Source organism: Salvelinus alpinus, chromosome 3 (genome assembly GCF_045679555.1).
Source record: "Salvelinus alpinus chromosome 3, SLU_Salpinus.1, whole genome shotgun sequence".
NCBI lineage: Eukaryota > Metazoa > Chordata > Actinopteri > Salmoniformes > Salmonidae > Salvelinus > Salvelinus alpinus.
Genome location: NC_092088.1, coordinates 49,467,003 through 49,611,181, shown reverse-complemented (window position 1 = coordinate 49,611,181; position 144,179 = coordinate 49,467,003). Strand labels below are relative to the sequence as shown.

General features: G+C 41.9%; 3 protein-coding genes across 4 annotated transcripts; 1 reads left to right on the top strand and 2 right to left on the bottom strand.

Moving 5' to 3' along the window:
• Nucleotides 1-29,698: 29,698 nt before the first annotated feature.
• Nucleotides 29,699-45,396, bottom strand: LOC139570879 (prokineticin receptor 2-like). Its single transcript, XM_071393177.1, has 2 exons — nt 44,711-45,396; nt 29,699-33,838 (listed from the first exon to the last, which is right to left on the bottom strand). Exons 1-2 carry the CDS (start codon nt 45,178-45,180, stop codon nt 33,127-33,129), a joined length of 1,182 nt encoding a protein of 393 aa, XP_071249278.1. The 5' UTR covers nt 45,181-45,396; the 3' UTR covers nt 29,699-33,126.
• A 9,772-nt stretch (nt 45,397-55,168) lies between these two features.
• LOC139570877 (filensin-like) lies at nt 55,169-68,225 on the top strand. 2 transcript variants are annotated; one of them, XM_071393175.1, is made up of 8 exons: nt 55,169-57,497; nt 58,107-58,167; nt 58,944-59,039; nt 60,677-60,769; nt 61,316-61,423; nt 62,881-63,101; nt 66,321-66,412; nt 66,718-68,225. In XM_071393175.1, the coding sequence occupies exons 1-8, from the start codon at nt 57,127-57,129 to the stop codon at nt 67,647-67,649; spliced, it is 1,974 nt and encodes a 657-aa protein (XP_071249276.1). In that variant the 5' UTR covers nt 55,169-57,126; the 3' UTR covers nt 67,650-68,225. The 2 variants fall into 2 exon arrangements, with proteins under 2 accessions (XP_071249276.1, XP_071249275.1); XM_071393174.1 differs by having other exon boundaries at nt 61,310-61,423.
• Nucleotides 68,226-69,299: 1,074 nt separating this feature from the next.
• On the bottom strand, nt 69,300-136,405 carry LOC139570878 (neuroendocrine convertase 2-like). Its single transcript, XM_071393176.1, has 12 exons — nt 135,922-136,405; nt 128,020-128,124; nt 116,084-116,197; nt 115,513-115,621; nt 113,055-113,092; nt 100,163-100,239; nt 99,250-99,338; nt 94,855-95,030; nt 87,104-87,319; nt 84,764-84,864; nt 76,997-77,224; nt 69,300-70,198 (listed from the first exon to the last, which is right to left on the bottom strand). The coding sequence occupies exons 1-12, from the start codon at nt 136,105-136,107 to the stop codon at nt 69,712-69,714; spliced, it is 1,926 nt and encodes a 641-aa protein (XP_071249277.1). The 5' UTR covers nt 136,108-136,405; the 3' UTR covers nt 69,300-69,711.
• Between the last annotated feature and the right edge of the window lie 7,774 nt (nt 136,406-144,179).

Sequence of the window (144,179 nt, the reverse complement as noted above, 5' to 3'; positions counted from 1 at the left end):
CATTAGTACCAACTAAACTCAGACAATACAACACATTCTAATACTTTAAAAAATCCTTAGTTGACACTAAAAGTTATATTCTATACCCATTTGAAAATAAAAAAGTTATTATTTGTTTGATATGATAACATATTTTCAAAGGTGACTCCATTTAAATGTCAGTGGAATGAACACTATTGGGGTCCCGACATCATGTTTGGGAACCACTAACCAAAATGATGAAAAGAGACCAGACATATCCGAATGACTCACAGGGGAGCCCATTGATATCCAACATGACATTACCTGGCAAGAATTGTATTATGTGGAGCCCTTACTCTTATATAAAAATACCCTGTCCCCAGAGAGCTGCTTCCTGTTTGAACCTTCCTGTCTGGAATCATTACTGGGTGTCTAGTTTCACAGCAACCCAGACATCAAATGAAACAGTGGAGCAAAGGATGGTATCCCACACATGCACACTTGAACCTTTCAACCTCAGACCACTTTAAAGTTAAAGTCAAAAATAGATGTGTAGAGGTGTGTGTGAAATCCTCAACAGAAAATAAGATGATATGAAACGATTGATCTTCAGCAGAATAGGGATTCAAGGCACTTTGACTACAACACATTATTCACATTATTACGAGAATCAATGTGAATTGAAGTTTAAATCTAGATGCGCAACTCCAGCTCTAGATCAGGGATGGACAACTCCAATTCTCGGGAGCCGGAGTGGTGTCACAGTTTTCCCGATCTCTAGCAAACACAGCTGAATTAAACTAATTGCATTCTGAAGATCACGAATAGTTGAATATTGGAGTGAGGTGTGTTAGCTGGGGCTGGGGCAAAAGGCCCCGGTGGATTGGAGTTGCCCATCCCTGCTCTAGATACTTATGTAATAATCATTATCTTGGCTTTTCTCTGCAGACACCAATGTCTACCACAATCAGAAACTGGATTCTCCCTCTCTTTTCTAACATAGTAACTTCACACTTCTCAGATGTGATCAATTTCTAATTTCACAACTCTCTGCTGGGTGTCAAACTGATTCCACGGAGGGCCGAGTGTCTGCGGGTTTTTGGATTTTCCTTTCAATTAAGACCTAGACAACGAGGTGAGGAGAGTTCCTTACAAATTTGTGGGTGCACATTTAGGTTTTTACCCTAGCACTACACAGCTGATTCAACTAATCAAAGCTTGATGATGAGTTGGCTAATTGAATCAGCTGTGTAGTACTAGAATGGAATAATGTCTGGAATGGTTTAAAACACATCCACTCCATTCCAGCCATTATTATGAGCCGTCCTCCCCTCAGCAGCCTCCAGTGCTGCACACACATTGATCCGTTAATGTAAGCTTCAGAGGTCAAGCTTATGTAATCGTATGCTTAAAGGGCTATTCCACCACTTTCCAACCTCATTTTCATTATCTCCAGCACAATTCTACTGTCTATATACTGTACGTGAAAACAATGCATTTCCACATTTTCAAACACTCTAAAATTTGAAGTGACATGGGGAGCCAGAAAATACCCTCCCTCTGGCTAGAAACTAGAGGGGGGGTATTTTTCTTTTAATCCTACACTTTGATGGCACAGGGTAGGATTACGACAGACCATAGAAACACACCATTTTCAGAAATGTAGACACTTGTATGATGCAGGAAGTAATGAATATGACGTTGACAATTGGAAGACTTTCCTTTTAACCCTTGTGTGGTGTTTACTAACACCCTTTCATTGTTTACTAAAAGAAAACACTCTGAACAGTCCCCAGACAATCAATCAGTATGGAAAAAATGGGCCTTAGAAATACTTTATGCAGAGAGAGAAGTTAGTGTGGAAGGAGCGTCTTCCACTCTGGAATAATTTTCCGATATGATTCAGGAAATCCAGACTTCTAAAACATATGTCTTAGAGAATTACAACACACAGTTGAAACCATCCCCCCCCTCCCACAAATTGGCTTATACTCACCTATCATCTTGGCGATCTCACTGCAGAGTTACAGGTCAGGGAGTCAGAGGGCTAATCCTTAGGGAGAAATCCTGACCATCCACCTCAGGTGAGATTTGTTGTTGAAGTAGAACAAAAACAAAGAAAGAAAACAACAACAGCAATACATACAGTGGGGAGAACAAGTATTTGAAACACTGCAGATTTTGCAGGTTTTCCTACTTACAAAGCATGTAGAGGTCTGTAATTTTTTGTCATAGGTACACTTCAACTGTGAGAGACGGAATCTAAAACAAAAATCCAGAAAATCACATTGTATGATTTTTAAGTAATTCATTTGCATTTTATTGCATGACATAAGTATTTGATCACCTACCAACCAGTAAGAATTCCGGCTCTCACAGACCTGTTAGTTTTTCTTTAAGAAGCCCTCCTGTTCTCCACTCATTACCTGTATTAACTGCACCTGTTTGAACTCGTTACCTGTATAAAAGACACCTGTCGACACACTCAATCAAACAGACTCCAACCTCTCCACAATGGCCAAGACCAGGGAGCTGTGTAAGGACATCAGGGATAAAATTGTAGACCTGCACAAGGCTGGGATGGGCTACAGGACAATAGGCAAGCAGCTTGGTGAGAAGGCAACAACTGTTGGCGCAATTATTAGAAAATGGAAGAAGTTCAAGATGACGGTCGTTCACCCTCGGTCTGGGGCTCCATGCAAGATCTCACCCCGTGGGGCATCAATGATCATGAGGAAGGTGAGGGATCAGCCCAGAACTACACGGCACGACCTGGTCAATGACCTGAAGAGAGCTGGGACCACAGTCTCAAAGAAAACCATTAGTAACACACTACGCCGTCATGGATTAAAATCCTGCAGAGCACGCAAGGTCCCCCTGCTCAAGCCAGCGCATGTCCAGGCCCGTCTGACGTTTGCCAATGACCATCTGGATGATCCAGAGGAGGAATGGGAGAAGGTCATGTGGTCTGATGAGACAAAAATAGAGCTTTTTGGTCTAAACTCCACTTGCCGTGTTTGAAGGAAGAAGAAGGATGAGTACAACCCCAAGAACATCATCCCAACCGTGAAGCATGGAGGTGGAAACATCATTCTTTGGGGATGCTTTTCTGCAAAGGGGACAGGACGACTGCACCGTATTGAGGGGAGGATGGATGGGGCCATGTATCGCGAGATCTTGGCCAACAACCTCCTTCCCCAGTAAGAGCATTGAAGATGGGTCATGGCTGGGTCTTCCAGCATGACAACGACCCGAAACATACAGCCAGGGCAACTAAGGAGTGGCTCCGTAAGAAGCATCTCAAGGTCCTGGAGTGGCCTAGCCAGTCTCCAGACTTGAACCCAATAGAAAATCTTTGGAGGGAGCTGAAAGTCCGTATTGCCCAGTGACAGCCCCGAAACCTGAAGGATCTGGAGAAGGTCTGTATGGAGGAGTGGGCCAAAATCCCTGCTGCAGTGTGTGCAAACCTGGTCAAGAACTACAGGAAACGTATGATCTCTGTAATTACAAACAAAGGTTTCTGTACCAAATATTAAGTTCTGCTTTTCTGATGTATCAAATACTTATGTCATGCAATAAAATGCAAATTAATTACTTAAAAATCATACAATGCGATTTTCTGGATTTTTGTTTTAGATTCCGTCTCTCACAGTTGAAGTGTACCTATGATAAAAATTACAGACCTCTACATGCTTTGTAAGTAGGAAAACCTGCAAAATCGGCAGTGTTTCAAATACTTGTTCTCCCCACTGTATATATCACTCGATGTGGGGGAAAAGTTAAATTCATTTGAAGTAACTATCATCCATTACCAAAACATATTCTTTCTTTTTTACAGACAGGTATGTGTAGGAAAACATTTGCATATTTACCAAAGGGCTCCAGGGGACCGGTAATTCCCCCTTTAGACACATGACTCACATCGTGATTCATGCATCCGAAATAAAACACAACACTGCCTGTTAAATCAAAAAAAAAGAAGAACAACTCATCGACTTATCTCTTGATAACTCAATGAGTTTTATCCCATAAGGTAATGGTAAAATAGACTAGAGACAGCTCTCTCTCTCTCTGTCCTTCTCATGGTCCGAATTACACATAGGACTATTGATCAATTATAAACTTCTTTATAATGATTTGTTTTTACATAGCCCATAAAAAAAACATCTCCTGTCTTCCTAGTAAGGGTGATCAGGACTCACCAGGAAGTCATAACAGATGTCAGAGGTCAGTCAGCCATTTTAAGTGAGTGTTTGTTTTCCTGTACCTCAGACATTATTTAAAGATATTTCAAACATTTTAAACATTTTGTGTATCAGGTTTACATTAGGTTGTTCAGTACATTTCTTAGAGAATTTGCATGTGTGCAACCAAAACTCTGACAAGAGAAACTTTAATTTGTGTACAGCATCCTTTCTAACCCGTGGAAAACTGACAAAAACAAAATTAAAAGACCCCACACTTCTAAATCAAACAGAGGATGAACCACTAACAAATATTAATTAACAGCTGAGTCGTGTGTGGGTGCTGGCATTTGTGTGACAAAAATCATAGGGTAAACACAAAAAAATGTCCAGGCCTTGCTTAATTTTGGAGGTCCTTTAACAGCTGGATCTGTGCACTTTTAACTGCTCTCCCAAGGCAACTGCCTCAGGACACTCTTTCAAGGGGAGAGATACAGAATCATTGACAAACATGAAGAAAAAAAACTTTGCCACTGACATTCCATCAGTACTGGAAGAAAGAAAATAAACATGTACTTAGTTTTCACTAACAAATATTTAAATCAGTCTTTAATCTTTTTGACTTGTTGCATTGACATGTAATTATGTACAAACTGTCCCAAATTTCCCCACTGTGTCTCTCACAGCCTGTGTGAGTTCAGTGTGTACTGGCGGCTTTCTATTGTTCAACAGGATGGTTTTCGCTAATCCAAACAACAGATGACTTAAACACAAGAGCAGTGGACCAGGCCTTGAAGAGTGAGCAGCCTCTAATTTAATATCAGTCCCAATGCTCAATCCCTCTGTCTTACTTCTTCAAATTACTAAAATATTGTGTTAAGGGATTGCTATCGGATTGCTATCATTCACTATGTTACTTTCACTAGTCTCCATAATCTGTTTCCTTCAACACTTTCCAGTAGAAAAAAAACATCTTCAATCAGTACTACTAATACACACGGACCACTCAAACAACGTTCTGCTTTTCCCCCTATTGCAAGAGTTAAAACAAACAAACATGATAACTTTCTCCAGATTGGAAGGCATTGTTTTCATTTTAGTATACCTTCAAAAAGTTACTCTACATTTTTATTACCAGTCTCTTTTGAATATACACTTTGTGCTTCAATTTCTTTTAATTTATTAAATGTCTATTATTAAAAAATTCATATGTAATGCTTTGGAGGGATCAATATGTATTAACTGGGTTGCACTGTCTATCAGTCCCCAGTAGATGTCGCGCTCCGTCCATAATAAGTCTGGCACCTGAGACAGCATAGACAAGGAAAAAGATGCAGTCTCCATTTCGCCTACTCACGAATTGGTTTAGAACGTCATCATATCAACAAAAACTCAATCGGGAGTACAATAAATTGTAGCCATTTAAGTTTAGTTAACAGAAAATCATGTCCAACATTCATTGGTTCTATTTAACAGGGTATGGAGTGTTTCAAAATGCATTACCAGGGTGGAGGAAATCTTCTAAGTGTTTATAGTTCTATTGGTTAGGGGTAAGTCAAGTCCTGTACGATACTTTAACTCCAGCCATACAAACTATCCATAAAGGGACCACTCTGAACATTCCTCAGAATACTTCGTCACCACTCATGTACGTCTAAGTGTGGGTGTGTTAGTTGTATATTATTATTTATCTTCTTACTTCATCAGATCATCATAATAACCCATCATACTAAATAGTATTATACTATATCTCTAGTAACCCATTATACATTTCTGTTACATCTCTAAATTCCTTCTATTCATACAGGGGTTTAGATATTTACACTACTTCTATTTAACAGCATATTTGAAAATAGTTCTCTCTTCTTTCATATCTCCATTCATAATAATGCTATACATCAAACTCCACTGATGACTCATATAATCTAAAGTCATGTTATCCTCAGAGACATGTTCTCCTCGTTACCAATGTGACATGTTATCCTCGACGTAAACGAGACATGCTATCCTCCTTACTAACGAGACATGTGATCCTCTGAGACATGTTATCCTCTGATATTTCTGAGGCATGTTATCCTCTACCTGTAGATCCAATGGCGGTGTTGGACAGACCTTAGATAACGTTACTTATGAGCTAACACAAAACTGGAAAACTCAGCTCAAAGAACTAGAAAACACAGCTCACACAGAACTGGTTGTGGCATTCATTCACCTCTTTCACATGTAAGCTAGTCCCACTGACAGCTCTCATTCACCCAGTACTTAATAGCTCAATTTCAAGCCTCTTATTATCCACATTTCAATCCAAATTCCAATCTAATTAGTAATAATTTCAATGAATTTATAATACAAATAATCCAAATACCTTGTGTTATTTTTTAGTGGCTGCAGACCACATATACATTTCTTCTAAATGCCTATAGACAGCTGTCAGCTGGGCTTTACATGGTACGGTTGCCCTCGCTCTAGTCTTCTCTCTATAAGACTATGGGTAGCTTTTTATGCGTTAATTACCTTGAGACCGGCAGTCTTTTGCATTACAGTAACCTGATGACAGAATTTCATGACTTCCATAGCCTTACCTATTAGTACTCTTTTGAAATATCAATGGAGCAGGTTGGTTCAATGTGGAATTTGACAGATAAGAGGGAGAGAGAGAAAGAGAGCGAGTGAGAGAGAAACGGAGCGATAGAGAGAGAACATATAATTAGAGAAGAAAGAAGGAGATGGAATATACAGTTATAAAGACTTCCAGGAAACTCCCCTGGTGCAGTGTCTGAAGTCCCAATGGGAATCTAACTCTCTCTCTCAATCTGGTTGGAAAGTCCCATCCAATGTGTTCCACATCCAGTTTCCACACTTTATTCTCATTCAGTGTCAAACCTGCACTTGTCAGAGCCTCTTATCTCTGTCTGTTCAAGTGCAACATAGCCTCAAGCTGTGTGTGTTTGTGTGTGTGAGATATTGAAACTCCTTTGAAGTTTATATCTACAGTTAAATGTTGAGTGACTTCTGACTTCACTTTATAGCCTAATAAGGTGATGGAAGGGATGTTTTTTCTTTCTTCACATTATAATGATGCAGCAACTCAGAGTCGAACTCTGAAAAGTCAAATCTTTCTCCCACAACTTTCTAGTCATAGATGTTATTTTCTTTCATTATGTGAGTTAGGCCTTTTGTTCCTTTGTTGCACACTGCTAACTGTTTATTTAATGATGCAATATCCTATATTGAGTAATCTCCTGAGACATACTCAAAGTCTTGCCAAAAAAGTTTGGGAACCCCTGCCCCATCCAATTAGTCTCCCATATGAGAATTTGAGTATGTCTCAGGAGATGGGACCATGTCTATGTTCCCTCAGCCCTATGTTGTCTCAGTTCCCACAGCCCTAAGTTCCCTCAGCCCCATGTTCCCTCAGCCCCATTTTCTCTCGTGCCTATGTTCCCTCAGCACCCTGTTCCCTCAGCCCCATGTTCCCTCATGCTTATGTTCCCTCAGCCTGCTGTTCCCTCAGCACATGTTCCCTCAGGCCATTTTCCATCAGCCCTATGTTCCCACAGCCCAATGTTCCCTCGGTACTAGCTTCTGAACCAGGGATCGGCAACCCAAATGAGATGAAGAGACATTTTTCAAATTCTCTCAATTTGTACTATTTTTGGAGCTGCACAGAATGTACATGTTTGTGGTGTTCATGTTTTTGATATTCACCCAATGTTCATGGGTCTAATGGACCCACAACATTATTGGGTTTTTTAAAACAATACAGCCATAACAATTTAAATAAAAATACTTAATACTTAGATGTTGACTTATATCAATTACAAGCAATACAGACAGCAGACATGTTTAATCTTTGCCATTTACCTCTAATACATCACATTTATCAATAAAAGCCCTATTCTTTGCATGGTGCCGCGGAATTCTACGGCACGTTATTTAAGTGTCAACCGCTGGTACCATTAATGCTAGTTAGTGCTAGTTTGACCACCAAAGGGCATCTTTGAGAAGCATTTGATGGCCTTCAATAGTGGCTGTACTAGAGAATTTAAAACCTTTTTTTAAGAACATAGTATATGTGACTGATAAAAAAAAACTTAATTAATTTGATTAATATTGTGGTATTTCTATTCCAATAAAAATGAAAAACTCTGGGTTTTCATTAGGATGGAATGGAAAATATTGCACTGTATAACGTGACGGTCGGGAGTAGGCTACAGTACTGGGCTATTAAGCTAAAGAATCCCCATGTCGTGCTGGCATACGGGGGACAGGGGTTAAATTCCCCAACAGGGAGGAAGGAGTAGGCTGTCATACTCTTTGTTCTTAAGTAGGCTGTCATACTCTAATAGCCCATACTCTAATAGCCCATAGCCCATAATGGGTTATTATAATACTGTACATGGTGTCCAAGTCAGGATAACCAAAACATATAGTTATTAAAGACTATCAGAAAGAATGTTGGTACTTGTTTATTTTTGATCAAAAGCCATGAATGAGTGAGTCACTCATATGACTGTGCCATCAACTTGATAAGATATAACGATATTTTGTAGGTTATTTCATTTTCAAAAAAAACGAAAGTGATTGTAATCTGAATAAAGGCCAAACATTTATTTCTGTTTTTAGAGGGAGAGAAATTCTGGGCCAATTGTGCGCCACCTATGGGACTCCCAATCACGGTCGGATGTGGTACATAATAATAATAATACTTTTTGTTGTATTATTTGTTTTGTCTTTTCTGGTGAATTAAACTGAAACTGCAACCAATCACTGCCGGTTGTGATACAGCCAACCTAACTAAGAAATATATTTCACGATAGAATTCTACACCTACCCTCCTTCTAGGCAAGTCTATTGTCAAGCAACCTGCTAATAGCCATAATGTCGCTGTACAACATGACTGTGTGTGTTTGAAAGTGAAAGTTTCCAGTAAGCAACAATTTGTTTACATTGATTAGACAACTTTGTTCCAATATTTCTGTAATTCAATGATATTTATTCCCATAGATATTTGTTATGGATCCATAACTAAATAAACATCGGCATTTTTAAAGAGTATTTTTATCATTATTTTATTAACGAAAGCATAAAGATGGCATTATTAGTTACATTGTTTTAGTTTGAACGTGCAGACTGGCACTAAGAACAATGGGAACGTTTCCATAGTCAGCGCCATTATTAGTGCAATGCCCCTTAAAGTGTTGTTCTGTGCTACTTAGTGTGGCGGAGTGGCGGTCCACCACCCCCCCCCCCTTCCTCCTCCTCCCTTCCCCATGCGCTATATCTGTCTTCTGTGCGCTGCTCTGTGGCCCATCTCATGCCACCTGCCTGCGAGCCTTGGACCTCGAGCGCATTCAATGGATACAGCTGGAGAACTGCAAGGCAATCCCATTGTGTGCCGCTCGGTAGCCATTACCAATATGACCAATGTAAACTCAGCCAAAAAAGAAACGTCCTCTCACTGTCAACTGCATTTATTTTCAGCAACTTAACGTGTGTAAATATTTGTATGAACATAACAAGATTCAACAACTGAGACATAAACTGAACGGGACATGTGACTAACAGAAATTGAATAATGTGTCCCTGAACTAAGGGGGGGGGTCAAAATCAAAAGAAACAGTCAGTATCTGGTGTGGCCACCAGCTGCATTAAGTACTGCAGTGCATCTCCTCCTCATGGTCTGCACCAGATTTGCCAGTTCTTGCTGTGAGATGTTACCCCACTCTTCCACCAAGGTACCTGTAAGTTCCCGGACATTTCCGGGGGGAATGGCCCTAGCACTCACCCTTTGATCCAACAGGTCCCAGACGTTCTCAATGGGATTGAGATCCGGGCACTTCGCTGGCCATGGCAGAACACTGAAATTCCTGTCTTGCAGGAAATCACGCACAGAATGAGCAGTATGGCTAGTGGCATTGTCATGCTGGAGGGTCAAGTCAGGATGAGACTGCAGGAAGGGTACCACATGAGGGAGGAGGATGTCTTCCCTTTAACGCACAGCGTTGAGATTGCCTGCAATGACAGCAAGCTCAGTCCGATGATGCTGTGACACACGCCCCAGACCATGACGGACCCTCCACCTCCAAATCGGTCCCGCTCCAGAGTATAGGCCTCGGTGTAACGCTCATTCCTTCGACGATAAATACGAATCCGACCATCACCCCTGGTGAGACAAAACTGCGACTCGTCAATAAAGAACACTTTTTGCCAGTCCTGTCTGATCCAGCGAAAGTGTGTTTGTGCCCATAGGTGATATTGTTGCCGGTGATGTCTGGTGGGGACCTGCCTTACAACAGACCTACAAGCCCTCAGTCCAGCCTCTCTCAGCCTATTGCGGACAGTCTGAGCACTGATGGAGGGATTGTCAGTTCCTGGTGTAACTCGAGCAGTTGTTGTTGCCATCCTGTACCTGTCCCGCAGGTGTGATGTTCGGATGTACTGCAGATGTTGTTACACGTGGTCTGCCACTACGAAGACGATCAGCTGTCCGTCATGTCTCCCTGTAGCGCTGTCTTAGGCGTCTCACAGTACGAACATTGCAATTTATTGCCCTGGCCATATCTGCTGGCTTCATGCCTCCTTGCAGCATACCTAAGGCACGTTCAGGCAGATGAGCAGGGACCCTGGACATCTTTCTTTTGGTGTTTTTCAGAGTCAGTAGAAAGGCCTCTTTAGTGTCCTAAGTTTTCATAAGGTAACCTGTTAAGACACTAACAGCTTACCTGTGACCTTAATTGCGTTAAGGTCACAGGTAAGCTGTTAGTGTCTTAACGACCGTTCCACAGGTGCATGTTCATACATTTTTTATGGTTCATTGAACAAGCATGGGAAACATTGTTTAAACCCTTTACAATGAAGATCTGTGAAGTTATTTGGATTTTTACGAATTATCTTTGAAAGCCAGGGTCATGAAAAGGGGACGTTTCATATTTTGATGAGTTTATATTGTCCTGTTAATAACATAGTTAATAATACAGTGCCATGCAAAAGTATTCATCCCCCTTGGCGTGTTTCCTATTTTCTCGCGTTACAACCTGTCATTTAAATAGATTTTTATTTGGATTTCATGTAATGGACATACACAAAATAGTCCAAATTGGTGAAGTGAAATGAAAAAAAGAACTTGTTTCAAAACAATTTTAAAAAAAAATTAAACGGAAAGTGGTGCGTGGATATGTATTCACCCCTTTGCTATGAAGCCCCTAAATAAGATCTGGTGCAACCAATTACCTTCAGAAGTCACATAATTAGTTAAATAAAGACCACCTGTGTGCAATCTAACTGTCACATGATCTGTGGGGCACCAACAAGTACAGATCATGGTTGGGCTATAAAAAAAAATAAAAAACTTGGAACATCTCATGGAGCACCATTAAATCCAGTATAAAAAAATGGAAAGAATATGGCACCACAACAAGAGAGAGGGCCGCCCACCAAAACTCCAGGCAAGGAGGGCATTAATCAGAGAGGCAACAAAGAGACCAAAGATAGCCCTGAAGGAGCTGCAAAGCTCCACAGCAGAGATTGGAGTATCTGTCCATAGGACAACTTTAAGCCGTACATTCCACAGACCTGGGCTTTACGGAAGAGTGGCCAGAAAAAAAAGCCATTGCTTCAAGACAAAAATAAGCAAAACACGTTTGGTGTTCACCAAAAGGCATGTGGAAGACTCCCCAAACATATGGAGAATGTAGCTTTTTGGACATCAAGGAAAACGCTATGTCTGCCGCAAACCCAACAACTCCCATCACCCCGAGAACACCATCCTCACAGTGAAGCATGGGAAACTGGTCAGAATTGAAGGAATGATGGATGGCGCTAAATAAAGGGAAATTCTTGAGGGAAACTTGTTTCAGTCTTCCAGAGATTTGAGACTGGGACAGAGGTTCACTTTCCAGCAGGACAACGCCCCTAAGCATACTGCTAAATCAACACTCAAGTGGTTTAAGGGGAAACATTTAAATGTCTTGGAATGGCCTAGTCAAAGCTCAGACCTCAATCCAATTGAGAATCTGTGGTATGACTTAAGGATTGCTGTACACCAGTGGAACCCATCCAACTTGAAGGAGCTGGAGCAGTTTTGCCTTGAAGAATTGGCAAAGATCACAGTGGCTAGATGTGTCAAGCTTATAGAGACATACCCCAAGAGACTTGCAGCTGTAATTGCTGGAAAAGATGGCTAGAGAAAGTATTGACTTTGGGGGGGTGAATAGTTATGTACGCTCAAGTTTTAAATTTTTTGTCTTATTTCTTGTTTGTTTCACAATTTAAAAAAATGTTGCATCTTCAAAGTGGTAGGCATGTTGTGTAAATCAAATGCTAAACCCCCCCCAAAAAATCTATTTTAATTACAGGTTGTAAGACAACACAATAGGAAAATTGCCAATATGGGTGAATACTTTCGCAAGACACTGTATTTTCTGCAATTACTACATGATGGTGTTTCTATGTTACAGAATGAGTCGTAGAGAGACGTTAAGCCTAGACACCATTGTTTTTCACATGCTGTGTTGTGAACTGCCATTCATATTTTCTCTTCTCAATAATTCACAATTGATTTACCTCGTCTGGAAAACCTCCAACTCTGGATTTCTCTGTTCCATAGACTGCTTACTGGTAATACGAAACACTCATTTGAGAAAAGCACTCTACAGACAAATACTAAATTATTTGATCAGAATATTATTATAATTTAAAATAACTTTTATTGTTGGTTTAAACAATGCTAATAGAGTTTTTCTTTGCTAGTTTTATGTTTTTTTTAATGCAATACATTGATAGGAAGGATGACAGCATGCTACACTACACGATAATAATCATCTTCTTCACTTAGGGCATCAGTCAGCCTATGTAGGGAAATAAGTCGGAAGTTTACATACACTTAGGTTGGAGTCATTAAAACTCGTTTTTCAACCACTCCACAAATCTCTTGTTAACAAACTATATTTTTGGCAAGTTAGTTAGGACATCTACCTTGTGCATGACACAAGTACATTTTCCAACAGTTGTTTAATGACAGATAATTTCACTTATAATTCACTGTATCACAATTCCAGTAGGTCAGAAGTTTACATACACTAAGTTGACTGTGCCTTTAAACAGCTTAGAAAATTCAAGAAAATTATGTCATGGCTTTAGAAGCTTCTGATAGGCTAATTGACATGATTTGAGTCAATTGGAGATGTACCTGTGGATGTATTTCAAGGCCTACCTTCAAACTCAGTGCCTCTCTGCTTGACATCATGGGAAAATCAAAAGAAATCATCCAAGACCTCAGAAAAAATATTATAGACCTCCACAAGTCTGGTTCATCCTTGGGAGCAATTTCCACATGCCTGAAGGTACCACGTTAATCTGTACAAACAATAGCATGCTAGTATTAACACCATGGGACCACGCAGCTGTCATACAGCTCAGGAAGGATACGCGTTCTGTCTCTTAGAGATGAACGTACTTTGGTGCAAAAAGTGCAAATCAGTCCCAGAACAACAGCAAAGGACCTTGTGAAGATGCTGGAGGAAACAGGTACAAAAGTATCTATATCCACAGTAAAACGAGTCCTATATCGACATAACCTGAAAGGCGGCTCAGCAAGGAAGAAGTCACTGCTCCAAAACCACCATAAAAAGCTAGACTACGGTTTGCAACTGCACATGGTGACAAAGATTGTACTTTTTGGAGAAATGTCCTCTGGTCTGATGAAACAAAAATAGAACTGTTTGGCCATAAGGACCATTGATATGTTTGGAGGTAAAAGGGGGAGGGGGAGGCAAGCCAAAGAACACAATCCCAACCGTGAGTCACGGCGGTGGCAGCATCATGTTGTGGGGGTGCTTTGTTGCAGGAGGGACTGGTGCACTTCACAAAATAGATGGCATCATGAATGGAAAATTATGTGGATATATTGAAGCAACATCTCAAGACATCAGTCAGGAAGATAAAGCTTGGTTACAAATGGGTCTTCCAAATGGACAATGACCCCAAGCATACTTCCAAAGTTGTGGCAAAATGGCTTGAGGACAACAAAGTCAAGGTATTGGAGTGGCCATCACAAAGCCCTGACCTCAATCCTGTAGAAAATGTGTGGGCAGAACTGAAAAAGTGTGTGCGAGCAAGGAGGCCTGCAAACCTGACTCAGCGACACCAGTTCTGTCAGGAGGAATGGGCCAAAATTCATCCAACTTATTGTGGGAAGCTTGTGGGAGGCTGACCGAAACGTTTGACCCAATTTAAACAATTTAAAGGCAATGCAACCAATTACTAATTGAGTGTATGTAAACTTCTGACCCACTGGGAATGTGATGAAAAAAATAAAAGCTGAAAAAAAATATTCTCTCTGCTATTATTCTGGCAGTTCTGCATGGGTGAACTCCACTGCTTTTGTTGGTTCAATGAGACCTTTCAGCCATCCATACTCAGTTGGATCCAAAACACTGAGAAATACATCTGCTTTCTTTTCATCTTTGATTTAATTTGCAGCCAGCCAATGCTCAAAGGGCTTTAAATAGGAATCCAAATCCTATTTTTTAGCATCAAACTCTGGTACTCGACCAATGGTTGCCATTTTCACAGTTAATCTGTTCAGTTTGCACATTCCTTGTATTCCTTCATTTTCAGAATTTTCATCTAATTCTTCACTTTCTCCATTTCAGAAGTTTTTGCAATTTCTTCATTCTTTACATGCATTTGTAATAATGTACACGCTGTGTTAGGTTTCTTCTTTTTCGTCTTTGTATTTAAATATTTTTTATTTATTTATTTCTCCACTGACATCGTCTATTTTCAATGGGTTCAATGACAGTTCTTACTTTAACCACCAGAGGGCAGTGTCACTATTCTGGACTCCAATAGGCTTGCTACTTGGCCACTCCCGAACACTGTGCCTGCTAGCAGTGCTTAGCATAAACAGTCTTCTACTGGCGGAAAACAACCTGATGGTTTACATCATTATAGTGAGCTTCATTACTCACGCAACATTCTTCCCTTCAAGCAATGTCTGTTTAAGAAGCTTAATGGCCTCCCAAGTGGTTCAGCGTTCTAAGGCACTGCATCTGAGTTCAAGAGGAGTCACTACAGTCCCTGGTTCGAATCCAGACTGTATCACATCTGGCTAGGATTGGGAGTCCCATAGGGTGCACAATAGGTCCAGCATTGTTTGGGTTTGGCCGGGGTAGGCCCGTCATTTTAAATAAGAATTTGTTCATAACTGACTTGCCTAGTTAAATAAAGGATAAATATGAATCACCTCGATGCCACTGTAATATTTGTGTTGTGGAGAAAATTTCCAGGCAGTAGTTGGAAATGCTGTTTAGTAAAAACATCTTGTGTCCTACAACTCCTGGGCCAAAAGTGCGCATGTGCACTTCCTATTAGGTGTCGTAACATAACACTGCCATAATACATTAGTGCTTAGTAACAGCATAGTAACTAATATAGACAGATATAGATCACCAATACTACAGAACTGAAGGGATTGAAAACCCAGAAACCCCATCATCACTCGCCTCAGATAATACTCCCCAACAGTTCATTAGAAATAAATTAATACATTGAAATCCTACCCACATTCAGATGCCATGCATTTCCCTGTTCAGTGCAGTTACGAGATCATTGTGGCTTTAATATAATTAGTCTTGTACCATCCTGACAGGTGTCTGCTGAGGAGGGGTGGCGACTCCAATCTTTCTCTCTGCCCTTCCTCTAACACAATTAATCTCTTCCTATTGACGCAATGTTCTAGTTTTCTATTATGGGTCGGCCAGACCGAGACACTAATTGAACAATGTGATTGACGTGGGCCGTCTTGTGCGACAAAACCTGGGTATTTGTGTTAGAAACATGAATACTGATGTGTGTACTAGAAATGGGGATAGGCACTTGATGAATGTGCAGATATGCTTATGTGTTCCTCCTCCCGCTGGGTGGCTAAAACGTTAGCTTCTGACAGCCTGTCACGAATGCTCGACAGGTGTCAGGAACAAGTTGAGGCGACCTGACAGCTAACCACGCAGAGGAACAGTAGGTTGCCCACTTGATTTCATGCATCTCGATGCTGAGCGGCAGATGTGAAGGGAAGACTCAGATGCATTTGGCTCCAAAGAAGAGAAACAAACACAGTACAGTATTAGCCAGTTTTAACCTCCTGTAGAGGTAATAATTATTATCTTCCACTAAATAAGCAATCAATGTCAACAGAAAGCAGTAACCATAGCTTACCAATAGCTTTTGACCTCACTTAGCATACATAACAGGATAATGTACTGTACAGTCAGAAAAGACAGATATGAACTTTGACCTTTGGCAAATCTACATCTTATATATACTGTACCAGATTTTTGCCAACTAGAGAGCCATTCAGAAGCTGTTACAAGACATATGTCAATGTATCACCTCCCTTCCTACTGAGATATCGTGTCCCGTAGGACCTATCAACTTAAGTGTTATTAACACTTAACTACAACTGATGTGCTGCAGTGACTGTCGGGTTCCCATATGTCTCAATGCCTTATTGGTCAATTAAAGTACAGTATGTGAACAAAGTTAGATAATTTGACAGAAGAATAACAATGTAATAAAATGAAAACAATCATAATGTTGTCTCAGGAACAACGTGTTTACTGTAGAGGGGTAACACTTTATTTGGATAGTCCATCTGTAGATGCTATACAGACTATAAGTAACATTTCAACTACCTACTACGCCTAGCCCTAACCCTAACCTTAACCCTCATCATAAACTTAACCGTTACCCTAACCCTATCCATAGCCCTAACCTTAACCCTTACCCTTATTCTAAACCTAACCCTACCTGTAACCGTAGCAAGCAGTTGCTTATCAACAGATAGTTTGATGAAAGTATGACCATTTGTAGAACATCTACAGACTATCCAATTAAAGTGTGACCAAAACAAGCATATATTTTGGAGCGGAATATTAGACAGCAACTGATTATAACTAGAAATGTGATTTTGAAAGCAATTTCGCTCTGAAAATAGTTATTTCAATTGAATCTATTTGCTGAAATTTTTTGGGGGGTTCATAGAGAGTCAAGTTGAATGAGTTAATCTTGAGAAAAGTTTTAACTTCTTATGGCTGGGGGGGCAGAATTGAGTAGCTTGGATGAATAAGGTGCCCAGAGTAAACTGCCTGCTACTCAGGCCCAGAAGCAAAGATATGCATATTATTAGTAGGTTTGGATAGAAAACACTCTGAAGTTTCTAAAACTGTTTGAATGATGTCTGTGAGTATAACATAACTCATATGGCAGGCAAAAACCTGAGAAAAAAATCCAACCAGGAAGTGGGAAATCTGAGGTTTGTAGGTTTTCAAGTCTTTATACAATATACAGTGTAAAAGTTGGTCCGGTTGCACTTCCTACGGCTTCCACTAGATGTCAACAGTCTTTAGAACCTTCAGGCTTCTACTGTGAAGGGGGAGCGAATAAGAGCTGTTTGAGTCAGGTGTCTGGCAGAATGCCATGAGCTAAGTCATGCGTGCGCCCGTGAGAGTGAGCTCTGTTCCTTTTCATTTCTAAAGACAAAGAAATTGTCCGGTTGGAATATTATTGAAGATTTATGTTAAAAACATCCTAAAGATTGATTCTATACATCGTTTGACATGTTTCTATGAACTGTAATATAACTTTTTAGACTTTTCGTCTGGACTAAGTCCCTGCGCCTCTTGAATTTGGATTTGTGAACAAAACGCGTGATCAAAAAGGAGGTATTTGGACATAAATTATGGACTTTATGGAACAAAACAAACATTTATTGTGGAACTGGGATTCCTGGGAGTGCATTCCGATGAAGATCATCAAAGGTAAGTGAATATTTATAATGCTATTTCTGACTTCTGTTGACTCCACAACATGGCGGGTATATGTATGGCTTGTTTTGGTGCCTGAGCGCTGTACTCAGATTATTACATGGTGTGCATTTTCCGTAAAGCTTTTTTGAAATCTGACACAGCGGTTGCATTAACTGTTCGATAAAGTTCATATTTATATCCAAAAATCTCAGTTTACATTGCCGCGCTATGTTCAGTAATGTTTTGCCTCCAAAACATCTGGTGATTTTGCAGAGAGCCACATCAATTTACAGAAATACTCATAATAAACATTGATAAAAGATACAAGCATTATTCATGGAACTTTAGATAAACCTCTCCTTAATGCAACCGCTGTGTCAGATTTCAAAAAAGCGTAGGGGCAAAACAAACAAATGTCCATCGATCGAATACACTCGTTCAAACAGGCGTCACTCACGTTTATCAATCTAATGATCTTATAACTCGCACACACATGCACACACACACACACCATGTATCCCCTGGGAATTTCAGACTACAGGCATACTAACGGCCATTGTGTGTTATGAGCACAAACAAAAAAACTGCTGCATATCCTAGGAGAACACCTTGCAAAAAAGTGGCAACTATTAACAACCTTATCCATGGTGCTTTACTAACAGTAGCATTCCCCCCTGATGGCAATTATCCTTCAAAAGACTAAAGGCTAGTAGGCTATGTGAGCACACCCAATAAATAAAATGTATTATCTTGGGATCCTGGAGACCAGGGGCTTTGTGTGTGTAAGTCCCAAGTCACGCTGCTCTACAAATTTGACACAACGCAGCTATTTTGCAGCACATTATAAATCTATAGCGGCCCACTAGATTGCGTACCCTAACCTGCAGGCTAATTGTACATTACAGTGGGCAAGTGAAAGTAAATTGTAGGCCTATTCAATGGCTGCAGGAGGAATGAACAATGAAGCATGGGTTTTTTCTCAAGTGCCTGTGGGAGGAGATGCAACTCAAGGACCACTTCTGCATGCGCAAACCAGCTAATCTGAGGTGCTGTGTGAATATATTAATGGACGGATTCTCCCTATCTTGAAATAGTCATTGTTCTAAATATAGGCCTATTAGCTATATAGGCTAAATTTTTTGTCACAAAATATATTTGGCCATGAAAACCTGCAGGCTACGAGTGTGTAGATGCACACAACCATTTGATTAATCAGGCAGCGGGCGACCTGTGCCCTCAACATGCCTGGTTTCACTTGTGCCTATTACTCTTGTAAACATATATTTCACCAACTTGTTGCTTCACATCGGTTTGAAGCGGAAGGTACAGTATGCCCATTTCCCCCACATAAACCACATTTCCGTACAGTTTTAATGCTGGTAAAATCAAGACAGCTGTGATATTCGAGTAGCCATACCGTATAAAAAAAATGACAACAGCTGTGATGGATACAGGGAGTTTAGGAACAATTTTAGAACACCTGCCATGCACAGACAGACAGACAGACAGACAGACTATTCTTTTGACATTTTTTGTCAGTCTAAATCGCCTTGCTTATTTGTGCCAAATAGGATAAGGGTAGCTTCTGTAAATGATTAGATACACAACCACTTATTGAAAGTGCCATATTGAAGCTATAGAAACTGGTGAAAATTGGCATTACAGACAACAATGTGTGTCTGTGCTATGGGTGTTAACTTCTCTGGGATATGTGGGACGCTAACGTCCCACTTGGCCAAAAGCCAGTAAAAATGCAGAGCGCCAAATTCAAATAAATTACTATAAAAATCTAACTTTCATGAAATCACACATGAAAGACACCAAATTAAAGCTACACTTGTTGTGAATCCAGCCAAGATGTCTGATTTCAAAAAGGATTTACGGCGAAAGCACACCAAACGATTATGTTAGGTCAGTACATAGCCACAGAAAAACACAGCCATTTTTCCAGCCAAAGAGAGGAGTAACAAAAAGCAGAAATAGAGATACAATTAATCACTAACCTTTGATGATCTTCATCAGATGACACTCATAGGACTTCATGTTACACAGTACATGTATGTTTTGTTCGGTAAAGTTCATATTTATATCCAAAAATCTGAGTTTAGGCGGGACGCTACTGTCTCACTTGGCCAAAAGCCAGAGAAAATGCAGAGCGCCATATTCAAATAAATTACTATAAAAATTGAACTTTCATGAAATCACACATGAAAGATACCAAATTAAAGCTACACTGGTTGTGAATCCAGCCAACATGTCAGAATTCAAATAGGCTTTTCGGCGAAAGCAAACGATGCTATTATCTGAGGATAGCACCATTGTAAACAGAGAATCATATTTCAACCCTGCAGGCGCGACACAAAACACAGAAATAAAAATATAATTCATGCCTTACCTTTGACGAGCTTCTGCTGTTGGCACTCCAATATGTCCCATAAACATCACAAATGGTCCTTTTGTTCGATTAATTCCGTTGATATATATTCAAAATGTCAATTTATTTGGCGCGTTTGATCCAGAAAAACACGGGTTCCAACTTGTGAAACGTGACTACAAAATATCTCAAAAGTTACTTGTAAACTTTGCCAAAACATTTCAAACTACTTTTGTAATACAACTTTAGATATTTTTTAACGTAAATAATCGATAAAATTGACGACGGGATGATCTGTGTTCAATACAGGATTAAAACAAACTGTAGCTTGCCTTCTGGTCATGCACCTCTAACAAACAGGACACAACAATTCAAAATGGCCGTACTTCTTCATTACACAAAGGAGAAACCAATTTCTAAAGACTGTTGACATCCAGTGGAAGCGGTAGGAACTGCAAGAAGGTCAATTAGAAATCTGTATTCCCAATGAAAATCCATTGAAAAGAGAGTGACCTCAAAAAAATAAAACATCTGAATGGTTTGTCCTCGGGGTTTCGCCTGCTAAATAAGTTCTGTTATACTCACAGACATGATTCAAACAGCTTTAGAAATGTCAGGGTGTTTTCTATCCAAATCTACTAACAATATGCATATCTTATCTTCTGGGGATTAGTAGCTGGCAGTTGAATTTGGGTGTGTTTTTCATCCAAACGTGAAAATGCTGCCCCCTATCCTAGAGAAGTTCATGTCTGGGCTCTTATGGAGAGAGAGGAGCAAAACCAGTGAGCTTCAGCTCTTGTGCAGCTAAATGAGAGTCCACCTAAAGGGAGACTGATGTCAGCAATAACTGATAGTGGCAAATAAACAGCTCCCAGTCTCACACCAAGGTCCTGTAGTTAATTAGCATACCGAACAAGCACCATTAGTTGCCAGCACGCTAAATAATCATGCATAGACTGACGAGGAGCATCACGGCAGCTAATTGAAAAACACAAGGGACAGGTACTGTGGATGGAGGGCTGAGGTCACTGTTTACTCAGCATCCAAATGAGGTAATATAAAAATGGATGTTAATTATAGTACCTGCAGAGATGGGTCGACGACCGCATTATGTATTCATCAGGTTATGGTGAATAAGTGGTTGTTGGTATTCATGAGGAAGCTGTACTGTGCAAGCTGACCTTCTAACCTGTTGCTGTGGGTTGATGCAGAGTAACGATGATCAGATGACAGTGCATAATCATCCCAGCATGATAGACATGAGTTTTACCAGTTAATCTTGTGCTCCAGTGCTAACCAATCAGGATATAGGAAGTCCTACAGTGTACTAATACATTTAAAAATACCCATTTAGCCCCCAGGGCCCAGTTTCCTGATAGTGATGAAACTTAGGCTTACGAGTGTTTTAAAGATAGATCTTTCCTGCAATGGCCAAAGATGTAACATATGTTTCCCAAAACACCATAAAGAAAGAACATTCGTTAAGTGCATCGTTGGAGCATGTGTTGATACTGATAGGATGGGAAAAAAGCAGCGCTGCTCTCTTATCAGCTTTCTCCATTCAAATCTTACCTTAATATTATAATTATTTCACAATAATTAACGGATCGGCTCCTAGAGAGATACACTATTACCACCTACGGCTGCAAATATTGAGACGGCTTATTATAATGCTTACCCAATGAAAATGCACTAAATCACCAATTTGGCACATCATTGCGCACATGTTAGGCTACACATAATGAAATATATTGAGACAAATTACAGACAGTAGACCACAAATAGCAAAATAGAACTTGATTGAAAATGAAATGTATTTCAATATGAAAGGTTTATATTTTAAAGCAGTCATCGTTGTTTCATTTGAAGAATCTTTTTATACTTTGCTTGTTTGTATCAATTGCAAAGACATTGTCAAAGTTGTATTTCTAGTCAACTTTGCTCTGACGGGTAAGCCATGTTTTTCAATATTTAGCAGGATCTTCTGTGTATAAAGTCACGCAGGAGGGCAAAAAAGCATCTAACGACGCAGTTAGGTGTTCTACCAGTGGTCTTTCAAGTGCAACGTTAAGTGCAACGTTAACCATGCTTTTGGGAAACAGCTCAGAGATTTAACGATGCTCTTACGAAGGTTTTAACGATTAACTTAGCCTTTAGATGCTTTTGGTAAACAAGGGCCCAGGATAGTTATGCTGGTCTTTTTTATATATACTTTTTACCAAGTCCATTTTTTTTTTCAATGAAAAAGAGCATGTCCTCCCCTGTCAAAGTTACAGAGCTACAGAATATGAAGTAATGAATTTTAATTATGCTGTACTTGATAAGAAATACATTATAGCTACAGGTCTGCTATCGGCAGCAGCAAATGACAAATGTAGTGTATTCAAGGTTTCAAATTGCTTCTAAAGTTTGTAATTTAGACTTTAAAAGTTTTCCCTAACAAAAAATGCATCAACTCCTACAATTTTTTTTTAACCCACATAATTATCCTGCTGTGAGAAGCAGGGTCAAATTAAGAGAGAGTATCAGTATGTAAGACTGGATATTGCGGTGAAGAAATGTGAATCAAATATTGCATTATTTAACATTAAGACACACATGGACACAGTATCTAAATATCCGTATGATTCATACAATTGGTATTTGGGTCATAAACAGCCCACTGTTCACTGTCAACTCTGTATTGAAACCCTCTGAATTGTAAACATTGCTCATGTCCTTAACGTGGAACTCACAGCATTTTAACTACTTTGCAAATATGAAACTAACAGACAGTACAAATTCCCAACTTCATAAGAAGTTTTAAAAATAGGTTATATTTGACTGAACATTCCATGATGTACACTAAGGCATTGTTGGCAGAACAGAAGGAGGCAGTTCAATGCATGATTAATATAATTCACAAATACATTTCTTGGTAGTCCAAAACATATTGCTATCAGCTTGTAAATCACAGCTGGCCTGGTACAATGTTTGCTGCTTCCATTCGGGATGCACTGTTTCAGTTTCAAGGACTCAATATTTTCGGCAAACACCCACACATGTAACTAAGGCTGGGAATGTCAATGCAATCAAACTAGCAATGGCAATGATCACAAGTCAGTCATAACGTGGCTAATAGGATAGTGTATCTATTTATGTAGCGAACTAAAAACACAGAGCCTAACGTTAGCTAGCTGCTAGGAGGAAGTCATGTGATGCCATTGGAGGAGTGGGTGAGTGACTGACTTTTTCACCTCATATAATTTTTCTGTGGCTACAGCTAGAGATGCTGATGTCACTTGGTTAGCTAGCAATAACTTGAATGACTGTTATCCAGTTATCATTTCTCTTGTGTTTGCAAATTCACTCTGGCTATCTACTCCCGATGTCAGAGCACTCTCGTCTGATTGTGCGAGAGTGCAGAATAACTAATGCATTTACGAATATGCAACACCCGCTGAATATGACCAATGTCAGTAAACGTAGGCAAACAAAAGACTAATTAGTCACGAACACTTAAGATATTATGTAAATAGCCGAACCAGCTCTGCTATGGTGTGTAAAATGGTCAGAGTGAGGTGTTCTCTCATTTGTGTCTGGAAGTAACGTTAGCTAGCTAGCAAGCTAGCCAACTTTAGCCGGTTAGCTTGGGTGCTTGGTTGGAACATGCATACATTGGCAGGCAAGCTCTGCAGAAGGACGGGTAGGCTACAATTCCCAATTGTTTATCAGTGCAATTTTGACGGCCAACTAGCTAAAAAAGTTTGACAGGGTTAATATTATTTTCCTTTGTTGTATGTATGTATGTATATGTGTATATATATTGATCTTCCTGTTGTTGATATGCATAAGTGAGGGAGAGAGAGCCTACCTTTTCATGGTTTGAATAATAGGACTGTAAAGTTCCCAAATGTAATAGGATTCCTGTGGTGTTTACATATTTGCAGAAATCCTTTCAGGTGTACTTTGTGGCTTTTGATGAATGCTTTATAATGATCTAAAGTCACGCTGTTGCAACTGCCTGTAAACACACAGTCCAGTTCAAAGTGAATGATTGTAGGCCCGTGTGGCAAAGGGCTTGTTTGTATAAAGGCCTACTGTAGCTCTTTTAATTTAACATTTTTAGTTTTTCATTTAACCTTTACTTAACTAGGCAAGTAAGTTAAGAACAACTTTTTATTTACAGTGACGGCCAACTCTGGCCAAACCCAGACGACCCTGGGCCAGCTGTGCGACGATCTATGGGACTCCCAATCACAGCCGGATGTGATACAGCCTGGATTCAAACCAGGTAATATAGTGACGCTTCTTGCACTGAAATGCAGTGCCTTAGACCTCTGCGCCTCTCGGGAGCCCAGCTCTGATTGGCTATAGTGCACCGGTCAGTGTAGACTCCGGGTTAGGACTAGACAGATATTTTTATTAGATTGTATTTACTGCCGTGTCTATAAACTGCTTTTTTACTCTCATGCTTTATTGACTGTACATGCACTCACAGACAAGAAAACAAAATATTCCCTATAACAAAAACACAACAACAAAATAACAACAGAGGTATTTTCCCATTTTCAAATGAGCAAATGTTTCTATCCTCCAAGTGGTATGCCCTTGTGTTTTCCAAAACTATTAAAACTGGTTGTGCTGTGAGTCACCTTCCACCTGTTCTTCAAAGGAAACAGCTAGGCTCTGTGGTCCATTGACTGTTATTTGATAGCAAGTAATGCGAGAGGTATTGTAAATTGGAATAATGAAATACTGTATATTCAATGCAGTACACCCATAGGTGTTCAAGTGACAGACTGTTGGTAAGGGATGACTTTCTTCGAGCTCACAGAAATTTCAACTAATTATCCACTAACCATAGCCCTAGCCTTAACCCTTATCCTAACCTTACGCGAACCTTTATTCTAATAGCAAGCATTTGCAACAACTTTGTTGATAGTATAACCATCTGTAGATTACCTGTATGGGACAATCCAAATAAAATGTAACCAAGATAACTTCTTCACAGATTTAGATCTAACCCTAGACAATACAGCAAAATGTACAGATTTACAGCAAGTTCAAATCATAGAACAGTGCAAATGGCACTCACTGTACATATACAGTTAAAGTCAGAAGTTTACATACACTTAGGTTGGAGTCATTAAAACTCGTTTTTCAACCACTCCACAAATCTCTTGTAAACAAACTATAGTTTTGGTAAGTCGGTTAGAACATCTACTTCATGCATGACACAAGTAATTGTTCCAACAATTGTTTACAAACAGATTATTTCACTTATAATTCACTGTATCACAATTCCAGTGGGTCAAAAGTTTACATACACTAAGTTGACTGTGCCTTTAAACAGCTTGGAAAATTCCAGAAAATTATGTGACGGCTTTAGAAGCTTCTGATAGGCTAATTGACATAATTTGAGTCAATTGGATGTGTACCTGTGGATGTATTTCAAGGCCTACCTTCAAACTCAGTGCCTCTCTACTTGACATCATGGGAAAATCAAAAGAAATCAGCCAAGACCTCAGAAAATATATTGTAGACCTCCACAAGTCTGGTTCATCCTTGGGAGCAATTTCCAAACGCCTGAATGTACCACGCCTGAATGTACCAGATGTATCATCTGTACAAACAATAGTACGCAAGTATAAACACCATGGGACCACACAGCCGTCATACCGCTCAGGAAGAAGACACGTTCTGTCTCCTAGAGATGAACGTACTTTGGTGCGAAAAGTGCAAATCAATCCCAGAACAACAGCAAAGGACCTTGTGAAGATGCTGGAGGAAACAGGTACAAAAGTATCTATATCCACAGTAAAACGAGTCCTATATCGACATAACCTGAAAGTCCGCTCAGCAAGGAAGAAGCCACTACTCCAAAACCACCCTAAAAAAGCCAGACTACAGTTTACAGTTGCACATGGGGACAAAGATCGTAGGTCTGATGAAACAAAAATAGAACTGTTTGGTCATAATGACCATCGTTCTGATTGAAGGAAAAAGGGGACGCTTGCAAGCCGAAGAACACCATTCCAACCGTGAAGCACGGGGGTGGCAGCATCATGTTGTGGGGATGCTTTGCTGCAGAAGGGCCTGGTGCACTTCACAAAACAGATGGCATCATGAGGGAAGAAAATTAAGTGGCTATATTGAAGCAACATTTCAAGACATTAGTCAGGAAGTTCAAGCTTGGTTGCAAATGGGTCTTCCAAATGGACAATGACCCCAAGCATACTTCCAAATTTGGTGCAAAATGGCTTAAGGACAACAAAGTCAAGTTATTGGAGTGGTCATCACAAGGCCCTGACCTCAATTCTTTAGAGAATTTGTGGGCAGTCCTGAAAAAGCGTGTGCGAGCAAGGAGGCCTTCAAACCTGACTCAGTTACACCAGCTCTGTCAGGAGGAATGGGCCAAAATTCACTCAACTTATTGTTGGAAGCTTGTGGAAGCCTACCCAAAACGTTTGACCCAAGTTAAACAATTTAAAGGCAATGCTACAAAATACTAATTGAGTGTATGTAAACTTCTGACCCTCTGGGAATGTGATAAATGAAATTAAAGCTGAAATAAATAATTATCTCTGCTATTATTCTGACATTTCACATTCTTAAAATAAAGTGGTGATCCTAAATGACCTAAAACAGGCAATTTTTTCAGGATTAAATGTCAGGAATTGTGAAAAACTGAGTTTAAATGTATTTGGCTAAGGTGTATGTAAACTTCCGACTTCAACTGTACATCATAAATGGGTGAAATATTAATAGAACAACCTTTATAGAAGCTGCTTTTGTACATTCAAATCGGACATACAATAGAAATCTATATATTTTTATATACATGTCATTTTTTGTGTGTAGAAGAAGAAACAATTACATCAATAATGTACACGTTCTTCTTTTTATCTCCCTGTAACGGCTCTCTTTCGGTGAGTGAGTAGACCAAGGCGCAGCGGGTGATGAATACATAATACTTTAATGTAAGACGAAGACAGACACGAAATACACTTGACTAAATATACAAAATAACAAAACGAACTAGACAGACCTAAACTACGAACTTACATGAAACGAAGAACACATGAACAGGAACGACCGAGACGAGACAGTACCGTGTGGTGCAACAAACACAGACACAGCGACAATCACCCACAAACAAACAGTGAGAACAACCTACCTTAATATGACTCTCAATTAGAGGAAAACGCAAAACACCTGCCTCTAATTAAGAGCCATACCAGGCAACCCAAAACCAACATAGAAACAGCAAACATAGACTGCCCACCCAAAACTCACGCCCTGACCATCACACACATACAAAACAACAGAAAACAGGTCAGGAACGTGACAGAACCCCCCCCTCAAGGTGCGAACGCCGGGCGCACCAGCACAAAGTCCAGGGGAGGGTCTGGGTGGGCATCTGACCACGGTGGTGGCTCAGGCTCCGGACGCTGTCCCCACACCACCATAGTCACTCCCCGCTTCTGTATCCCCCTCCCAATGACCACCCTCCAACTAAACCCACCTAGATGAAGGGGCAGCATCGGGATAAGGGGCAGCAGCTCCGGGATAAGGGGCAGCAGCTCCGGGCTGAGGGACTCTGGCGGGTCCGGGCTGAGGGACTCTGGCGGGTCCGGGCTGAGGGACTCTGGCGGGTCCGGGCTGAGGGACTCTGGCGGGTCCGGGCTGAGGGACTCTGGCGGGTCCGGGCTGAGGGACTCTGGCGGGTCCGGGCTGAGGGACTCCGGCGGGTCCGGGCTGAGGGACTCCGGCGGGTCCGGGCTGAGGGACTCCGGCGGGTCCGGGCTGAGGGACTCCGGCGGGTCCGGGCTGAGGGACTCCGGCGGGTCCGGGCTGGACGGACTCTGAAGGCTGGTCCGGGCTGAGCGGAAGGCTCTGGCTGATCCGGTCTGGCGGACGGCTCTGAAGGCTGGTCCGGTCTGGCGGAAGGCTCTGGCTGATCCGGTCTGGCGGAAGGCTCTGGCTGATCCGGTCTGGCGGAAGGCTCTGGCTGATCCGGTCTGGCGGAAGGCTCTGGCTGATCCGGTCTGGCGGAAGGCTCTGGCTGATCCGGTCTGGCGGAAGGCTCTGGCTGATCCGGTCTGGCGGAAGGCTCTGGCTGATCCGGTCTGGCGGACGGCTCTAGCGGCTCCTGTCTGGCGGACGGCTCTGTAGGCTCTTGGCAGACGGGCGGCTTTGCAGGCTCATGGCAGACGGGCAGCTTTGCAGGCTCATGACAGACGGGCAGCTTTGCAGGCTCATGACAGACGGGCAGTTCAGGCGCCGTTGGGCAGACGGGCAGTTCAGGCGCCGCCGGGCAGACGGGCAGTTCAGGCGCCGCCGGGCAGACGGGCAGTTCAGGCGCCGCCGGGCAGACGGGCAGTTCAGCTGCCGCTGGGCAGACGGGCAGTTCAGGCGCCGCTGGGCAGACGGGCAGTTCAGGCGCCGCTGGGCAGACGGGCAGTTCAGGCGCCGCTGGGCAGACGGGCAGTTCTGTAGGGAGGAGACGGAGAGACAGCCTGGTGCGCGGTACCGGAACTGGAGGCACTGGGCTGGAGACACGCACCATAGGGAGAGTGCGTGGAGGAGGAACAGGGCTCTGGAGATGCACTGGAAGCCTGGTGCGTGGTGTCGGCACTGGTGGTACTAGGCTGGGGCGGGAAGGTGGCGCCGGATATACCGGACCGTGAAGGAGGACACGTGCTCTTGAGCACCGAGCCTCCCCAACCTTACCAGGTTGAATGGTCCCCGTAGCCCTGCCAGTGCGGCGAGGTGGAATAGCCCGCACTGGGCTATGCAGGCGAACCGGGGACACCACCTGTAAGGCTGGTGCCATGTACGCCGGCCCGAGGAGACGTACTGGAGACCAGATACGTTGGGCCGGCTTCATGGCACTCGGCTCGATGCCCAACCTAGCCCTCCCAGTGCGGCAAGGTGGAATAGCCCGCACTGGGCTAAGCACGCGTACTGGGGACACCGTGCGCTTTACCGCATAACACGGTGTCTGACCAGTACGACGCCCTCTTACTCCACGGCAAGCCCGGGGAGTTGGCTCAGGTATCCAACCCGGCTTCGCCACACTCCCCTTTAGCCCCCCCCCCCCCAAGAAACTTTTGGGTGTTACTCACGGGCCTCCAGCCTTGCTTCCGTGCTGCCTCCTCATAACGTCGCCTCTCCGCTTTCGCTGCCTCCAGCTCCGCTTTGGGGCGGCGACACTCCACTGGCTCTGCCCAGGGTCCTTTACCGTCCAGGATCTCTTCCCATGTCCAATCCTCCTTCTCCCACTGCTGCTGTCGTGGCTGTCCGTTAACCCGCTGCTTGATCTGGGTTTGGTGGGTGATTCTGTAACGGCTCTCTTTCGGTGAGTGAGTAGACCAAGGCGCAGCGGGTGATGAATACATAATACTTTAATGTAAGACGAAGACAGACACGAAATACACTTGACTAAATATACAAAATAACAAAACGAACTAGACAGACCTAAACTACGAACTTACATGAAACGAAGAACACATGAACAGGAACGACCGAGACGATACAGTACCGTGTGGTGCAACAAACACAGACACAGCGACAATCACCCACAAACAAACAGTGAGAACAACCTACCTTAATATGACTCTCAATTAGAGGAAAACGCAAAACACCTGCCTCTAATTAAGAGCCATACCAGGCAACCCAAAACCAACATAGAAACAGCAAACATAGACTGCCCACCCAAAACTCACGCCCTGACCATCACACACATACAAAACAACAGAAAACAGGTCAGGAACGTGACACTCCCCATGACTTGCGGCATTTAAAGGGTCAATCTGAAAATTGACACATCCATTTTGGACTTTTAAATTCATAATTTATACCCTTTGATTCATGAATATAACTTATAAATGCTTAATGAGCTTATTTCAATGGTCGTACCCCATCAGAAACCCGAAATCTGGTTTTCCTACCTTGTTTGTAACAATTTAATTGTAAACAAACACTGTATAGCCTCAAAATATTGTTAAAAATAAAATGTTGATATCCTGGATGGTCAGTCGTTGCATCCATCTATGAATTTGATAATGCTTTCATTTCTCAAGCCCCATGACTCAGCTGTTTACCAAACCAGTGGCAAGGTTTGCTTTGTTATTGTTTCAATTGCAGATTGCCCCTTTTAAGTACACACATGTACAGTACAATTGTTTGTTGTTGCCTTGTACAGCGCCAGCACAGAAAATACATTACAGCATTCATTTTATGATTTTTTTCCGGTGTATAGTAAACTCTGGGCTCGATTCCGACCTAGGAAATTACGCCTTTCGTATGCACGCCTTTCCTACGCACTTCTCAGTAGTTGGTATTCAGACATTCGAGAGTGCCCATCCCAAGTTAAAAGTCTGTACAATTTAAATTCTGCTTAAGGGCACAGCATTTCATAAACTTTAATGTGGGAAAGTTGATATGTTGATATACTTTAGTTTGCTGTGTTGGAGACTATTTGACATGAGCCCGTTTTAGTTGCATAATGAGTCCGTATATACAGTGGGGCAAAAAAGTATTTAGTCAGTCACCAATTGTGCAAGTTCTCCCACTTAAAAAGATGAGAAATTCCAGAAAATCACATTGTAGGATTTTTTATGAATTTATTTGCAAATTATGGTGGAAAATAAGTATTTGGTCACCTACAAACAAGCAAGATTTCTGGCTCTCACAGACCTGTAACTTCTTCTTTAAGAGGCTCCTGTCCTCCACTCGTTATCTGTATTAATGGCACCTGTTTGAACTTGTTATCAGTATAAAAGACACCTGTCCACAATCTCAAACAGTCACACTCCAAACTCCACTATGGCCAAGACCAAAGAGCTGTCAAAGGACACCAGAAACAAAATTGTAGACCTGCACCAGGCTGGGAAGACTGAATCTGCAATAGGTAAGCAGCTTGGTTTGAAGAAATCAACTGTTGGAGCAATTATTAGGAAATGGAAGACATACAAGACCACTGATAATCTCCCTCGATCTGGGGCTCCACGCAAGATCTCACCCCGTGGGGTCAAATGATCACAAGACCGGTGAGCAAAAATCCCAGAACCACACGGGGGGACCTAGTGAATGACCTGCAGAGAGCTGGGACCAAAGTAACAAAGCCTACCATCAGTAACACACTACGCCGCCAGGGACTCAAATCCTGCAGTGTCAGACGTGTCCCCCTGCTTAAGCCAGTACATGTCCAGGCCTGTCTGAAGTTTGCTAGAGAGCATTTGGATGATCCAGAAGAAGATTGGGAGAATGTCATATGGTCAGACGAAACCAAATTAGAACTTTTTGGTAAAAACTCAACTCGTCGTGTTTGGAGGACAAAGAATGCTGAGTTGCATCCAAAGAACACCATACCTACTGTGAAGCATGGGGGTGGAAACATCATGCTTTGGGGCTGTTTTTCTGCAAAGGGACCAGGACGACTGATCCGTGTAAAGGAAAGAATGAATGGGGCCATGTATCGTGAGATTTTGAGTGAAAACCTCCTTCCATCAGCAAGGGCATTGAAGATGAAATGTGGCTGGGTCTTTCAGCATGACAATGATCCCAAACACACCGCCCGGGCAACGAAGGAGTGGCTTCGTAAGAAGCATTTCAAGGTCCTGGAGTGGCCTAGCCAGTCTCCAGATCTCAACCCCATAGAAAATCTTTGGAGGGAGTTGAATGTCCGTGTTGCCCAGCAACAGCCCCAAAACATCACTGCTCTAGAGGAGATCTGCATGGAGGAATGGGCCAAAATACCAGCAACAGTGTGTGAAAACCTTGTGAAGACTTACAGAAAACGTTTGACCTCTGTCATTGCCAACAAAGGGTATATAACAAAGTATTGAGATAAACTTTTGTTATTGACCAAATACTTATTTTCCACCATAATTTGCAAACAAAAAACATCCAGTCAGCAGCAGTCTTGTGGGCGAAAACAGCTTGTTGATAAGAGACGTCGAAGGAGAATTGCAAGAATCGTGCAAGCTAACAGGCGGGCCACAAACAGACAAATAACGGCACAGTACAACAATGGTGTGCAGAACAGCATCTTGGAACGCACAACTCGGCGATCCTTGTTACGGATGGGCTATTGCAGCAGACGACCACACCAGGTACCACTCCAATCAGCTAAAAACAAGAAGTGGCTCCAGTAGGCACGCGATCACCAACACTGGACAATTGAAGAGTGGAAAAACCTTGTATGGAACATGACAGCGAGTTCAGTTTACTTGAGTGGCCTACACAGTCCCCAGACCTCACTCCAATGGAGAATCTTTCGGGTGAGATGAAACGGGCTGTTCACAGCATGAATGTACTGCCGTCCAATCTGCAGCAACTGTGTGATGCCATCGCGTCTGCATGGACCAACATCCCTGTGGAACATTTCTGACACCGTGGAGAATGCCCGAAGAATTCAGGTCCGACCAGGTACCAGATGTGTGTACCGAATAAAGTCCCGGTGATTGTATGTCGGACTTGAAAAAATCTAAACAAATGAGTTGACGGAATACAGAATTTCTCACGTACTTGGTTGACAGAAAAAAAAGATGGTCAATTTCCCTTAATCCCTTATTGTACCAAGATATTAGGACATGTGGTGATATCATAAAACAATATTTACATTAGCTTCTTTGAAGTGCTGCTGTGCCAAAACACAGGAACACACCAACTCAAAGACATCTCCATGAAAGAGACATCATAATAACAACTGTGGAACTCCAAACCCTAACCCTAACCCTGCCTCAAGTTTCAGATGCAACACGAACATCCAAAAAGCATGTATGAATGTTTCAAAATGACATCTCCCCGTTCACCTCAAATGAATGCATTCGACTTCCTCGGTTACAGGCATGGAGAATGTCTGGATGTCGATCACGTCAACCGTCTTACGGGGCGCATAGGTGGATCTCCAGCACAGCAGCACATTCCTCTTCAGATACTTGACTGTGTTGTTCTTGACGCTGACAAAGCAGAAGGTATTGATCATGCTGTTGCTCATGGCGATGCACTCAATGATGTAGAAGGCCACCAGGGAGTTCCTCTGGCGGGAGATGAGTGTCGGGTGGAAGTCGCGTAGGATGGTGAAGCCATAATATGGTGCCCAGCACAGAATGTATGCCGTCAGGATCGCGATCAGGACCATGACTGTCTTACGCCGACCACGCATCCTCTTCCGGATCTGCTCCGTCTGGAAGCCCGGGACGTTCTTGAACCAGAGCTCACGGGAAATCTGTGTATAACATAGTGCCATGACAAAAACGGGCCCGAGGAACTCCAGGGCAAAGATAAACAGGAAGTAGGAGCGGTAGTAGGCCTGCTGGTCCACGGGCCAGATTTGGGCACAGAAGGTCTTGTGGGTGTTGTGAGAGGCGCTGGCACCACCGTGAGGGTACATGGTCTCAGAGGCAAAGAAGGCAGAAGGGATGGAGATGAGGATGGGTACAATCCACACACCAGTAATCAGACAGTAGGCTGTCTGGTACTTCATACGGGGCCTCAGAGGATGGACGATGGCCATGTACCTGAGGACAGAGGAGGGTGTGTTAATGTACATAAAAAGTAAACAAATGTATGTGGCCACTACTTGAATCAAGGGGAGAGACATAGTCAGTTTAGATTTGCATTAGGCTACATGCAAATGAAAAAGTATACTGTCGCTTCCTTTACAATTTAACGTAGGTGCATGAAACCAATCCTAATGGCGTCTACAAACAGTAGAGCTGCTCTTGGAGGATGATGACACTTCAACAAAAATATGAATGAAAAATTATTAACAGTTTTCCATGCTCTCCCAAGCGTATAGGGTAAATCAGCCAGGGTAAATCACCCAGGGTAAATAAGATAAATGCTCATTTGATGGTATAATCAAACCTTCCTATTTCCAGTATGATCCTCAACAATTCTCCACTCTATCGTCCAGGAAAAACTTAAGCCTGGGCATTGAGAATAAAAAAAAATAATAATATCGCAACCTTCTCATAGTCATAGCGGGGCTAACGCCTAGATTCAGTCAGATCAAGTGTTAACCAACGATAACCGACACCTGCATAGCTGATGTGGGTGTCTCCTTGTAATAGACATGAAAATAATAAAGTGGTATCGCTCCCTAATGTGCTAGCCCTGGCTGCACTGCCCATGGTGAACAGAGCTGGGCCACTCCTATCCGGTGCCTATTGGACCTCATAACTTTTAGGGGAAAACTAGATATATGTCATGTTTTTAGTATTCTATCAGAAGAATTACATGTTTGACTTTAAGAAAAACACATTGGTCAAGCTCAGGCTCTTAAATCCTAATAATTGTAGGTGGATTGTTCACACATGGACCATGAGATATTTCCACCCTGTTAGGGACATACACAAAACTATATGAAAGTGTTAACCTCTCTAGGGTACGTGGGACGGTAGCATCCCACCTCTTCAACAGCCAGTGAAGCTGCAGGGCGCCAAATTCAAAACAACAGAAATCCCATAATTAAAATTCCTCAAACATACATGTGTTTTACACCATTTTAAAGATACACTTGTTGTAAATCCAGCCACAGTGTCCGATTTCAAAAAGGCTTTATGACGAAAGCAAACCAAACGATTATGTTAGGTGAGTGCCTATTCACAGAATAACACAGCCATTTTTCCAGCCAAAGAGAGGATTCACAAAAAGCAGAAATAGAGATCAAATTTATCACTAACCTTTGATCTTCATCAGATGACACTCATAGGACTTCATGTTACACAATACATGTATGTTTTGCTCAATAAAGTTCATATTTATATCCAAAAATGTCAGGTTTTGGCCAGGACTGTTCTGGTTTTTTGTCACTAGATGTCCCCATTGCACCTTTTTTGTACCTTTTGTTTTTCCCTTGCTCTAATTATTGTTTGCACCTGTATGTCGTTCCCTTGTTAGTATTTAATCCCTGTGTGTTCCTCAGTTCCTTGCTCAGTGTTTGTATGTTAGCACCCAGCCCCAGCCCAAGCCTTGTTGTGAACATATATTTTTCTCTTGTTGGATTTTCCAGAGGTTCTCTGGTTTTGTTCTTTTGTATTTTGGATTAGTCTTTTGAGGTTTGTGTTTCCCTTGCTGTTTTTACCACTTTGTGGATTTTCTTTGTATTTTGGAAGATATCTATTTTTTATTAAACCACCATCTCTAGTACTGCTGTGTCTGCCTCATCTTCTGGGTTCTGCCGATTTAGTGACTGTTTCTCGCACCGGGTCCTGACAAAAAATCTGAGTTTACATTGGCGCGTTATGTTCAGCGTTGGCGCGTTATGCCTCCAAAACATCCGGTGATTTTGCAGAGAGCCACATCAATTTACATAAATACTCATAATAAACATTGCTGAGGGATACAATTGTTATGCATTGAATTATAGATAAACTTCTCCTTAATGCAACCGCTGTGTCAGATTTCAAAAAAACTTTTCGGAAAAAGCACACCATGTAATAATCTGAGTACGGCGCTCAGACACAAAAACAAGTGATACAGATACCCGCCATGTTGTGGAGTCAACAGAAGTCAGAAATAGCATTATAAATATTCACTTACCTTTGATGATCTTCATCAGAATGCACTCCCAGGAATCCCAGTTCCACAATAAATGTTTGTTTTATTCGATAAAGTCCATAATTTATGTCCAAATACCTCCTTTTTGTTCGCGCGTTTAGTTCACAAATCCAAACTCAGGAGGCGTGGGCAAGTCCAGGCGAAAGTTCAGACAAAAAGTAATATTACAGTTCGTAGAAACATGTCAAACGAAGTATAGAATCAATCTTTAGGATGTTTTTATCATAAATCTTCAATAATGTTTCAACCGGAGAATTCCTTTGTCTGTAGAAATGCAATGGAACGCAGCTAACTCTGATGGGAGCGAGCAAGACTGAGCTCGTGGCATTCTGCCAGACCCCTGACTCAATCAGCTCTTATTCCCTCATCCTTCACAGTAGAAGCATCAAACAAGGTTCTAAAGACTGTTGACATCTAGTGGAAGCCTTAGGAAGTGCAATATGACCCCATAGACACTGTATATTCGATAGGCAATGACTTGAAAAACTACAAACCTCAGATTTCCCACTTCCTGGTTGGATTTTTCTCAGGTTTTTGCCTGCCATATGAGTTCTGTTATACTCAGACATCATTCAAACAGTTTTCGAAACGTCAGAGTGTTTTCTATCCAAATCTACTAATTATATGGATATTCTAGCTTTTAGGACTGAGTAGCAGGCAGTTTACTCTGGGCACCTTTTTATCCAAGCTACTCAGTCCTGCCCCCCAGTCCCAAAGAAGTTAATCAAATTTTAAATAAGGCCGTAACGTAACAATACACTGTATATACAGTGCCTTCAGAAAGTATTCATAACCCTTGACTTATTCAAGCTTTTGTTGTGTTACAGCCTGAATTCAAAAATAATAATGTGTCCTCACTATCTACACACAAAACCCCATAAAGACAAAGTGAAAACATGTTTTTAGATTTTTTTGTCAATTACAAATGTATTCACACCCCTGAGTCAATACATGTTAAAATCACATTTGGCAGCGATTAAAGCTGTGCGTTTTTCTAGGTAAGTCTATAAAAGCTTGGCACACCTGGATTGTACAATATTTGCACATTATTCTTTAAAAAATTATTCAAGCTTTGTCAATGTTGTATGGTAAGCATCTCCAATGTATAAATAGAAAAATTATCCATAGTGTAACCATCATAAAACAATTCCATGCCACAAATAATACATTTCAAAGTTGTATTTACTAGACTAAGTAATTGGGGGGGGGGGGGGGCCTTTCAACTAAGATTACATATGGAATTGTTTTAAGATGGTCATATTGGATTTGGAATTTGATCAAATATTTAATTTGGCCTTTACTACCCATAGAAACGCATTGAATAACACATGCATAAATTATTTTAAAAAGACATTAAAAAAAAAGAATCATTAGGTTTAAGGTTTTCAAGTGTCTGTCTTATCTAGGAGATATAAGAAAGCTCAGGAAATATTTAACCCCCTACTTTTGTTGGCACAAAACTATCTCCATACTTCCTTTCATTTGTATGGGTTACCTTCAGATGAGTCCTGTGACACAAAACGGAGAACATCATGAGAGTCTCCCTTTTTCACAGTGGTAGCCCAAACCATAGCCCAAACCTTTCGAACGCTACAGATGTTTTTGTGAGAAGACCAATTTTTGGGATGTTTCATGGTCTGCAAAACAAATATTTCTAGCTGACAGAGTTTGATGGGGATTTTTTCATTACGCTACTTAGATTGATTCACGGGTGCGTCAATAGACTTATTAACAACACAATATTAATAGGGTACAATGGGGTACAACAGAACACATTTACAGGACCTTCGAGAATGGTATTATCTTATTTATTGAAAGAGAAAATGTGAGAGGAGTACGTCAACATAGCCTTTCGCAACCGTGAACACTAGAATTCCCCAACCAGGAATAGACATGAACTAGGCAATCGATTAGCATCTGATGTGGACAGTGCTGGGACAATATTGACCATGGGTTTGTAAATTTAACCTGCCATCTTACAACACTCAATGACTTTCTCCACTTTACACACACAAAGCGCCACTTTCAGAGGAAATTAATATTTCAATTGGGTATTTTATTTGTACATTGATGTTGCTTGCCAGGTAGGATACCGTTAGGATAGGATGGAGATGAAAAAAAGCGTGTTGTCCAAGACTCTCTCTCGCTCCCTCTCAGTTCTCAGTCCAGGAAAGTAAAGTCTATGTGAGCTCTTCCATGCAGTGAATTCTTCCTCTGCTCCCAGCCGGGATGGATTGCGAACTCAGTCCGTCTCAAATGCAAACAGTGCATTCCTGCAGGACCACCTCTGGGATGATTGCTTCGGTATGAGTAGGATAGGTTTTTCTCAATCGGTGTTTGGTTTCCAAGGAGAGTTAGGTCATTTGTTCCTCATGCTGTGGCCACATCTCAAAGAAACTTGATGTCACGTCTGTTTACAAGTTATGTCGTTTTTATGGATACTCACAGAGGGTGGGCCGAGTAGGCTGGACAGGGCTTCTGAGAATTCAGCGCAGTCATGTCCATTAGGATAAATGTGAGATTTCCTCATAAGTGTTCACAGAATGTTTCTTCTAATCAGAAACCAATTCAACAGTCCTTGGGATGAAATAAGTAGCCTGTAGGTTCTAAATATTCCTCTTACTTCTGTAACAATCAGATATCCTACTTTGTGTGGCTTTTGAAATACTTTCTGAAAATTGTCCTCTGCTCAAATTTTGGATAATTAAAAAAATATTTATATTTAAGTAATATTATTAAGTATAATATATTATACTTGGTACATTTGATCAACGCGTGCAATGCCAAACATTGACTGGATTGGTGTAAAGCTCGCCGCAGTGGAAACGTGTTTTCTGGAGTGATGAATGATGCTTCACCATCTGACAGTCCGACGTACGAATCTGGGTTTGGTGAATGTCAGGAGAACGCTACCTGCCCGAATGCATAGTGCCCACTGTAAAGTTTGGTGGAGGCGGAATAATGGTCTGGGGCTGTTTTTCATGTTCTGGGCTAGGCCCCTTGGAAAATCTTAACGTTACAGCAATTCTGTGCTTCCAACTTTGTGGCAACAGTTTGAGGAAGGCCCTTTCCTGTTTCAGCATGATAGTGCACACTGCGAGGTCCATACAGAAATGGTTTGTAGAGATTGGTGTGGAAGAACGTGACTGGCCTGCCCAGAACCCTGACCTCAACCCCATTGAACACCTTTGGGATGAATTGGTATGCCGACTGTGAGCCAGGCCTAACTGCCCAACATCAGTGCCCGACCTCACTAATGCTCTTGTGGCTGAATGGAAGCAAGTCCCCACAGCAATGTTTCAACATCTAGTGGAGAGCCTTCCCAGACGAGTGGAGGCTGTTATGGCAGCAAAGGGGGGACCAACTCTATATTAATGCCCTTGATTTTGGAATGAGATGTTTGACAAGCAGGTGTCCACATACTTTAGTAAAACATGAGCTTTATCTTGAAAATTCTCAGTAATCTACAGCAGCAGTTTTTTATTCTATTTGGGTCTAAAGGGTTAACAATTCACATATTAAGTTGCATGGACTCATAGCTGTGGGAAGTATGGGTGCTGAGGGTGCTGCAGTCAAAGCCATGGGCCTTGAATCAGTAACATAGCTGTAGAATTCTGAATTGTTTCATCAAATGGACAATGCGTTATCAACTGAAGTTAAAGAGATTTTGCTGTACTTTCGTACACTTTATTTAAAGTGCATTTAAAGTTTGGTTAGATTTAGTCCTGTTCAAATGTGTCTACAAATTAATAGTTGACATGTTGGATTCTCAAGCAAACCTCAAAGTTTAAGAATATGACTAAATCCAATCAAATAAAACTTGAAATGCACTTTAAATAAAGTTTGAATTTATGTAGTCCTATTCTTTAACTTTGATTCTTGGTTGAGATGGAAATGTGAATCCAACATATCAATGACTAATTTGTAGAAAAACTGGAATTAAAGCCAGACAGTGGCACAAAAGATAAATCTCCTTCAAGTGTGATATTTGGTTGTGTTGACAACCAAACACAATTCAGTATCACTTTTGCAATAGAGTAAATATTGGGGCGGCAGTTAGCCTAGTGGTTAGAGCATTGGGCCAGTAACCGAAAGGTTGCTAGATCGAATCCCTGAGCTGACAAGGTAAATCTGTCCTTCTCCCCCTGCACTGTTACTAGGCTGTCATTTTAAATAAGAATGTGTTCTTAAAACCTCTTGCCGCTCAGATCCCTTTAGCGGGATCATTTTCGTCTACATCCGGTGAATTGCAGAGCGCCGAATTCAAATTAAATTACTAAAAATATGAAATCACAAGTGCAATACACCAAAACACAGCTTAACTTGTTGTTAACTTATTGTCACTACAGGGGGTGCTGTTTCAACTTCGACATTTTGCGTCTCCAAATTAAACTGCCTCGTACTCAATTCTTGCTCGTACAATATGCATATTATTATTATTATTGGATAGAAAACAATCTCTAGTTTCTAAAACCGTTTGAATTATGTCTGTGGGTGAACCAGAACTCTTTCTACAGCGAAAATCATGACAGAACATGCGAAGGTCTGAAAACTAGGCTCTGATCTCGGATCAGTTTAAAACTCTGTGTGTGCCCTATGGATCGAAATGAACTGCACCCGCCTTCCCCTGGATGTCAGTAACCAATGAGAAGTGGAATGGTGTTTCTACGTATTTCTCAGAGCTTATAAAAGGGCAAGGAACGAGGTGCGCTCTCTTTTCGACTTCCGCCATTACGCAACGCAAGACCCCAGGATAGCATTTTGAAACGCTCAGTTATCGGCCTTAGATATGTCCGTCTGTAATTTAATTCGGTATAGGTGTTAGAAACATCATAACGAAGTTATTTGAAACCGATTTATATCAGTTTATGCGAGTATATTGCTATTTTCGGAATTTTTGTAGTATTGCGTTTGAGGATTTGGACATGTGTGTGCCAGGTAGCTAATGTTAGCTGCTAGTTCCGAAGTTGAAGTGGACGTTTTACAACAAAGCAACGATTCTTTTGGACAAAAGGACACATTGCCCAAGATTCTGATGGAAGCTCGTCCAAAAGTAAGAACTATTTATGATTTTATTCCGTATTTATGTGGAAAAATGTAAACGCATTTTTCGGCCAATATTGCGGCACTAGTCTGGCTGTAACGCACACTGTATGTCTAGTAACGTTAATTTTAAAAATCTAAATCAGCGGTTGCATTAATAACCAATGCATCTTTCATTAGCTGTCCAACCCGTATTTTTTTAGTCAATCTAATCGATAAATAATCGTAAACTTAACTTCCAAGATGGCGCCGGCCAGAATGCATGCCATGTTTTGACTGATTACATAGCATAACCACGATTTGTGATGCTAAATATGCACATTTTCGAACAAACTCTATATGCATTGTGTAATATGATGTTACAGGACTGTCATCTGAAGAATTCTGAGAAGGTTAGTGAAAAAATTAATATATTTTGGGGGTGATAACGTTATCGCGCTTTTTGCCTCGAATCAATGCTGGGGTGATGTTAGCTCATGTGGAATGCTAATATAACGATATATTGTGTTTTCGCTGTAAAACACTTAGAAAATCTGAAATATTGTCTGGATTCACAAGATGTTGGGCTTTCATTTGCTGTACGCTGTGTATTTTTCAGAAATGTTTTAAGATGAGTAATTAGGTAATACACGTTGCTCTCTGTAGTTATTCTAGTCCCTTTGGGTGAGTTTTGTGATAGTGGCTGCAATGGTAAACTGTGATTTATACCTGAAAAATGCACATTTTTCTAAAAAAACATATGCTATACCATAAATATGTTATCAGACTGTCATCTTATGAAGTTGTTTCTTGGTTAGTGGCTATATATATCTTTATTTAGTCGAATTAGTGATAGCTACTGATGGAGTAAAAAACTGGTGGAGTAAAAAAAGTGGTGTCTTTTGCTAACGTGGTTAGCTAATAGATTTACATATTGTGTCTTCCCTGTAAAACATTTTAAAAATCAGAAATGATGGCTGGATTCACAAGATGTTGGGCTTTCATTTGCTGTATGCTGTGTATTTTTCAGAAATGTTTTAGGATGAGTATTTTGGTAATTGACGTCGGTCTCTGTAATTATTCCGGCTGCTTCCAACGCTATTTCAGATTGCAGCTGCAATGTAGAACTGTGATTTATACCTGAAATATGCAAATTTTTCTAAAAGAAAATATGCTATACCATAAATATGTTATCAGACTGTCATCTTATGAAGTTGTTTCTTGGTTAGTGGCTATATATATCTTTATTTAGTCGAAATTGTGATAGCTGCCCATGCAGGAAAAAAATGGTGGAGAAAAAAAAGTTGTGTCTTTTGCTATCATGGTTAGCTAATAGATTTACATATTGTGTCTTCCCTGTAAAACATTAAAAAAATCGGAAATGATGGCTGGATTCACAAGATCTGTATCTTTCATTTGGTGTCTTGGACTTGTGATTTCATGAACATTTCATTATATGATATCCCTGTGGCTTTAGGCTAGGCTATGCTAGTCAGCTTTTTTGATGGGGGGGATCCCGGATCCGGGGTTGTGACTCGTTAGAGGTTAATCCAGCCGGCGTGTCAGATTTCAAAAAGGCTTTATGGTGAAAGCAAACCATGCGATTATGTGAGGACAGCTCTCAGCAGACAAAACATTACAAACAGCTAGCAGCAAAGTAGATTGGTCACGAAAGTCAGAAAAGCAATCAAATTAATCACTTACCTTTGATAATCTTCGTATGTTTGCACTCACGAGACTCCCAGTTACACAATAAATGTTCGCTTTGTTCGATAAAGATTCTCTTTATATCCAAAAACCTCCATTTGGTTGGCACGTTTTGTTCAGTAATCCACAGTCTCGTGCGGTCACGAAGGGCAGACGAAAATTCCAAATAGTATCCGTAAAGTTCGTAGAAACATGTCAAAAGTTTTTTATAATCAATCCTCAGGTTGTTTTTACAATAAATAATCGATAATATTTCAACCGGACGGTAGCCTTTTCAATAGAAGAGAGAAAGAAAAGGTCTCGCTCCCGGCGTGAGCGCATGCACAAATCTGAGGACATCTGGCTATCCACTGACGCGATGTGATCATTCGCGCTAATTTTTCAGAATAAAAGCCTGAAACTATGTCTAAAGACTGTTCACACCTTGTGGAAGCCATAGGGAAAGGAATCTGGTTGATATCCCTTTAAATGGAGGATAGGCTTGCAATGGAAAAGAGTAGTTTCAGAAAAACAGCACTTCCTGGATGGTTTTTCCTCAGGTTTTCGCCTGCCATATCAGTTCTGTTATACTCACAGACAATGTTTTGACAGTTTTGGAAACTTTAGAGTGTTTTCTATCCTAATCTGCCAATTATATGCATATTCTAGCTTCTGGGCCTGAGAAATAGGCAGTTTACTTTGGGCACGTTTTTCATTCAAACATCAAAATACTGCCCCCTAGCCTAATTAACTGACTTGCCTAGTTACATTTTTAAAAAGCCTTTTAACTTGTTGACAAGTTAAACAAATTATATGTTGGATTCCCATCTCCAACTAAACCAAAAATAGGATGAAGCCAGTGGCTCAGATGAAACTATCCAAGCATTAGACTTCCTTTAAATGTTGATATTTGGTTGCTTTGACAACCAGACACAATTCAATATTACTTTTGTAATACAGGAAATTAATTAAAGTTAAGGCTATTTACAAACTAATGTAACAATATTTATTCAACCTTAAAATGAGTCACACATCCATGGCCACATTTTGAAGTTAGCCTACTGTAACTATAACCATAGATAGCATGCAAAGATCGCAGTTCTGTGAAGATCTTCACAATTGGTATACTAATCTGTGCAGAATCTCAAACAGCATTGATCACTTGCACTATGTATCTCAGATTAAGCACAGTGTTACATGAAGTTGTTGTATAAATACAAAATATCTGACATTGTATTCCCATGTGAACTTTGTTGTGTTTTAAAATGGTTGAAAGCACAATGATAACACATTTAGATGACAACTAAACCAAAAATCTGATTTATTTGGGGGTGATATCCCATTGGGAATTCAACAAACAAACCTAGGTGAATAAAGGTTGAACCCTCATTGATCACAGTCTTTACCAAATATTACCAACATTTCCACGTTGAATTTACGTGGTGTGCCACTTAGGGTTATCTGCTGTTTTCGTTCTTTATAGACTTGAACACCTCAACCAGCAGAACCACTACTGTAGCCAGCACATGTAAAAGACAATGAATACATACACAAGCCATTGGCATGAAGAAAGTTAACTACTCATATCCAGAACTGTGATGAACTTCTTCTCTAATTATTGATACAGTTTTGATTTAAAAAATGTTTTTCAAGCATGTAAAAGATGAGAGACAGGTCTTTTTCGATGAGTGAATGAAGAAACAGCTGTTGAATCCCGCCTTAGAGTAGTCGATTCTCTTCTATACAGCAGGCTGATCTTTTATTAAAGATGTTCCCCAATAGTATACTTTGTTCCTCTTTTTTTTGTTTGCTTTGAAATGATTTGACAGGTGGAAGCAATATATAAGAAACTCAACCAAACAAACCTATTTCTTTTTCAGGTCAGTGCGACAAAGGAAGGAAGACACGTACAGGGGACAATTTAGAGATATTGACACTGACTTTGATGATAGACCCTGCTGAGTTCCTTATTGATTACTATAAGGCTGACTTATGTACCAAGGGGTCAAGATGGCCTCAACAAAATAAAACTGGTCAAGGCAATTACTGGACATACACACACACACACACAAACACGCCTGTCATTGAAAGACACCAATAAAAGGGGATGAGGCACCCACCTGTCTGCAGCAATTGCCAGCAGTGCGTTAGTGGACACGTAGAGAGACACAGTCCTGATGTAGTTGACTGAGGCACACAGCACCAGGCCATGGTCCCAGGACAGCTGCTTCACCACATAGTAATCCACCAGGAACGGGCAACACACCACTGACACTATGAAGTCTGATATTGCAAGGTTAGCTATGAGTAGGTTAGTGATGTTACGCAGCTTCTTGTACCGTGCCAAAGTAGCTATAAACAGGAAGTTGCCAACACCGCAGACGAGCATAATGCAAATGAGCACCACGGTGATGACGATGGTGGCGACGAAGAAGGCTGTGCCCTGCGTGGTGTCGGGCATCTCGTTGTCGGGAACACCATAGTCCATGTCGTAGTTATCCGTCAATGGGTCAAGCTCGCTTCCTCCCAGCATGTGGTCACGGGTCTCAGTATATACATCCGCTAAGTGGCTGATGTTGGGATCTCCCATTGTGAATTCCCAAGAAGTTTTGGGTTTCTTGTCTTTATTTGTGTCCACTTTATAAGTTATGTCAGTGTCTTCCAGGAATCATTTCATACGGTGTTTGGGTCATGGTGTAAGTGTCTTGCAGGAACCATGCAGGATCGATGATGGAGGGTCTTTTGGAGTGAAGAGAAGATCCCACTTGTCACTCAGACAGTAAAGAGAACATCTTCACCTGGAACACAGATGTTCTTAATGTAGCATGACTCACACAGAGACCAGAGAATGTTTCTGAAGATTCATTAAATAGACATTTCAGAAACGAACATGCTGGCTGGATCAAATAAGCATGAAAAAAAGTAATCTTGTGTGTGCTATTGTTGACGTTGCAGAGCTAGTAAAATAATAAGAATTACCAATGACATTTATTTTCTGCTCATAGTTTTATTATTGGTCAATGACACAGATTCATGCCCCCAGACTTCTCTCTATCCAAGAGATACCCTGGGTTAATGACTTAACGTTATGTGCATTAAAAATAGTGATTTGTGGCCAGAGGAAAGAATAACCATGACAAAGATGAAAGAGAATTAGCCAATTTATTCTCAGGGTTAGAATAATATTGTGGAATATGAGCTGGTTGTAGTAACCTGGACACCATCCAACGCACAATAGAGTGTTATGAAACACTCGGAAAAAAAGTGGGGGTACAAGTTACAGGTAGAAGGTGACAGATAGAGAGAGAAGGAAGGAATTATATGTGTGTGTGTGTGTATGTGTGTGTGTGTGTGTGTGTGTGTGTGTGTGTGTGTGTGTGTGTGTGTGTGTGTGAGCACAATCAATCAATTAATACAATTTATAGAATCAATTGTGCACACACATAGGCTAATCAGTAATGTAATTCAAACTGAGATAACTAATTGTGAGGTGGAATGTTCCATCAAATCAAATTTGATTTGTCACCTGCCGAATACAACGGGTGTAGACTTTACCGTTAAATGCATGCTAAAGATCCCTTCCCAAAGATGCAGAGGTAAAACAAACAAATATATAAAGAGTAACACAAAATAAAATTCATAAGAATGGAGCTATATACAGGCAGGACTAGTAACAGATCAGTGTGCAGGGGTACGAGGTCATTGAGGTAGATACAGTGCCTTCGGAAAGTGTTCACACCCTCTGAAATGTTCAACATTTTGTTGTGTTACGAAGTGGGAATAAAATTGATCTACACAAATGTCAACGATCTACACAAAATTCTCTGTAATGTCAAATTGGGAGATAAATCGAACATTTGTATATATTTAAATAAAACACGAATACATCTTGATTAGATACTGTAAATATTCAACATCCTGAGTCGATACATGTTAGAATTACCTTTTAAAGTGATTACAGCAGTGAGTATTTTTGCGTAAGTCTCTAAGAGCTTTCCACACCTGGATTGTGCAACATTTGCCCATTATTCTTTTTAAAGTTCTTCAAGCTCTGTCAAATTGGTTTATGATCATTGCTAGACGACCATTTTCAGGTCTTGTCATAGATTTTCAAGCAGATTTAAATCAAAACTGTAACTCGACCACTCAGGAACATTCACTGTCTTCTTGGTAAGCAACTCGAGTGTAGATTTGGCCTTGTGTTTTATGTTACTGTCCTGCTGAAAGATCAATTCATCTCCCAGTATCTGGTGGAAAGCAAATTGAACCAGGTTTTCCTCTAAGGTTTTGCTTGTGCAGATAGTCCGGGTAACCATTTACTTAACTATTTAGCAGACTGATGGCTTTTTAGCAGTCCATGAACAGACTGTTAGGTTATGTCAAATATTCAAGTGCAGAAAACATACAATACTACCAGACAAATGAAACAACTTATTTGTGCACTTTGAGGACAATACAGTGCTACCGACACGGTCCGCTACCAAAGACTGTGGGCTCTCCTTCTCCGTGGCCGACTTGAGTAAAACATTTAAACGTGTTATGTTAACCCTCGCAAGGCTGCCGGCCCAGATGGCATCCCTAGCCGCGTCCTCAGAGCATGCACAGACCAGCTGTCTGGTGTGTTTACAGACATATTCAATCAATCCCTATCCCAGTCTGCTGTCCCCACATGCTTCAAGATGGCAACCATTTTTCCTGTCCCCAAGAAAGCTAAGGTAACTGAACTAAATTACTATTGCCCCATATGTAACGGATGTGAAATGGCTAGCTAGTTAGCGGGTACGTGCTAGTAGCATTTCAATCAGTTACGTCACTTGCTCTGAGACTTAAGTAGGGTTGCCCCTTGCTCTGCAAGGGCCGCGGCTTTTGTGGAGTGATGGGTAACGACGCTTCGTGGGTGACCGTTGTCGATGTGTGCAGAGGGTCCCTGGTTCGCGCCCGTGGCGGGGCGAGGGGACGGTTTAAAGTTATACTGTTACATTGATGCTGTTGACCCGGATCACTGGTTGCTGCGGAAAAGGAGGAGGTTGAAAGGGGGGTGAGTGTAACGGATGTGAAATGGTTAGCTAGTTAGCGGGTACGTGCTAGTAGCATTTCAATCAGTTACGTCACTTGCTCTGAGACTTAAGTAGGGTTGCCCCTTGCTCTGCAAGGGCCGCGGCTTTTGTGGAGCGATGGGTAACGACGCTTCGTGGGTGACCGTTGTCGATGTGTGCAGAGGGTCCCTGGTTCGCGCCCGTGGCGGGGCGAGGGGACGGTTTAAAGTTATACTGTTACACATAGCACATACTTCTTTCATCATGAAGTGCTTTGAGAGACTAGTCAAGGATCATATCACCTCCACCCTACCTGTTACCCTAGACCCACTCCAATTTGCTTACCACCCCAATAGGTCCAGAGACAATGCAATCAACATCATCCTGCACACTGCCCTATCCCATCTGGACAAGAGGAATACCTATGTAAGAATGCTGTTCATTGACTACAGCTCAGCATTCAACACCATAGTACCCGCCAAACTCATCATTAAGCTTGAGACGTTGGGTCTCGACCCCGCCCTTTTCAACTGGGTCCTATACTTCCTGACGGGCCACCCCCAGGAGGTGAAGGTAGGAAACAACATCTCCACTCCGCTGATCCTCAACAATGGGGCCCCACAAGGGTGCATGCTCAGCCCCCTCCTGTACTCCCTGTTTACCCACGACTGCGTGGCCATGTACGCCTCCAACTCAATCATCAAGTTTGCAGACGACACTACAGTGGTAGGCTTGATTACCAACAACGACGAGACAGCCTACAGGGAGGAAGTGAGGGCCCTCGGAGTGTGGTGTCAGGAAAATAAAAGAGATGATTGTGGACTTCAGGAAACAGCAAAGGGAGCACCCACCTATCCACATCAGAAGGGACAGCAGTGGAGAAGGTGGAAAGTTTTAAGTTCCTCGGTGTACATATCACCGACAAAACTGAAATGGTCCACACACACAGACAGTGTGGTGAAGAAGGAGCAACAGCACCTTTTTCAACCTCAAGAGGCTGAAAAAATGTGGCTTGTCACCGAAAACCCTCACAAACGTTTACAGGTCCACAATTGAGAGCATCCTGTCGGGTTGTATCACCGCCTGGTACGGCAACTGTAACACCCACAACCGCATAGCTCTCCAGAGGGTGGTGCGGTCTGCACAACACATCACTGGGGGGAAACTACCTGCCCTTCAGGACTCCTACAGCACCCAATGTCACAGGAAGGCAAAAAATATCATCAAGGACAATAACCACCCGAGCCACTACCTGTTCACCACGCTTCCATCCAGAATGCGAGGTCAGTGCAGATGCATCAGAGCTGGAACAGGGAGATTGAAAAAAACCTTCTATCTCAAGGCCATCAGATTGTTAAACAGCTACCACTAGCACAGAGAGGCGGCTGCCTACCTACAGACTTGATATCATTGGCCACTTTAATAAATGGAACACTAGTCACTTTAATAAAGCCACTTATTACTCATCTCATTTGTATATACTGTATCCTTCACTATCTATTCTTTACTATCTATTGCATCTTAGCTGCTCTGTCACTTCTCCTCCATATATTTTATAATTATATATTCTCATTCCATTCCTTTACTAGAGTGTGTGAATTTGTTAGATATTAGGTTTTGTTGTGGAATTGTTAGATATTACCTCTTAGATATTGCTGCACTGTTGGATCTAGAAGTATAAGCGTTTCGCTACACTCGCAATAACATCTGCTAACCATGTGTACGTGACCAATAACATTTAATTTGATTTGATCTCATTCTCACCCTAATGAAAAAAAGTATTAATTACAAACAATGCACTGTCCAATAAAGCATCACACAGATTCTTTTAGATGAAACATCTAACTACAAAATGTTTATAGGCATATTTTATATTTAATGAGCTGAAGTTAAACCACTATGTGGGGAGAGTTGTTCTAACGGATAGGCTACAAACATCTGATTACGCATGCATACAGACGGTACTTTCCTATATGTGTTCTCAAAATGTGAAATCAATTTAATTTAGAATGAAACCTCTTCAAATTAAATGAGCAAAAGGACATGGTGTAGAGAAATCCAAATAAAGCTGTCACTATGGGTAAGATATTCAATAAGCACTGTACATTTACGGTTGTGGAAAGTAATATATATATATATGTATTTGTAATTGTTGTTACTTTTTTATGTATGTGTATATATATATTACTTTCCAGAACTGCAAATGTACAATGCTTATTGAATAACTTACCCATAGTGGCAGCTTTATTTGGTTTTCTCCACCCCATGTCCTTTTGCTTTTATAATTTGAAGAGGTTTCATTCTAAATTGAATTGATTGCACACAAATAATGTTTTACCACCACTTTGATACATAAGACTCTGAAAATATATGCAGAATACTCACTTACTTTCAACTGATCCCATGAATTGCACGGTCTTCTTGCATTATCAATCTCATCTTGATCAGCTCATTGATTTAACATGTACTTTCTCAGGCATGTATTTTCCCTAGGCTAATGTTAGAAAATAACAGGTCCTATCTTCTCCATAGTGCTCCGTCGCTCCTTTCCTCCTCGCTGTTGGTTCTCTCCTCTCCACCAACATGCCCTAGAGAAGCAAAAAAGACATGTCTTGATCCTCTCCCTGCTTATTCATTTTTATAAAGGAGGAGAGGCTCCCGTTCTAGCTGAGAAAGTGTCCTGTTTCAAGTCTTGAATTCGGGGTGAGTGTACTTTATGTGTGATGTTGTTCACTCAGTCACTAGTTGGATGTGGGAAGTTCCAGCTAGCCTACTTTGACATCACTGGCTTTGCTAATTGAATTATGTTGCAACTGTAATAACGTTGTAGCCTACAGTACCTAATTGAGAGCTTTGCTAGTTTCTTGGCAGAGGTCACAGTTCGCTCACTCACGAGGCCACAATGTTTAACACAATTTCTAAAATACAAATTCAAGACTATTCAGTCATGTGAAATCCATAGATTAGGGCCTAATGAATTTATTTAAATTGACTGATTTCCTTATATGAACTGTAATTCAGTAAAATTGTTGAAATTGTTGCATGTTGCGTTTACATTTCTTTTCAGTATAAATTGTTTTCAATTAGAAATACATGTACTGGTTTGAGTGTGTGTAAATAAACTTGAAAATATACAGATGAAACCTGTAAATCATAACACATTGGTTTATAAAATGAATATGTATCTTTGAAGTCCATTTCCATTGTCCTCTTTGGTGAAAATGTTTAACATTTTCAGCTCATTTGTGAATGTATCTTGTTTGGAAAGCATGGTAGTGACAGTATTATTTTTCCTTTGAACCAGTGATAAGTGAAAAAACCAACCCAACAACCAGATTTTTGGTTGAGATAGAAATGATCAAATCTCTTTGTATCCCTAATCTCAATCTGCAATACTGGAAAGGTGTCCTCACAGGGAATAGAATAGTGTCAGTTTAAGAGATATAGAAACCCCCTTATTTCTCAGACCAATTTGTGTATCCCGGCAATAGACATTATGAACAAACCAGACAGGCAAGTTTGGGTCATCTGGTATCCACCAGACCAAGGAACAATCTTCTAAAATAATCAGTTATATACAGAGCCATCACTGAATGGAACTCCTTACCAACTGATATTTCCCAAGTGAACAGTAAATTCACATTCAAGAAAACACTTCTTAGATGTTAAGTCCCCAGTATGGTGCAAAATTGTAACAAGACCCCTTTTTCTTGGATACAGACAAACAAAATCATGTTGTGCTTAAAGCTGGAGTTGTAACTATTCTACAGTCGTGGCGAAAAGTTTTGAGAATGACACAAATATTAATTTTTACAAAGTCTGCTGCCTCAGTTTGTATGATGGCAATTTGCATATACTCCAGAATGTTATGAAGAGTGATCAGATGAATTGCAATTAATTGCAAAGTCCCTCTTTGCCATGCAAATGAACTGAATCCCCCAAAAACATTTCCACTGTATTTCAGCCCTGCCACAAAAGGACCAGCTGACATCATGTCAGTGATTCTTTTGTTAACACAGATGTGAGTGTTGACGAAGACAAGGCTGGAGATCACTCTGTCATGCTGATTGAGTTCGAATAACAGACTGGAATCTTCAAAATGAGGGTGGTGCTTGGAATCATTGTTCTTCCTCTGTCAACCATGGTTTCCTGCAAGGAAACACATGCCATCTTCTATGCTTTGCACAAAAAGGGCTTCACAGGCAAGGATATTGCTGCCAGTAAGATTGCACCTAAATCAACTATTTATCGGATCATCAAGAACTTCAAGGAGAGCGGTTCAATTGTTGTGAAGAAGGCTTCAGGGTGCCCAAGAAAGTCCAGTAAGCACCAGGACCGTCTCCTAAAGTTGATTCAGCTGCAGGGTCGGTGCACCACCAGTACAGAGCTTGCTCTGGAATGGCAGCAGGCAGGTGTGAGTGCATCTGCACGCACAGTGAGGCGAAGACTTTTGGAGGATGGCCTGGTGTCAAGAAGGGCAGCAAAGAAGCCACTTCTCTCCAGAAAAAACATCAGCGACAGACTAATATTCTGCAAAAGGTATAGGGATTGGACTGCTGAGGACCGGGGTAAAGTAATTATCTCTGATGAATCCCATTTCCGATTGTTTGGGGCATCCGGAAAAAATCTTGTCCGGAGAAGACAAGGTGAGCGCTACCATCAGCCCTGTGTCATGCCAACAGTAAAGCATCCTGAGACCATTCATGTGTGGGGTTGCTTCTCAGCCAAGGGAGTGGGCTCACTCACAATTTTGCCTAAGAACACAGCCATGAATAAAGAATGGTACCAACACATCCTCCGAGAGCAACTTCTCCCAAGCATCCAGGAACAGTTTGGTGATGAACAATGCATTTGAATGGTGTCTCTGCGCCTCTCAGTGGACATTCAGGATAAAAGTCTCTGTCATCAGTTATATGAAATAATGGCAATATTGTACTGTCACAAAGTATGATGATATTCATTTTACAGTTATAGGAAAGGTGAAATATTATAGTTAGTCATTTATAATTAGATTTTTACTATATTTAGACCTATTGCCCCACTTTTGTTGAATAGGAAAAATAATAATACATGATTATTCATATTTTCACAATATTTGTACTATGTACTATTTTTGCAAGAAAGGTGAGTGCCAGATCTTTCTAAAACAGTACCAGTTATTATTTATGACCATCTCCTGAAAAATTATTACGTTTGGGTAAGTCTATTTAGGCAGAAATTTTGCCCAATCATTCAGTCTTATATCTTCTTTTGAGACTGTTTAGTGTATGAGCTCTTCTGTCCCAATTCCCATATTGAATAGGTACTACTTCTCTAAAAAGTTACAATCCCAACTGAGCCCAGAGGAGCGCAGAGACGACAAGCATAAGGGTGTGGGGTAATCCTGCACAGACTTCATCCTGCGCTGCCACTTTAAGAGTTGTCATGAAGGAAGAAATTGAACTGAAGTTGGGGCATGATACAGAAGTGGGAGCGGGAAGACGCATTTGAGGGTTCGACTTCAAACTAGGAAGCAAAATACAATCCATTGTTCTATATTGTAGTAGGCAGTTTTAGCACAGCTGTGCTGGACTGCGGTCGACATGGATGATAGTTCTGAAGGTATGGGTGGGGTTGATGAAAGTCATGTACCTGGATGGTCTGTGGTGAAATGTTAAAGGAAAAAGAATGGCACTGCTATAAGCGCTGCTGACAGCAGTGGCACTTCTAGTGTTGAGAACATGAAGAGGGTGAAGGTAGTGAAAAACAAAAGTAACGATGTGTCGGAGTGGAAAGTTGTAATCGTGTTTGATGTGACCACGGGGTCTGATCTACACCCTATTCGATTAACCAATGCTGTTAAGAAAGTGATAGGTGAAGTCACATTAGCCCGGTTCATTGGTAATTGTAGACTGTTAATATTCTGTGCTGACCATGTTCAGCAAGGGAATATTCTGAAAATGAAAACTCTCAATGGGAAGAAAATTACAACTCATTTCCCTGGAGCTTCGACTAAGCTGGGGGGGGGGGGGGCATTTCATAGATTATATAGTAAAAGAAAATGTAGAGGGGGCATAGTGGTTGAAGTCAAAAGGCTGTGCAGTAAGAAAGAGGGGCAGAGAAGTGGGAAAAACTGTCAATACTATTACAGTTTGAGAAGGTTTTACCTACAGATCGGCATCCTGGCTTTCCATTTTAAATGCCGAAGATTGGGACATGCAGTGGCTCTGTGCAAAGGAAAGAAAATATGTGCTATTGTGGAGGGAAACATAATTATAGTGAATGTCAATGTCAAAGTTAACTGTTGTAATTGTGGGGGGAACACAGTGCAGCATTTGGTGGATGCCACGTGCAGAAAGAGGCTAGAGAGACCCAAAGATATAAAATCACCCATAATGTCTCTCAAGGCAGATTGGTGGAACTAATAGGCATAATGACGGAGATAATAGGGTTACTCCTGGAATAAGTGGACCTACTGTAGGAAATATTGCTTATGTTGGTCCAGACATGGATATGAGACTTGTTCAGAAATCTTGATCTCACAGATATGTTGTTTCAAAGAACACCTTAATACTTAATCAGATTGACTTCTTAGCCTTCATTGGAAAGGTTATCAACATGACTGCGTTTGTGGAAAGAACAACTGCCAAGTTGAAGATCATTGTGGAAGCAGCAAAATAGTTTTTAGGAGTAACAGATGTTACTGTCGTCATGATTGTTGACATGTTGACTCCTAATAATAATGATGGAACATCACAATATGATAATAATTGATAATTAGAGTCATGGTTTTTGTTATCCTTCAGTGGAATGCCAGAAGCCTTATTGCTAACGGTCAGGAGTTTATGTGATACAGTATGTGATGTGATACAGTATGTGTTCAAGAAACATGGCTTAGAACACATTTTGATGTTATTATTCCTGTTTATTGCTGAATCATATCTGATAGATCAACTGGACAGGGTGGTGGGTATGCTACGTTCATAAGGGAAGGTCTTTGTCGGAGAAAACTTGTAAATACTATTCATTTATTGAGTTAATGTTGAATAATAGAAGAGAACATTTAGCATTTGTAAGTGTGTTTCACAGTAGGTTAGAGAAATATTGAATGCGTTAAAGAATGTGTCTGTTAGAATAGAGCATCCTGTGTAAGTGTGAAGTTTCCTGTTTTGTCTATTCTCAGAAGAGCAGGCGAGACTGAGTTCCGAGAAAGAGAAGTAAGCTAGGCGCTGCGATACCACTGATGTTTCCTGTTTTGTGCTAGAGTTGATTAACTGCAGGCGTGAATAATAATTATAGATGCACCCTGCTAGACAAAGGAGCTATTAAAGTAGAACATGGTGACAGAGTTAGAGAAGGGGAGGGGCATTTATAAAATGTGTTGTATATGCCGATAAGAATGCGGTGATTGACAGAGTCGAAAGCCTTGGCCAGGTCGATGAAGACGGCTGCACAGTACTGTCTTTTATCGATGGCGGTTATATCGTTTAGGACCTTGAGTGTGGCTGAGGTGCACCCATGACCAGCTCGGAAACCAGATTGCATGGTGGAGAAGGTACGGTGGGATTCGAAATGGTCGGTGATCTGTTTGTTAACTTCTCTGGGATATGTGGGACGCTAACGGCCCACTTGGCCAAAAGCCAGTAAAAATGCAGAGCGCCAAATTCAAATATATTACTATAAAAATCAAACTTTCATAAAATCACACATGAAAGATACCAAATTAAAGCTACACTGGTTGTGAATCCAGCCAACATGTCAGAATTCAAATAGGCTTTTCGGCGAAAGCAAACGATGCTATTATCTGAGTTAGCACTATTGTAAACAAAGAAATTCTACAAAGTAGTCACCCTTTGCCTTGATTACAGCGTTGCACCACACTCCTGGCATTCTCTCATCCAGCTTTATGAGTGTACCGTGTACGCTGGGAGTCGGGAAGCAAGTACTGGGAGTGACTTTAACAATAACTAACACAAGGAACAAAACAAGAAACATGAGTAGCATACAGACATGAAACACTGAAACAAAAACAATAACACCTAGGGAAAGAACCAAAGGGAGTGACATATATAGGGAAGGTAATCAGGCAGGTGATGGAGTCCAGGTGAGTCTGAGGCGCTGGTGCGCGTAACGATGGTGACAGCTGTGCGTAATAATGAGCAGCCTGGTGACCTCGAGCGCCAGAGAGGGAGTATACATGACAATGAGGTAGTCACCTGGAATGCATATTTCCTTCTTAATGCGTTTGAGCCAATCAGTTGTGTTGTGACAAGGTAGACGTGGTATACGGAAGATAGCCCTATTTGGTAAAAGACCAAGTCCATATTAAATAAGCAAAAAGAAACACCAGTCCATCATTACTTTAAGATATGAAGGTCAGTCAAATTTCAAGAACTTTGACAATTTCTTCAAGTGCAGTCGCAAAAACCATCAAGCGCAATGATGAAACTGGCTCTCATGAGGGCCGCGACAGGAAAGGAAGACCCAGAGTTACCTCTGCTGCAGAGGAAGAAGTCCATTAGAGTTAACTACACCTCAGATTGCAGCCCAAATAAATGCTTCACAGAGTTTAAGTAACAGACACATCTCAACATCAACTGTTCAGAGGAGACTGCGTGAATCAGGCCTTCATGGTCAAATTACTGCAAAGAAACCACTACTAAAGGACACCAATAACAAGAAGAGATTTGCTTGGGCCAAGAAACACAATTAATCCAAATATATTTTGATTTGTTTAACACTTTTTTGGTTACTACATGATTCCATGTGTGTTATTTCAAAGTTTTGATGTCTTTACTATAATTTTAAAATGTAGAAAATAGTCAAAATAAAGAAAAACCCTTCAATGAGTAGGTGTGTCTAAAGTTTTGACTGGTACTGTATATTTACACAAGTTTTACACTTTTTTGTTGTTGACCAATTGTGACCTAATGGGCCAGCCATCACTGAAACTATATCCTGTTTCAACCAACCCTGGTCTTCCCTAATGTAGGCTATAATAAGGAGAACACAATATGCTCTAGAGTTTACTAGCCTACTTTTGGCACATTAGTAACTGTATATGGCCTGTAACAAACTGCACAGCATGCAATTTCCACTTTGTCATGTGGTAAACCAAGGCCATGTTCGAACATTCCCTCAAACAAAGATCTAGAAAAACGGTTGATTGGAAACAAAGGGTCTTCTTGTAATGGTACATTTGACACAGCAGTATTCTCCCTCGCCTGCCTTTAGTTTGTTTTTGTTTTTTTGCTTGGTCATCATTGGCAGAGCGTTTGTAATGTCAGCCACAAAGGCTAACAAACTCTGGAAGGTCCCACGCGTGAGGCTTGCGTGGGAACAGGCCAGCGTGAGATTTTTGGGGGTCTATTTCGCAGCCGCCCAGTGCCAGGCAGCCTTTAGTCTAAAATGAGACAGCCGAGGGTGAGCACCCGAGTTTTCACACACTAAAGGTGCCGCAGGGAAGAACGCACTCCGGGGATAACACCAACCGATGCAGCGGGATAGCGACGACCACCACCATGTACAAGACCAGTTACCTGCGCGAGGTGCGCAAGGAGAAGTATGAGCGTTCTGATGTCTTCGAGGAGCCCTACGGCCCTGATGCATCCGCGGGCACCTCAGCCATCCAGGGCTGGGAGAGCCTGCAGGAGCTCAACAGCCGCTTCGCCCGCTATATTAATCGGGCACGCGTGCTGGAGCAGCGCAATTCTGTGTTCCGCAAGCAGCTAGAGACGCTGCAGCGGATGGAAGAGGCCAGTGGGCTTGAGGAGGCCTTTACTGAACAGATTGGCCTGAACCGGCAGCGCATCTGCGAGCTCTCCGCCAACCGTGCCAAACTTGAGCGCGAGCTGAAGGACGCATGCCGCATGCTGGACGAGTTCACCAACAAGTAAGTGATGTGCTTGCTTTTGAAAGTGTAAGTGCGTGTGTTTGTGTGTGCGTCAGTAGGGCTATGTGCTTTTTTTAACTGATGTGTGGGTCAGAGAGAAGGAAAGTGTGTAGGGGCCACCCTCTGTGCATACACAGTGCAGTGGTGAGCCCTTATGTAGACCAGGTGCAGTGTAAACTGTTTTTGTGCTGTTGAAGGCATCCAGATAACCTGATCTTATCTCTGTGATAAATTGTCCAACTGCTAAAAGTCTGTCTTCAATAAAGGTGTCTATTGCCTTGAAAATCAGCCATGGTAAATGTCATGGATTTCTAAATTCTAACACCAAGACAGGATCTAGATGAATGCTGCACAGGTGGTTGTGTTCTGAAAAAGGGAAGCAACAGCCATTTCAAGTGCTCTCAATGAGAGCCAGGTTGATGTCTGTATTGATTAATAGTTCATCAATACAGACATTGGAAAGTCAGAAAAGCCCTGAAGATGAAAATCAATCCTCTTACGTGCTCAACACACAAACTTGTTAAAATCACAGATCAATAAAAGGTAGGCCACACATAATTGTGGAATTCCTGAATTTATGTTTTGTGATTTATGTTTTGTCCTCCATAGATACAGAAATGAGTGTGAGTTTCAAGAACAGCTGCGGGGTACATTGGAACAACTCAACAAGGTATGTGTGTGAGTCCCATGACAATTTCCCAGTTTTTTGTTTGTTTTTATTATTCAAAAAATGGACTGATTCTTTCTTTAGTTAAAATACACAAATAGGGGTGGTTTCCCAGACACAGATTAAGCCTAGTCCTGGACCCATAAATATTTTTGATGGTTATTCTTTATTGAGTTTGCTTTTTAGTCCAGGACTACAGTAAACCTAATCTGTTTCTGGGAAATCTCCCATAATATGCTAAACTGTCATGCTGCATTATTAGCGGCATAGTCATAAAAACAAGTTGTGAACCCAACTTGTGAGTAACGTTTTCTGCATACCCCTGTGCATGAAAGGGGCTTTGCAATGTGACACAAAAAAAGTATGTATTATATAATCTGTCTGGTTAATAATCTATAAGCTTTGTCCAGAGTGTCAGAATCATAATTCAATTGCGTAACTGCAACCCTGGTAGGACTTTGTGGTCTGAGAGACAAAGCTTATGAGATCAGGACAATACAGTGTGGTGATGGAACTGAATTAAAATTGCTTCTTTTGATCTTAGAGGCTTTGGACTTAATGGAGGAATGTACTAGTGAAGAAAAAGGCTTTGTGTGGTGTTCAGTTCAACAATACCAGCATTGTCATACTGTTTGAGGCTTTATGAGGATTGGAGTCGATATAGACTTATTGACTTCTCTTTCTTCTCCTTTTCTTCCATCTTCTCTTCCCTTCTCTTATTTTTTTCTCCTCTTCTCTCCTCGCCACTCCTCCTTTTCCCCTTTCTTCTCCTTTCCTAGGAGGCTGACCATAACCTGCTCAGGAACCTGGAGTTTCAGATCCAGACCCAGTTCCTTCAGGATGACATCAACACCACCAAAGACAGACACAGAAAGGTAAGAGGTGTACAGCATACAGTGCATTCGAAAAGTATTCAGACCGCTTGACTTTTTCCAGATTTTCATGTTACAGCCTTATTCTAAAAAAAATAAAAATGTTCATCCCTAATCAATCTGCACGTAATACCCCATAATGACAAAGCAAAAACAGGTTTTTTGAAATGTTTGGAAATATATAAAAAATAAGAAAATGCAAAATCACATTTACATAAGTATTCAGACCCTTTACTCAGTACTTTGTTGAAGCACCTTTGGCAGCGATTACAGGCTTGAGTCTTCTTGGGTATGACGCTACAAGCTTAACACACCTGTATTTGGGGAGTTTCTCCCATTCTTCTCTGCAGATCCTCTTAAGCGCTATCAGGTTGGATGGGGAGCGTCGCTGCACAGCTATTTTCAGGTCTCTCCAGTGATGTTCGATCGGGTTCAAGTCTGGGCTCTGGCTGGGCCACTCAAGGACATTCAGAGACTTGTCCCGAAGCCACACCTGGGTGGTCTTGGCTGTCTGCTAAGGATTGTTGTCCTGTTGAAAGGGGAACCTTCAGTCCAGATGTGACGCTTGGCATTCAGGCCAAAGAGTTTTTTCGTGGTTTCATCAGACCAGAGAATATTGTTTCTCATGGTCTGAGAATCTTTAGGTGCCTTTTGGCAAACTACAAGCGGGCTGTCATTTGCTTTATACGGAGGAGTGGCTTCCGTCTGGCCACTCTACCATAAAGGCCTGATTGGTGGAGTGCTGCAGAGATGGTTGTCCTTCTGGAAGGTTCTCCCATCCCCACAGAAGAACTCTGGAACTCTGTCAGAGTGAACATCGGGTTCTTGGTCATCTCTCTGATCAAGGCCCTTCTCCCCCGATTGCTCAGTTTGGCCGGGTGGCCAGCTCTAGGAAGAGTCTTGGTGGTTCCAAACTTCTTCCATTTAAGAATGATAATGGAGGCCACTGTGTTCTTGGGGACCTTCAATGCTGCAGAATTGTTTTGGTACCCTTCCCCAGATATGTGCCTCGACACAATCCTGTCTTGGAGTTCTACGGACAATTCCTCGTTCTCATGGCTTGGTTTTGGCTCTGACATGCACTGTGAACTGTAGGACCTTATATAGACAGGTGTGTGCCTTTCCAAATCATGCCCAATCAATTGAATTGACCACAGCTGGACTCCAATCAAGTTGCAGGAACATCTCAAAGACGATCAATGGAAACAGGATGCAATTTAATCCATTTAGAATAATGCTGTAACGTAATAAAATGTAGAAAAAAGTCAAGGGGTGTGAATACCTTCCGAATTCACTGTACAAATCACCTGCAATCTATTACAAACTCATTCTACCTTTATACTGTACATTTATACATTTACATCAGATTTATTGCAAAGGATACAGATACAGTGTGCATAGCATGCCGTATTACAATGTACATATGTATGATCTAAATTTGACCAATTCTGTCACTGGTAAAATAATAGGGTGGGTGATTAGAGTACATAGACATTGTGTACTGTACTCTAATACTGCAACCTTGTTAAATACACCCACCCTGTATGACATTTCTCTTTATTTTCCTCAGAGTTGTGTGCGCTGTGTATGTGGAGTCCAGGGTCTAATCATTTCTTGGGAAATGTCTCCTCCCCCCGTAGAACCTGTCAGAGATCCAGACCTACGTGAATATCCTCCACCAGATCAACCAGACGATACACCTGGTGCCAAATATGGCCGTGGGCACCTCTGAGGTAAGGTCTCCCCCTGTCACATGCGTTTGTCTGTTTCCAGGGGAACCAGCTGAGTCAGACCACAGGTGTCAGACCAGATAACAATAGGGCCTTGAAATCAGCTACGTGTGCAGAACTTTGTGGATAACCGTGTGTACGTGACTGGAAAATGTGCTGTGATGCTTTCAAATGTGTTCCAATGTGTTGAGGTGTACTGACCTTTCTGTGAAGTGTGACTGCCTTTTATAATAAGCTTCTGTGTGTTATGACAGGTAATCCCAGCTCTGTGTGTCATGTTGTCTCTCAGCAGAAAGTATGCTGATGCAGTCAGTTAGTCTGTAAGCTGTTTGCTTGTCTGTGTTTGAAGTTTCAAGTAAAGCACTTGATGTTTTGAATGCCTATCTAGTTGTAATATAACTCGCCTGTCTTGTCTCTGTGTGATCTCTATGTGTTATAACTGGCCTGTAGTCTCTCTGTGTGGTCTCTGTGTTATAACTGGCCTGTCTTGCATCTGTGTGATCAGTGTGTATTATAACTGGTTTGTCCTCCCTCTGTGTGAAGGAGCAGGAGAAGCAGCTGGCCCAGAGGAGAGTTCCAGCCCTGCAGAGTCAGCTGGAGGAGTACAAGAGCAACCTCTGCCAGCTCCAAGCACAGAAGCAGCATTTGCAGTACGAGGTAGGTCCCTGTCTCCGTCACTATGACAATTTAGGAAGCATCTCAAGCTCAATTGTTTGAAATTGTCCCACTCCAAATCAACCCTTAAGCCCTAGCCCCTATGCATATTAGTGAGGAAGGGAGATGAGGTAGCCGCTTTACTTGAGGTAGAAAGTTGAGATGTACCCATGGAGTACACTACATACTGTAAATTGGTTGTAGTTGCAAAGGGGTGCCAGTAGGTGCCAGTCATCACCTGCAGATGAGTGAGTAAAGGTGATAAAAGCTACAGAGATGTAGGAAAATACAGGTGTATTTCTTAGAAAACTAATATTAGTAAAAAATAATACATCAAACATCAAAGTCCATGTTTATTTTCTCGAAAGTTGTGACTTTATTGAATAATATTTTAGATGAACATCCCCTCAAATGTCCCTACATATTTTTGCTACCTCAGCTTTACTCTCAAATTATGCTTTTCACTTTGTTCATTTTCTGTAGCTTGTACCTCATAGCTGTCTGCGTTCCCTAGAAAAAAGGTTTTCAAATGGTGTTCTATAACTGAAATACGTTATATTTTAAAATGTTTGAATATAATTGTTGCAAGAAATCTGAATATTTGACCAAAAACATTTTTCATATATTTCTCTAAGGACTCCATTCCATTTTCAATCCGAGACAGGTTGCCATGAAATATTCAATATGTGGGTTGAACACCTTTGCAGTACTACAGCTGTCACCATAACATCCTCAAAGAGTACAGTAGTCATTAGTTTCTCTTGACAAAAGTTCTGATTTATTCAGTCTTTGTATAGCCAGACAGCTGGCACATGAGGTAGTTCAGTCATATTCAGATGCAAGAATGACAAAGATTGCATAAATAAATGCCATTTAGCAGACACTTTTACGTATGGGTGGTCCCAGGAATCGAACACACTACCTTGGCAATACAAGTCTGCGCTATCCCAACTGAGCTACAAAGGACCACACAAATACATAATCTGAGTTAGGCAAGAAATGTAAGGGATTGTTCATCCAATTTACAAAATGACACATTGGTTTCCGATATACAAGGTGCTTTGGTTTAGTTTCCTTGGCAGTGGCTGGCACTGTTACCAAATACTGTTCAGCAAACGGATGATATTTAAGTGACGTTGGTGAGCTTCACAATCAATTGTAGACTTTCGGATGATCTGGACATTACTTGAACGGGATTTGTGCCACAAATGCTAAAACGTTAGCATTTGGAAACAGTGCCAGGGAAACTAAACCAATGCATGGAGTGCTGTCATACCTTGAACATAGATGCTTTACAGGGTAAGGAAACCAATATGTAATGTAGTAATTTGGGTGAGCTATCCCTTTAAGTTTGGTTGTCATTAGCTTAACCCTTAATGGAAATATGAAATGCATTCAGTTTTTTTTAAAGAAGCAGTTTACAGTATCTCTCCGTCCATCCGTCTGTCTGTCTGTGCCAGACGTCAGTGTTGGAGAGTTCCATCAAGAGCACCCAGGAGAGCTATGACGATGAGATCCAGTTGTACAACGAGCAGATTGAGTCTCTGAGGAAGGACATCGAGGAAGCCGAGAGATCCCTGGAGAAATACACAAATGAGTGCCGCCACCTGGCCATGTACCAGACCTCACTGGAGAATGAGCTGGAGAGGTACAAGAGGATCATTGAGAACGAGGACAACAGGTAATTTTCTAACCACAACACACAGTGACCAGTGTCCTGCTGCTATTGGATATAGGCAGCACTTCAAAGTATTGACTCTTGGAAAACCAGTAGTAGACTATACTGTATCAGTCACATGGCGGCAGTTTGGGATATTATATTTGTGTGTTGTTCCACCTCAGATTTGTTCGATAATGGTTGAATATCTCTTCAGTGTTATTTATGTTTTGTGTACTATTTAATTCCCTTTAATATTGCCTAATCTTTCTTTTGTTTACTGTATTAACATGTTTTCTTTTCAGTCTCTCAATGCAAAAATCGAAAAGTATACTGCACAAAAATATGTAGTGTGTTGGTTTCATGAGCTGAAATAAAAGATCCTAGAAATGTTCCATATGCACAAAAATCGTATTTCTCTCAAATTTTGCGCACAAATGTGTTTACATCCCAGTCAATTATAATTTCTCCTTTGCAAAACTAATCCATCCACCTGACAGGTGTGGCATATCAAGAAGCTGATTAAACAGCATGATAATTACACAGGTGCATCTTGTGCTGGTGACAATAAAAGGCCACTCTAAAATGTGCAGTTTTGTCACATAACACAATGCCACAGATGTGTCTTGAGGGAGCGTGCATTTGTCATGCTGACTACAGGAATGTCCACCAGAGCGGTTGCCAAATAATTTTATGTTCATTTCTCTACCAGTAGCCACCTCCAACTTCATTTTAGAGAATTTGGCAGTACGTCCAACAGGGCTCACAACCGCAGACCACATGTAACTACGCCAGCCCAGGACCTTCACATACGGTTTCTTCACCTGCGGGATCGTCTGAGACCAGCCACCCAGACAGCTGAAACAGTGATTTTACACAACCAAATAATTTCTGCACAAACTGTCAGAAACCTTCTCAGGGAAGCACATCTGCATTGTAGTCCTCACCAGGGTCTTGACCTGACTGCCGTTTGCTCACCTTCGATGGCCACTGGCACTCTGGAGAAGTGTGCTCTTCATGGACGAATCCCGGTTTCAACTGTACCAGGCAGATAACAGACAGCATGTATAGCGTCGTGTGGGCGAGCGGTTTGCTGATGTCAATGTTGTTAATGTTGGCGGTGGGGTTATGGTTTTGGCACTCATAAGTGAACACAATTGCATTTTATCAATGGCAATTTGAATGCACAGAGATACAATGATGAGATCCTGAGGCCCATTGTCGTGCCATTCATTCGCCGTCATCACCTCATGTTTCAGCATGGAAATGCATGGCGCCATGTTGCAAGGATCTGTACACAATTCCTGGAAGCTGAAAATGTCACATTTCTCCCATGGCCTGCATACTCACCAGACATGTCACCCATTGACTATGTTTGGGATGCTCTGGATCGATGTATACGACAGCATGTTCCATTTCCCACCAATATCTAGCAAGTTCGTACAGCGATTGAAGATGAGTTCGACAACATTCCACAGGCCACAATTAACAGCCTGATCAACTCTATGCGAAGGAGATGTGTCGCATTGCATGATCAACGCCCCTACCTTTTTTTAAGGTACTTGTGACCAACAGATGCATACACTACATATACAAAAGTATGTGGATTCAGCTATTTCAGCCACACCGTTGCTGACAGGTGTAGAAAATCGAGCACACCGCCATGCAATCTCCATAGACAAACATTGGCAGTAGAATGGCCTTACTGAAGAGCACAGACGTTCAACGTGGCACCGTCATAGGATGCCACCTTTCTAACAAGTCAGTTCATCAAATTTCTGCCCTGCTAGAGCTGCCCCAGTCAACTGTAAATGCTGTTATTGTGAAGTTGAAACGTCTAGGAGCAACAGTGGCTCAGCCGCGAAGAGGTAGGCCACACAAGCTCACAGAACGGGACTGCCGAGTGCTGAAGCGGGTAGCGCGTAAAAGTCGTCTGTCCTCGGTTGCAACACTCATTACTGAGTTTGAATCTGCCTCTGGAAGCAACGTCAGCAAAATAACTGTTCGTCAGGAGCCTCATGAAATGGGTTTGCATGGCCGAGCAGCCGCACACAAGCTTAAGATCCCTATGCGCAATGCCAAGCGTCGGCTGGAGTGGTGTAAAGCTCGCTGCCATTGGACTCTGAAGCAGTGGAAACGTATTCTCTGAAGTGCTTCACCATCTGGCACTCCGACTGACGAATCTGGGTATGGCGGATGCCAGGAGAACGCTACCTGCCCCAATGCATAGTGCAAACTGTAAAGTTTGGTGGAGGAGGAATAATAGTCGCGGGCTGTTTTTCATGATTTGAAGCAGGGCCCTTACTTCCATTGAAGGGAAATCTTAACACTACAGCATACAATGACATTATAGATTATTCTGTGCTTCCAACTTTGTAGCAACAGTTTGGGGAAGGCCCTTTCCTGTTTCAGCATGACAATGCCCCGTGCACAAAGCAAAGTTCATACAGAAATTGTTTGTTGAGATTGGTTTGGAAGAACTTGACTGGTCTGCACAGAGCCCTGACTTCAACCCCATCATACACCTTTGGGATACATTTTTTATTAAATGTTTTATTTAACTAGGCAAGTCAGTTAAGAACAAATTCTTATTTACAATGACAGCTGAGGAACAGTGGGTTAACTGCCTTGTTCAGTGGCAGAACAACAGAGTTTTACCTTGTCAGCACCGGGATTCGATCTAGCAACCGTCCGGCTACTGACCAAAGTATGTGGACACCTGCTCGTCGAACATCTCATTCTAAAGTCATGGGCATTAATATAGAGTTGCTCCCCCTATAACAAACCTCCACTCTTCTCTGAAGGCTTTCCACTAGATATTGTAACATTGCTGCGGGGAGTTGCTTCCATTCAGCCACAAGAGCATTAGTGAGGTCAGGTGTTTGGCACTGATGTTTGGCAATCGGACCTGTGTCTCAGTCAGCATTTCAATTTGGGCTCTCGAGCGGCGCAGCAGTCTAAGGCTGGAGGCGTCACTACAGACCCTGGTTCGATTGGGAGTCCCATAGGGCGGCGCACAATTGGCCGTGCGGGGTCCCATAGGGCGGCGCACAAAGCGACGTGCGGGTTAGGGTTTCGCTGGGGTAGGCCGTCATTGTAAATACGAATTTGTTCTTAACTGACTTGCCTAGTTAAATAAAAGGTTAAATAAAACATTTGTATAATGTTTATTACTAACACATAAAAATACACTATCACTTGCTGTGGTGGTAACTAACATTTCTTCATCATTCTCTTCCACAGGTTGAATTCAGCGATAATTGGGACTCCCATTACCTTGTTCACCACCAATTACCGCTACACCCACACACCCACTGTGTCGAGCAGGGGTAGAGGTGAGGACATGCCATGTCTCATTCCACAGCTGCTTCACACGGATAGTCTCCATACATACAGAGCAGACACACAACACCCCATCGTCATCATAGGCTATAACCACACTAGCTAGAACCCTAATGTATACAGCCACACAGTGATGTGTATCCTACCCACTCAGATACAAAGACCATAGAACAGAAAGCACAAGCACAATGGATCCTCCTGAGGTTTATTCATGGCAGATAAGGATGATCATGGTCCCGTAGGGGTACTATCCTCCTTGGATAATGTATTTAGAATGTGAATGTTTTGTTATCTCCAGACATCACCCAAGCCATCCAGGACATCACCAGTGTCAAGCCTCGCCAGAAGAACCTGGCCAAGAAGGTCCTGAAGAAGAAGGAGATCAGCCCCAAAGATGTGACGGACAGCGGCCAGGAGGAGAGAGTCGGTGGAGCTGAACACATGGAGGACGAGAAGCGAGGGGTGGCAGGGGAGGAAGGCGAGGTGAAGAGGGAGGAGCAGAGGTCCCTGTACACGCCCCAGGATGTGCCAGACGGGGCTCAGATCAGCAAAGCCTTCGACACGCTTTGTAACATCGTCAGAGACCGAATGAGGAAGTACAAGAAGCCAGAGCCAATTGCTGACTTTTACACCAAGGGGCGCTATGTGCTGGTGACAGGCGATGGAAGCTACCCCCACCCCCACTTCTACACCTCCAGTCCCTCCGCCGGACGCGTCTTCGTCACCATCCGCAACGGCATGGTCTCCCCTTATGACCCCTTCGGGCCTTACACCCCCTCCCCCAACCCCCCTCATCCTCAGCCCATGCCACCCCCTGGTCCCCGTACCCCCACCCCACCCTCTGACGGAGAGGGGGGAAAAGGAGACGATAAGGGCGGAAAAGGTGGTGGGAAGGGGAAATCTAGGGGCGGAGACCCCGAGCCTAGGCCTAAGAACCCTACTCCCCCCCCACAGCCCAACCCTGCCCCAGCTCCAGACCCTGACCCCAAAGGCCCCAGCAATCCCTCCGGACCCAAGGGGGGTAAAGACGACAGTCACCGCAGGGGCCCTCCTCCCATGCCCTTCCCCCGCGGCGCTAGCAGCATGCCGCCTGACTCCATGAGCTACGAGAAGGTGGAGATGGTGGAGTCAGTGGAAAAGTTCTCCAACGACCGCAAGACCAGGGGCTATGAGGAGACAGCCATGGTGGTGGAGACCATGATCGAGAAGACCAGCAAAAAGAAGAACTGAGTCTGAGATAAGGTCGACCTCGGCCAAAATATCTATACAGACTCCTCACAAGTTTCACCTCACCTTATGCCAGTAAGAACAAACACTGAGCCATTATGTGACACTGCAAAAGACACATTCTAAAGACACTGTTCCCACCCTATATGAAACCAACCTTAAAGAGACAGTTCTTCCTGATACTGCTCCTCTATTCGCTCACGCTTTCTGGCTTTGCGTTCAGCAAGTGTTAGCTGGTTCCATAATGCTGCTATTGTTGTTTTCTACCTACGCCATAACAATACACCTTTACTGTCTGAAAGCATGAAGTACGAACATCAAAACTACAAGCTCCCTTGTCATCTCAACCCCCAAAGTAGAGTAAACATGGCTTTGACGTGTGAAAAAACGTCTAACATTTTTATAAATTGATGACATGCTACTGCCCTCATGGATGTTTGCCACCCTTCCAAACCAAACCTGCCCCAAAACCCAAGAGCTCATTTGTTCAATTGGATGCCGTCGACTGCCCTCAACACAGACCTTCTGTGTATAAAATTGCTTTAATAGTAAAGAAGAATCAAGCTTTAAAGGCGCAAAGCTCTACTGTCTTTGTGTTTTGACGTTAGCACCGCTCTTATGACACACTCATAGCTTTGTTCCATTACAATCCATTGAAATGTGCCAAAAATATATTAAATTAATATTATTATTTTACTTTTTGTATGCAGATAAAGCACTATTGACTTACTTTATAATGATGGTAGAGGTGATGGATGCCTAGTTTTTAACTGATCACCCTGTTTGACTTGCATACTAGAGGTATATTCATTGTGTCAGAGTGAGGAAACTAGACTGAGCTAGTGCAGTGTTTAGTAAACACTGGGTGTCCCTCAGCACGGAGTGATAGGTGCAGTTACTGAAGGAGAGTCATCCATTTTTCATTGAGATGAACTGGAGGAGCAGACAGCGACCTCTGAACTCTGCATAATCCACTTTCCCTTAAGAGGGACAGACAAGAGAGAGAAAGAGAGAGCCAGAAAACGTGTGTGTGTGTGACAGAATTACAAAAGTAAGAGATACAGAGAGTGGGAGAAGAAGAAGCTGTTTTATACTATATTCCCGGTCCTGGTCTCACACCCAGTGTGTGATGTAAATGTCCCTGTGCTTTGTGCTCTTGAGTGAACAGATAAGTGCTTCCCATTACAGCATAGGCTTCAATTGTCTGGCATTGAGCATTGTAAGGCCAAATTACTTACCTTAGAACGTGAAATTGGAATACAGAGCCACATACCCAGGGTCTTCCAGCTGTATTTCTCTTCCTCATTCAAATGACAAACAAGACATTTCTTCTACCTGCCTGTGCATTGCAGAGTGGTGCAAATCACTGAAGTGCTTTAACAAACAGCTAAATAGATTTATTATAGTATACGACAAAGGTTATTCTGCAATACGCTTTGAGGACCACAGGCTGCAAAATAAATCACACGATCCTTGTCTTGTTTATATAGAAACAGTTGCTTGTCACAAGAATATGAACGGAAAGAAGTATCACTGCTCTGTTTGCAAGATATTAAACTTTAAGTAGAATGACACTGAAAATAATTTTATCACAAACTGTACAACAGTTGGTTCACCAGAGGTGGAGGAGTGGGGGAAAGCAAGAACACCATATAGTGGATGCATTATGTTTATATACATTTTTGTCATGTGTAAAAAAACATAGACCGAAAGCCAGATAGGATCTTTTTGTTTTCTCTATAGATCAGATTATTTTAAGGTTACACTTTTATCATCATCATCTTCGGATTACAAGAAACATTAGTTGGAAGTAGATGGCTAATATAAACACAAAAACAGAGAAAAGGGTGGGAGGGGAGGAAAGAAAATGAGAGAGGAGAGAAAGGGAGTCAGGAGAGAAAGTGAGAGAGAGGGCAAGATAAAGCGAGAAGGGGCAGAGAAAGTGAGAGAAGTGGAAAGTGCGAGAAAAAGAGAGGGGAAGTGAGAGAAAGATAGGAGAGAAGTAGAGAGCAAGACCGGCCCGGCATGCAGACCTGACCAGACGGTGTTTAGTTAGCTACGTCAGCTAGTTTTTACTCAGCAGGCTCTTCAGACTCCTCTCCACTGCCTCGTCCAGCTCTTCCTCCAGCTCCTCCTTTTTTGACATGGCTAGTTTGGACTGGTAGTCGCGCACTATCTGGTCTATGTAAGGGGCACTTTGTGTTCCATGGAGCATGAGGTTCCACTCCTTCAGGGCCCCTCTCTGTGGCTTGTCTCCCTGGAAGCCCACCTCCAGGACCCATGTCCCACGGGGGTCCTCTCCCCAGGTGTGTGTGGTCATAAAGGGCCACTTGTCAAAGCCCACCTTGGCGTCGTCGTCCCGGGGCCGGCAGCTCAGCAGGATGGACTTGGTGCCCATGGGGGAGGTCATGTTGATGTTGAGGTCGCCACGGCGACTACCATTGACTGTGACCACAGCCTGAACGTGCTCCAGGTAGCGGACAAAGTTGTCCTTCCCCTGGCAGGAGTCAGTGGAGATGGTCAGGATCAGCTTGTCACCCGATTGGATCATACTGAAGGGAGAGATGGGGGGGGGATTAGGAAGGTGAGGGCAAAAGAAGAGTCAAGTGAGACAAAGGAAAAAAGGTGATAAAGGGAGGATAATGAAAAGGGACAACAGGGGGAGAGAGATGGACAGAGGGATGGAGAAGACTTGAAAGGGAGACAGAAGATGAAAGGTGGGAAAGGAAGGGTCAGAGAACGACAGAAATACGGGGAGATGGAGAAAGGAAAACATGACAGAAAGATATAGAGAGGAAGATAGAGTTAACAAAAAAGGAAACGGGAATACAAAAATGTATTAAGGAAGAGAGAGATTCGAGAGAGGAAGATCAAATCAAATCAAATGTATTGATATAGCCCTTCGTACATCAGCTAATATCTCGAAGTGCTGTACAGAAACCCAGCCTAAAACCCCAAACAGCAAGCAATGCAGGTGTAGAAGAAGAAACAGAAGGACAGAGAGAGAGAGAAATAATAACATAATCAGTATTCTGGTCAGCTCCTTGAGACCACAGGTGTCCCTGTATCTAATTAAATCTGAGATTCAGCCTGCTGGTGCAGAGTATTTACCATAGCCCAGTCTGTCTAGACCTCCGCACTCACAGCTCCTTCTACCTGACCTACTTAGCATGGACCCAGCAGACCCTGACAGAGCACTAGTGCTGCCTCAAATCCTGCTCCCCCACAGAAACACAACAATGATAGAAACCATGCTTGGTTTGCCATTAAATTATTCTAGGAAACCGAAGCGTGTGCTTTTTGGTTAGGCTTAGACTAGAATATGTTACCTTCCTGCTACCCCTATCTTAGCGGGCATTCATTATTGGAGATTGAGATTCACTTGATAAATCAAAATAAAGCATTTCTTTATCATAAAATATGCAATTGTATTAACTTTTTCTAGCAAAATCAATATATTTTTCCGTTGTAAAAACCTTTTCCGACAGTGTGCCCTGATGAATATGATGATCAAGGTGTTAATTTCAAGCATGTATCTCCTTTGAAACAGTTTATTGATCTGTGGTGGCATAATTTATCACATTTTTATTTTATTTTCTCTGGAGTGATGAATCATGCTTTACTCGTCCGATGGACAAATCTGGGTTTGGCAGATGCCAGGAGCATTCTACCTGCCCTAAAGCATAGTGCCAACTTTAAAGTTTGGTGGAGAAGGGAAATCTTAACGCTACAGCATGCAATGACATTCTAGACAATTCTGTGCTTCCAACTTTGTGGCAACAGTTTGGGGAAGGTACTTTCCCATTTCAGTATGATAATTGCCCAGTGCACAAAGCGAGGTCCATACAAAAATGGTTTGGCGAGAACTGTGTGGAAGAACTTGCCTGGCCTGCACAGAGCCCTGACCTCAACCCCATCGAACACCTTTGGGATGAATTGGAAAGCTGACTGCGAGCCTGGCCTAATTGACCCTCATCAGTGCCCGACCTCACTAATGATCTTGTGGCTGAATGGAAGCAAGTCCCCGCAGCAATGTTCCAACATCTAGCGGAAAGCCTTCCCAGAAGAGTGGAGGCTGTTATAGCAGCATAGAGGGGACCAACTCCATATTAATGCCCATAATTTTGGAATGAGATGTTCGACGAGCAGGTGTCCATATACTTTTGGTCATATAGAGTTTTGAGCCCCCTAGGGCTTGTGCGGTGGAGGAGATCTTCATGGGCTATACTCAGCCTTGTCTCAGGGTAGTAAGTTGGTCTGTTGATATCCCTCTAGTGGTGTGGGGGCTGTGCTTTGGCAAAGTGGATGTGATTATATGCTGCCTGGTTGGCCCTGTCCACGGGTATCGTCAGATGGGGCCACAGTGTCCCCCGACCCCCCCCTGTCTCAGCCTCCAGTATCTATGCTGCAATAGTCTCTCTCTCTCTCTCTCTCTCTCTCTGTCTCTCTGTCTCTCTGTCTCTGTGCTGTGAAAAGCCAACTGACATCATTTACATCTGAGGTACACCCTCTACAACCACTGTGATTATTACTTGACCCTGCTGGTCATCTATGAACGTTTGGACATCTTGAAGAACAATCTGACCTTAATGGCCATGTCCTCTTATAATCTCCACCCGGCATAGTCAGAAGAGGACTGGCCACCCCTCAGATTCTGGTTCTTCTCTAGGATTCTTTGTAGGTTGATTTGATGTAGTGTATCAAATTCCCAATTTATGCAACAAAACCAACTTCATAAGAGGTTTTAAAAATAGGCTCTGTTTGACTCAAAATTCCACGATGGACAGTAAGGTATTGTTAGCAGAAGAGATACTTAATTCACCAATACATGTCTTGGTAGTCCAAAAAATATTGCTATCAGGTTGTGAATCACAGCTGGCCTGGTACATTTTTTTGCTGCCTCCACTCATTCGGGATGTTTTTGGGCAAAAACGCACGAATGTAACTAACTCTGGGAATGTCAATACAATCAAACTAGCAAGGGCAATGATCAGAAGTCAGTCATATGCTAGCGTATCTATTTATGTAGCTATTTATTTACTGTAGCAAGCTAAAAACATATAGCTTAACATTAGCTAGTTAGTTAGAGAGCTGCTGGAAGGATATCATGTCATTGGAGGAGTGGGTGAGCCACCAACTTTTTCCCCTCATATCGTTTTTCGGTGGCTACAGATAGAGATGCAGGTGTCATTTGGTTAGCTGGTGAGAAATTTGAATCACTTTGCTAGCTAGCTATGCTGAACTTGAACAACTTTTATCTAGTTCAGCATATCTCTTGCATTCGTAAATTCACTCTGGCTATCTACTCCAATTTCAGAGAACTTATGAATGCGCAACACCCGCTGAATATGACCGGTGCCAGTAAACTTTGGCAAAAAAGTAATTCAATGGTTGCCAGCAGCACAGTTAGTCACTAATGCTCTGGATAATTTAAACAAGCTAACCAGCTCTACTAGGTGTTCTCTCATTTGTGTCTGGAAGCAGCTAGCCAACTTTAGTCAGTCAGCTTGGTTGCTTAACTGCCATTGTGAGGAATGTGCAGATCAACCCTACTCCTCGGCCTGAGCGTCCTGTATCAATAGCGCAGTGTATGCTCTGAACCCTCGGAGACCGAAAAGCTCAGAATTTATGAACAGACAATCTGACAATGCTCTGAATTTACAAAGGACCCAGAGCGCACTCTGACACACTGGAGGCAATTTATGAACATACCCCTAGTTGTCAATCATTTTTATTTGGCATTTGCTAAATGAGCGCGCAGGCAGGCAAGTTCCCATTCAGTTGTCAAAACATGGGTTGGGACACGCATGCATTGGCAGGCAAGCTGCAGAAGGATGCGTACTAATGATCTAAAGTCGTACTGTTGCTACAGCCTGGAAACACACAGTCGAGTTCAAAGTGAATGATGTCAGGCCCATGTGGCAAATAACTTATTTGCATAAAGGCCTACTGTAGCTCTGATTGACTATCTGCGTAGACTCCGGTTCTGGACGAGACATACTTTTTTATTATGTTTTATGGGTCGAACTGCAGAGGAACAACACAGTCAGGCAATGGAGCAGACATACAGTTGAAGTCCCAAGTTTACATACGCTTAGGTTGGAGACATCAAAATGCGTTTTTCAACCAATACACACATTTCTTGATAACAAACTATAGTTTTGGCAAGTCCGTTAGGACATCTACTTTGTGCATGACACAAGTCATTTTTCCAACAATTGTTTACAGACAGATTATTTCACTTATAATTCACTGTATCACAATTCCAGTGGGTCAGAAGTTTACATACACTAAGTTGACTGTGCATTTAAACAGCTTGGAAAATTCCAGAAAATGATGTCATGGCTTTAGAAGCTTCTGATAGGCTACTTGGCATCATTTGAGTCAAATTGAGGTGTACCTGTGGATGTATTTCAAGGCCTACCTTCAAACTCAGTTTGAGTTTCGCTTGACATCATGGGAAAATCAAAAGAAATCAGCCAAGACCTCAGAAAGAAATTGTAGACATCCACAAGTCTGGTTCATTCTTGGGAGCAATTTCCAAACGCCTGAAGGTACCACGTTCATCTGTACAAACAATAGTACGCAAGTATAAACACCATGGGACCACGCAGCCATCATACCGCTCAGGAAGGATACGCGTTCTGTCTCCTAGAGATTAATGTATTTTGGTGCGAAAAGTGAAAATCAATCCCAGAACAACAGCAAAAGACCTTGTGAAGATGCTGGAGGAAACAGGTACAAAAGTATCTATGTCCACAGTAAAACGAGTCCTATATTGACATAACCTGAAAGGCTGCTCAGCAAGGAAGAAGCCACTGCTCCAAAACCACCATAAAAAAAGCCAGACTACGGTTTGCAACTGCACATGGGGACAAAGATCATACTTTTTGGAGAAATGTCCTCCAGTCTGATGAAACAAAAATAGAACTGTTTGGCCATAATGACCATCATTATGTTTTGAGGAAAAACGGGGAGGCTTGCAAGCCGAAGAACACCATTCCACCCATGAAGCACGGGGGTGGCAGCATCATGTTGTGGGGGTGCATTGCTGCAGGAGTGACTGGTGCTCTTCACAAAATAGATGGCATCATGAGGGAGGAAAATGATGTGGATATATTGAAGCAATATCTCAAGACATCAGTCAGGAAGTTCAAGCTTGGTCGCAAATGGGTCTTCCAAATGGACAATGACCCCAAGCATACTTCCAAAGTTGTGGCAAAATGGCTTAAGGACAACAAAGTCAAGGTATTGGAGTGGCCATAACAAAGCCCTGACCTCAATCCTATAGAAAATTTGTGGGCAGAACTGAAAAAGCGTGTGTGAGCAAGGAGGCCTACAAACCTGACTCAGTTACACCAGCTCTGTCAGGGGGAATGGGCCAAAATTCACCCAACTTATTGTGGGAAGCTTGTGGAAGGCTACTCGAAACGTTTGACCCAAGTTAAACAATTTAAAACCAATGCCACCAAATACTAATTGAGTGTATGTAAACTTCTGAGCCACTGGGAATGTGATGAAAGAAATAAAAGCAGAAAAAATAATTCTCTCTACTATTATTCTGATATTTCACATTCTTAAAATAAAGTTGTGATCCTGACGGACTTAAGACAGCAAATTTTTACCAGGATTAAATGTCAGGAATTGTCAAAAATTGAGTTTAAATGTATTTGGCGTAGGTTTATTTCATCTTCTGACTTCAACTGTAGCTAAATACAAACAAACCTACGGTCGTGGCCAAAAGTTTTGAGAATGACACAAATATTAATTTTCACAAAGTCTACTGCCTCATTTTGTATGATGGCAATTTGCATATACTCCAGAATGTTATGAAGAGTGATCAGATGAATTGCAATTAATTGCAAAGTCCCTCTTTGCCATGCCAATGAACTGAATCCCCCAAAAACATTTCCACTGCATTTCAGCCCTGCCACAAAAGGACCAGCTGACATCATGTCAGTAATTCTCTCGTTAACACAGGTGTGAGTGTTGACGAGAACAAGGCTGGAGATCACACTGTCATGCTGATTGAGTTCGAATAACAGACTGGAATCTTCAAAAGGAGGGTGGTGCTTGGAATCATTGTTCTTCCTCTGTCAACCATGGTTTCCTGCAAGGAAACACGTGCCGTCATCATTGCTTTGCACAAAAAGGGCTTCACATGCAAGGATATTGCTGCCAGTAAGATTGCACCTAAATCAACCATTTTTTGGATCATCAAGAACTTCAAGGAGAGCGGTTCAATTGTTGTGAAGAAGGCTTCAGGGCGCCCAAGAAAGTCCAGTAAGCACCAGGACCGTCTCCTAAAGTTGATTCAGCTGCGGGGTCGGGGCACCACCAGTACAGAGCTTGTTCAGGAATGGCAGCAGGCAGGTGTGAGTGCATCTGCACGCACAGTGAGGCGAAGACTTTGGAAGATGGCCTGGTGTCAAGAAGGGCAGCAAAGAAGCAACTTCTCTCCAGGGAAAACATCAGGGACAGACTGATATTCTGCAAAAGGTATAGGGATTGGACTGCTGAGGACTGGTGTAAAGTCATTTTCTCTGATGAATCCCCTTTCCGATTGTTTGGGGGATCCGGAAAAAAGCTTGTCCGGAGAAGACAAGGTGAGCGCTACCATCAGTCCTGTGTCATGCCAACAGTAAAGCATCCTGAGACCATTCATGTGTGGGGTTGCTTCTCAACCAAGGGAGTGGGCTCACTCACAATTTTGCCTAAGAACACAGCCATGAATAAAGAATGGTACCAACACATCCTCCGAGATTAACTTCTCCCAACCATCCAGGAACAGTTTGGTGACGAACAATGCCTTTTCCAGCATGATGGAGCACCTTGCCATAAGGCAAAAGTGATAACTAAGTGGCTCGGGGAACAAAACATCGATATTTTAGGTCCATGGCCAGGAAACTCCCCAGACCTTAATCCCATTGAGAACTTGTGGCAAATCCTCAAGAGGCGGGTGGACAAACAAAAACCCACAAATTCTGACAAACTCCAAGCATTGATTATGCAAGAATGGGCAGTCAGGATGTGGCCCAGAAGTTAATTGACAACATGCCAGGGCGGATTGTAGAGGTGTTGAAAAAGAAGGGTCAACACTGCAATTATTGACTCTGCATCAACTTCATGTAATTGTCAATAAAAGCCTTTTACACATATGAAATGCTTGTAATTATACTTCAGTATTCCATAGTAACATCTGACAAAAATATCTAAAGACACTGAGGCAGCAGACTTTGTGAAAATGTATATTTGTGTCATTCTCAAAACTTTTGGCCACGACTGTACATCTTAGTACTAATTCTATTTTCCGCCAGGTCGGTATGTCTGTACAGTGCCCGGTCACTTACTGGACATCCTGCAATGATCCAGCCACGCAGTGAAAACGCTCGGGGACAGTCTTCCACTCCTTGGCCATCTTGACCATGCCGCCAGCGTCCAGCACACCGTAACCAAACAGGTGGTTGAACTCCAGGCCCACACCGTTCCTCCGCCACTGGTGCACCTCGTCATGTAGCTGGTTTCTCTTGGAGGTCAGCACGGACAAGTGCTGTATGTCCCTCCATGTCAGGTTAGGACTGCAGAGGGGGTGAAGGGGTGAGGGGGAGAGACAAGACAGAGTTAGATTTGTATTTATTTGATTATTTGATTTAACCTTTATTTAACTAGGCAAGTCAGTTAAGAATAAATTCTTATTTACAATGATGATTCTTATTTACAAACCCTAACCCGGACGACACTGGGCCAATTGTGTGCCGTCCTATGGGACTTCCAATCATGGCCGGTTGTGATACAGCCTGGAATCGAACCAAGGTCTGTAGTGATACCTCTAGCACTGAAATGCAGTGCCTTAGACCACTGCACCACTCGGGAGCGCACTCGGGAGATGTGTGTATCAGGTGTACACAGGTGACAGATCAGGCATTTAAAGGCTGAGCGCAATCAAAAACGAGATTTTCCGGTGTTTCATATACAAATGAAGTCAGGAGTTTACATACACTTAGGTTGGAGTCATGATAACTCATTTTTCAACCACTCCACAAATTTCTTGTTAACAAACTATAGTTTTGGCAAGTCGGTTAGGTTCTGTCTCCTAGAGATGAATGAACTTTGGTGCAAAAAGTGCAAATCAATCCCAGAACAACAGCAAAGGACCTTGAGAAGATGTTGGAGTAAACAGGTACAAAATTATCTATATCCACAGTAAAACGGGTTCTATATCGACATAACCTGAAAGGCCACTCAGCAAAACCGCCTTTAAAAAGCCAGACTACAGTTTGCAAATGCACACGAGGACAAAGATCGTACTTTTTGGAGAAATGTCCTCTGGTCTGATGAAACAAAATAGAACTGTTTGGCCAAAATGACCATTGTTATGTTTGGAGGAAAAAGGGGGATGCTTGCAAGCTGAACCACACCATCCCAACCGTGAAGCACGGGGGTGGCAGTATCATGCTGTAGGGGTGCTTTGCTGCAGGAGGGACTGGTGCTCTTTACAAAATAAATGGCATCATGAGGGAGGAAAATGTTGTGGATATATTGAAGCAACATCTCAAGACATCAGTCAGGAAGTTCAAGCTTGGTCGCAAATGGGTCTTCCAAATGGACAATGACCACAAGCATACTTCCAAAGTTGTGGCAAAATGACTTAAGGACAAGAAAGTCAAGTAATTGGAGTGGCCATCACAAAGCCCTGACCTCAAGCCTATAAAAATTTGTGGGCAGAACTGAAAAAGCGTGTGTGAGCAAGGAGGCCTACAAACCTGACTCAGTTACACCAGCTCTGTCAGGAGGAATGGGCCAAAATTCACCCAACTTATTGTGGGAAGCTTGTGGAAGGCTCCCGAACATTTGACCAAAGTTAAATTTAAAGACAATGCTATCAAATACTAATTGAGTGTATGTAAACATCTGACCCACTGGGAATGTGATGAAAGAAATAAAAGCTAAAATAAATCATTCTCTCTACTATTATTCTGACATTTCACATTCTTAAAATAGAGTGGTGATCCTAACTGTCCTAAAACAGGGAATTTTTACTGGGATTAAATGTCAGGAATTGTGAAAAACTGAGTTTAAATGTATTTGGCTAAGGTGTATGTAAACTTCCGACTTCAACTGTATATTACCACACTATGAGATTGGAATAATACTGTGAAATTGTGAAAATGATGATCATGTAATTTTAGTGTAAGAGCTGTTTGAAAAGACTGCCTGAATTTTCACCATGTTTTGTGTGGGATGGAGTTTTAGCCTGCCTGGTGTCATCAGTTAGATATATAAATAAATACTTAGCTAGATATCCAATTGTGTCGTTATCTGTGATATGATTCCTAAAAATAATAAGCCTGCTGGCTGTTGATTGCAAGAATGAATGGTGCCTAAGCCTAACCCTTATGATGATAGCTATGTAGCTAGCCAATAGCTATGACTTTTGAAAGCTCGGGCTGGTATTCAGCATGGAAACTAAATCATCCTGGTCTAGTTTACAACTGTCAATGATGTATTATTGTTATGTACTATTTAGTTTACATGTACACACACTGTATGCAATTATTTCTCTCTCCTCTCTGACACTGGTGGACTCAGCTCTCAGACCTTCGTGAGGACTACACTGTAGATATGTCACCTGTGCACCAGGCAGTCAATATTTTTTTATTTAACAAGGCAAGTCAGTTAAGAACAAATTCTTATTTACAATGACAGCCTAGGAACAATGGATGAACTGCCTTGTTCAGGGGCAGAACGACAGATTTGTACCTTATCAGCTCAGGGATTCGATCTAGCAATCTTTCGGTTACTGTCCCAACACTCTAACCACTAGGCTACCTGCCGCCCCAATAGAAGCTGTCCCTACGCTGCCAAGGGCAGACAGGGCTGGAGAGACTGGACAACATGCTGCTGAGGCTGCAGACAGGGCTGAGGGACAATCACACCCTCACAGCCTAGATTAAAAAATAGAAAGGATAATATGACATGGTTTGTTTATGTTGCACCATAATGCAAGGGAAAGCAGTTATGCATCGTAGGGGACCGAAATTGTTTTAGGTTATGGTGCTCCAGTGAGTGTTACTCATTGTGGACATAGGCACTAGTAAAGGGAATCCTAGTCTTCACCCAATAGCTCAGATTGTCACTGGTCATTTCACCTCCCATGCACGCTTTTAATTTGTTCCCATTCTGACTCTTCTTATATTAGGCTATAGGCCTAGTGGAAGGTATAAGGCTATATGCCTTGTGTATTAGGCTATAGGCCTAGTATGTACAGAAGCGATTGAAGTTGTAAAAGTTAATTATTGTTATAATATGCCTTATTCTTATCATATTTTGTGATTCCAAAGTTTGATGTAACTTGCACATTGTTTTCAGGTTTGAGTCAATAAAGTTCTTGATTTATTCATATTTTATTATTTGTGTATGTTTTTCCTTATCATATTTAAAACTAAATGCCATTTGTAATATGTTTTGGTGCAGATATGTGTTTAATAATCTATTTTTATTTTTTTTATCCCCTTTTCTCCCCAATTTTCGTGGTATCCAATCGCTAGTAATTACTATCTTGTCTCATCGCTACAACTCCCGTACGGGCTCGGGAGAGACGAAGGTCGAAAGCCATGCGTCCTCCGAAACACAACCCAACCAAGCCGCACTGCTTCTTAACACAGCGCGCATCCAACCCGGAAGCCAGGGTTGTGTTTAATAATCAAACCAGATAAGAACGTGTTGGTAAAACTTTACAAGATTCCATTTGTAAAGGGTTTATAAAGGGTTTGTAATTACGTTATTGATGGTTATTTAATAATTTGTAAATGCATTATAAACCTTTAATAAATGGGTTATAACAAACTGGTCAAAATAGTGCGATAGCCAGTCAGTGCTTTCCAAATAGTGAGCCACTATTTATTTCCAGCTATTAACCATTTATACATGCACTTACAAATGTGTATACTATTGAACCTTTATGTATCATCATGCAACATTGTTTTAAATGGTTGCTCAGTTAAACAATAGTTATTTTCTCACCTTTGGGTGCGATGCATTGTTACTCTGTCCCAAGAACAGAAATAGTTCAAAAGTGGGGCAAGACACATCATGAAAACCAACCTCTTCTGTTCCTGGAACAGAGCACCCAAAAGTGAGAAAATACCTATTCTTCAACTGTGCAACTATTAAAAATAAGGTTGTATTATTATACATAAGGTTTAATCTTATAAGCATTTGTCAGGGCATTTATAAATGGATAATAACTGGAGGTAAATGTTGGATTACTATTTGGCAAACACTGACATTACTGCCCTATTTTGACCAATGCGATCACCATTTACGAATGGTTTATAATGCATTTACAACATATTAAATAATCATTAATAACTTAATTTTAACCCCTTTATAAACCCTTTACAAATGGAACTTTATTGTAAAGTGTTTACCAAATTTTATTGTAATGGAACATTCTTGTGAATTTGAACATACACATTTTTACAGGTGTTTTTTCTTGTCTGATTACAATTTGATTGATGTGGTGCTATTGTATGTCATTTCATTTGAAAGGGCTGTTCCTCAGTTTTCAAAATATGTCTCATTTCATACTTGGTTTGACACCCGCAAATTTTGCTCATTAATGGATGCGTTCATGGTCTTTCAGACAGTTTTGGGAAACCCTGCCAGTGAAGCAGCAATGCTAATATGGGGATTTACAGTTACAGTTAGCTGGTGTTCTAATACTTTGTGTTTTCATTCCCCTGTAATTACAGGGTTGAGGAAATTCAATGAAAGGCCTCCTGGGGACACTTTAACAATGCCCTGAGTTTTTACATTAAGAATTGACCGTTCTAGAGAGGATGGAAGACCGTTTTTTTTGTGTGACTGCAGGGACAGAATGAAGCACCATGTTGAGGATGAATGAAGCCTATTCCTGTTACCACAGTAAACTGAAACTCAACACAGGGAATTATAAGGTCACGATGGGTTGTGTGGAAAGACGGTTACTAAACTTTTAGAAAAAAGTGAAAGGATTACGTTTTCCTATGATATCATGTTGACTGGGGTGGTAGATAAAAACATATTCATTAATCTATTCAATTCACCTTGACATGCAAGCTATCAAAACCACCTATCTACAGCACAGTAGACTACATGAAAGTTGAAATTTGAGAATCCAGCAAATCATGTACTTAATCATGTACACCTCCTTGTAGATCACAAAGTAAGGGAAATTATACACAAATCCAATAAAAGACTGAATGGATTCTGGTGCATTTAATACATTCATAAAAGTAATGAATGAAATAAAGGTCTGATCTCTTGATACACTGATGATGAAGCCTCAGATGTGTGAACATAAAGGGTCTCTGCTTTGAGACATCTGGCAGCACGTCTCTTTCTTATCTCTACTGTGGAATGACAGCTTTGTTCTGTGCTGACTCACTGACTCCTGACACCACACAGTTCAAGTGTGTTTGGCCAGTAAAAAGGGTCTTTGCACTCAGTAACACACACCAGCTTTTTACCGACAGCCAGAGCTGCACAAGTATGTGGACAGCCCTTCAAATTTGTGGATTCAGCTTTTTCCGCCACAACCGTTGATGACAGGTGTATAAAATCGAGCACACAGCCATGCAATCTCCTAGACAAACATTGGCAGTAGAATGGCCCATACTGAAGGGCTCAGTGACTTTCAACAAGGCACCGTCATACGATGCCACCTTTCCAACAAGTCAGTTCATCACATTTCTGCCCTGCTAAAGCTGCCCTGGTCAACTGTAAGTGCTGTTATTGTGGAGCAACAACGGCTCAGCCGTAAAGTCGTAGGCCACACAAGCTCACAGAAAGAGACCGCCGAGTGCTGAAGCAATGTAGTGCGTAAAAATCGTCTGTCCTCGTTTGCAACACTCACTACCGAGTTCCGAACTGCCTCTGGAAGCAACCTCTGCACAAGAACCGTTCGTCTGGAGCTTCATGAAATGGGTTTCATGCCCGAGCTGCCGCACACAAGCCTAAGATCACCATGCGCAATGCCAAGCGTCATCTGCAGTGGTGTAAAGCTCGCCGCCATTGGACTCTGGAGCAGTGGAAACGTATTCTCTTAAGTAATGAATCACGCTTCGCCATCTGGCAGTCCGACAGACGAATCTGGATTTGGCTGATGCCAGGAGAACGCTACCTGCCCCAATGCATAGAGCAAACTAAAGTTTGGGGAAGGCCCTTTCCTGTTTCAGCATGACAATGCCCCCGTGCACAAAGCGAGGTTCATACAGAAATGGTTTGTCGAGATCGATGTGGAAGAACTCCGAAAACCCCATCGAACACCTTTGGGATGAATTGGAACATCGACTGCAAGCCAGGCCTAATCACCCAACATCACTGCCCGACCAAACTAATGCTCTTGTTGCTGAATGGAAGCAAGTCCCCACAGCAATGTTTCAACATCTAGTGAAATCCCTGCCAGAGGAGTGGAGGCTGTCATAGCAGCAAAGGGGTGACCAAAATGCTTAGTTTAGCGAAATGCTTATGTTACTTGCTCCAACCGTACAGTAATAAGTAACCAAAAAAAACATGCAAATCCCCCCAAAATTAAGGAATTAAGAAATACAGAAATGTTAGAACAAGCAATGTCAAATATATTATATTATATTGTTCAGATCAAATGTGCCAATTGCCTTCCATTTTTTACATTACATTTTAGTCATTTAGCAGACGCTCTTATCCAGAGCGACTTACAGTAGAGTGCATACATTTTTATTACATTTTTACATACTGAGACAAGGATATCCCTACCGGCCAAACCCTCCCTACCGGCCAAACCCTCCCTAACCCGGACGACGCTATGCCAATTGTGCGTCGCCCCACGGATCTCCCGGTTGCGGCCGGCTGCGACAGAGCCTGGGCGCGAACCCAGCCCAGCCTGGGCGTGAACCCAGAGACTCTGGTGGCGCAGCTAGCACTGCGCAGCTAGCACTGCGATGCAGTGCCCTAGATTTTACATTTTTGCGACCATAAGGACGAAATTAAAAGTTTTCACATTGGCTATGAATTCATGATGTTTGAAATTAAAGATGTTTAATTATCGCTATTGACATAGTGCTAATCTTTGCTAATCTTTGTTGAACATAATAAAACCCCAAAACAAAACTATGCATTATCATTATGGATTTTATCATCGTGGAAATGGGCTGAGGTATTCCTCTGGTTTACTTGTCAACAACGTGACTTACGTGTCCCGGCTGGAATTGCTGGGAGAACACTCCAGCATCTTACATCACCAGCTAGTGCTGAGTCGCTCTGTTTCATGTATATGTGCCTTTCGGTAATTAATAAAATATGAATGTGCGCTTTGAGCGTAGTCTTCAAGATAAATCTTTTTATTTTTCTGCCATGTAATGAGGTATAAAGAACACCAGCCAGGCCAAACATTATTTGTATCCCTGGCACGAACACAGAGTAAAAACTGGGCAAGACAACACTTTTTTTCATGGAGTAAGTCTGTGGGCCTAATGGCAGGTTTGGTAAATAAGTGATTCAATGAAGAGAGAAGATATGAAGTGGTCTGAAGAGGAGGAGAGCAATGGAGGGAGATAAGAAGAAGAAAGGCCCTGGGGGGGGGGGGAGAGAGAGAGAGAGAGAGAGAGAGAGAGAGAGAGAGAGAGAGAGAGAGAGAGAGAGAGAGAGAGAGAGAGAGAGAGAGAGAGAGAGAGAGAGAGAGAGAAACTTGAATTTGACTCTGGGAGAGAAAGACAGAGAAAGGAATAGGTAGTTTGTAATGAGACAGTCATGGTTTCAGTCACTGTGGAGCTGCATTTATTCAAAACATCTCATCCATTTTAATACAGTGAGAACAGCAGAAGCCATATTCTGTGTAGGAGTAAGTACTTCAGACACTGACCGGTAATGGCTGTATAAATATTTAAGCTGCAGCATTTGTCCATGGGCGTGTGGGGCAAATGATGAGGAGGGCAGATGAGGTGTGTGTGTGTGTGTGTGTGTGTGTGTGTGTGTGTGTGTGTGTGTGTGTGTGTGTGTGTGTGTGTGTGTGTGTGTGTGTGTGTGTGTGTGTGTGTGTGTGTGTGTGTGTGTGTGTGTGTGTGTGTGTGTGTGTGTGTGTGTGTGTGTGTACATACTTGGCCTCCAACGCCAAGGCAAACACTCCGGCTGCTTCAGGAGCTGCTGCTGATGTTCCAGAGTGGCGCAGGGTGCAGTTTCCATACAGGTCCGTGGTGGCCTACCATAACACAACGATGGAAGACGAAAACTGTAGTCATATCAGTGAGCTAACAACATTCAACAAGAGGAGAGGAGAGGAGGGGAGAGGAAGGTGGAAAAGTAAAGACTTCAAGAATGCAAATTATTCAGTAAACATTTGATTCAGATGTGTAGTTTAATTACAGATAATCAGAGGTCTTATCCAATTAGTCAGAGAGGAAGAAGCCCATGAGGGAATCCTTGGCTCTCTCAACCGTCATGGCTTTCTGGTGCAAGTCAAAACACAAACAGTGCTGTCAAATACGGTTCTCATATACACTATATATACAAAAGCATGGGGAGCATGGGGATTCGACGATTTCAGCCACACCCATTGATGACAGGTGTATAAACACCAAGCAAGCGGCACCATGAAGACCAAGGAGAACTCCAAACAGGTCAGGGACAAAGTTGTGGAGAAGTACAGATCAGGATTGGGTTATAAAAAATTATCAGAAACTTTGAACATCCCACTGAGCACCATTAAATCCATTATTAATTTTTTTTTAAGAATATTGCACCACAACAAGCCTGCCATGAGAGGGCCGCCCACCAAAACTCACGGACCAGGCAAGGAGGGAAGTAATCAGAGAGGCAACAAAGTGACCAAAGATAACCATGAAGGAGCTGCAAAGCTCCATTGGACCCCTTTAAGCCGTACATACCACAGAGCTGGGATTTACGGCAGAGTGGCCAGAAAAAAAGCCATTGCTTAAAGATTTTTTTTTGCTGTGGGGATGTTTTTCATTGGCAGGGACTGGGAAACTGGTCAGAATTGAAGGAATGATGGATGACGCTAAATACAGGAAGCCTCTTGAGGGAAAGTCTTCCAGAGATTTGAGACTGGGATGGAGGTTCACCTTCCAGCAGGACAATGACCCTAAGCATAATGCTAAAGCAACACGAGTGGTTTAAGGGGAAACATTTAAATGTCTTGGAATGGCCTAGTCAAAGACCAGACCTCAATCCAATTGAGAATCTGTGGTATGACTTAAAGATTGCTGTACACCAGCGGAACCCATCCAACTTGAAGGAGCTGGAGCAGTTTTGCCTTGAAGAATGGGCAAAAATCCCAGTGGCTAGATTTGACAAGCTTATAGAGACACCCCATGAGACTTGTAGCTGAAATTGCTGCAAAAGGTGTCTCTACAAAGTGTTGACTTTGGGGGAGTGAATAGTTATGCACGCTCAAGTTCTCAGTCTTTTCGTCTTATTTCTTGTTTGTTTCACAATAAATAATATTTTGCATCTTCAAAGTGGTAGGCATGTTGTGTAAATTAAATGATACAAACACCCCCCAAAAAAACATTTTAATTCCAGGTTGTAAGGCAACAAAATAGGAAAAATGCCAAGGGGTTGAATACTTTCTCAAGCTACTGTATTGCCAAAGCGTACTTTGGAGTTTAAGTGATACATTTACAATATTAACATCATTAAAATTGTAATAATCAAGACTGTTAATGGGACAATCAGTAACAACAATAATCAAGGGTCAAAATAACCATACATTGAGCAGTAACAATAACATAGTGGACATGTGCAGGTTGGTTGGTCTGTCAGACACTGTTCCTCATTTTATGGCAGGTAGCAATGTAGTGCTTTGCCAACCCACAGCTCTCTGCGTCCTCCCCCAACAGGACGGGTAGCCTATTCTCATCAGAGAGGTCTTTGAATCCTTTAGTAAGACTTTCAAATTTGTGGAAATTACACTCTCTTTATATTTTTTACATTTTGTCAGGAAATGCAGCTCTATCTTGGGTTCTGCTGTGGTGCTGTGGTTGCACAGCCTTTCCTCAACAGGGAGCCAGTTTTTCCTGTGTCTACCCTTCTCAATTGCAAGGATGTGCTCACTGAGCTTGTACTTTGTCAAGGTTTTAATCAGTAACCATGGTCAAATAGTTTGCCATAGTGACGTGTCAATTTAGGGCCTATCTCATCCCTCTCTCCCTCCCTTCCGCCCCCTATGGCACAGATGATTCATACATTGTCTTGTGATAACTCTGCACGTCGAGATAATACTCCAGATAAATGCAGATATAACAACCAAGCAGAAAGTTATAGTCCATCTCTCTCTGCTATGTCATTGTCCCAGTCCTTTACTCTGATGGCAGATATATGCACTCAGTGTACTCAAAGTACTCAGCCTGAGGATAACAATGAGATGAACTTGGTCAACCACTCCCTCTCTCTTTTTTTCACACCCCTTCTAACACACTCACCACGCCAGCCTCAGGGTTCCTCTTGCGTCCGTTGCTGAAGGTGGATGCGAGGGTGGAGGAGCAGCTCTCGTCATACAGGGCCGTGCGGCCGTCGTTGATGGCTGAGTTGATGGAGATGGTCCACATGCTGGAGGCGTAACCATCGCAGTTACAGTCGTCATAGCTACCACCGTCTCCAGAGGCCCATACGTAGATACTGCCTTTCCCTCCTCGGCCCTACAAGACAACACATCAACTGGCTTCAGGATGTGTTATAGGGGTAGAAGCAGTGGAAGTGGTACAGATGTAGATCTTAATGTTATCACCCTGTAGCAGGAGAACTTTCCTGCAATGCAGGAAATATAAAACGTATAGTGTATATGAGGTTTAAAAGTTTGTAATTTCCACCTATACATTTCAGACTTGATTTTTATTCCCGAAAAATGTATCAACACCTACAAAAAAAGTCATTAATTATAATCCAGATAACAATTCACATTTCCAGTTGCTGCAGGTTTATTTTCCTGCTGTAGCAAACTGGCTCATATTAAGATCCTACATCTGTAGTGATAGCAGTACATTTGTAGTAGTGCTGGGGCGGTAGGTAGACTAATGGTTAGAGCTTTGGGCCAGTAACTCAAATCCCTGAGCTGACAAGGTAAAATTCTGTTGTTCTGCCCGTGAACAAGGCAGTTAACCCACTGTTCCCCAGTAGACCGTCATTGTAAAAAATGATTTGTTCTTAACATGTGTTGTTCCTTCTCTCTTTCCATAAGCAATCAGTTACAAGGTAAAAATACAGATTCATCAAACTGAGGACAGAGAAATATGTGTGCACCAGACAGGTCAAGGCTTCTTGCATGCTTGGCTTTGAGGTGTAATTTACACACCAAAAAATGCAGTTAAGATACACTTAGGTTGGCGTCATTAAAACACGTTTTTCAACCATTCCACAAATTTCTTGTTAACAAACTATAGTTTTGGCAAGGCGGTAAGGACATCTACTTTGTGCATGACGCAAGTAATTTGTTTACAGGCAGTAAACATTTGTTTGCAGACAGATTAATTCACTTATAATTCGCTGTATCACAATTAGACCTCCACAAGTCTGGTTCATCATTGCGAGCAATTTCCAAACGCCTGAAGGTACCACGTTCATCTGTACAAACAATAGTACGCAAGTATAAACACCATAGGACCACGCAGCTGTCAGGAAGGAGACGTGTTCTGTCTCCTAGAGATGAACGTACTTTGGTGCAAAAGTGAAAATAAATCCCAGAACAATAGCAAAGAACCATGAAGATGCTGGAAGAAACAGGTACAAAAGTATCTATATCCACAGTAAAATGAATCCTATATTGACATAACCTCAACGGCTGCTCAGCAAGGAAGAAGACACTGCTCCAAAACCGCCATAAAAAAGCCAGACTACGGTGGAGACAAAGACTGCACAGGGGAACAAAGATCATATTTTTTGGAGAAATGTCCTCTGGTCTGATGAAACAAAAATAGAACTGCTTGGCCATAATGACCATCGTTATGTTTGGAGGAAAAAGGGGGAACTTGCAAGCCGAAGAACACCATCCCAACCGTGAAGCACGGGGGTGGCAGCATCATGTTGTGGGGGAGCTTTGCTGCTTTAGGGACTGGTGCACTTCACAAAATAGATGGCATCATGAGGTAGGAAAATCATGTGGATATATTGAAGCAACATCTCAAGACTTCAGTCAGGAAGTTAAAGCTTGGTCGTAAATGGTCAAGGTCAAGGTATTGGTATTGGAGTGGCCATCACAAAGTCCTGACCTCAATCCTATAGAACATGTGTGGGCAGAACTGAAAAAGCATGTGTGAGCAAGGAGGCCTAGACACCTGACTCAGTTACATCAGCTCTGTCAGGAGGAATGGGCCAAAATTCACCCAACTTATTGTGGGAAGCTTGTGGAAGGCCACCCGAAACGTTTGACCCATACTTATTGAGTGTATGTAAACTTCTGACCCACTGGGAATGTGATGAAAGAAATAAAAGCTGAAATAAATTATTCTCTCTACTATTATTCTGATATTTCACATTCTTAAAATAAAGTGGTGATCCTAACTGACCTAAGACAGGGCATTTTTACTGGGATTAAATGTCAGGAATTGTGAAAAACTTAGTTTAAATGTATTTCGCTAAGGTGTATGTAAACTTCCAACTTCAACTGTATGTAACAGATGTTACAAATTATGTATTTGATGGTCATTCAGGTTAAATAGGTTGTTCAATCATAATTAGGTAGCTAGCTAACATTAGATTGAGTGTTAGTTAGATAGCATACAACAGTTAGCTAGCTAGCCATTTTCTGTTCTAATATATCTGGCTGTGGTAACGTTAGCTAGCTAACAAAGTTAGCCTCACGACCATGCCCGCGACACTATCTTACTGAAGTGTATAAACTATGTCAGTGTCTGTAATGGTAGCTAGTTAAAGCTAGCTAGGTACCTTAGCTAGCTTAGTCTGAAACTTCTTCTGGACTGTCTCAGACAATGTTTCACTCCTTAGCTATGTTACCTAAATTTGCTGGCTAGCTAGCTAAGTTACTAAAGTTAGATTTGACTTATTCTATATATGGGTAAATTTAACCAAGCCATTTGGCAGGCTTATCTTATGCTTGCATGGTGATTGATTGAGTTATCTGGCGTTACTGTACTGGTTTTCAATGGTTTCTGACAGTGGCAGCTTTAGTCGGACTTGTGAAGTTGAGGAGAATGGATGCAAATTCTGTTGGCTAGCTAACGTTAGAGTTTACCTTAAATGTCATGTAGCCAAGTTAGTTTAGCTAGCTAACTAGCTAGCTACACTATATAAACAAAGTATGTGGACACTCCTTCAAATTAGTGGATTGGGCTATTTCAGCCACACCTGTTGCTGACAGGTGAATAAAATCGAGCACACAGTCATGCAATCTTCATAGACAAACATTGGCGGTAGAATGGACATACTGAAGAGCTCAGTGACTTTAAATGTGGCACCGTCATAGGATGTCAGTTCGTCAGTTCGTCATATTTCTGCACGAAGTGGTAGGCCACACAAGCTCAAAGAACGGGACCCCAGAGTGCTGAAGCTCGCAGCGCGTAAAAATTGTCTGTCCTTGGTTGTAACGCTCACTATCGAGTTCCAAACTGCCTCTGGAAGCAATGTCAGCACAATAACTGTTTGTTGGGAGCATGAAATGGGTTCCCATGGCCTAGCAGTCACACACAAGCTTAAGATCACCATGCGCAATGTCAAGCGTCGACTGGAGTGGTCTAAAGCTCGCCGCCATTGGACTCTGGAGAAGTGGGAACGCGATCTCTGGAGTGATGAATCACACTTCACCATCTGGCATTCTGACGGATGAATCTGGGTTTGGCGGATGCCAGGAGGACGCTACCTGCCCCAAAGCCAAATGCAAACTGTAAAGTTTTTCATGGTTTCATACTTTTGGTCATGTTGTGTATGTTTCCATAATTTTTATATTTCTGTACTTAAATGCAGAGGTCAAGGCCAATGAATGGACAGCTTTGTAAAGATACACTGAATGAGTGGAACCTGGCCTCTTTAATTACAAAGTTTGAGTGTAAAACTGAGAAATTCCTTTTTGAGAGTAGGGACAGAGCTTTGGGGGGGGTGAAACACAGATTTTCATTGACCCTGTGTAAAACAGCATTTACGTCTTCCACATTGTCATCGATAACCGCAAGGCCGCGGGGCCTGACGGTATTCCAGGGCGCATTCTCAGAGCATGCGCAGAACAGCTGATAGGCATTTTCATGGTCATTTTCAACCTCTCCGTATTCCCAGTCTATAATCTCTACATGTTTAAAGATGTTTACCATCATTCCTGTCCCCAAGAACTCTAAGGCTTCATTCCACAATGACTACCGCCCTGTACCACTCACTTCTGTAATCATGAAGTGCTTTGAGAGGCTGGTTATGGCACACATTAACTCCACCATCCCAGACACCCTAGACCCACTCCAATTTGCATACCGCCCCAAGAGATCCATAGATGACGCAATCTCAATTGCTCTCAACACTGCACCCACCCCCATAGATAAGGGGAATACCTATGTGAGAATGCTGTTCATTGACTACAGCTCAGCGTTCAACACCATTGTCCCCTACAAGCTCGTCACCAAGCTTAGGACTCTGGGTCTGAACACCTCTTTCTGCAACTAGATTCTGGACTTTCTGACAACAGGTGGGGAGGGTAGGCAACATCACCTCCACCACGCTGACCCTCAACTCCATTATCAAGTTCGCTGATAACACGACAGCGGTAGGACTGATCACTGGCGATGATGAGCCAGCCTACAGGGATGAAGTCAGTGACCTGGCAGTGTGGTGCCGGAGTAACAACCTTTCCCTCAACGTCAGCAAGACCAAGGAGCTGATCACGGACTACAGGAAATGGGGGGGCGAGCACACCCCCATCCACATCGACGGGGTGGCAGTGGAGCAGGTAGACAGCTTCAAGTTCCTCGGTTCCAAATCACTAAAGAATTAAAATGGTTCAAACACACAAATCCTGAAAAAGATCTACAGCTGTACCACTGAGAGCATATTGACTGGCTGCATCACTGCTTGGTATGGCAATAGTACCGCCCTTGATCACATGGCACTACAGAGTGTTGTGAGGACAGCCCAGTACATCACTGGGCCGAGCTCCCTGCCATCCAGGACCTCTATATCAGGCGATGTGAAAAGAAGGCCTGGAAAATCGTCAAAGACCCCAACCACCCACGGCAAGAGGTACCGGTGCATCAAGTCTGACACCAACAGGCTCTTGAACAGCTTCTATCCCCAAGCAATACGACGGATAAATAGCTAACAAAATAGCTACACGGACTGTTTACCTTGTATCTTTCTTGACCTTTAAAAAATATATATTTGCACTGTCTCTATGCATACTCACAGGGCCCTACACAATCACACACGCTGTCACTCCAACACACACACAATACTCATCATTTGCTCAATTACACATAATATGCGTATACATTTATACTGACTCTACACACTGTTTATCTTATATCCCGTTGCACAGTATCTAACTCCATCACTCCAGTATCCCTGCACATATAAATGTGACCCGATTCAGGAAACTAGGTGTATGTCGCGAGTCACTACTTCACAGCATCGGCATTTATCAAAATGTATTTTTTTGGCAGAAATGCCTTATGGAACATGTGAACTTTCATGTGCCTTAATGACACACGTGTATGCCATATGTAAATATGAATACAATTGTTAAATTAGGGGTTTAGTTGGTTTAGCCACAGAAAAAGACAGGAACCTTCCCGCTAGCCATGATTGTCTGAGATAATGAGTGGGCTGGACATGCCGAGAGATGAGTTTGGATTTGTCTGCCATGTAGCCCGCTTCTGTCTATAATATGAGCTGTTCAGTATGTGTGGGTAATCCTTTCTAACGCAGCTTTTTTTGAAAGACATCACGTAGTACAACTGCATAAGTGTTGCTCTCCACTTTTTGGTGGACTGTGTTTTTAAATGAGTTGAACTAGAGTATGATAGCTAAGGAGGTGGAGAAAAATCTGGCATTTTTTTGCAAATATGCAGACAGAGTGGAAAAGAGAACACACAGAAGGCTGTTGTATAAAACACCTGTTTCTGGGTTACATCTTCAAACTAAGGTCAAGCATGACATCCGTGACAGAGAGGGAGAAAAGTCCATCCATGTATACAGGTAAGAGAGTCTAGCTAGCTACATTTTCAGATATTACACATTTCTAATTTTGTCAGTCATTTTCATTTCAAGTTAAAGTACTGCCCATGCAGAACTCTCATAACGAGGTGGACCAGAGTCTTCTCAGTAGTGCAATTATCAGTCACAGACGGATAATGACTAAAACAGACTCAATTGTATTTAGCTAACATTAGCTGTCTGGCTAGCTGTCTAACGTTACGTGTATGATCTATGTAGTAATATTATTCGTACCTCAATATTATTCGTACCTTATTCGTACCTCAATTTGCATTGCTAGTTGTAGCCTAATGTTAGCCAGTTAACATTGAACCTGGTTGGTTAGTTACCTGCAGATTCATGTAGGGTAGTAACTTTATGAGTTGGGATTATGGTGCATTGTTTAGCTAGTTAGCTACATGCCTAACCAAAAGACTCCACTATGCAAGTACCTATTTCAATAGAATGTTTATGATGTCACTGCGACAACTGTCAGACATTGCTGGTAAATTCGCTCTGGGTATCTACTCTGATTTCAGAGCAGTCTCGTCTGAGTGTGCCAGAGCGCAGAATAACTGATGAATTTCCATACGCTCCACATTTTAGCTGAACAGCGTACCACTTACCTTAAAACCCCCATAACATTGAATTACTTAAATTACAAAAAAAACATGTGAAATGTGCATTGAAGTCGAGCAGTGAATTTCAAACAGATTCAACCACAAAGACCAGGGAGGTTTTACAATGCCTCGCAAAGAAAGGCACCTATTGGCAGATGGGTAAAAATAAAAAAGCAGACATTGAATATCCCTTTGAGAATGGTGAAGTTAGTCATCACACTTTGGATAGTATCAATACACCTGGTCACTACAAAGATACAAGTGAAGGTGATATGGTGAAATCCCTGAGCGCTTTCCTTCCTCTCCGTCAACTGAGTTAGAAAGGATGGCTGCATCTTTGTAGTGACTGGGTTTATTTAATTATTTTAGAATAATTCAGTTGCGGCCAACATATTTGGCCACAACTGTACATATTTTCTCCCTCAAATCAAGGAAGGTCCCTTATGTTGGTAACCCCTGATCTAGGTAAACCTGATTTGCGTATGTGTCCCTCTCACCACATCTATTCCTGCCTCTCCATCTAAATTGCAAAGTGCCGTTTGAAATGCAGTGAGATTACATATGTGCACGGCTATTGTCTCCAGCGCTCCCAAAATGAAGCACTCTTATGTATCAAGCACCGCTTCCAGAATATTCCATATGATTTATTTCCATTATCCATGTCAATTTGCAAAATGAAGCCACCTCGCTCAAGATGCAAACTAAGTATCTTGTTTAGAGTGAAGTGATTGTACCGGGGCGGGGGTGACAAGTGTTCCCCAGCTGTTAAAGAGAATAACAAAAAACATGCATGGCTGTTTAATGGAAAATAATCGAATTGAATTATTCTCATCTTAGGTCGGTGGAAAAGAAAGTACTATTTTTGTTATTGTACAACGTGCATCGTGCCTAGCCTACGTAATGGTTTACATATGTGATCATTAGCATGAGAGAGGCATAGTGGAATACTGCTTGATTAGTTGTGTTTATCTTAGAGCACATTTTGCACCTCCTCAACAACATTGGATGAGATAGGGTCAGAGCAGATCAGACCACCCCCTGCATGGTATTGTGAATCATCAAGCAGCTAATTGCCACTGGCAGTATCCTAACTAACTGTGTGTGTCTAGGGGGTGTCTGTGAAAGTGTGTAACAGCAAGGCTGTTCTTTTTCCTATTCTGTGTCTTGAGTCTAATATAATGTATGCCTCTTCAAAGAACACAGTTACCCCAGTAAGACAAGTACAGGTACTCTATAAGCCTGTTATTTCCAGTCAGCCCAGTGTGTTTGTGTGTGTGTGTGTGTGTGTGTGTGTGTGTGTGTGTGTGTGTGTGTGTGTGTGTGTGTGTGTGTGTGTGTGTGTGTGTGTGTGTGTGTGTGTGTGTGTGTGTGTGTGTGTGTGTGTGTGTGTGTGTGTGTGTGTGTGTGTGTGTGTGTGTGTGTGTGTGCACCTTGTTGACTCCATCAGCCATGGCTTGCAAAGTGAGCTCTCTGGGTCCGTCTACTGTCTTGCCGTCATCGGTGGGACCCCAACTAGCACTGTAGATGTCAATGACCTGGGGCATATGGCTGATGGATGATGCCTCGATGATGTCCGTCATGAAGGGCTGGTCCAGCATACGGATACCTGGGGGAGGAGGAGAGGATGGGTGGGGAGAGACATGTAGTGTAAGATACACATTGTCTATCGTATGAATCAGTCAAGCCATTGGTTACACATTATTAAAATGCTAAGCCACTGTTGACCAAATATATTTTGTATGGCTTGACTATTGCTTTAAAAACTGGAGAAAGTACTTTATAACAAAATATACCAGTTAGCAATTAGGTAATTTGTGTTGGTGCTACAGTTTAACCTACATCTCTTTATGTTAGGCCAGTCTTTATACAAACTGTATATATGAAATATATTCAGCCCCCGTTGATGCACCTATTTGGAGAAAAACGTATGTAAACATAATGAAATCTCTAAACCAATTAATTGTAACATCAAATCCTTCATTATGGTGCTTCCATAACTCCTTTCAACCTCTATGGAAATTGATGAGTTCGAGGTTATTAACAACATACTGATGAAGAAGTCTCTCAATTGGAAATTTGAATTCCACCCAAAACAAAGTGTGACATAGCTGCTTCCATAGCCAAATCAAAGGGAGAATTCAATGAGAAATGGAAGAATGGAATTGTCTATATCGAGTGTTGTAATTTTGCTTCTGCAACTGCATTCTCACATTTACAGTATTGTATAAAACCAAAGATATAATTTGTCTGTGAGTTCACAAGCTGATCAATACTGGGGAGTGTCTGTGTAGAATCAAATTAAATGTTATTGGTCACGTGCACATGGTTAGCAGATGTTAAAACCTCTCTGGGATATGTGGGATGCTAGCGTCCCAACTGGCCAACATCCAGTGAAAATGCAGAGCGCCAAAATCATATAAATTACTATAAAAATTTAACTTTGATGATATCACACATTCAATATACCAAATTAAAGCTACACTTGTTGTGAATCCAGCCAACGTGTCAGATTTCAAAAATGCGAAAGCAAAGGATGCTATTATCTGAGCATAGCACCCAAGCAAACAAACACAGACCATCATATTTCAACCCTCCAGGCAGGACACAAAACGCAGAAATATAGATATATTTCATGCCTTACCTTTGACGAGCTTCTTCTGTTGGCACTCCAATATGTCCCATAAACATCACAAATGGTCCTTTTGTTCGATTAATTGCGTCGATTTATATCCAAAATGTCAATTTATTTGGCGCGTTTGATCCAGAAAAACACCAGTTCCAACTTGCGCAACTTGACTACAAAATATCTCAAAAGTTACCTGTAAGCTTTGTCCAAACATTTCAAACTACTTTTGAAATACACATTTAGGTATTTTTTAACGTAAATAATCAATAAAATTGAAGACGATGATCTGTGTTCAATACCGGAGGAAAACAACATGTAGCGAGCCTCTGTGTAACGCGCCTCTAACAAAGAGTAAACTTCCCTCGAGCCTCATTCTGAAAAGTTTTACTTCTTAATTTCTCAAAGGAAAAACATCAACCAATTTCTAAAGACTGATGACATCCAGTGGAAGCGATAGGAACTGCAAGGAGGTCCCTTAGAAATCTGGATTCCCAATGAAACCTGATTGAAAATAGAGTGACCTAAAAAAAAATCTGAATGGTTTGTCCTTGGGGTTTCGCCTGCCAAATAAGTTCTGTTATAGTCACAGACATGATTCAAACAGTTTTAGAAACTTCAGAGTGTTTTCTATCCGAATCTACTAATAACTATGCATATCTTAGTTTATGGGCATGAGTAGCAAGCAGTTTAATTTGGGCACGCTTTTCATCCAAAATTCTGAATGCTGCCCCCTATCCTAGAGAAGTTTTAAAGGCGAGTGTAGCGAAATGCTTGTGCTTCTAGTTCCGACAGTGCAGTAATATATAACAAGTAATTTAACAATTCCTCAACAACTACCTAATACACACAAATCTAAAGGGATGGAATAAGAATATGTACATGTAAATATATGGATGAGCAGTGGCCGAGCGGCATAGGCAAGGTGCAATACATGGTATAAGATACATCATATACATATGAGATGAGTAATGTAAGATATTTAAACATTATTAAAGTGGCATTGTTTAAAGTGACTATTGAGTCTCTATGTAGGCAGCAGCCTCTCTGAGTTAGTGATTGCTGTTTAGCAGTCTGATGGCCTAGAGATAGAAGCTGTTTTTCAGTCTCTCGGTCCCAGCTTTGATGCACCTGTACAGACCTCGCCTTCTGGATGGTAGCGGAGTGAACAGGAAATGACTCGGGTGGTTGTTGTCCTTGATAATCTTTTTGGCCTTCCTGTGGCATTGGGTGCTGTAGGTGTCCTGGAGGGCAGGTAGTGTGCCCCCATTGAAGCGTTGCGCAAACCGTACCACCCTCTGGAGAGCCTTGCGGTTGAGGGCGGTGCAGTTGCCGTACCAGGCGGTGATACAGCCTGACAGAATGCTCTCAACTGTGCACCTGTAAGAGTTTGTCAGGGTTTTAGGTGACAAGCCAAATGTATTGCTGTTTAGCAGTCTGATGGCCTTGAGATAGAAGCTGTTTTTCAGTCTCTCGGTCCCAGCTTTGATGCACCTGTACGGACCTCACTATCTATTTTGCCTTCTTCACCACACTGTCTGTGTGGGTGGACCATTTCAGTTTGTCTGGGAAGTGTACGCTGAGGAACTTAAAACTTTCCACCTTCACTACTCTGCTGTTACCTGAAGTCCACGATGATCTCCTTTGTTTTGTTGAGTGAGAGGTTATTTTCCTGACACCACCATCTGAGTGCCCTCACCTCCTCCCTGTAGGCTGTCTCGTCATTGTTTGTAATCAAGCCCACTACTGTTGTGTCGTCTGCAAACTTGATGATTGAGTTGCAGGCGTGCATGGCCACACAGTCATGGGTGAACAGGGAGTACAGGAGGGGCTGAGCATGCACCCTTGTGGGGCCCCAGTGTTGAGGGTCAGCGAAGCGGAGATGTTGTTTCCTACCTTCACCACCTGGGGGGCGGCCCGTCAGAAAGTCCAGGACCCAATTGCACAGGGCGGGGTTGAGACCTAGGGCCTCCAGATTAATGATGACCTTGGATGGCACTTGGTGTTGAATGCTGAGCTCTAGTCAATGAACAGCATTCTTACATAGGTATTCCTCTTGTCCAGATGGGATAGGGCAGTGTGCAGTGTGATGGAGATTGCATTGTCTGTGGACCTGTCGGGACGGTATACAAACGGAAGTGGGTTTAGGGTGGCAGGTAAGGTTGAGGTGATATGATCCTTGACTAGTCTCTCAAAGCACTTCATGATGACAGAAGTGAGTGCTACGGGGCGATAGTAATTTAGTTCAGTTATCCTTGTCTTCTTGGGTAGAGGAACAATGGTGGCCATCCTGAAGCAGGGACAGCAGACTGAGATACGGAGCGATTGAATATGTCCGTAAACACACCAGCCAGCTAGTCTGCGCATGCTCTGAGGACACGGCTAGGGGTGCCGTCTGGGCCAGCAGCCTTGCGAGGGTTAACACGTTTAAATGTCTTACTCACGTCAGCCACGGAGAAGGAGAGGGGGGGCCTTGTTAGCGGTCCGCGTCGGTGGCACTGTATTATCCTGAAAGTGGGCAAAGAAGGTGTGTAGTTTGTCTGGAAGCAATACGTCGGTGTCCGTGACGTGGCTGGTTTTCTTTTTGTAGTCTGTAATTGCCTGTAGTCCCTGCCACATACGTCTTGTGACTGAGCCGTTGAATTGCGACTCCACTTTGTCCCTATACCGACATTTCGCTTGTTTGATTGCCTTGCAGAGGGAATAACTACACGGTTTATATTCGGCCATATTCCCAGTCCTCTTTCCATGGTTAAATGCGGTGGTTCGCGCTTTTACTTTTGTGCGAATGCCGCAATCCATCCATGGTTTTTGGTTAGGGTAGGTTTTAATATTCACAGTGTGTACAACATTTTCAATGCACTTCCTTATAAACTCTCTCACCGAGTCAGCGTGTAGATCGATGTTATTCTCTGAGGCTACCCGGAACATTTCTGTGTCCATTATTATTCTGTGCGGCATACTTTATAAATATAAGATGCAATTCACAATTTTAGGTAATGATGAGAGAAGTAAGATGAACAATAATATAATTATTATTGAGTATAGCTGCCATTAGTATTGTTATTATCACTGCCATAGCACTACTAGTACTGTTATTCTCACTGCCACTTTTATACATTTTCTGACATGACTGTGATCACTATTACTTTTACTTCAAAGCCAGCTGTTATTTACCACAGTATTAGAGCAGTCTACATACCTGCCACCTTAGAGTTGTAGGCCACTCCCACTCCGCAGATGTTGTTGTTGGCTGCTGCAGACACCTCACCAGCACACCTTGTTCCATGACTACACACAGAAACACACAGGTAGATTGGGGAATGGGGATAAAGTTGGAAACCATAGTGGGAATTGGTTACTCGTCAATATATCATGTCTTTGATCACCTATTGTTTAATTATATTCTTCTTACTATAAAATCAAATAATATTAAATAATGTCACAGGACTTATCTTGTCAGCTAAATTAACAAATCTACAGCCTATGGCATGGCCAGATAACTTAACATATAAGCCAACTAATATTCTGTTCTTCCGAAATACAATTTCTTCATATCATAATGTTTCTTTAGACCTGACTAAAATAAATAATGGATTCATTGTGATGGTGTATATTAAATTGATTTATTAGACTTTTTAACTGTAGATGTTCCAAAGGCGTGCATCAGCGGCTTGTATGTGTGGAAGCCTGGAGATGCTAAACATATTTATATTAATAATTAACGGTTAATTACCATGAGACCGGCACTATTTTGCATTACAATAACTATCTGACAATGTGTCTACGTGTGTGTGTGTGTGTGTGTGTGTGTGTGTGTGTGTGAGAGAGAGTATTCCTGTGTGGACTTCCCACAGGGTAATTGAAGTGAGCCTTCTCTGCACTCCCAGCATGCTTTGCCACAGACAGTCTGCTATTTATAAACAACCAGCTAATTAGCCAACTAGTCCTGTGCTGCACTAACTCAGCAGCGGCAACACTGAGATGTCTCATGTCACAACCTGGGTGACAGCAAGGCATGCACTGTTGAACAGGCACCAGAAATACAATACTGCTGATGACTGCTTTGGGGCAGATGACCTTGGAGGGACACGGGCTTGCCAGCTAGTCTTTACCTGTTAAACCAGTCATCCGTGTAGCGGGGATATGGGTATGGGTCATTGCTGCTGAAGTCAAAGCTGGCCTCTGCATTCTGAAAGGACAGGACACAAACCATTAAAATCCGGCAGAGTACAAGACACAACAGGAGGAAGATTGAGGGGGAAACGAGTAGCGTTAACACAAAAGTACAGACCATCCCTTAAAGGTGCAATGACCTTCTCAAATCTAGTCTTGTCTTGTCCAGACCCAACCTAGACTGCTGTGATGTGTCTGCTTTAATAACGACTGAACTGATGTTTTTGTTGTAGCTGCCTCTCTGCATCTATGTTCAATCTAAGCTGTGCGCATGCGCAGATGCCCATCTCCGCACAGAAGAAATATCAGCCCATGCAGAGAAACATGAGATTGAACTACACTCAGATTTCTAGTTTTCCCCTTTAGTTAAGACTATCAACATTTTGCTCTACTGTGGGAATTGTGCTCGAATCAATGCAATATTAGGCACGTTGATGTAACATACCAAAACGAAACTAACTATGCAAGACTTAGTATGCAAAACGACCTGTGCAAGAGATGTCCTTGTAGGCAGAGCGCATTGGAGTAGGATTCTATTGCATTGAAAGGCACGACTCAGGTCCGTACTCTACACAGGTCCATACTCAGAGTTGCAGTAGGCCTATATGCAAATAGCCATTGCCATATATGGTAGCCAAAAGCTGAAGAACATACACGCATCCAGGTACTTTCCGCAGGTGCTGTTGTAGGCAAACTCATGGAGAATAGATCGGAAGACGCTGCACACTGCTGCTCATGCTCCCAGGTGATTTTATTTCTAACAACGTTTTGACCCTTAGGTCTTCATCAGGCATCCATTGGGAGCATGAGCAGCAGTGAGCAGCATTTTCCTTTCTGTTTTCCATATATGGTAGCCAACATTTAGATATTGCAACTGTGGCTGCTTTGAGTTGTGAACGGTATATTTTCTGTAACACACCTGATAGTCACTATATGGTTTTTGTTCTTCCATCCCTAAGCTCCCAGCTCACTCAGCCTGTTTTTTTTCAAGCTTCCTGACAGTTAGAGATGAGAGAAAAGCTGACACTTCGTCATTTCTGAGCATTTTAATAGCGTAAAAAGATTATGGGTGATATTTTGGTCATGCAAAGGCTTATTTTACTTGGGAAATAGGATGACTGTGTGGGACCTTAAGTTGATTGCGTCAAGAAATAATTGTTTGGAATTCCCTCATGCCAAACATGCTATAATGAAAACCTTTCAGTCTAATGGAAATACTGTATGTCATGTGGACCAGATTAATATGAAGACAATTTCCAACACGAGTGCACACACACACACACATACACACACGAATGGTCACAGTAATGCATGGTCACTGCAAGGAACAGCGGCTGGGACACTGACAAACCAATTACTCCCGCCATTTAATTCCACGTGTCCAAAAGTAATAGGAGTGGAAATAACAGCGGAAAAGCAGGAGAAAACCGATGCATTACATGCACACATCTGTCGGAGAGTCATCAACCCAGACTGCATAATCAGCAAATGCCTGCTCTGCAGAAGAATCACACACACCCACACACTCACGAAGGCATGCACACACCCACACACGCAAATCTATAAATCCACCAAACATTACAGGAATCTCTATCTGTTCTTTACTCGAAAACTATTTGTATCTTTACACCTCTCCCTCTTTTTCTATCGCACCTGCTTCTCTTTGAGATTGCTATTTTGAAACAATCTTCAAATAATGTATCCTTCAAACTCTCTTGTTGTCTGAAAGCCACTCTTTCTTTCATGTTCCTCATCCTCTTTTACCACTCTTCTAAACCCAAAAATGTTCAAACAGCCACCTTCAACAAGTCTCTTGTCACTGTCTTTCCCCTTTTTCTCTCTCTCAGACAGTCTGTTTTTCTCTTCCTCGCTCTCTTTATAACTCTCCACTCCTCGCTCTCATCTTCCTTTCTCCTTTAGCTCAGTCCCAATCAAAACCCTGTATTTTCTAATTCCCCCTCATTTCTCGATTTGTAGCTTGTTGTCTGTCTGGGTGGCGTTCGTGACTCAGGGAGTTTTTACAGAGTTGTGTCCTCGGTCACCAGAGAAACAATGGAGATGGCGGTGAGAGTGTGGCGGTGGTAGAGCTGAACCTATCAGATCATTCACCGGGCCAGCGGCCTGCTCAGACCTTAGTGAGATACCGGCTGACATTTACCAGCGAGGATATAGGAATGACTCAGGGACAAAGAGATGCCAAACACCACAGTTTACTGCTCTGCTGTATCTGCTGTATCAGTAATTACAGATGTGTGGAGCAGGTAAGAAGGTGAAGAGAATGACTTCCAGCACTGTGCCTGTAGTATGAGTAAGATTGTTTGGAGGGGTTGATACCTCTGTATACAGAGAGGGTTGAGGCTGAGGCGTGATGATAGGGCAAGAAGGTACTGGTATTAGGCGCTGGTGTTATGTACTGGTGTTAGGTACTGGTTTTAACCTGTTTGGGGTGCAGCCCAACACCGGTACACTTATGACAACATCCAGCTCAAGTGCGCAATTCAAAAGCTATTTTTTAAAAATATTTAACTTTCACACATTAACAAGTCCAATACAGCATATGAAAGGTAGACAGCTTGTGAATCAAGCCAACATGTCCGATTTTTAAAATGTTTTACAGGGAAGACGAAATATGTAAATCTATTAGCTAACCACGTTAGCAAAAGACACCACTTTCTAACACCATCAGTTTTTACCTCCATCACCAGCTATCACTAATTCGACCAAATAAAGATATATATAGCCACTAACCAAGAAACAACTTCATAAGATGACAGTCTGATAACATATTTATTGTATAGCATATGTTTTTTTTTAAAAATTTGCATATTTATGGTATAAATCATAAATTACATTTCAGCTACAATCAGAAATTGCACCGAAAGCAGCCATAACATTTACAGACACCAACATCAAATACCTAATTACTCCTCATAAAACATATCTGAGAAATACATACTGTGCAGCAATTGAAAAACAGGATTCTTGTGATTCCAGACAATATTTCCGATTTATTAAATGTTTTACAGCGAAAACAAAATGTAGTGCTATATTAGCATAGCCACATTAGCCAGACACACTTGGGCGCGCACGACCTGTTGACATGCACGACAGATATATGAAATAACATTATAAATTGGGTCTTACTTTTGCTGATCTTTCATCAGAATGTTGATCAATGTGTCCTTTGTCCAGATGAGTCGTTGTTTGGATTCATAATGGCAACTTTCCACCTTAATTTAGCATGGGTACCGGTCCACTGGCACGGATCTGTCCAACATAAATAAATTCAGAGAACGGAACACGGCAAAACTCCCGAAAAAATTCAAATAATCTGATTAAACTATATTGAAAAAACATACATTACGATGATATGGTCTCATTTATCAACTAAAAACCGAGCCGGAGATTGTTCCCGTCCAAAACGGCAGCAAAACAGAACCCAATGTCACTCCCAAGTCGCGCGTTTCAGACTTCCGGAATTGGTCGGTCACGCCAAAGAAATAGCTATTATTCAACCTCTAAACAAGATGAACACAAAATTCCTTCTCTCACACCCTCTTGACACCCAGAGGAAGGCGTCTGAAGTGTCCGTAGGGTCCTACGTCAAATGACCATGTATAGGCATAACGTTGAAGAGAGCAGAGATTTCTGACATTCTACTTCCTGGTCAGGGAAAGTGCTGCCAAATGACTTCTGTTCCACTCAGAGAAAAAATTAAAACGGTTTTAGAAACTAGAGACTGTTTTCTATCCAATAGTATTAATAATATGCATATTGTAAGAGCAACAATTGATTAAGAGGCCATTTGAAAATTGGCACATATTTTCCAGTTTTTCCAATACCAATACTATAACAGGTACTGGTGTTAGGGCAAACATGCTATGGTTTGGGCTGATCCTTTGTTCACACTTAATATCATACTACTGTAAGCTGCAAAACATGTGAAAGGATTCAAACAGGATTTAATGTTCAAAAATGTAGATTGGGATGGACAAGTCTCCAAGCTCAACTTTGGAGACTAAGAGATATGTCAGCAGTGCTTAGATCTTCAATCCCTTGCCGTATTGAAATATTAGGCTACCACATCCTCAAATGACCTATGTACTAGAAATGTTCTCATGCATCTCTCAGAGTACCACTTATTATATTCTCATTGTGAACAAAAAAAGTACAAGAATCCAAAGGAGCTGTATGGTCAGAAGCTTCTGAATATGGAGTGTCATTGTCAAAGTTCCCTGAGGTCTCATATACTGTAGAGTACATTTGTAAAGTATTCAGACCCCTTGACTTTTTCCACATTTTCTTATGTTACAGCCTTATTCTAAAATGGATTAAATAAAACCTCTTGGGTAGGGGGCAGTATTTTCACCTCCGGATGAAAAGTGTGCCCAAATTAAACTGCCTGCTACTCAGGCCCATAAGCTAGGATATGCATATAATTAGTCTATTTGGATAGAAAACACTCTAAAGTTTCCAAAACTGTTAAAATAATGTCTGTGAGTATAACAGAACTGATATGGCAGGTGAAAACTCGAGGAAAATCCAACCAGGAAGTACTATTATTTTGAAAGGCTGTTTTTCCATTGAAAGCCTATCCACCATACAAAGACTTAGGACCCAGTTCACAATCTCTATGGCTTCCTCTACACGTGGCCAGTCTTTAGGCAATGTTTCAGGCTTATACTGTGAAAAATGAGGGAGATACACCACTTTCAATGAGAGGCCAGTGGAAATTTCCAGACATGAGCCAAGCGCGTAATCGGGAGCGCTCCTTTCTTGTTTCTCCTTTTCTATTGACGAAACTTTTGTCCGGTTGAAATATTATTGATTATTTATGACAAAAACAACCGGAGGATTGATTTTAAACACCGTTTTTTTTTTTTTTTTAAACACCGTTTAAAATCAACGTACTTGTACTTTTAATTGTACTTTAAAAAAACTTTTCGTCTGGATGTGCGCATTGTGCCATTAGATTACTGATCTAAACGCACCAACAAAACTGAGGTTTTTGGAAATAAAGAGGGACATTATCGAACAAAACAAACATTTATTGTCTAACATGGAGAACTGGGAGTGCCACCAGATGAAGATCATCAAAGGTAAGTGATTAATTTTAACGCTTTTTCTGACTTTTGTGACACCTCTCCTTGGTTGGAAAATGGCTGTATGGTTTTCTGTGGCTAGGCGCTGACCTAACATAATCGCATGGTATGCTTTTGCCGTAAAGCCTTTTTGAAATCTGACACAGCGGTTGCATTAAGGAGAAGTTTATCTTTAATCGTATGCATAACACTTGCATCTTAGATCAATGTTTATGATGAGTATTTCTGTAATTTGATGTGGCTCTCTGCACTTTCACCGGATGTTTGTTTGAGACAATGATTACTGTACATAACGCGCAAATTTCAACTGAGGTTTTTGGACATGAAGATTAACTTTATCGAACAAAACACACATTTATTTTGTAACATGAAGTCATGTGAGTGCCATCTGATGAAGATCAAAGGTTAGTGATTAATTTAATCGCTATTTCTGACTTTGGTGAGCCCTCTCCTTGGCTGGAAAATGGCTGTATGGTTTTTTGTGACTAGGCGCTGACCTAACATAATTGCATGGTGTGCTTTCGCCGTAAAGCCTTTTTGAAATCGGACACTGTGGTTGGATTTACAAGAAGTTTATCTTTAAAATGGTGTATAATACTTGTATGTTTGAGGAATTTTAATTATGGGATTTCTGTTGTTTTGAATTTGGCGCCCTGCAATTTCACTTGCTGTTGTCGAGGTGGGACGCTACCGTCCCACTGGTACCAGAGAGGTTAAATAAATGTTTCTCCTCATCAATCTACACACAATAGCATATAATGACAAAGCGAAAAGTTTTGGGGACATTTTTGCAAATTTATTACAAAATAAAAAACAGAAATATATTATTTACATAATTATTCAGACCCTTTGCTATGAGACTCGAAATTTAGCTCAGGTGCATCTTGTTTCCATTGATCATTCTTGAGATGTTTCAACAACTTGGATTGGTTGTTGAAACCTGTGGTCCACCTGTGGTAAATTCAATTGATTGGATATGATTTGGAAAGGCGCACACCTGTCTATATAAAGTCACACAGTTGACAGTGCATGCCAGAGCAAAAATCAAGCCATGAGGTTGAAGGAATTGTCCGTAGAGCTCCGAGACAGGATTCTGTCGCGGCACAGATCTGGGGAAGGGTACCAAAAAATGTTTGCAGCATTAAAAATCCGCAAGAATACATTCTGAAACGGAAGAAGTTTGGAACCACCAAGACTCTACTTCTCCCCGGATTGCTCAGTTTGGCCGCCCTGCCAAACTGAGCAATCCGGGGAGAAGGGCCTTGGTCAGGGAGGTGACCAAGAACCCAATGGTCACTCTGACAGAGCTCCAGAGTTCCTTTGTGGAGATGGTAGAACCTTTCAGAAGGTCAACCATCTCTGCAGCACCCCACCAATCAGGATTTGATGGTAGAGTAGCGAGACGGAAGCCACTCCTCCGTAAAAGGCACATGACAGCCCGCTTGGAGTTTGCCCAAAGGCACCTAAAGGTCTCTCAGACCATGAGAAACAAGATTTTCTGGTCTGATGAAACCAAGATTGAGCTCTTTGGCCTGAATGCCAAACAACACGTATGGAGGAAACCTGGCAACATCATTACAGTGAAGCATAGTGGTGGCAGCATCATGCTGTGTGGATGTTTTTCAGCGGCAGGGACTGGGACACTAGTCAGGATCGACAGAAAAATGAATGGAACAAAGTACAGAGAGATCCTAAATACACAGCCAAGACAACGCTCTGGCCCAGCCAAAGTGGAAACCCGATCGAACATCTCTGGAGAGACCTGAAAATAGCTGGGCAACGATGCTCCCCATCCAATCTGACAGAGCTTGGGAAGATCTGCAGAGAAGAATGGGAGAAACTCGTTGCTGTAATCGCTGCCAAAGGTGCTTCAAAAAAGTACTGAGTAAAGGGTCTGAAAACGTATGTAAATGTGATATTTCCTTTATTTTTTACAAATTCGCAAAAATGTCTAAATCTGTTTTTGCTTTGACATTATTGGGCAATATGTGTAGACTGATGTGGGTGCAAAAACTATTTAATACATTTTAGAATAAGGCAAAAAAAAAAAAAAAAAAGTGGAAAATGTCAAGAGGTCTGAATACTTTCCGAATACACTGTATCAACCATCTTCCTTAATTCTGGTATACGTGGAGTTTCTAGAATTTGCGTGGCCAACCAATTATTGTGTTTATCAAACTGTTGCATTTGCGGAACCCCTCGACAACATTCTGCTGAAAAGGCACCGCACGAAATTCAATATTTTTTTGTTGAAATATGTAACTTTCATACATTCGCTGGTGCAATACACCAAATTAAAGCTTAATAACTTCTTGTTAATATACCCATCGTGTCCGATTTCCAAAATACTTTACAGCAAAAGCACACCATATGATTATGTTAGGTCAGAGCCTAGTCACAAAAACACACACAGCCATTTTTCAGCCAAAGAGAGGAGTCACAAAAAGCAGAAATAGAGATAAAATGAATCACTAACCTTTGATGATCTTCATCAGATGACACTCATAGGACTTCATGTTACACAATACATGTATGTCTTGTTCGATAAAGTTCATATTTATATCGAAAAATCTCAGTTTACATTGCCGTTTTTTGGTCAGTAATGTTGTGCCTCGATAACCTCCGGCGAATTTTCAGAGAGCCACATCAATTTACAGAAATACTCATAATAAACTTTGATAAAAGATACAATTATTATGCACAGAACTATACATATACTTCTCCTTAATGCAACCGCTGTGTCAGATTTCAAAAACGCTTTACGGAAAAAGCAAACCATGCAATAATCTGAGTACGGCGCTCAGACAAAAACAAGCAATGCAGATACCCGCCATTGTCACAACTTTCACCAAAGGTGGCTCCTCTCCCTGTTCGGGCGGCGCTCGGCGGTCGTCGTCACCAGTCTACTAGCTGCCACCGATTCCTTTTCCCTTGTCTGTTGGTTTTGTCTTGATTGTTTTCACCTGTACCTTATTTGCTGTTAATTCGGGGCTATTTAAGCATTCAGGGCCCGCCTGCTTTTGTGCGGGCTTATTTCCTTTCTCTCAGTGGATGTTTGTGTTTTGTTCCTATACGGATTGTTTGCTGTCCCGTTTTTGTGGTCATTGTGTCTGTTGTTTTGGCTTGACCCAGCTTGGAATAAATACGTCTCATTTGGAAACTTTGCTCTCTGCGCCTGACTCCACACCCACCACTCCTAGCTATCGTGACAGCAAAGTCAGAAATAGCGTTATAAATATTCACTTACCTTTGATGATCTTCATCAGAATGCACTCCCAGGAATTCCAGTTCCACAATAAATGTTTGATTTGTTCGATAAAGTCCATCATATATGTCCAAATACCTCCTTATGTTAGCGCGTTCAGTTCACAATCCAAACTCACAAGGTGCGGGCAATTCCAGGCGAAAGTTCAGACGAAAAGTTCAAAAGGTTATATTACAGTTTGTAGAAACATGTCAAACGATGTATAGAATCAATCTTTAGGATGTTTTTAACATAAATCTTCAATAATAAGTTCAAAAGGTTATATTACAGTTCGTAGAAACATGTCAAACGATGTATAGAATCAATCTTTAGGATGTTTTTAACATAAATCTTCAATAATGTTCCAACCGGAGAATTCCTTTGTCTTTAGAATTGCAATGGAACGCAGGTCGCTCTCACGTGAGAGTGCGTGACCAGCTCATGCCATTCTGCCAGACCCCTGACTCATTCAGCTCCCATTCCCCCCTCCTTCACAGTAGAAGCATCAAACAAGGTTCTAAAGACTGTTGACATCTAGTGGAAGCCGTAGGAAGTGCAATATGACCCCATAGACACTGTATATTCGATAGGCAATGAGTTGAAGAACTACAAACCTCAGATTTCGCACGTCCTGGTTGGATTTTTCTCAGGTTTTCACCTGCCATATGAGTTCTGTTATACTCACAGACATCATTCAAACAGTTTTAGAAACTTCAGAGTGTTTTCTATCCAATACTACTAATAATACGCATATATTAGCTTCTGGGCCAGAGTAGCAGGAAGTTTACTCTGGGCACGCTTTTCATCTAACATGAAAATGCTGCCCCCTATCCCAAACAGGTTAACATATACATGTTTTCATTGATAAAGCAGAGCCATACTATATTTGTGCTCTCGTGAACGAGCTTTACAACTTAGCCTGGAAAACACCCTCCATTCACCTTTCATATTATAATAACGACACTGCCACGGTGGTAGATTTACTAATCTTACCTATTTACCGAATGTATCACCATCCAGAACGAGAGCCTGGCATGAAATTACATTGACTGGTTTTAGATTTAACTGTCATTCAATAGGCAATGAATTTTAAAAGCTCCAATGCAGGAATTTTTTATCTTAATATCACATTTCTGGGTAACAATTCAGTACCTTGGCGTGATTGTTTTCAATGAAAATGGTCAAAAGGAAACAAAATGTGATTCTTAGCAAAGAGACATTTCTCAAGCAAGAGTTTTGCTAGGACTGGGAGTGGTCAAAGTGGGGAGGAGAAAATAGAAAACTAGCTGTTATAGGCAGAGAGATTTGGAACTCTTTCTTATTGGTCTATTAAAACCTCTTATGGATCAGATCCCGTTAACGGGATAGATTTGACAACATCCGGTGAAATTGCAGATCGCGAAATTCAAATTACAGAAATAGTCATATTTAACTTTCATGAAAATACAAGTGTCATACATCAAAATAAAGTCTTGTTAATCCAGCCGCTGTGTCAGATTTTCTGAGGACAGCGCCCCGCACACAAAATAATTTAAAACATTTTTAAACCAGGCGGGTGCGCCACGGAAGTCAGAAATAGCGATAAAATAAATGCCTTACCTTTGAAGATCTTCTTCTGTTGGCACTCCAAAAGGTCCCAGCTACATCACAAATGGTCCTTTTGTTCAATAATGTCCTTCTTTATATCCCCAAAAACTCAGTTTATCTGGCGTGCTTCATTCAATACTCCACCGGTTTCCCTCCTTCAAAATGCATACAAAATGAATCCCAAACGTTACCAATAAACTTCTCCAAACAAGTCAAACAATGTTTATAATCAAACCTCAGGGAACCCTAATATGTAAATAAATGATACAATTTAAGACGGAGAATCGTTATTGTCTTTACCGGAGATAAACAACAAAGAATGCGCTCTCATCCACGCGCATGAAAACACTACAGCCAAAATGGGATCCACTTAGAAAAACTACAAATTAGAGCTATTTTTTCCAAAAACAAGCCTGAAACTCTTTCTAAAGACTGTTGACATCTAGTGGAAGCCCTATGAACTGCAATCTGGGAGGTTTTTGCCTCATAATTAACATGACAGCCATTGGAAATAGTGGTAGGCTGAATTATTATTTTTGGGGGATGGTTTGTCCTCGGGGTTTCGCCTGCCATATCAGTTCTGTTATACTCACAGACATTATGTTAACAGTTTTAGAAACTTTAGAGTGTTTGCTATTCAAATCTACATGCATATCCTAGATTCTGGTCCTGAGTAACAGGCAGTTTACTTTGGGCACGCTTTTCATCCGGACGTCAAAATACTGCTCCCTAGCCCAAAGAGGTTTTAACAAATTCACCAGGCAGGCCAAAACTCCATCCCACCAAAACAGGTTGAAATTTCTGTATTTTCAAACATCTTTTAAACTAAAAGAGCATTATCATAATTTTCAACATTTTACAGTATTATTCCAACCTCATAGTGTGGAAATATATATAAAACACAGAAAAATCACATTTTTGACTGCACTGGGTCTTTAACAATTCTTCGTCACAAAGATAATAGGGAAATTAAGAAAAATAATTTACTACAAGGAAACAATTTCATACAAGGTGTTATAGAATGTGGCAACCCTACACACACACACAAACACACACACACACACACACACATAAATGTGCGCTCTTGCGCATACTAATGAAGACCAATCAATACTGGCTGATTGCAGTGTTCGTAGGCTTCGAGGAAATAGGTAGAAATTATATCAAAAACAACTTCGGCCCTGGAAGAGAGTGAAGATGCACTAAATTAGTTTATCAGCCTCTCTTATCAACTCTCACCCACTCAGACACACACACAAATGTATTTCAATCTCAATTGAATGATGAATGGCATATTCAATGCGTTATAGTTTTACTGATAGTTGGGGGAATTACTTCTGTAGAGGATCAGCATGAAAAGATCAGGAAACAGTGCTCTATACAAACACATACACACACACACACGCATATACATCACACAAATACACCACACACACACACAGGAAGTGTGTAGCACTAAGTTAGTTTTAGATCCTTACACATCATGATCCATCAGACCAGTAGAGCATGTTCCTCCTGCATCAACCCGACTGCCACGCTCACGGCTATTTTTGGGCTTAGACTCATCCCCGTTCACAGGCAAGAAATAAACACACACACACAGGAATCATGCATGAACCACAACGTCTATGATAGTTTGAAGCTTTTCCAATATCCTCAGAGTGAAAGAAAATTGTTTACATGTCTTCATCTCTCTCCCTTCCTCTCCCTCCCTCCCTCTCTCTCCCTCGCTCTCTTGCCGTCTCATCTCTCACCTTCTCATCTCTGAAGCTCTAAATCTTTCCAATATGTAAAGAAAGAGAAAATGGTGTGGAGGAAAGGCTATGTATGTGTGTGTGTGTGTGTGTGTGTGTGTGTGTGTGTGTGTGTGTGTGTGTGTGTGTGTGTGTGTGTGTGTGTGTGTGTGTGTGTGTGTGTGTGTGTGTGTGTGTGTGTGTGTGTGTGTGTGTGTGTGTGTGTGTGTGTGTGTGTCCAACTACACTTATGCAGCAAAGCCTTTCAGTGCTGTTCATTACTGTATTTCTATAAGATAACACATTATTGGATGGTGCTGTTTTACAAAAGACTGTTTCCCTGTATCAGCAATGGGCTGCTATAAAGCCTCTGTCATTGGCTCAGATCTGACACGATAAGATTCACAGCTCTCACTATCAGTCAAAGCAAAACAGCCATTTCAGGATTTCAGAAATTAGCCATTTAACACTACACACTGAGCTTATTGAGTACATAGTTTGGAGATGTTTTGTAATGTGAGTGCCATTTTTACATTTACATTTTAGTCATTTAGCAGATGCTCTTATCCATTGTTACTTACAATTAGTGCATTCATCTTAAAATAGTTGGGAGAGACACCAACATATCACAATCGTATCAATTATATTTCCCCTCAAGGTATTTATAAGCAAAGTCAGTGCTACTAGGAAAAGACAAGTGCCATTTTTAGGGGGAGGCGAGCGTGGTGAGAGTTATTTAAGATACTCTTCAAAGATGTAGTTCCTTACTTTTACTCCTTCCTCTATTCCCTCTTTCTGGCCAGCGACACTGACAGTTCTTTGAGGTGTTATTATCAGTATTCTGGAGTTGGAGCCTCACATTATGCGGCGCTAGCTACCCTGGCATTATCTGTGCTAGTGACAGATCGGCCTGCCATCCCGCCTGTCACAGTGCTGGCGCATTAACATTAAACAGCTTGGTTGGCTGGCTGCCCGTTTCCCTGTCCTCAAAGGACACAAGGAGACTTGCCAACCATGAAGGAAACTTGGAATACACCTGCCACTGGCACCGCTACTGGCACTCAACAACAGACCAGCCAAAACCACCACTTCAAGGCGTGATTTTATTTCAGAACAGCAATACAGGGAATTATTGGAGAATATTGTGAAATGATCAAGTACTTACGTAGTTTGATGCAAGATCTGGGTGGAGATAATCGATCCCTGTAACAATTTCAACAGAAATTTATGAGGTAATGCTACAATATTTTCTTCAAAAGAATACAGGTCTTGAGGGGAGATTTGGACTTTTATAAGAAAATCTGAAACAGGAAATGGTGACTTTGATTTTACGTTGTGCTTATTACATTTTAATTGGGAGCTGGTCTGTACATGTATGCTGTACATGTAATTTACTTAAAAGTTACAGTGGCTTGCGAAAGTATTCACCCCCTTCGCATTTTTCTGTTTTGTTGCCTTACAACCTGGAATTAAAATAGATTTTTGGGGGGGTTTGTGTCATTTGATGTATACAACATGACTATCACTTTGAACAAGAAAACAAGAAATAAGAAAAAAAAAAATGTAAACTTGAGCGTGCATAACTATTCGGCCCCCAAAGTCAATACTTTGTAGAGACACCTTTTGCAGCAATTACAGCTGCAAGTCTCTTGGAGTATGTCTCTATAAGCTTGGCACATCTATCCACTGGGATTTTTGTCCATTCTTCAAGGAAAAACTGCTCCAGCTCTTTCAAGTTGGATGGGTTCCACTGGGGTACAGCAATCTTTAAGTCATACCACAGATTCTCAATTGGATTGAGGTCTGGGCTTTGACTAGGCCATTCCAAGACATTTAAATGTTTCCCCTTAAACCATTCGTATGTTGCTTTAGCAGTATGCTTAGGGTCATTGTTCTGCTGGAAGGTGAACCTCCATCCCAGTCTCAAATCTCTGGAGGACTGAAACAGGTTTCCCCTCAATAATTTCCCTGTATTTAGCTCCATTCATCATTCCTTCAATTCTGTCCAGTTTCCCAGTCCTTGCCAATGAAAAACATCCCCACAGCATGTTTTTCTCGGGGTGATGAGAGGTGTTGGGTTTGCACCAGAAATAGCGTTTTCCTTGATGGCCAAAAAGCTTAATTTTAGTCTAATCTGAACAGAGTACTTTCTTCCATATGTTTGGGGAGTCTCCCACATGCCGTTTGGCGAACACCAAACGTGTTTGTTTATTTTTTTCTTTAAGCAATGGCTTTTTTATGGCCACTCTTCTGTAAAGCCTAGCTCTCTGGAGTGTACGGCGTAAAGTGGTCCTATGGACAGATACTCCAATCTCCGCTGTGGCGCTTTGCAGCTCCTTCAGGGGTCTCCTTTGCCTCCATGATTAATACCCTCCTTGCCTGGTCCGTGAGTTTTGGTGGGCGGCCCTCTCTTGGCAGGTTTGTTATGGTGCCATATTCTTTCAATTTTCTAATAATGGATGTAATAGTGCTCTATGGGATGTTCAAAGGTTCTGTTATTTTTTTATAACCCAACCCTGATCTGTACTTCTCCACAACTTTGCCCCTGACCTGTTTGGAGAGCTCCTTGGTCTTCATGGTGCCGCTTGCTTGGTGGTGCCCCTTGCTTAGTGGTGTTGCAGACTCTGGGGCCTTTCAGAACAGGTGTGTATATATACTGTGATCATGTGACAGATCATGTGACAGTTAGATTGCACACAGGTGGACTTTATTTAACTAAATATTTGACTTCTGAAGGTAATTGGTTGCACCAGATCTTATTTAGGAGCTTCACAGCAAAGGGGGTGAATACATATGCACGCACCACTTTTCCGTTTTTTTAATAAATCATTTTTTGAAACAAGTTAGTTTTTTCATTTCACTTCACCAATTTCGACTATTTTGTGTATGTCCATTACATTAAATCCAAATAAAAATCAATTTAAATTACAGGTTGTAATGCAACAAAATAGGAAAAACACCAAGGGGGATGAATACTTTTGCAAGGCACTGTAATTAGTTAATTAACCACATATAGATACCTTGTCACAATGAACTATAATTAACCACAATAACAAGTGGATGAATATTACCTTTCAAGCTATTTCTAATCAACACACAATGTAGTAGCCACCGATGGTTACCGGTGGCTACCAACTCTGGTCTTGAAGAGCTACAGGGTGTAAAGCAGGGGTATCAAACATACAGCCCCTGGCCCACGAGCCGTTTCAATGTGGCCCGTGGGTGAATTGACAAAATAAAAAAATAATGTCAATCTATATTTAATTACTAAAACCAAATCGAAACTGTGTAGAAATTATAGTTGCTCTACATTATACATTCTCTTCACTCTGTTCAGCTTGCTTGCAATCACCGAAAAGAAAGCTCAACAGTGAGGGCTAATCAAAAATTCATAAAAACATAGATAGAAGACTTTTATTAATTGCACATTTTGACAGTGAGGAAATATAACTGCATTTTCAACCATCTGGCACTCGGTGAAGACCGAATGTGGCCCTCGGGCAAAATGAGTTTGACACCCCTGGTGTAAAGAATTTAACTCCAGCCCAGAACTACACTCCCAGTGATGATCTCTACAGAGATAGTGATACAACTTCAACTGTAAGGCCTATAACGGTACCTACCATCGTCCATGATAGCTATGGTGATGCCTCTCCCGGTGTAACCCAGTCCCCAAGCCTCAGCCACATTGAGGTCGAGTCCGGGGGTCCCATCAGCCTGGCCAGTGTTGATCTAATCAGTCACACAAACAATATGGAGACAGGCCATGATGCAGGACACCCAGCCGAGGAGTCATTAGAGAATTACTCAACATGGAGGAAGATAAGGCGAAGGAAGAGGGAGGAAGAGATGAGGTGTGGAGGATGAGAGGGAGGGGGAAAAGTAAATGTCACGGATATGGTACTTTGCTGGGAACCTACTGGGGAGCGTTTAATCTGACAAGTGGAATAATGGAAGGCACATTGGCCCCGGAAGACAGGAAAGTCACACTTGTCAGTTCAGGGTAAACATTGGGGAGGTGGGTGACATGAACGGGGAGATGAGATGGCATGGGCAATATTGACTGGCCTAATGAAAATACATAATCTCCATAGGAGGAGCAGCAGTGAATATGTCTGGGATCAGGGATCAGTGATCAGTGGGTAAAATAACAAAATTGAGGCTGACATGAAATGATAAATGATGACCTCTCACCAGATACCACTGTTTGCTGAATAGGGGGTCGGTCATTTTGATGTAAATTTCATCGATGCTTCTGTAGCCTCGCTTCTGTCGGCCGAAGCCCTCTTGGTCCAACACATTCTTTACCTGAGGAAGGAAATGCAAATATCATACCATGAGGCCTTTATATTGAGAGTCATCAGAATCAATATAGTCAGAGTGTATAATAAGAATGTACGTCAGTATGTATATTGTAGCTCCACAATAAAACTCACTCAAACACTTTACCTAGAAAATAATTTGTATAACTGTAGACAGTGTACATTGGAGAGAATGTATGCTAATTCGATAGAGATGAACACATTCAAAGGGAATGTTATTAATTGGCATAACGTTGTATCTTTTAAATCAAAGCACATTGGTACATTGGAACTATACGTGGGTTTAAAAGTACATCCCTAATGCCCTCCCACGTCCAGCTGTGTCTCTGGTGTAGGGAGGAGGACGTCACATAAAACAGGCTAATTCTATTTGTCCTAGTCTGAATCATCTAAATCACACAGGGCCTACACCTGGGGCCGTGGGTCCCTACAGTACCACAACACACACACATAGAGACTGTTTCAGATGGTGTCCTTGCAAACAAAATAACATCCCAATTAGCCTCACAAAGTCCTTGTGTTTGTTCCCATCATCAAAGACACTTTGGGGTGGATCAAAGAGAATTCTGTGCTATGATTTTTACTAAAGAGCTTATTCACGGCTGCAACATGGACCCCAACTGACTGTGGACACAAACAGTATTCAACATGAAAGGTAGACATTAATGATCTGGTGAGGGGGCAGTGTGTTTTGCTGCAGGCAATGTCATTTAAGCCTATTTAGCATTTAGTCCAAAAATCCCATTAGGAAATGATTGAACAGTCAAGCATTAAAAGCAGAGGTATCTCCACATCTGCAAATTTATTGAAATCCACACGCTTTCGTCTCTCATTTACTGTACAGCAAAATGCACAATATCATCATCAGAAAAGTTCAAGTCAATAAAATGGATGAAGTCTGAAAATATTATCAATATTACTACATGAACTTGCAACCTGGCTGAATTTTTTATAGGACCTCATCTAACGGATAAAAGCCTTGAATCATCTGCCCTTCTCAGCGACACTGAGGAAGTTAAACTAAGGTACAGAAAGGTATAGCAATGAAGATGAATCAGACAGCGATCAGAGCCAAATCAAGTGCCTGTATAGTAATGCTTTATTCTCTCTACAACCCTATCTGGGAGTTATTAGAGAGAGAAAAGGACCTTGCTCTACTTGTCACCAGCTACTCAAGGACTCTGTAATTTAGTTGGAAGGTTTAGAACTCCTTGCTCAGAATGACTGGTACAGTACACAGTGCTGTCTTAAGACGAGCTCTAAAAATGTACCTCTCTCCTGCTAACAGCTTATCCGGAGATGGAATTAACATGATTTTGCATAATCTCAGGGTACATTTTCATCACAACGCTACTAATGAATTCAAAATATTTCAATTCCCTTTAAAGACTTGACTTAAAATATAACAACTTGCAGCTAGTGGCAAAATGTTGCCCAATAGTGATTCAACCATTGCTAGGTTACCTATTACTATGATTTTAAGTTAATAATGTTGAATGAACCCACTGTCAGTATTTGTTTTCAACTGTGTGCTTGTTGAAAATAGTCAGATATGGAATGAGAGAAAGTCCCCCCAGTGTTTAAATGTGCAAACACACATGGTGGAGAGTGAGCGGACTAGTCATCGTCCAATGTTTTTTACCACCATAGATCTGCTAAATGACTTAAATGTAAATGTAAATGTATAAGGGAGCAGCCATTAAACCTGCTCTTTACAAGACTAGAGGACACAAATGCAGAAAAAAAAGAAACGTCCCTTTTTCAGGACCCTGTCTTTCAAAGATAATTCGCAAAAATCCAAATAACTTCACAGATCTCCATTCTAAAGGGTTTAAAAACTATTTCCCATGAACATGCACCTGTGGAACGGTGATTAAGACACTAACAGCTTACAGACGGTAGGCAATTAAGCTCACAGTTATGAAAACTTAGGACACTAAAGAGGCCTTTCTACTGACTCTGAAAAACACCAAAGAAAGATGCCCAGGGTCCCTGCTCATCTGCGTGAACGTGCCTTAGGCATGCTGCAAGGAGGCATGAGGACTGCAGATGTGGCCAGGGCAATAAATTGCAATGTCCGTACTGTGAGACGCCTAAGACAGCGCTACAGTTGGGACAGGACGGACAGCTGATCGTCTTCGCAGTGGCAGACCACATGTAACAACACATGTACAGGATCGGTACATTCGAACATCACCACTGCGGGACAGGTACAGGATGGCAACAACAACTGCCCGAGTTACAACAGGTGATGGTCGGATTCGCGTTTATCATTGAAGGAATGAGCGTTACACCAAGGCCTGTACTCTGGAACGGGATCGATTTGGAGGTAGAGGGTCTGTCATGGTCTGGGGCGGTGTGTCACAGCATCATCGGACTGAGCTTGTTGTCATCTCAACACTGTGCATTACAGGGAAGAAATCCTCCTCCCCCCTACGGCATGATAATGCCACCAGCCATACAGCTCATTCTGTGCGTTATTTCCTGCAAGACAGGAACAGTGTTCTGGCATGGCCAACGAAGAGCCCGGATCTCAATCCCATTGAGCACGTCTGGGACCTGTTTGATTGGAGGGTGAGGGCTAGGGCCATTCCCCCCAGAAATGTCTGGGAACTTGCAGGTGCCTTGGTGGAAGAGTGGGTTAACATCTCACATCAAGTACTGGCAAATCTGGCGCAGTCCACGAGGAGGAGATGCACTGCAGTACTTAATGCAGCTGGTGGCCACACTGGATACTGACTGTTACTTTTTATTTTGACCCCCCCCGTTGTTCAGGGACACATTATTCAATTTCTGTTAGTCACATTTTATTTTATTTTTATTTTTTATTTCACCTTTATTTACCAGGTAGGCTAGTTGAGAACAAGTTCTCATTTGCGACTGCGACCTGGCCAAGATAAAGCATAGCAATTCGACACATACAACAACACAGAGTTACTCATGGAATAAACAAAACATGTATATTTGTTCCTAACTTCCCTGAAAAGTTGCATATCACAGGGGCTATTCGATGCTAATGCAGAACGTCACAGGATGTTTTTGTGCTGGTCAAGGACAGACAGGTCTGGAGTGAACCAAGGACTATATCTATTCCTAGTTCTACATTTTTTGAATGGGGCATGCTTATTTAAGATGGTGAGGAAGGCACTTTTAAAGAATAGCCAGGCATCATCTACTGACGGGATGAGGTCAATGTCATTCCAGGATACCCCGGCCAAGTCGATTAGAAAGGTCTGCTCGCAGAAGTGTTTTAGGGAGCGTTTGACAGTGATGAGGGGTGGTCGTTTGGTTGCAGACCCATTACGGATGCAGGCAATGAGGCAGTGATCGCTGAGATCTTGATTGAAAAAAGTAGAGGTGTATTTGGAGGGCGAGTTAGTTAGGATGACATCTATGAGGGTGCCCGTGTTTACGGATTTGGAGTTGTACCTGGTAGGTTCATTGATAATTTGTGTGAGATTGAGGGCATCAAGCTTAGATTGTAGGATGGCCGGGGTGTTAAGCATGTCCCAGTTTAGGTCACCTAGTAGCACGAGCTCAGAAGATAGATGGGTGGCAATCAATTCACATATGGTATCGAGGGACAGCTGGGGGCAGAGGGAGGTCTATAGCAAGCGGCAACAGTGAGAGACTTGTTTCTGGAAAGGTGCATTTTTAGAAGTAGAAGCTCGAATTGTTTGGGTACAGACTTGGATAGTAATACAGAACTCTGCAGCCTAACTTTGCAGTAGATTGCAACACCGCCCCCTTTGGCAGTTCTATCTTGGCGGAAAATGTTATAGTTAGCGATGGAGATTTCAGGGTTTTTGGTAGTTTTCCTAAGCCAGGATTCAGACACGGCTAAGACATCCGGGTTGGCAGAGTGTGCTGAAGCAGTGAGTAAAACAAACTTAGGGAGAAGGCTTCTAATGTTAACATGCATGAAACCAAGGCTTTTACGGTTACAGAAGTCAACAAATGAGAGCACCTGGGGAGTGGGAGTGGGGCTATACGAACTGGCCGTCTAGCACGTTTGGAACAGAGAGTAAAATGAGCAGGTTTCTGGGCTCGATAGCATAGATTCAAGGCATAGTGTACAGACAAAGGTAAGGTAGGATGTGAGTACATTGGAGGTAAACCTAGGCATTGAGTAATGATGAGAGAGATATAGTCTCTAGAGACGTTTAAACCATGTGATGTCATCGCATATGTAGGAGGTGGAACAACATGGTTGGTTAAGGCATATTGAGCAGGGCTAGAGGCTCTACAGTGAAATAAGACAGTCATCACTAACCGGGACAGTAATGGACGAGGCATATTGATTTTAGAGAGAGGCATGCGTAGCCAAGTGAACATATGGGTCCAGTGAGTGGTTGGGCTGACTGGGGACACGGCGATTCAGACAGTTAGCAGGCTGATGCTAACAAGCTAACAGTTAGTAGGCCGGGGCTAAACAAGCTAGCAGTTAGAAGACCGGGGCTGGCAAGCTAGCAGTTAGCAGACCGGGGCAGGCAAGCAAGCAGTTAGCAGGGGCTAGCAGTTAGCAGTCCGGGGCAGGCAAGCTAGCAGTTAGCAAACCGGGGCAGGCAAGCTAGCAGTTAGCAGACCGGGGCAGGCAAGCTATCAGTTAGCAGACCGGGGATAGTAAGTTAGCCTTTGGGGGACGTCGCGATGGGGGTAAGTCTGTTTTTGCCTCTTCGTGCGGTGACGTCGATAGGCCAGTCGTGGAATTAGTAGGGTTCCAGGTAGACCTAGGTAACTAGCAGGCCTAGCAGCCTGAGGGGCCTGTTGGAGTCCTCTGGCAGATTATGTCGGTATTCCAGTTGTAGAGGATCGGCAGGGTTACGTGCCCCGTACCGGCAGTAGATGGGGTCCGGATATTGTAGCCCAGGAGTGGGCTTCGGTGGTAGCACAGGAGCCCTGGCCGGGCTAGCTTCAGGCTAATTGGTGCTTGCACCGGGATGGAAACGCTAGCCAGGAATGGCCACCCAGGATTGCGGTTAGCTAGTTGCGTAGATCCAGATGAAAATGTTCAGAGTTTGCGATAGGAATCCGGGGATATGGAGAGAAATAGGTCCTTTATGCTCTGGTTTGAGTCACATTGTTCGAACTGGCGAGCGCTTTCCGAGCTAAAGGTTAGCTGATGACCGCTAGCAATGGTTTGCTAACTGATAGCTGGTAGGTAGTTAGTTGGCTAGCTTCAGTTGAGGGATTCCAGATCTGAAGTAAATAGAAATACTTTAGAAAAAAGCAGATCCACGCCACATTGGGTGAGACGGGTTGCAGGAGAGTATTTAGAAGTTGAGGTTTAAGAAAATATTTTTAAAAGATATGCGAAGAAAAAGATGTAAAAAGATTTATACAAGGGCAGGACAAAGACATAGACGTCTGACTGCTACGCCATCTTGGATTGAGAATGTCTGTGGAACTTGTTCAGTTTATGTCTCAGTTGTTGAATCTTGTTATGTTCAAACAAATATTTACACATGTTAAGTTTGCTGAAAATAAATGCAGTTGACAGTGAGAGGATGTTTTTTTTTGTTGAGTTTATTATTGTCTTTAAAAGGGACCAAGCCCATAAAAAACCTATTTCTTATTTTACTGCCTAAGTACCTGCAACAGATATAGCACTCAGTATGGACCCATGACAATCCTACGTTACAGAAAAAAGGTTTAGCATTTTGTCACAAAAGGATTGCAGACTGAGCCGCATTGTATGTTTTGTATAGTGTATACCGTTTCCTTTAGATACAGGAAACTGTCCAACAGCATAGATGGAAAATAGACTCATGTGTGCTGTATAGCCATTTTATGTAGCCACGCGTAAAGTAACCATCCATCTTCCTTCATCTCTCTCCCTTTCTCCTTCAATTTGCCTATCTCCCTCCATCTTCCTCTCTCCCTCCCTTTATCTTCCTCCATCCCTCCATCAATCCATCAGTGGTTCTTTCCATTACATCACTGGTGTTTCCCTCGAGACAGCCCTCGACCCAGCGTGTCATATCACCTACTCACATCATCACACGGAGCCTGTGCCCCGCCACCCTCTCCGCTCCCCACCCGCTCTCCGCCTGCTGCCTGCTCCCTGTTCCGCTCCCCACCCGCTCTCCGCCTGCTGCCTGCTCCCTGTTCCGGCTGCATGCTAGAAATGCCACCAACCCAGACATAATTTCAAAGAGCTGTGCTGTACTCCTTTATTTCTCTATCGATCGCTCCCTCCCTTTCTCTCTCTCTAAATCATCTCTATTTCAGAGCACCAAGATACAGCGCATTTAGATGGGTTCATTCCCTTCAAACATGTTACTCTGTCTCAACAAGGGAGTGGATTGTTTTTTAAATGTCTTGTGATATCAAAGATGGTATAAAGTACAAAGATAGAGTACCTTTTACATTCTTGGTCAGAAATGTAGGCCAATGGATTATAATTGAAAGGTCATATTCACCTAGTGGAACGAATGCCATGATATGAAAGGACAGGGAAGAGGGATCATGTAAAAATGAAGACACAAGCAGACGTGTCACAGACCTGTAGTTAACTTGAGGGAAAAGTTGCACTTAACCAGATCTAGAATCACATTAGCCAACCCCCAACCTTTTCTATTGGAAAGATGGAAAAACATCTCATCCAGAAACTACTAATCAATACTCTACTTAAGTCAACAAGCCACTTAAAAATATTTGGGGGGGCTGGCTTGCTGGAAGATCAGGATGACTCCTTATGTCTGTTTAAATTAATTTTCAGAGGCTCATGAATGCAACTTAATTACACCTACATGGGTATTGGTTTTCTAATTCAGATGAATGACTATGACCTGAAAAAAAATCTAATGTGGTCTTTCATAACACAAGAGTAACAAAAAGGACAGTTGCTTTCAAAGTAATAAAAAATTGCTTTCAAAGTAATCGAAAGGGATTCTATCTGGGTCATACAATTCATTGTGCTAGGAGAAACATACAAAAGACAACAGAAAAACCAGCTAGTAATATTTCAAAGGAGATGGAGGCAGCAACAGTGTGCAGCTAACCTCTCCCAATACTTCAGAACCCCAAAAAATCTAAAACCCATAACTGCAGGACCACATAGGATCATGTCAAGCAGACAGCTGATTAAAACAAAGCATCCCAGATGTAGATCTGCTCGTGTTGGTGCTGTTTTACGTCCATTTGCCGGATTAGTGATCTGGAGTGGCTCACATTCATATCTTCATACATTATTTACTCACATAGCTGAACTTTCTGCTGTGCCACAAAGTCTGTAGCATTAGTAAAAGTCCCCTACAGATGCATTACTTATAAAACATCTCTGCACTTAGCAAAAGAGTGTCATCTGCACTGCTATTTTAGTTATCAGTTAATCTGACTATTCACTCATTATTGATTTAATTGACTCGATTTAATCCCTCAAATTGCTGAAATAAGTCAATTAAATCAATAATGAGTGACACCTATAGTTGTCTAATGTTGGTGGAGAATATTATACTCCTGAATCACTATGATGAATATAATAGTTTTACTTGAGTGTATTTTTAACAGAGCTGAGTGTTACTTTGAAGTCAAAAGTGTAGGAATACAGGTGAAATCAGTTATTGACAGAGACATGCTGGCGTAGTGATTACTTTCGAAAAAGCTATTATTTCAATACCCTAAAAAGCCTGCCCGCCCCCCCCCCCCTTGGCCCACCAAGCCCAAAAGTTTGAGCACCCTTTCTGTATAGCCTTGCTCGGTGTATAATATATCATAATGATTGTGGTTAGGCTATTGCATCTATTGCATCTTCGACAAAATTGCTTTCGCCCTTAAACACAGAAATTGCATTCCATATCCTGATAAAAGCAACCCATTCATGAAGAAGTACTGATATTATGCTCTTCTTTTCAATCGCTGAAGAAAATCTGCAGCAGTTTAGAGGACATTTCTATGTGCTTGGTGTAACCTACTTTAGGTGCCTATTTGCTGTAGGCATTCTTTTCAAGCCAGTAACCAGGGTCTATCGATGCCTTTTTCACATTTACAGTATATCTATGTGAATAAACTTGGCTAGATAGTGACATATTTAACGTTAAACCTCTTTGATGTTAAGTCCCATATATTGGGGACTTCTAGCAGTTCTGGACCAGTTCCGACTGACATCTTTGTGTACAAAGCGCTCTGTGAACATCGTAGAGTCCAGTGCCTTATTGTGCCAGAAAACCCCATCGGTCTGCTCTCCGTTACCACTCTGTCAGTGGAGCTGACTTGAACTGTCAGGTTTCACATTTGCATATGAAGTGACATGTCACATTTTCTGTCCTATCCATACAATGAATCGATTTGCTCTCCCTCGGCTCGACGGAGCCCAACCTGGGAGATAGCACAAGAAAGGGGGCAGTCTAGCAATCATATTCTTATCTTGCTGTGATATTCTCAGCTGGATTTAGAGCTCTCAACATGAAAAAATACTAAATAATTTCATAGAATTTAAAAACAACCACTTTTGCTTGGTCACAGAGGGATGTAATCGCTTTGTGTGTGAAGATGAAGTTGTAACGACTCTGCAGACATTCAAATGGTGTCTGTCTCTGCATTGCTCTGAGGAGGCTTGGCAGATAATGCTCTCTCGTCAGTTACAGTGCCTTCAGAAAGAATTCGCCCTCCTGACCCCCTCCAAATTTAGTTGTGTTACAAAGTGGGATTAAAATGGATTTAATGTCATTTTTGGTCAACGATCTACACAAAATACTCTGTAATGTAAAAAATTTTAGGAGAAATATCACACTAATATATCTTGATTGGATAAGTATTCACCCCCCTGAGATAATGCATGTTAGAAACACCTTTGGCAGCGATTACAGCTGTTAGTCGTTTTGGGTAAGTCTCTAAGAGCTTTGCACACCTGGATTATACAATATTTGACCATTTCTATTTTCAAACTTCTTTGGAACATTTACATTTTAAAAAGTCTCATAAATCCATGTAGGCATCACAATAAATCCATTATTTATTTTAGACAGGTCTAAAGAAACATAATATGAAGAAAATGTAATCTATTTCAGAAGAGCAAAATAGCATACTCTGAGTTGTCCTTATGTTAGGCCCTGATCTGGTTATGCCATATGGCTGTGGGCTACACTAGTTCATTTACTAGCAGACAAGATTTACTTAGAATATTATTTTATAGTATGAAGAATACAATTGAAAATATAAAGATCTTTTCTCCAAACAATTTGAGGTTGTTCATTTAGAGTTCTTTATGTAACTAGTTGTGATAAAAATGTTGGGCTATATGTTTTGATTTTGAATACACTCTAAGGCTGCATGATGCGGCTCTAATGATGATTTGAAATAAGTTGCATGAAAGGCATGAGCTCTGCTCTATTTTTTGTGCAGGCTGTACACACTTCACCAGTCTCTAATTCACAATTTGACAAGCACTTGATAATGCCTCAAATTTCCCAGCTGCATCCCCTTTGCGTGGCTGTAATGCCCCATGAAAAAATCCATGCTTTTTGCGGACAGCGACCGTTGTGCCCTTGGGCTGAAAATAATAATTATAATTCCCTTTTCCCGGCTGCTTGCTGAAGCACCTCTTACTCACATGGCTCTTCGTCACGTGTTCGGGTCTTTCTCACAGGCTACAAGTGAAGACAGTCCAAATGTATTTTTTGTCAGCCAAGTAAGCCTACCAAACCGCAAAAGCACTAGCCTATGTCAATCTACTATCCCCCATAGTACAAAAGTTGACGTATTCTATTCTGTGGGTGTCACGCCCTGACTTTAGTTATATTTGGTTTCTTTATTATTTGGTTAGTTCAGGGTGTGACAAGGGTGGTTTGTTTAGTTTTTGTATTGTCTATGGGTTTTCGTCTTGTCTAGGGTTTTTGTTATCTATGGGGATTTTGTATTGTCTAGGGGTTGTAGGTTTATGGTGGCCTGAGTGGGTTCCCAATCAGAGACAGCTGTTTATCGTTGTCTCTGATTGGGGAGCCTATTTAGGTTGCCATTTTCCATGTTGGTTTGGTGGGTAGTTGTCCATGTTTAGTTGCCTGTGAGCACTACTTTGGCGTTTCGTTTGTTAGTTTGTTAAGTGTTCTTTGTTGAATTAAAAGATGTATTCCAATCGCGCTGCACCTTGGTCCACTCCTTTAAACGGCCGTGACAATAACAAAGGGGTTGAATACTTATTGACTGAAGACATTTCAGCTTTTCATTTTTTATTAATTTTGAAAATGTTTTAAAAAAGCGATCAAATTGTCATTATGGGGTATTGTGTGTAGATCAGTGGCACAAAATGACAATTTAATCCATTTAAAATGCAGGCTGTCACACAACAAAATGTGGAAAAGGTAAATGGGTGTAAATACTTTCTGAAGGCACTGTATATGAAATGGGGCAAAATGTGTACTGTCACTAAATATGATGATACTTATTTTACAGTTATAAGAAAAGTGAAATATTATAGTAAGTCCTATATAATTGAATTGTTACTATATTGTTACTATATTTCATTTCCATCATTTCAAGCCCTATTCACCCGCCATGCTTTTTCATAATTTCATAATATTTGTACTATGGTAGGTACTTGCGCTTATGTCCTCGAAAGTGATTACTCCTCAACAATGTATAACTATTTTTATCAGAAAGGTGAGTTCCAGACCATTCTAGAACAATGCAGCATTACGAGATCTTGAGACTATAAAATCTACATTTTTGTGAAAATGTAGATGTTGACACTGCCTTGTTCTGTTCAATGTTCTCTACCTATATAGTACTCTAAATACCCCAATTAATATTGTTAAGTTCAAAAGAAAACAAAATAAAAATTACTTACACCATCCAAACCAATGAGGGTTCGGAATATTAAAGCCAATTATCTCAGAAACATATTTTTGAAGATAGAACCTTATAATCCCATGCTCTCGATTTCTAGTTATTGTTTATGGACATGAAAAAAGATATATATCTGTTTAGGCGGAAATCTACATTTTGCAATAACGTTCAAGAGGTTTTAAGAACTGAATTAGTAATTTCATCGTGGCACAGGTTGAATGGAATAACACGCTGTTGCTAAGTGACTATGCTACTGTAAGAAATCAAACTGACTTCAGCACTAAACACACAAGTGTCACACCCTGATCTGTTTCACCTTTCTTTGTGCTTGTCTCCACCCCCCTCCAGGTGTCGCCCATCTTCCCCATTATCCCCTGTGTATTTATAGCTATGATCTCTGTTTGTCTGTTGCCAGTTCGTTTTGTTCATCAAACCTACCAGCGGTTTCCCCCTTGCGCCTGTCTTGTCTATAGTTCCTGGTTTTCTAGTTTGCCCGGTTTTGACATTTCTGCCTGTCCTGAGCCTTCTTGCCGTCCTGTACCTTTGCCCCACTACTCTGGATTATCGACCTCTGCCTGCCCTGACCTTGAGCCTGTCTGTCGTCCTGTACCTTTGCCCCACTACTCTGTATTACTGACTTCTTCCTGACCTGACTCTGAGCCTGCCTGCGGTCCTGTACCTTTGCCTGCACCTGGGTCTTACCTTCAAACCTGATAAGTTTATTACAGCCCAAGCTTCTCCTAATCAGTATATTCATACCACAGAAGAATGAGTGATTTAAAATATACTATTGTGTGCCAAGACAAGACGATACCTTTGATAAAAACACTTGTTCTTGGCTAGTGTGTCCGTCGCCCCAAATTTTAACCATTGTTTTGCATTGGCGGGGGATCTGGGCACATATCCATGGCAACCAGTGTGTGTGTGTGTGTGTGTGTGTGTGTGTGTGTGTGTGTGTGTGTGTGTGTGTGTGTGTGTGTGTGTGTGTGTGTGTGTGTGTGTGTGTGTGTGTGTGTGACTTACCCTGCGGTCCTTCTCCAGGCGCTGTCTGTGGCGAAGGCTGCGTTTGCTCCTCCTCTGATGGGTGTTCTGGGGGTAGAAGTGAAAAAGACCCTCGCCAAAGGGAAGCTGGGAAAGAGAAAGAAAATGGTGTGAGAGAAGGTGAGAAAGAGAGAGGGAGGGATGGAGTGAGAAGTTGGTGGAGGGAGAAGGAAGGTAAAGAGATGACAGGATGGAAAGAAAAATGGGGGAATGAGAAAGAGGGGTTGACAGAGGCAGAGAGAGTGATAGAGAGAGAAGTACACAGGTGAGAAAGTCAAAATGAAGCAATAGACAGAAATATATAAACAGAAAGTAATGGTGTGAGTGACAGAATGAATAGAGAGCAGATGAAAAAGCGAGAGAGAGAGCTACAAGGTCAGCATCAATACATTCTCACTACACAGGGTCTATTTTAAGACAGTGGGGTGCACTGCTGGAATCAACTAGGAAAAATCATTGCGGGAAGAACCTAGATGCATGGTATGAGCCATGCCTAAGGCTCCCTAGTCAGATGAAATACCTCCAAATGCTGTAATAAAGGCTGGGGTGCGAGGTCACTGTTTTTAATGAAACACATTCTTATGGGCCAGTCTGATGTGCCAGTCTGATCTATGGGAATCAGTATGCTTATGGAGCTATGGTAATGTCTGATTAGCAGACTTCACTGCAATGGTAAAGTACAGTAAGACTAGCCGTAAATAGCCGATATGAGAGGATGTTCGAGAACAAATCCTTGGCTTCCCTTTTCACTGGATGTTAGCTACAGTAAATGCTGGTGATTCAAGTCAAATCAAAGTTTGTTGGTCGTGTACACAGATTTGCAGATGTTATCGCAGGTACAGTGAAATGCTTGTGTTTCTAGCTCCTACAGTGCAGTATTGCCTAGCAATAATAAATCAAATAAACACATAATCCAGATGTTCTTTCTTTAAATGAAGATTAATTAACAAATATCAGAATGAGCAATGACCTAAATATAAACATGCAATGGTGTGTAAAGTCAGTATGGACAGTATATCAATAGAAAAGGTGTGTACAGCATTAGTTACATATGATGAGTCATGACTAGAATACAGTATATACATATAACGTGGGTAAAACACTATGTAAACATTATTAAAGTGACCAGTGTTTAATGACTCTATATATTACTTTCCTTTACTTTCAACCTAATAAATAAAAGGTGTACAGCCATGTACAGTGCCTTGCAAAAAGTATTGATCCCCCTTGGAGTTTTTTCTATTTTGTTGCATTACAAACTGTAATTTAAATTGATTTTTATTTGGATTTCATGTAATGGACATACACAAAATAGTTTAAATTGGTGAGGTGAAAAGGAAAATATAACTTGTTTCAAAATATTCAAAACAATACAAAACGGAAAAGTGGTGCGTGCACATGTATTCCCCTTTGCTATGAAGCTCCTAAATAAGATCTGGTGCAACCAATTACCTTCAGAAGTCACATAATTTGTTAAATAAAGTCCACCTGTGTGCAATCTAACTGTCACATGATCTGTCACATGATCTCAGTATATATACACACCTGTTCTGAAAGGCCCCAGAGTCTGCAACACCACTAAGCAAGGGGCACCACCAAGCAAGCGGCACCATGAAGACCAAGGAGCTCTCCAAACAGGTCAGGGGCAAAGTTGTGGAGAAGTACAGATCAGGGTTGGGTTATAAAAAAATATCAGAAATTTTGAACATCCCACGGAGCACTATTAAATCCATTATTTAAAAAATGAAAGAATATGGCACCACAACAAACCTGCCAAGAGAGAGCCGCCCACCAAAACGTATGGACCAGGCAAGGAGGGCATTAATCACAGAGGCAACAAAGAGACCAAAGATAACCCTGAAGGAGCTGCAAAGCTCCACTGCGGAGATTGGAGTATCTGTCCATAGGACCACTTTACGCCGTACACTCCAGAGAGCTAGGCTTTACAGAAGAGTGGCCAGAAAAAAAGCCTTTGCTTAAAGAAAAAAATAAGCAAACACGTTTGGTGTTCTCCAAACGGCATGTGGGAGACTCCCCAAACATATGGAAGAAGGTACTCTGGTCAGATGAGACTAAAATTAAGCTTTTTGGCCATCAAGGAAAACGCTATTTCTGGCGCAAACCCAACACCTCTCATCACCCCGAGAAAAACATCCCCACGGTGAAGCATGGTGGTGGCAGCCTCATGCTGTGGGGATGTTTTTCATCGACAGGGACTGGGAAACTGGTCAGAATTTAAGGAATGATGGATGGCTCTAAATACTGAGAAATTCTTTAGGGGAAACCTGTCTCAGTCTTCCAGAGATTTGAGACTGGGCTGGAGGTTCACCTTCCAGCAGGACAATGACCCTAAGCATACTGCTAAGGCAACACTTGAATGGTTTAAGAGGAAACATTTAAATGTATTGGAATGGGCTAGTCAAAGCTCAGACCTCAATCGAATTGAGAATCTGTGGTATGACTTAAAGATTGCTGTACACCAGTGGAACCCATCCAACTTGAAGAAAATGGAGCAGTTTTGCCTTGAAGAATGCTCAAGTTTTCAGTTTTTTTGTCTAATTTCTTGTTTGTTTCTCAATAAAAAAATATTTTGCATCTTCAAAGTGTTGTGTAAATCAAATTATACAAACCCCCCAAAAATCTATTTTAATTCCAGGTTGTAAGGCAAAAAAATTGTAAAAATGCCAATGGGGGTGAATACTTTCGCAAGCCACTGTACAAAGGGTACAAACACAGCAAAGCGATACAGCCCCCTCAACCTGTGGTAGAGTCGCACTGAACAGGTACAACTCCGGGAGATGACATCATCAAAGGGGAAATGTCATGGTCAAGGCCAATGCCATTGCCAATAATAACCTTGAACACATGAATAGTAATCATACTATACTGCAGCTAAGTACAATAACCTATTCAATGTAATTATTTATATATATAACATTTCTCCCCCTTAATTTCAATCCCCGCTGTGAGAAAAAAACATAAGATGAACAAGTAAACCATATCAGTGTTTTCTTTTCTTTTCAACACGTTAGAACTTCTGCTGGTGTTACTGCAGTCTCTTGAGCCCAGCTTTGATGCACCTGTATTGTCTTTGCCTTCTACATGGTAAAACAGGGTGAACAGGCCATGGGTTGGGTGTCTGTGGTCCTTGAATATTTTCTTGGCCTTCATTTGACACCGGGTGCTGTAAATATCCTAGAGGGCAGGCAGAGTGCCCCCGGTGACGCGAACCACACCACCTTCTGGAAGAGTCTGCGGTTGCGGGCAGTGTAATTGCTGTACCAAGCGGTGATACAGCCCGACAGGATGCTCTCAATGGTGCATCTGTAGAAGTTTGTGATGGTCTTAGCAGTCTTGCCGTATTTCTTCAGCTTCCTGAGTTTTAAGAGGCGCTGTTGCACCTTCTTCACCATGCTGTCTGTGTGAAGGGACCATTTCAGGTTGTCGGTGATGTGCACACCGAGGAACTAGAAGCTTTTGATCATCTCCTCACATACACTCCCCATATGTGGATTGGGAGCGTGCTCCCTCTACTGTCTCCTGTAGTGTACGATCAACTCCTCCATTTATGTTTAGGGAGAGGTTATTTTCCTGGCACCACTCCTCCAGGGCTCTCACCTCCTCCTTGTAGGCTATCTCATCGTTGTTGGGGATCAGACACTGTTGTGTCTTTAGCAAACTTGATGATTGAGCTGGTGACGTAAGTTGCCACGCAGTCATGGGTGAACAGGGAATACAGGAGGGGGCTGAGCATGCACCCTTGTGGGGCCCCCGTGTTGAGGATCAGCATGGCGTAGGTTGTTGCCTACCTTCAACGCTTGGGGTCGGGTCGTAAGGAGGTCCAGGACCCAGTTGCAAAGGGAGGGGTTCAGACCCAGGGCCCTGAGATTAGTGATGAGCTTGGAGGGCACTATGGTGTTAAAGGTTAAGCTGTAGTCGATGAACAGCATTCTTACATAGGTATTTCTCTTGTCCAGGTGGGATAGGGAAGTGTGCAGTGCAATGGCGATTGGATCATCCATGGATCTGTTGGGGCAATATGCAAATTGTAGTGGGTCTAGGTTGTCGGATAAGGTGGAGGTGAAATGGGCCTTAATAACTAGCCTCTCAAAGCACTTCTTGATGACAGAACTGAGTGCTACAGGGCGATAGTCATTTAGTTCAGTTACCTTTGCTTTCTTGGGTACAGGAACAATGGTGGAAATCTTGAAGCAAGTCGGTACATCAGACTGGGATATGGAGAGATTGAAAATGTACATAAGCACTCCAGCCAGCTGGTCTGCATGTGCTCTGAGGACGTGGCTTGGGATGCTGTCTGTGCCGACAGCCTTGCGAGGGTTAACACGCTTAAATGACTTACTCACGTCGGCCACGGAGAACGAAGGCACACAGTCTTCACGAGTGTCGGGGACCGCATCGGCGGCTCTATGTTTTCCTCGAAGCGGGTGAAGAAGTTGTTTATCTTATCCGGGAGCGAGGCGTTGGTGTCCTCGACATGGCTGGCTTTCCGTCTGTAATCCGTGATTGTCTGGAGTCCTTGCCAAACACGGTGCATTCGGAAAGTGTTCAGACCACTTCACTTTTTCCACATTTGGTTACGTTACAGCCTTATTCTAAAATGTATTAAATCAATGATTTTCTTCATCAATCTACACACCATACATTTTTGCTTGTTTGATGGTTCGTCTGAGGGCATAGCGGGAGTTCTTATAAGCGTCCAGATTAGTCTCCCGCTCCTTGAAAGCGGTAGCTCTAGCCTTTAGCTCGATGCGGATGTTGCCTGTAATCCATGGCTTCTGGTTGGGATATGTACATACAGCTCACTGTGGGGAAGATGTTGTCGATGCACTTATTGATGAAGCCAATGACTGAGGTGGTGTATGCCATTGGATGAATCCCGGATGAATCCTAGCAAAACAGTCCTGTAGTGTAGCATCCGCGTCATCTGACCAGTTCCGTTTTGAGCGAGTCTCTGTAAGGAGATCCTCGCCCTGAGCTCATCTACATTATTGTTCAGGGACTGAACATTAGCGAGTAATATACTTGGAAACGGTGGATGGTATGCACGCCGCCTGAGTCTGAATAGGGCCCCACTCTTTCTACCTCTACTCTGATGTCACCATTTTGGTGCAGCCCCCGGAATGAATAGAGCTACACAAAGAGCTACACAAAGGTGAAGTCGAATTTCTGCTCAAGATTCTGGTGAGTGACTGCAGATTTAATATTCAAAAGTTATTTCCGGCTGTACGTTCTGAGCAAATAATGTAAGAAATTACACTGAAAAAAAACAACATACTGCAAAGTTAGTAGCTTGAACCAGGGTGACCGTGTCTGTCGGCACCATCTTGTTTAAAGTATACATTAGGGAATTGGCTTAATGCGGAGGTGTGTGTGTGTGTGTGTGTGTGTGTGTGTGTGTGTGTGTGTGTGTGTGTGTGTGTGTGTGTGTGTGTGTGTGTGTGTGTGTGTGTGTGTGTGTGTGTGTGTGTGTGTGTGTGTGTGTGTGTGTGTGTGTGTGTTTGTGCGTATGCATTGTATTTTTGTTTTGAAGTATATGCACCGGTATGTGTTTCCATGCTTGCTAAATTAATTAAGCATGAATAAGAGATCATTGAAACTGCACAGATATGGATACAAATAACGCTGGAGATTACATAATCCAGAGGCGGTGTATGTGTGAAGGAGTGGATGGATGAGGGTAGCCTACTGTATGATAGTGTTTATAGTACAAGTCAGAGATGCTGCCATTAAACCTCAGTCAAAACAAAACGCATTCAGTATCTAATTATCCATGTCAAATTAAACATCAAATCATGAGTAGCCAAGAGTGGCATGCCGTTATTTGAATGCTGAGGTGAACATCTTAATTCACAACACCACAATACCCTCGATTTCTAGGCTACGCCTCAGTGCCTTGCTCTCCAGCTAATTGCACTGCACTCTTACGCTGACATTTGACAAGGCAGTACAGTCAGGGGGATCATTTTCCCTCTTCAGACAAGGCCTGCATTCACAGGGATGTTTAATAAGTGGTTGGATAAATAGATGGGTGATCAACTGCCACATCTGAAGAGAAAGCAATCTGTTGATTTCTGATAAAATGGTGTCAATTTTCTACATTGAGAATTCAGTTAATTAATCTCGAATATAGAGCATGAAGTATACAGTGCCTTCAGAAACTATTCACACCTCTTGCATTTTTCCACATTTTGTTGTGTTATAGCCTGAATATAAAATTGATTACATTTAGATTTTGTCACTGGCCTACACACAACACCCCATAATGTCAAAGTTGAATAATGTTTTTAGAAATGTCTTGAGTGAATAAGTATTCAACCCCTTTGTTTTGGCAAGCCTAAATAAGTTCAGAAGTTAATATTTGCTAAACAAGTCAAACTGTAAGTTGCAAGGATTCATTCCATGATTTTGTAATGACTACCTCATCTCTGTACCCCATACATAGAATTATCTGTAAGGTTCCTCAGTTGAGCAGTGAGTTTCAAACACAGATTCGATCACATAGACCAAGGAGGTTTTCCAATGTCTCGCAAAGAAGGGCACCTATTGATATATGGGTAAAAATAAAAATGCAGACATTGAATATTCCTTTGAGCATGGTGAAGTTATTAAATACACTTTGGATGGTGTATCAATACACCCATCCAGTACAAATATACAGGCGTCCTTCCTATCTCAATTGCCGGAGAGGAAGGACACCGCTCAGGGATTTCACCATCAGGCCAAAGGTGACTTTCGGTTACTTTTCGGTCCCTGTCCCAATACTTTCGGTTACCTTTCGGTCCCTATCCCAATGCTTTTAACCGCTAGGCTACAGCATCCATTCCCACATTCATGATTGTCAACGGAAGAGACAAGTGCAGAATCTTCCATTCTTGCAGTTCAACCTCCAGTTACTGCTGGTGGCTTGAACACTGTGCTTGACAATGCCTGCCAAACGGTATATAATGGCAAATGATCAAATACATAAAACAATGTTAAACATAAAGACATTTCAGAAAAGGGGATCTAATTCTGCACTGGACATGATTCAAAATGTCATAATGGTGTTTAGAAGCTTTAGAGAGAGGAAAGGACACCAAAAGAGAAATTATCCAATTCTGCACTAAACAGGACTAGAAACACAAACATATTGATATCAATCTTTTCTGTTAGTTCTCCCAGTCCCTGGGAAGATGTTGCACAATACTTGATTTTGTGGTGTTACAACACACCATGTAATGTTTCAAAACATCTCAGGATGATGTGTTTCAATACTCCAGTAAAGTTAAGGTTTCGCCTCCTTCAAATTTGTGGCAGCTCAGTTGCCACTAGTTTTGTTGTACAAAGCATTTGATTTTAACACTGTGCTATTAGCCTGCCTTAATTCATATAATCTATTCACCCCACATTTCTCATTTCCAAAATTACTGGGGGACAAAAAATAGATTGGCAAAATGTTAGAATTTAGCAGAAATTAAGGCTGATTTTATATTTATGTTAATGTAGCCTAAGGCGACATAGGCCTAGATATTATGTAACAAAATAAATTATACAGATCAACTTAATTGATGGTCATCTGAAAAACAAAACAAATTGGCAAAGGCATATTTCAAATAATAGGCTATATATTTAAATGTTTTAACTGAAGTCATAACAAGTATTTATCTTGGTAAAATCATAGCCAAAATATGATTTTTTTTATATTCTAGGCAATATAAATAAATAAATAAACGTTAGCATTTTTTCAAGTGGAGTTGAGTGACAAAAACACTGGACATGTTCATCAATGCAAATTATTGGCTTGATGGGAATATCGAATCGACAACCTATCATTAGCCTACATTATGCACATTTTCTGCAACATTGTAGCCTAACATGTCTTACCTTCCGGGCACTATGAAACCCGTGCTCTGTTGCAAGTTGGTGCGCTTCATCATGTGCACCTTCATGCAACTGAACCAAGAGATGATTTGTAAAGATCCCATCCTCTGTGGCGTGTGTCGCAAGAAACAGTGCTTTGAGTAATATCAATACAACTGCTGTCCCATATCTGAGAGATCCAATCATCATTTCTAGCTTGTATCAAGGTGCCTGTCGAAGTGAATTCGGTGTGCTCCTTTGAAGAGACGTATGAATTAGTCCCTTTGGGAATACATCTCCTCCGCAGCGGAGGGCTAGTGGAAGTGGGACCGTCCTTCAGGTTTTAGCGTCTCTTTGACGTGGGCGATGCTACGAGACGATTCGATGGATGATTGTGTTTGGGACCAAACCTGCATCCTCAGCTTTCTCTCCTCCTTCATCTATCATTTATCAGCCCCTCTGTTCGGGTCCTCTATTCGTGACGTTCCACCAATCGGCTCCGGCGGGTGTGTCTCCCTCCTCTCTATCTCCGCTCTGGTGCGTTTTGGAAGAGAGGAATGTTCGCACTTTCGAGCGCACGAGGACACTTTCAAGTTGTTTCTAAATATTGTGGTGCAAATGTGTGTGGAGAGAATTTGTGAATGTGTGTTTGGGATTGGGCTCCCAGATACAGACATGATATTTTCCTTTTTCTCTGCTTGCTGTGTGATGGGTCTGAGGCTATCTTCTTCTGTGTGAAATGAACCAGAAAATGCCATGCAGGTCTCTAAAGGGGGCATTGGTTGGAGGTCTGGACCCAAAGCAAACCAGCGTACAGGTCTTTGAGTCTATAACACAAAACCATGTCGCATAAACCTTGTCTTTTCACACAAGCAGCTATGAACATTTGGTTGTTTTCATTACGTGTTCTTGCAAGGATTGTGTCTGGCACCATTGTGATCTACCCATCAATAGAGCAGATCTTTGCAGGTCCCTGACTCTTTATAACCATGGGAGATCAGACAATGGTGCTCCTTTGGCCTTGCACTGTAATCAACAGGAGAATGGAGATGATGTGAGGAGCTTCAAAACAACAGTCAAAGCAATTTTTTTCACTATATCTTTAATATTATTCCAGAGCTGTGTTGTACACAACATGCTGTAGATCTATTACACCCTCCACTGCTTTATAAAAGGTGACATCTCACATTGTGACTGCCCCTGAAAAAGTAGATTTTCTCAAAGAGAAAGCATTATCTGCTCAGTATGTTTGGGGATATTTGGAAATGAACCAATACCAAACAGCAAGTTATTTGATTATTACTTCTCTCATTACAGTTCACAGACACAATCTTAAAAAAGGACAAGACAAAATGTGTGTCATCATTCTCAATTTGATGATTCCACGATATCTGTAGCAGTATTTCTCTCAGGTACAGTGACCTCATCTCAAAGGTGTATCTGAGAATGAAAACAGCGAAACCAGACATGAGTAATCTTGGACTGCTTTCATTTTCTTATTTCTTTGTTTTTTATATTACAGCATTACACATGTTTTTCGTCTATCACTTAGAGTAAATCTGTGTCAATTACAGTTACTAACATGCCACATAAAGGTTTGGCATGATGGATCATGCAAGGGAATAGCTATACAGTAGTATCCTCCCCAGAGACTGGCCTGATATCATCATGGGAAAAAGACATAGATCCTACTAATGAGATGTGTTTTTATATAACATTATCTTCTCCAGTAATCAGTGTTTCCATTCTCCCTGCAGACTCCCTCCCACACACCTGCTTTTTTACAGTGGTGAGACAATTATTTATTTAGCCAGGCAAGGTAGGCATCCTTATTTCTTCCTGCGGCAAAGAAAACTGTAAGTCACAAACTAGGCACACCAGGCATCTGCAAACCAATGTTGACAAACGCTGGGAGAGGTCAGTACATTCTGTTTTGCAGGTTTTAAATAGCAAATATTTGACAGGTTTGTCGCACAAATTGTCACTTTGCCTCTCATTAAAAGACTGAATCGATCCATCAATCAAATCCATTAATCCATTATATGAAATAGCTCTTTGATTGTAATGACAAAACAATACAAAGTTCAATAAACATTGTGTGGGGGTGTTCATTTCAGTCGCATAGGCAGAAATTGCCATGTGGCTGGGCATGAGTCAAATTTACTGGGCCAACATTTTCCAGCAAAATACAGCAAAAACACCCAAATATATTTAAAAGAAAATTTGTGCAATCAAGTTACATCATTTAACACAAAACACAGGATAAATGTGACCAAGAAACACCCCACATGTCCCTTGTCCCATTATTAGGCCTATTGCCAACACTGCTGACAGAACAGGCAGACTGTCCGAGTCCAACAGTAAACAAACCAAATGAAATATACAACATAATAGGCGGTGCGTGAGTTTCATGTTTGTGGAAGCAGCTCAGCCCAGAATGTTGCGTTGACACTGACATCATGTGACAGTGTGTCGTGAAGAATCATGATGAATGTGGCTATAAGAAGTGTTTCAAGGCCAGGTAGAAGAGATTGCTCAAAATAAAAGTTGTTCACAAGATAAAAAATGTTGACTGAGGAGAGGGTAAATTCTCCATGCAATTTGTTTCACTTTGTTCTGCTGATTGATTCAGCACACTGCTCAGTTAGCTAAGTAGCTAGCTAGATAGCTAACATTTGATTGCACCTCTGTCCTATCTATCTAGCTAGGAAACGTTAGCTACCTAGCTAGCTAGAATGAGGTAAAACCTCACTTCCTTACGGGCCGCCACCAGGTGGTAAGGGTAGACAACAACACATCTGTCACGCTGATCCTCAACACGGGGACCCCCGAGGAGTCCGTGCTTAGTCCCCTGCTGTAGTCCCTGTTCACCCACGACTGCGTGGCCAAGCATGACACCAACACCATTGTTACGTTTGCTGACGACACAACAGTGGTAGGCCTGATCACCGACAACGATGAGACAGCCTATAGGGAGGAGGTCAGAGACCTGGCAGTGTGGCACACTGCCAGGACAACAACCTCTCCCACAACGTGAGCAAGACAAAGGAGCTGATCGTGGACTACAGGAAAAGGAGGGCAGAACACGACCCCATTCACATCGACGGAGCTGTAGTGGAGCGGGTTGAGAGATTCAAGTTCCTTGGTGTCCACATCACCAACAAGCTATAATGGTCCAAACACACCAAGACAGTCGTGAAGAGGGTCCTTTCCCCCTCAGGAGATGGAATAGATTTGACATCGGTCCCCAGATCCTCAAAAAGTTCTACAGCTGCACCATCGAGAGCATCCTGTACGGATGCATCACTACCTGGTATGGCAACTTGGCATCCGACCGTAAGGCGCTACAGAGGACGGTGCTTACGGCCCAGTACATCACCGGGGCCAAGCTTCTTGCGGTCCAGGACCTACAGTTAAAGTCGGAAGTTTACATATACTTAGGTTGGAGTCATTAAAACTAGTTTTTCAACCACTCCACAAATTTGTTGATAACAAACTATAGTTTTGCCAAGTCGGTTAGGACGTCTACTTTGTGCATGACACAAGTAATTATTCCAACAATTATTTACAGACAGATTATTTCACTTATAATTCACTGTATCACAATTCCAATGGGTCAGAAGTTTACATACACTAAGTTGACTGTGCCTTTAAACAGATTGGAAAATTCCAGAAAATGATGTCATGGCTTCAGAAGCTTCTGATACGCTAGTTGACATCATTTGAGTCAATGGGAGGTGTTCCTGTGGATGTATTTCAAGGCCTACCTTCAAACTCGGTGCCTCTTTGCTTGACATCATGGGAAAATCAAAAGAAATCAGCCAAGACCTCAGAAAAAAAATTGTAGACCACAAGTCTGCTTCATCCTTGTGAGCAATTTCCAAATGCCTGAAGGTACCACGTTCATGTGTACAAACAATAGTATGCAAGTATAAACACAATGTGACCACGCAGCCGTCATAACGCTCAGGAAGGAGACACGTTCTGTCGCCTAGAGATGAAGGTTCTTTGGTGCGAAAGGTACAAATCAATCCCAGAACAACAGCAAAGGACCTTGTGAAGATGCTGGAGGAAAAAGGTACAAAAGTATTTATATCCACAGTAAAACGAGTCCTATATCGACATAACTCCAAAACCACCATAAAAAAAGCCAGACTATGGTTTGCAGCTGCACATGGTGATAAAGATCGTACTTTTTGGAGAAATGTCCTCTGGTCTGATGAAACAAAATAGAACTGTTTGGCCATAATGACCATCGTTATGTTTGGAGGGAAAAGGGGGAGGCTTGCAAGCCAAAGAACACCATCCCAACCGTGAAGCACGGTTGGGATAATGTTGTGGGGGTGCTTTGCTGCAGGAAGGACCGGTGCACTTCACAAAATAGATGGCTTTTCAGGAAGGAAAATTATGTGGATATATTGAATCAACATCTCAAGACATCAGTCAGGGAGTTAAAGCTTGGTCGCAAATGGGTCTTCCAAATGGACAATGACCCCAAGCATACTTCCAAAGTTGTGGCAAAATTTCTTAAGGACAACAAAGTCAAGGTATTGGAGTGGCCATCACATGGCCCTGACCTCAATCCTATAGAAAATTTGTGGGCAGAAATGAAAAAGCGTGTGCGAGCAAGGAGGCCGACAAACCTGACTCAGTTACACCAGCTCTGTCAGGAGGAATTCACCCAACTTATTGTGGGAAGATTGTGGAAGGCTACCCAAAACATTTGACCCAAGATAAACAATTTAAAGGCAATGGTACCAAATACTAATTGACTGTATGTAAACTTCTGACCCACTGGGAATGTGATGAAAGAAATTAAAGCTGAAGTAAATCATTCTCTCTACTATTATTCTGACATTTCACATTCTTAAAATAATGTGGTGATCCTAACTGACCTAAGACAGGGAATTCTTACTTGGATTAAATGTCAGTATATGCCAATTATTTGATGGTCCGACCGCATTCTGTCCCTTATCAACACTTTGTTTTTACTTTTGGTGCCAGCAAGAATGACATGAGAAAGTAGACAAGACGACTAGCTTGATTAAGCCTCGGCCATGTATATCTCACCATATATCCACTAGTTCCAATATATCCATGATATTCGTGATTTCCTAAAGTGCATGAGGGTGATAGTTTGTAATGTGATTTCCTTTACGATCCATTGAGGTATGTAAAACCGTATTATAATCTCCCACCATAATAATAGGGTATTGTATTGCTTGTACACTTGATAAATTATTATATTTTCCAAGAAACGTGGATCATCATTATTTGGGCCAAACAGATTAATAATCCAAATCTGTTTATGGTCCAATAACATATTTAAAATACTGTTCCTGGATGGTTGAGAGAAGTTGCTCTCGGAGGATGTGTTGGTACCATTCTTTATTCATGGCTGTGTTCTTAGGCAAAATTGTGAGTGAGCCCACTCCCTTGGCTGAGAAGCAATCCCACACATGAATGGTCTCAGGATGCTTTACTGTTGGCATGACACAGGACTGATGGTAGCGCTCACCTTGTCTTCTCCGGACAAGCTTTTTTCCGGATATCCCAAACAATCGGAAAGGGGATTCATCAGAGAAAATGACTTTACCCCAGTCCTCAGCATTCTAATCGCTGTACCTTTTGCAGAATATCAGTCTGTCCCTGATGTTTTTCCTGGAGAGAAGTGGCTTCTTTGCTGCCCTTCTTGACACCAGGCCATCCTCCAAAAGTCTTCTCCTCACTGTGCGTGCAGATGCACTCACACCTGCCTGCTGCCATTCCTGAGCAATGTGATGCGAGTACTACGGGTCGGTAGTCATTTAGGCAGGTTACCTTAGTGTTCTTGGGCACAGGCACTATGGTGGTCTGCTTAAAACATGTTGGTACAGTATTACAGGCTCGGACAGGGAGATGTTGAAAATGTCAGTGAAGACACTTGCCAGTTGGTCAGCGCATGCTCGCAGTACACATGCTGGTAATCCGTCTGGCCCTGCAGCTTTGTGAATGTTGACCTGTTTAAAGGTCTTACCCACATTGGCTGCGGAGAGCGTGATCGCACAGTCTTCCAGAACAGCTGGTGCTCTCATGCATGTTTCAGTGTTATTTGCCTCGAAGCGAGCATAGAAGTAGTTTAACTCGTCTGGTAGGCTCGTGTCACTGGGCAGCTCTCGGCTGTGCTTCCCTTTGCAGTCTGTAATGGTTTGCAAGCCCTGCCACATCCCACGAGCATCAGAGCCGGTGTAGTACAATTCAGTCTTAGTCCAGTATTGACGCTTTGCCTGTTTGATGGTTCGTCGGAGGGCATAGCGTGATTTCTTACAAGCTTCTGGGTTAGAGTCCCGCTCCTTGAAAGTGGCAGCTACCCTTTAGCTCAGTGCGGATGTTGCCTGTAATCCATGGCTTCTGCTTGGGGTATGTACGTACGGTCACTTTGGGAACGACATCATCGATGCACTTATTGATGAAGTCAATGACTGATATGGTGTACTTCTCAATGACATCCGAGGAATCCCGGAACATATTCCAGTCTGTGCTAGCAAAACAGTCCTGTAGCTTAGCATCTGCTTCATCTGACCACTTTTTTATTGATCTAGTCACTGGTGCTTCCTGCTTTAATTTTAGCTTGTATGCGTCTCTTGTATGCATCTCTGTGTATGGAGTAAAGGTGGTCCAGCGTTTTTTCCCCTCTGGTTGCACTTTTAACATGCTGATAGAAATTTGGTAAAACGGATTTAAGTTTCCCTGCATTAAAGTCCCCGGCTACTAGGAGCGCCGCCTCTGGGTCAGCGGTTTTTTGTTTGCTTATGTCGGAATACAGCTCATTCAATGCTGTCTTAGTGCCATCCTCAGTCTGTGGTGGTATGTAAACAGCTACGAAAAATACAGATGAAAACTCTCTAGGTAGATGGTGTGGTCTACAACTTATCATGAGATACTCTATGTCAGGCGAGCAATAGCTCGAGACTTCCTGAGATATCGTGCACCAGCTGTTAATTGCAAAAATAAAAATATTGATCGCGTTTGATCCAGAAAAACACCGGTTCCAACTTGCACAACGTGACTACAAAATATCTACAAAGTTACCTGTAAGCTTTGTCCAAACATTTCAAACTACTTTTGTAATACAACTTTAGGTATTTTTTAATGTAAAAAATCGATAAAATTGAAGACGGGATATACTGTGTTCAATACTGGAGGAAAACAAAGTGTAGCTAGCTTTCAGGTCACGCGCCTCTAACAAAGAGTACACTTCCCTCTACCCTCATTCTGAACAGTGTTACTTCTTCATTTCTCAAAGGAAAAACCTCAACCAATTTCTAAAGACTGTTGACATCCAGTGGAAGAGATAGAAACTGCAAAAAGGTCCCTTAGAAATTTGGATTCCCAATGAAAACCCATTGAATAGAGAGTGACCTAAAAAAAAAGAATCTGAATGGTTTGTCCTCTGGGTTTCATGATTCATGATTCAAACAGTTTTAGAAACTTCAGAGTGGTTTCTATCAAAATCTACTAATAGGTTTTGGGCCTGAGTAGCAGGTAGTTTACTTTGGACACACTTTCCATCCGGACGTGAAAATACTGCCACCTATCCCAGAGAAGTTAACTCACCACACTTTTCCAATCACAAAAACACACACCCCATCTTCCATCACAACCAGACTCTCGCTTTTGAGTACTTTTGTGTTCCAGTTTCTTACATTTGAAGATGTATTATTTCAATAATTGTCCTTTCTTCTAATGCTGTCTTTAATCTAATTATAAATACTATAAATAGAAAGTGAATAAAAATTATTTTACAACATTCCCTATCTTGAATGGTATTGTGTATTTGTAGTTAATTACTTTATCACTTGTTGTATTTTATTATTTTCCTTTTTTTATTACAATCCCTACAATAGATAGTGTCAGGTGTTCCATTATTCGACTTCTCTATGTGAACTTTGTATTATTTAGAATAGCCATGGAGTAGTCTTGGTGTCTCGGAACAGTTGGTTATCAATGTACAGTTTATCGATTATGAGAGCAACTCGTTTCCCTTTTAGTCTATTCACTTTGCGGGGTGGGTACAGAACTTTGCACTGTTCTGCAATTGCCTTCGAGAACTGATCATTCATGCCTATTTTCGTGCCAGCAAGTCTTTTGCCCAGGCTTTTAACCATTATTTTATCCTTAAAGAATGCAAATGTGGCAATGAGTGGGTGCTCGTATCGCTGTCCTCTCTGTCCGAAACGATGTACACGTTTGAGTTTGATTTTGTCAACAGTATCATCTGGGATCTGTAGCGTGTTAACCAG

Coding starts and splice junctions, on each gene's coding strand:
- LOC139570879 (XM_071393177.1), bottom strand. CDS start 45,180: ATGGGAGATCCCAACATCAGCCACTTAGCGGATGTATATACTGAGACC. Junction 33,839..44,710: donor CTGGCAATTGCTGCAGACAG/GTGGGTGCCTCA, acceptor CTCTGTCCTCAG/GTACATGGCCATCGTCCATC.
- LOC139570877 (XM_071393174.1), top strand. CDS start 57,127: ATGTACAAGACCAGTTACCTGCGCGAGGTGCGCAAGGAGAAGTATGAG. Junction 59,040..60,676: donor CCAAAGACAGACACAGAAAG/GTAAGAGGTGTA, acceptor CTCCCCCCGTAG/AACCTGTCAGAGATCCAGAC. Junction 61,424..62,880: donor AGCAGCATTTGCAGTACGAG/GTAGGTCCCTGT, acceptor TGTCTGTGCCAG/ACGTCAGTGTTGGAGAGTTC.
- LOC139570878 (XM_071393176.1), bottom strand. CDS start 136,107: ATGATGATTGGATCTCTCAGATATGGGACAGCAGTTGTATTGATATTA. Junction 128,125..135,921: donor GGTTTCATAGTGCCCGGAAG/GTAAGACATGTT, acceptor TCTCTTTCCCAG/CTTCCCTTTGGCGAGGGTCT. Junction 99,339..100,162: donor ACGGATGACTGGTTTAACAG/GTAAAGACTAGC, acceptor TTCTGTGTGTAG/TCATGGAACAAGGTGTGCTG.